Source organism: Acartia tonsa, chromosome 8 (genome assembly GCF_053477335.1).
Source record: "Acartia tonsa isolate MP-2025a chromosome 8, ASM5347733v1, whole genome shotgun sequence".
Classification (NCBI taxonomy): domain Eukaryota; kingdom Metazoa; phylum Arthropoda; class Copepoda; order Calanoida; family Acartiidae; genus Acartia; species Acartia tonsa.
This window is the reverse complement of record NC_137267.1, coordinates 40,501,449-40,641,900: the sequence shown is the minus strand read 5'-3', so window position 1 is coordinate 40,641,900 and position 140,452 is coordinate 40,501,449. Positions and strand designations below refer to the sequence as shown.

Below are 140,452 nucleotides of genomic sequence, written 5' to 3'. Positions count from 1 at the left end.
CAAATAATAATAAAAGGAGAGGAATCGATCCTCTACTTTAGTTTTAAAAAAAATGATTTTTTTTGGGGGGGGGGCGGGGTTTTTTATTCTCTTTGGGTGATGTAGGTAACCTTCCCAAAAATAGTTGTAAAACTGTCAATAATATTTGAGAAGCTTCACTGTAAAGTAGAACCATATCATCGGTTTAGTGCTTAGTGATATAATATAAATTCTGCTACTTCATAAAGATAAATATTAAAGTAAAAATTACAGGTAATTTTCCCCTTCTAATAAAAATTCTCGCATTGTGGGAGGTCCAAATTTCAAAATTTCAGAAAGGGGCATTTTGTTTAAAGATTCATAAATGAGAATGTTAGATATTTTCGTTGTTAAAATATTTTTCAATGAAACAATTGATGTAATAATTATTTTTCGCATCGTATTAACAACAGCTTTCCAAGGATATAAAATACGAATACGAGAAAAAAAACATACCTAAATAATCAAATGGTAGATCAACGAGACTCACTTCTTGAGCTAGAGTTATAAATGGTAACAATACAAATAATAATATTTTCATCTTGATTCTTTAACTTCCAATAAACAACTAAATGATGCCTACCTGAAATATTTAACAAAAAAATGTTTAAAATGGGCGTGAAATTTTTTTTTGACCAGTTTGACCACTAAAATACTCCGCCTCTTTTAGTTCGTTCCGCCCATATAGTTTTCAGAGGAGGGGTGTAAAATTTTTTGAAGATTTATCTTAATCCATTGTTTTATAAACACCTTAAAATGAATCTAATGTAATTTCAACCCGTTTAAGATAAACTGTTTGTAAGATTTTTATTAGGATGTTTTTCATCTTCAGATAACTGTACAGTGTACATAGTAATGTGTAACTTTTATAAAGTAACCAATGTATTTTTTACTGTCTTTGGTATAATGCATTGGTCCACGCTCGTCGCCCAAGCCTCCGAAAATCCCAAACTCCTATTTATTAAGAAAAACACTGTTTATAAAGAAAAAGAATGAATAAGAAGGAGGAGTTATTTTACCAGATTATTTATTGGTATATATATACTCTAGCAGCTAAGCACTGAATTGCCTTTGTTGTTGTTGTTTTTTTCCAGATGCTACTTTTCTCGTAAGGGTGGTGATACCTTTACCCCAAGTATTATAAGAAGCTTTACTGTAAAGAAGAACTAAATCGGTTCAGGGGATAGCGAGATCCTATGCTATACACAGACAGACAGACAGACTTACACAGATCCTGTTATTAGAATTAGTGCTAAAATGAGGCTAATTATAGAGTAAATACTCTTGATTACAATTCAATTATTCCCTATTGTAGAAAATAAAACAAATTATCAGGCATACGCTGGGTAGAAATTTATTAAAAAATAATATGAAGGTGTTAATTACCATTAAAATATTGATATTTAGGGACGTGTGAAATTGACTGGAAATTTTAATATTTTGACCGAATAAAAATATTAAAAAATCAGGTCAGGATTTTATTGCCCTAAACATCCCCTTTTTTTAATTTCTAACCCTTTATTACTAATCTCCAAACTTCTCATGAACTTTATGATTTTACAAGTTTATTAAAAATAATTAAATGCTAATCAGAGCAATAAAAATCCGAGTATCTATTTACCATTTAAAAACACCAAATCTCTCCAAGATATATATTATTCAAGTTTTATACAAGTTTGGGTATCATTATAATTATTCAAATTTGGTTACTTTATTTCTTAATATCTGCGGAAAACTGTCTGTAATAAAATGCAATATATATGAAAATCATATCATCGCGATTGGGTACCACTATAATTATATAAGATGGGTACCATTATGATAATTTAAATTTGAATACTATATTCCTTAATATCCGCGGAAAACTGTCTGTAATAAAATGCAATATTAGAATATTACATAAAAGTGAAACTCCATCCCCCCTTTTAGCACACTATTTAAATTTGAATACTATATTTCTTAATATCCGCGGAAAACTGTCTGTAATAAAATGCAATATTAGAATATTACATAAAAGTGAAACTCCATCCCCCCTTTTAGCACACTATTTAAATTTGAATACTATATTTCTTAATATCCGCGGAAAACTGTCTGTAATAAAATGCAATATTAGAATATTACATAAAAGTGAAGCTCCATCCCCCCTTTCAGCACACTATTAGTTTTTAACATCTAGGCATATCTTAATATAATTCTATTTAGTTTTAATTTAACCTTTTTCCTGTTATAATTTTTTTGTTTCAAATTTAAAATCCACGGAAAAATGTCTATAACATGATGCGATAAATAACTAGTTAATTAAAGTCAACAAAACCCCCTCTTTCTACCTACATATTTTGGGGGTTAGCGAGATCAATTAGTACAAACATCAAATCTTTTATCCAAGATATATCATTGTTTATCCTTGTTTTTTTTTCTTCTTAAATTAATCTTACAATCTCTACATATATTCACAACCAGGGATCTCAAGAGATAAAACAATGGATGATAAATTGATGTTTGTACCCAATGATGATATTTGAATTATTACTTAGTTGAAAAGTTAAGACACTGCTAATTAAAAAAGCCGTCTGTAATACAATGCGATATATATGAAAATCATTTACATAGAATACATTTTACATTAAATTGATTATTCTTATCTAAATTTGGGTACTTTATATCTTAATATCAGCGGAAAATTGTCTATTATACAATGCGATAGATATGAAAATATGGTTAGCATATTTACATTGAAATGATTATTTTATTTTAAAATCCGTAGTAATCTTATCATTGCAATTTACCATTATAATTATCTAAATTACTATCTATTTAAATATCCGCGGAAAACTGTCTGTAATACATAGGGAGGGAGGAGAAATTGAGCTGTTAATTACATTAGTATCCAAAGTTACTTCCATAATATGAAAGGGGGGGGGGGGGGTGGGTTTATATCAGCAAGGATGACAACATCCATAAAAGCGAAATGGTAGTACAATCAAACATTAACATAAATGTATATGTATAAACAAAAAGTATTACATAGTTGCTACTCTTTCTAAATCTAAATAATACTAGCATGCATGAATTAATGGAGCACAGACGGACACATTATAGAAAAGCTTCGTTTAGACAAACGTTTAAACAGTATATAGCCTCTCCCCCCTTCCCCTGATGTATGATGATATATAATGTCTACCTATGAGAATTTTTTAAAAGCTAAGTTTTTCTATAATTAGAGTCGGTCCGTCCGTACCTCCGTCCGTCACAAACAGATAGCTTTTTTAGTTAATTTAGGCATGTTAGAATTGTCCTATCGATTTCAAACTTCAATTCTTTGGACAACAAAGTATAATGTTTCAATCGAAGCAACTCTATAATCAAGTTCTAAAAATGTAAGTATGTCGAAAACATTATCCTGTATCAAGCAGTTTTTCAACAAATTTACACTTTTGCTTCAACTTTTATATTGTGATTATTCAGTTCTGACACAGTACAAGTGTTAATGTTCGTTTGTCCTACAGTTTCAGTGCTTCGCTGTTATGGATGTTGTCATCCTTGTTATTTAAGTATTAGTATTGGGTTATTTATGGCCCTCCCTCAAAACTTTTATTAATAAATGGAATAATGAATAACCCTCCCCTCTTTTCCTATAACTCTTCTATATATGTGCGTGCTCAATTTTTAACCTCATTTGCCCTACTTCGGTTAAAATGTTTTTTTTGAGAGGGTGGGGGGGGGGGGAGGCGGATGATGTGTATCATCATTGGGCCGGTAAACTAAATTTCTGACAAAAAATATGTATATCATGAATGAAAGTAAAAGTCGATCTTCATGGCTAGTAGGAGGAGTAAAAATGATATATACAAAGAAGCTTAAATTTCATTGGGAGGGGTGCCGGCGTTGGTTCTAGGGATTAAAATATTATGAAAAATAATCCGAAACTCTCCCCCCCCCCCCCCAGTAAGCCTATTACGTTTTTAGATAGTTTTAGGCTACCCACCACTGCATATAGGGGCGCAGCAGCTAATGATATTACAATCACAAGCAAAAATATATCAGGAAATTAAATGTTCTATGTTCAATTGTATTAAGTTATACGTTCTATAAGGATGACAACATTCATAAAAGTGAAGCCCTAAAACTTGAAAAAAATAGATGAGGAGAGAGGTTGTTAGTGTTCAAAAGAGTATTTTGTTTGACAATCCTATCCTTTAAATAAAGTAACAGGAAGTTTTTCTGTTTGTCTGTCTATTTGTTTATTTTAAAGTATAATACAGAGCAGCAGTGGAATTAACCCAATCCGCCCCCCCCCCCCTCACTAATTATTATGTTTGATTATAACAACAACTAATATATATATCTAATTATGTGAATGGGGGGGGGGGGGTAATGGGGGTTAAATTATTTGTATGTCTGTCTATTTTAAATATATTAATTTTCAGTTCTAAGTAGAAAGACAAATAGAATGATTTGATGAACAAACAAGGATGACAACATCCATAAAGCTCTGAAATGGAAGGACAAACAAACATTAACACTAGTAGAGTGCAGGGAGTAAGGGAGGGGACAATGGATCGAAAATTCAATTTTTAGGAGTCTCAGACTTTGGGTACTGGCTTAAAGGGAATATACAAGAATTTAGCCGTTTCTGGCCAACCTTGGGTACTAAATATGAATGACGTCATGGGAAATCATGCAAAATCTCGCAGCATACGCGCGATAACAAAAATATAAACAATAAAAACAAACATACAAAAAAATTTCGATTTTAAAAATTTATTTTCATTGTGGCCGTGTACACTGTACAGTGTATATACTAAAATTGGAACGATAATATCTATTATAAAATAAATATAAATATATTTAGAAATGAATGATCAATTTATCATTTATATCAAATTGTATTTTGATTTTCAACAAAACTTCTAGTTTGATTTTTTAAAAATCATAATAAGTAATCAAAAAAAGACATAAAGTATGTAACATCTAAATTATTTGTTTCAAATTATAATTAGGGAAATTATTTATCTTTTGTAAATTGATTCATTTAAATACATTTGTTTTATCTAATTCGTGTTTATATAAGTTATTATTAGTGAAGTTTTTCTATTATTAGGTCTTACCAATCCGTGCGTCCGTAACGGTTAGCTATTATTGAATAAGCTTATATGTACAAAATTGTAAGTAAATTTGTTGCAAAGCTGATTAAATACATTATACTGTTTAAGGATATACTGACATTTTTAGGACTTGATTATAGAGATGCTTCGCTTATCACATTGTACCTTGTTGAAATAGAAATCAGTATTCAAAGAATCAGATGAATAGGATAATTTTAACATTCAAAAATTTGTTGTCAAAAAAAGTAAAAATTTGCTTATTTTAAAGGGACGTACGGACTTTCTGGTAGCAATTATAGAGTTGCTACGATTTCTAAGTCGTACCTAACTGTTATATGAATCAGCATACAAAGTTTGAAATCGATAGGAAAATTCTAACCTGTTTAAATTAACGAAAAGAGCTATAACGGACGGACCTATCCTAATTATAGAAAAGCTTTGCTTAAAAAAAAAATAATTTAACCCCATTTGACCAACCCTACCCCAATCACACCTAACACATGTATTTTGTAGTTTTACAATAGATAATTAAAAATGTTACCCCCCCCCCCTCCCTGCTTTTGAGAAAATTTCAAGGATGACAACATCCATAAAAGCGAAGCTCTAAAATGGTAGGACGAATATTAACATTTGTAGAGTGTCAGAACAAATTAAGCATAATATAAATGTATTATTTTACAAAATTATATGTATTTTTTTTTCTTAAATACAGAATACTGTTTAAACGAAGGACATACCGACCATAGCCACAGAATAGCTCTGCTTTATAAAAAGTAAGGTTTGACCCCTTGCTCAGATGAAAACCTCAACTTCCTGTTTTATTAGTAAAGATATATGGGAGGGATATATTTATATCTATTGGAAATAGCAAAATTTATCTAAAGAATTTATAGGTTTAAATATTTTCTATATATTAGGTTTGTCTGCCATAGTGCCCATAACAAATTGATTTTTAGGGTGATAGACAAGTCCTATTTGTTTCAAACCTTTTTTAATGACTCTTATAACATTTCAGCTTTTTAATTTGAATTTAATTTGCAATTTCCATTACTTCTTATGCTTATTTAATGGATGTACTATAACTTTGATCTTACACCAGATTTTTATGAACTTTAGTAAAATGAATTATGCAGCTGTATAAAATAACAATTTCTCCTTTCCACTTCTCTTGCCCCATCCCCTCCCCTACTGGAGGAAAAAAATCCAGAATCTAAAGTGATAAGACAATGGCCGATAAATTGATTTACATCCCCAATCATGATACACAAAATTACCCCTTCTGTAGATTACAATTGGTAGTACAAATGTTTGGACACTCAATTAAATGAATCAACTAATCAAAATGGAATAAAAGTCCCCAAGGTTGTTAAGCAAACAAATAGGAAAACATTATTTTAAGACTTTGGGAACTAGTTTAATAATAAATAGATAAAACTATTGGTAAAATAGTGACTAGGGGCGAGTTAACTAATACTCTTACTAATTCATATGTATAGCACAGGAAAGGGAATGGTTAGATTCATAGATAGAGGGTACAATGAGCTGTTTATTACTCTAGCCCCTAAAGTTTTATAATAATGTTTTCTCAATCATTGGCCTTAGAACCTTGGGGACATTAGTGAATTTTGAATGGTTGGTTTATAAAGTTGTGTGTCCAAACGTTTCAAGAACTAATTGTGTTCTACAGAAGGGGTAATTTTGTGTGTCATCATTGAGGGTGTACATAAATTTATCGCCCATTGTCTTATCCCTTTAGATACCTGAATTAGTTTTCAGTTAAAGTAAAGGAAATAATAAAATCAAAGTGGTCAGTAAATCGGGGAGGAGGGGTGGAGTTGTATAAAGTGGGCGGAGAACAGCTATAGCAATTTAGACAGGTAGCAATTTTTTTCTTTATTTTGTATCCTAACCATGGGTCCTAAAGGATCAGACAATGGTTAAAAAAATGATGAACACTCTCCAATCAAGATAAACAAAATTAACCTTCATCAATTAAAAAAATTAAAGAACGTGATTTAAAGCACTGGGTACTGTTATAATTTACAGTCCAATGTCCCCTTCCTCCCTGATTTCTCTCTATCCTACAAGGTAAATACATGGTCCGATATGGATAAACTTTAACTACTATCATGCACTTGGTGACCATTCCCTTCCACATTTCATTTACATTTTTACGTGCATATTATGGCAGGAGGAAAATAGTCGTTAATTTAGGTTGCTTTAATGGACATCATTGACATCGTTTACCTAGTAGAAGGGGATTGGACAGATTAAAGGGGCTTGATAGGGGCATCGTTATATTAGACAGCTACAAGTTTCACTTCATTAGAGTACAGGATAATCTTGCGTAAGATCTAAGTAATAATAAATCCAATTAGTATAAACTACAAATTTCTTATAATTGAAAAAACAGCATGTCTTGAATCAATTTGCTATTGTGTCTTTTTGCTAATATAAAACAGCAAGTGAACGTGATTATATACAGAGGTGAATGCACACTCATTTATACTATAACATTTCAAATCAAGTCTAAAATCAAAGAACCCCAACACTAATAAAATAGGCGAAAACCAGTGTTATTATTTTATAAAGGCAGAACTCAATCAGTCTAATGGGTACTCAATCGTATATAAACTTCGCTTCGCTTTTATGGATGTTGTAATTCTTGTTTTAAAACTTTTATTCAAGAGATAAGACAATACACGATAAATTGATGTATAGATAATTATCGCATCGTATTAAAGATTTCTTTGATAACACAATGGATGATAAGTTGATGTATATACCCAATGATCTATTATTACATACATCTAACAGTGAGAGTTTTAGATTAAAAAAGGTAAAAATGATGAAAGTAATTCAACTATGTATTGGCATGTATTGATGTTCAGATTTCGTGATTATTATTCAAAATATTTATTAATTTGGTGTTTTACCTAGAGGTCATAAAAAATCTGTGAGGTTGTAAAATTTCCCCCTTCCCCCCACGTAACGAAAAATGGCCAACCCAAGAAATTCATAAATTTGTTTATTATTTTATTACGTTTACTGACCAAAAAAATGAATATTTTTATTCCAATATTAAGATTGAAAATATAAACCCTTCCTCTCTGAACAAAATTATAAATTTAGGTGTTAATTAATACTTCCTTTGTGAACGAAAAATTTAATATTTAAATAATTTATTAAATTTATTAATTTAATAAGTCGCTAATAAATGATAACAAAATATCTTTCTCTATGTTATATTTTCGATGTTATATTTTTAATAGTCACAATCCAACTCATCAAATACAAAAATTAATAATCCTAAATCACATTTGACAAGTGTGGTTAATATTTTTGATTGACGTCATAAAATTATATTTTGTTCAAATTAAAACAATTTTTCTACAATTTCATTGCTTAAATTTATTTAAATATTACTTTTTTATTATAAAAGTGTTACAACCCATTAAATATATTGATATTTGAGTCCAAATATGGACTGACCACAAAATTTTTCAATTTTTTAAAATCTAATGCTACCTAGACTATGCCTGCAAATTATTCTTTAAAGATTGAATACTGTTTACAGTAGATTTAGATCTCCTAAATTGTTATACAAAAAATTACATAATTAAACATAAAATGCTCCCTGACAGGTTTGAAGCTATTTAGAGCGTGATGTGACACTCCTCTAATACATTTGCCGAAATTTGATTTTATTATACATTTTCCTGTCTTTCTCTATAGTTTTTTTTTTCAACCAACAATACCGATTTAAGAAAACTAAAAAAAATTGCATACTTTACAGAGAGCCATTTATTTTAACAGTGTTTACGCTACTAAAAAGTATTCTAGTGGTTGTTTTCTCTGAACACTATTTTTAGTGTTTATCTGTTTGTTTGGTCATTGCTCAATCAATTTACTCGATGTTTTCATAAAACTACAAGAAATGCTCTGTTTAAATTTACAGCCCTTTCTTCCTGAAATATTTACCACCTTGCATAATCAATATAGCATACCTAAAAATAAGGGAATGATTAATCTATGTTCTTATAGTAGATACGCGCCTAGAAGTTATAAACCATCCCATGACATATTAGAAGTTACCTTGTAAAGGAGAACCAAATCTAATCAGCAGTTAGCGAGATCCTTTGGTACAGACAGACAGAACCACACATAGATCATGTACTATAATGATTGTCCTATGACTGATTTTATTTTCAACTTCTACTTATGTCTAGTCAGTTTTTTTTTAATTTTTCATGGTGTACTCGCCCCTAGCTTCAAGGTTTACATACACATACGAATTTTAACTTGTGGGATAAAAAAATATTTGGTAATTTTGCATTTATCCCTAATTTTGTATGCTATAAATCATCATTATACTCCAATCAATTAGTATTAAAACAAAACAGCCAAAAATTGTAAAACGAATTAAATACACATTAAATAGAAAAATATAGAAATGCATTTAAAAAAAAAATTATTGATTTGAAAGACTTACAGTAAATTTGAACCCACCCTAATGTACATCCCCAATGATGCTACCCAAATTTACTTTTTCTGTAGATACATTAGTAGTTTTAACGTTTGGACACTCAACTTATTGAACCAACCAATCAAACTGAGGTTGTTGAGCCAACTAATAAGACAATATTATTACAAAACTATGGGGACAAGTGTAAAAAACAACCCAATGTCTCCTCTCTGCTTTTTTCTTTCTAGTATTACCATTTTTAACACCTCTTTTCTAAACTAAATTTGAATATATTAGAAAAACACCCAATCAACAAAATAAACAGCATAAAATCCGATATGTTTTACTCTTACATCCAAAAATACAACAAAATAGAAAAGACCTAGCACTGCAATATCATACCTGAAACCTTAAGTTGGCAAGGATAATTAAATTTTATATCATTTTTACTATCCTATCAAATAAAGTAGTAAGCGTTTTTGTAATTGTCTGTAGCAAAGGATTTCGCTAACCGCTGAACTATTATGGTTCTCCTTTACAGAAAAGCTTTTTATAGATCCTAAGATTAATTTAAGGCTATTTTATATTCATAAATATTCTTGGTATGGTTTTAGCCTTTTTCCCATTTCATATTCCTTCGAATATATAGCCCCAAGAGCAGTGGCGTCCAAGCTTTTTCATTTGGGGGTAGTACAATATTTTAAGGGGGGGGGGGGTAATTTGTTTTTTGGGGGTGTAAAATTTACTTGGGGTAAAATTTTTTTGGGGGGGGTAATTTAATATCGTAAAAAGGTACCTACCTAATAATGAAAAACTATTAATATTAAGGTAGGGGTAAATTTTAAATGGGGGGGGGGTAATCATTCCTTTACCCCCCCCCCCCTTGGACGTCCTTGCCCTAGTGGCTAGGTGCACAGCCACTATATTATAGAATATTTCAGTATTTCATCCCCTTTAATGCTTTTCTATAATTGCCTTTTCGCCTACCCCCCATCCCAATATTTAAGGGTTTATAATTAAGTTTTAAGGGAAGTTTTAAACATAAATCAAAATATGTATCACCTGAGTAAAAAATAAAAAGAATGTACTTAAAATTTGTAAAAATTTGATGCTATTATTTCCTCACACTATTCTCATGTACAGAAAAATGCATTTCATAGGAAAGCTCTTCTACAATTATCAACGTCTGTCTGTTCTTTCGGCAAAACAAATGGCTCTTTTCATGAGATTTTGAATATGATAATGTTCTATCAATTTCAAACAATTCAAGAAGCTTTCTGTAGAATTAAAGTAAAGGTAATTACCATATAGAAAGAAGTTTTATGTTATGGCCGCCTGTCCGGTCATAACGGTATTCTTACATACGGCTAGGCATCTATAAAAGTATGTAAAAAGCAAGCGTAAAATCAAATGTTTCGCGCCAAAGCTTTGCTTCTATATAGTTATCAACTTTATTTCTACCATGTTGAGCTTTTATTTTTTTGTATGTTTTCATCCTTGTTTATCAATATTCTGTTAAGCAATATTTAGCAATATGCATTTTATATCCCAAAACAGTTTCAAAAAAAAACATTGAGTGTCAAAACTCTACCACAAATTTATATTGTTTAAATATTTAAGTATACCTATAACCTATCAAATAAAGTAGTAAGATTTTTATTTGCTGTAGCATAGGATCTCGCTTACTGATGAACTAATATTGTTCTCCTTTTCAGTGAAGCTGATTAAACCAGGGAAGGTTTCTAAATATTTGGAAAACATTTTTTTTCCATTTTTATGAATCGAGATCGCAGGGTCGACTTTCTTAACACCCAATACACATAAAAGTGTCCCTTGAGGCCTCTATGCGGCGTAGCTGCTTGTATTTGCATAAATGTAGATGCACTTATCTCATTAAAAGTTTTATCTTTATATGTCTCGTGTTTCAAAAGCATTTTCTAGTCCTATGGATAATTTTCTTTTAATTTAAAATCTTTGCTTTTGATGAAGTTTTATATGAGCACCTGCAATATTTAGGCAGATTATGCATTTAGCAAGCAAACAAAAACAGTGACATTCCTTCAACTACTCATTGTAGCGCCTTCCCCATAGTTATCAAAATAGCGTTATCATAATAAACGAAAAAGAAATTTCAAATTATCAACAAAAATGATTTTTAAATACGTAATTGGTGTCATACAATTTTAATAACCATTTGCCAAAATGTATAATATTTTTGACAGATTACCATCAGATTTAAAAAGAAAGAATTCCTTTTTTATCCCACAGACAACCCTCCCCCCTACTTAAAAAAAGCTCGGGGGTTTTGTTTATCCCCCATAATTTCTGAAGAGATTATACCACTAAAACTTATATTTTCTTTCTAACACCACAATAAACCAGGGAGGGAGCGGACATTGAGCTGTTTATTACACTAGTATCCAAAGTCATTTAACATCGTTTTCTTATTCGTTGGCTTAACAACCTTGGCGACTTATATATTAAATTTTGATTAGTTGGTTCATTTAGTTGATTGTCCAAACGTTTCAACGACCAATAGTAATCTACAAATGGGGTAATTTTGTGTATGATCATTTGGGATGTACATTGTACAGCAGTTATCTGCCATTGTCTTATCACATTATTTCCCTGACTATAAGCACCGATACAGTAACTCCCTATAAATTTTCCCTCAGGTGCAAAGGTTTCAACTTTTCAAGGTTTTAAATGTTAAGGTTTTGATTTATGTAAAAACGAAGATGACAACATCCATGTGAAGCGAAGCACGGAAGGAGATTTAAAGAGCATTCGATAAAATCAAGAATATAGATATAATTAAGGAAAAATCCTGAAACCTTTCATCACCTTTCTCACCAAATTTTTAATTTTTTAATATCGATATTTTGTAGACGGACAAAATAAATTACATACTGAATGAACATAGGTAACAAAGAACCCAAGCTGATTATCTTGAATAGCAGCTCAGAATTTTACACAGCGTTACGGACTGATGGACAGACGGAAAGACAAAAGGAATAGCAATGTTTCATGGTTTATGTAAATTAGAGAGAAAATAGAAATTGGATTTTAAGTAGTTTTCTCGTATTCATTGGAATCCGGTGGATAGGAACCGGTTCTCATCCATACGAAAAACTATGTCTAGCATCGTATTATAAACGGCTTTCTACGAATATAAAAATGTAAAATCATAAGATTAAAACCAGTTTTTTAGCCCCGAGGTACCGAAGGCACGGGCTAAAAAAACTGGTTTTAATCTTATAATTGTACATTTTATATCCGCGGAAAGCCGTTTATAATACGATGTAAGAAATAACTATTATCAAATCTTGGTTGGTTTGCTCGCATCAAACTAGTAATATACAAACTTATTAACCAATAGTTATAATCTGCAGATGATGTAATTTTGTTTATCATCATTTGTTGTCTCTTGTCTTATCCCTTGAGACTCCTGGTAATACAGCTTTTAAATATGTTGTTGGCTGTTAACCTATCTGGTCTAAAGTTTTTTTAGAGTACCATTAAACATTAATAACTACATTTTAAAACTATTACTCATATGGTACTTGTTATTATAAAAACAAACAAAAAATACAAGGAAAATGTTTTTTGCCTTATCATCTTTTTTATTTTATTGTCTTTCATGTATCCTGATTATTTTTCTAAATATTTTGAAGGAAAATCCAGCAAAAAAATGCATTTGACAATATCAATTTGTGCAACAGAAAATTATGATAATCAATAATAAAAACAACGAGGAATAATATGTAAAAAAATAGGGCAGCCACAAAAAATGAATTACTATGATAGACATTATTAGTTGAAAAGTTTGGACACAACTAATTTGAACCAAACAATCAAAAACACAAGTTCCTAAAATATTCAAGTAGTATTATAAGATCATGTATTTAAAAAACTTTAGGTACAAGCATAATTTTCAGTCTAATGTACCCACCCTTCTCCCAGCCTTGGAATGTAACAAAAGATTTAACTTCCATAATGTGTTTCAGAGGAGCTTATAGCCTTGACAAATTGTTCCAATAATATATAAAGGATATATTTCATTACCACAATAGTTCTTTACTGATATGAAATGATAGAAAAATTACTTCAATGAGTTCTCATAATCCCATTGCGGTAAAATAATTCTAAATCCAACAAGGTTGACAACATGCATAAAAACAAAGCTTGCTCAAAAAGTTAACATGGATGCGTAGGGCTTGTCCCCCCACCCCAAAAAAAAACTTTTGACGTCATTGAATAGCACTTGTAGAATAAATAGCAAGGATGTTTTATACAATAGTTCACAAGATCTTATTCCTGTAACCAAATTGTCATGTAAATCATCATTTTAAATATAATGACATAAAAAAAGATTCTATCAAAAAGTAAACTGGCTAAATAGCTATAAAATGTTTAAAACATATAGACCTTTTGATTATAGACCTGCAAATTTTACTGTACATTTTTTATTGCAGAAATAAATACAAGGCTATAAATCAATAGGATTATTCTAACATGCTTTAATATGCAACCAGGGACATTTGGTAACTATAGACAGACACACTATAGATGTATTGTATAATATCTTCGCTTTAAATAAATTCCTCGGTAAAAAATATATTTTCTGGAATATTGCCCTGTAATGGTCATTATAGTTTCAAAACTTTCAGCCATTCTTTTTTTGCAGAAAAAAAAATATTTTATGTTTAGGGTTACAGTGAAAATTTGTTTAATTTATAAATTATCTTGACCTGTCCCTTGATGATAGGTTCGTAATTAAAGTAAAGAATAGAAGGTGCATGAGCATTGGCAGAGCAGTGACCCAGTCCCGATTTAGTATGGGGTCTTTGAAATCAGCTAATATTGTCGGAAACAAAGAAAAACAGCCGAATCCCTACATCCACTTGGGCAAGGTAGTTGTTAGGATTATAAATCTATGCTTGACTATAATCCTCAGATTCACCACTAAATTTCTGACTAAAACTAGTTATCACTCCATCAAAACAGCCAAATAATTTTAAAGCTTTGCCAATGTTACCCATTCCCTATTTTGTGCATGGGTATGAAATTTGACTCCTTTTAGAGTTGTTTTCTTGACAATACTTTTAATTTTAGATCTGCTCAATATTTTATTTTTGTTAATCAGTCTGATCACATTGGTTAAAATATGCTTAAGAAATATTTGCTTCATACTTTACCTTTTACTTCTGTACGTTCTATTCTTGATATGTTACATTCCATTGCTTGCTACTTGTAAATTTAAGTAATTCTATCATATAAAGTAGTAAGCTTTTTTGTTTGTAGCGAAGGGTCTCGCTAAATGCTGATTCAATAGGTTATCCTTTACAACAAAGATTCTTATATATACAGGGTGCGCCACATAAAACCGGACTTTTTCTAAATTGTAAACAAATTAACATAAAATCGTCAATTTAAAAGATTTTATTAAATTTTAAAAACTGGGAAGCAAACTAGGTATATGACTATTAGATCATTGAATAAAATCGCCGCCATCATCAATCACCGCCTCTACCCGCCTCCTCAACCGCCGGCAGTGCAAGGTCAAAATGTACCTGTCCAAGCTGGCGAAGTTCTCCTTGATAGTGGCAATGAGGGAGGTATTTGTGGTATGAGCACGTCTATTGGTGCATGCTTCGAAGTAGCTCCAGGCCCAAAGGTCCATTGAATTAAGATTGGGCTGCTGGGAGGCCACATTTCCTTAGGATTGTGAGTAACCGCAGGATCTAAATTCACCCATCTTTTAAGCTACCCTTTGACACGGAGGCCTTTATTTGGACCACAGTTGAGCACGACGTTCTATACCTTTTTGGAAATGGCATAAAGATTCAGCTAGGGTTGTCAGCGCAATCCATAGTCTAAAATGAGTTTTTAAGTTCCATATGGGTCTTTAACGTCGAGAACCGAGAAATTTTCACGATTTTACACGATTTTTGACGTTTTTGACATCTCTAAATCTGCCACGTTTCACTTTGCCGAAGTATTACAGCTAAGCCATTATAGATAGAGAGCTCTAGTCTTTTCTAGTGTCTTACTTATGTATCTAACAGTATCCCCAGCAAGTTACATAACTCTACCTCATCTACAGATGGGCTGAGGTCCGATTTAGTGGGCCCTAGTCAAGAATCCAGATTATATCACCAGCGCATTTCGAATCTGCCTTGTTGAACATAAGCGCGGCCAGCTCGGAGTATAAGCCCATCTTCGTCCAAAGATTTTTTCTGCTAAAAGTTCATAACCTAAGGTTTTTATAGTGGGGTCAAACGTCCAGATTGGTCAAGTAGATTTGACGCTATGACCGTTTAAAAAAAGTCCGGTTTTATGTGCCGCACCTGTATATATAAAGTCTTGTATGGTTTTTGACTATTTTTTGCCCTCTCATATGCCTTCAAATATAGAGCTCTTAGATGCTACGGGCGCAGCCGCTAGTTTGATAAAAAGCAATTAAAAACAATATTAACCCTTACAGATCGGGGGGGGGGGTCATATTGACCCCCCCCTCTAGTTTTTTCAATGTCATTTTTTTTGTAGGTAAGGTGGAGAGCTGTGACTTCATGACTTTTTAAGTTTAGTAATTATGCGTCGGCAAGAGTTGATTTTATTAGGATATCTGGTCTGTGTCGGTCGTGGTGTCCAGTCAAAGTCGGTTGGGTAGCACCAAAATTTAAAAAAAAATCAAAATAAATCTTAATTTCTACATTATGACTTTTGTGTATAAGGTAGAAACCTAATTTTTTTTGGTGAATACTGAGATAGCAATGACCTTATGAGAAAAGTGGTGTTATGACCGTTTGACCGCACCCTGACCGACTTTATGACCGATTTTTGTCCGGCTTTTACTACAGACATATATCATGAATATCGTGGCTTCTATTTCAGCTAGAGACCTATAAATTTTTTTGGTAAATTCTTGAGCAACAATAAACAGATTAAAATATTAATTGGCGCCGCCAACCGCCGTTTTACCGCCGTAACCGCCGAATATGGCGGTTTCCGTTATTTGCCGTTTTTCGGCGATGATCAGAAAAAGTAATTTTTTTGTTATGAAAAATAAAAGTTCGTCCTAAAATTTGGTCATCCTAGCTGCAAAATTGGCCGCTCTACAGCTGTTTTAAAATTTAGCGGCTGGCCGCTATAAAGCGGCTAAGGAGCGGCCTGACCGCTATGACTAGAAAAAGTAATTTTCTCGAAAAATACACATGAACCACCAGAAAAAAATTTTACGTCTTTATCTGTAACAGAAGCCGAGATAGAGGAGGGGGTCAATATGACCCCCCCCCCTGATCTATTAAGGTGGGAATAGGGGCCCGATCTGTAAGGGTTAAGCAAGATACGATATTAACTTTCTGTTAAAGGTTTTGTGATTTTTTGAATAAAACTAGAAATATTTGGCACATGCCTAGCAGGGCTGCTGCATGCAGGGGTTGTCAAAGCCTAATGATATTGTGCACATGCATGTGTGTGTGTGTGTGTGTGCACACGTGTGCCAAGTTGTGTGTGTGTGAGTGTATTATAGTGTGCAATTTAGTGTGATCTGCATTTATAAGGGTGAGGGAGAGAAAGAAGGAGAGAAAGCGTGAGAGAGAGAGAGAGAGAGAGAGAGAGAGAGAGAGAGGAGAGAGAGAGAGAGAGAGAGAGAGAGAGAGAGAGAGAGAAAGAGAGAGAAAGAGAGAGAGTTGCATGAATATTGTAATCAAAGCATAGGAAATTTATTATAAAGAAAAAATTCAATATCATTTTGATTTTTATGTGGCGTAATTAAAAAAAATTGGAAGCAGCTTATAGTGCCTAATTTATAAAAAAAATTACGTCATACAATACAAATGACTAATGATAGGCCAGTATACATTTTACATTGCATCGGTCAATTAAGTTTTGATTGAACGGGGTTCAAAAAAATATATTTTCTCAATAATAACTCAATAGAATTCAAAAAGTAAGGTGTCAAATTAAAGATCTTACTATTTGTTTCGGTATGTATTTCTTGTATTCCCTGGCAAGTTCGAACCCATTAATCCCTGTTTCCTTACACCAAATTTCCCCAGAGAATGAGTGTGTTACGCGGCATTCCTAACTATCTCCGCGCGGCGCGTGGCTTGTAAACGAACAAAAGAGACGCGCACTTTTCCTTTGATGATTCCCATGTGAGGAGCTACGTTAATGAAAATAATGTATTGGTTGAATATACATGCGCTCTAATCCGTGGAAGATCTCAAATAAGCCTTCCTGCTTAGTTTGACATCATATGTGGTAAGAATTTATCTTTTAATTCTTAATAATAAGCGTAGAATGGTACAATTTTATGAAGAAATTTAAAACATTAATTTTTCAACAAATAGACCATTTAACTGCTAAGTTTTATCATACGAATATTTTCCTTTATTTTATTGATCATTTGAATCTAAAATTATCAATTTCTGATGCGATTTAATATGTTTCGTGCCAATTTAAAGTTTTTAGAAATTTTATATTTTTAATTAAATTGAAATCACGCAACCTCGATCTTACAAAAATAATAACCATTAATATTATGTAATTAATTCTTATATTTTTGTTTTAGACTTACTGTTTTCATGGTAATAAATACACATTCGTAAACTTCACTATGTTGGTCATTCGGAGGGCTTGGAGATAAGATTTCGAGAACGGCTAGGCATTGCGTTCCGAAACAATGAAAACAAGACAGAACAGATGCAGCTAAGAAGAATCTGTGAAGTTTTGATGAATGTGTTGGTTGTGATACCTTAACACACATTATTATAGTCGTAATCAGTACAGTTAACTTTAGTGACAATCATGGGTCCTAAAAAGAATAAAGGTGAACAATTGAGTAAGCGGCTGCGTCCAGCCGTTGATGCCCTAACCAGTGAGCTAAATAGAGTGATGAAGTTGGTCAGTGATACTTCAGAACTTGATGTTAGACATCTCACTAAGGAGTCAATCCTTGTCCACGACAAGTTCGAAACGTTCGACAGCATCATGGGCGGTTTTAGCAAGCTTGGTTTGAGAATCCAAGAGCTTGATGAGTTTAGTGACATTTATTCTGATATAGTTACTGTGCAAAAAGACTATAGTGCCTTGAAAGATGCTCTTGATGCTATAGAAGAGCTTAGTGACATTCAAAGTGTTGTTGAAGATTGTGAAAGTTATTAAAGGGCCATATTTTCCCTTGCCTGATTCAATTATAAACACTTTGTCTGCTTTGATGAAACGTTTGGCTGAGGTTAAGCTTGAACCTGTGAAGCCACCTACAATGACGGCGGGTGCCTCGACAGCATCGCCATTTGTGTCACCGTTTGGCACACCACAGTTCGCCGCCGGTTCTATATTCACGCCAGGATATATGAATCGTGTCGACGAACGTCTTCTTCCCAGCTTTGACGGCCAAGAAGCAGCCTACGTAAGTTTCAAAGACAATTTTAAAAAGCTTACTGTAGGACAGGACCCGTCATATTTACAGTTATTGTTGAGCAGTGAGAAGGTCTGTAAAAATAAAGAGCTGAGACTCCAGTTAATTCAGATTCAATCGCATGAATCTCAGTGGGCTTACCTTGACGCGCGTTTCAAGTCGAAGACACGTCAAATGCTCTGCCTTTTCAACCAATGGGAGAAGAAGTCTAAACCGTCGGACTCCAACCAGATTGTGACTGTGTTAGCAGAGTTTGGTGGTGCAGTTAGCCAGCTGGAGCAGCTGACTAAAGATGATGAAGATGATGAGGTTACCACAAGCCAGTGGTTGACCGTGATACTTCTTGAGATGTTATCCAAGAAGTTGCCCCGAGATTTTCAAGATAAGCTCAATTTGGCATTGGGCTCAATGGATGTCCCAAATCTGCCAAAGTTGATGCAGATTATAGAGGAACAGAGGGGCGCTATTTTAATGAGGTGTTCAACTGATATGGACACCCCCTCTAAGAAGAAAGGTAATCCTGCGACAGCAGCTGCGGCCGTAGGTAAACCTGGTAAATCTAAGATGAAGCAGTCATGTTTTGTTAATGGCTGTGATGACATGCACTTACTTTACAAGTGCCCAAAATTTCATGACCTGTCAGTGCCAGACAGGAAGAGTGTTGTGGAGAGTGCTGGATGCTGTAGGCTTTGTTTGCAGAAAGGGCATAAATCTGTGGATTGCCCGAAGGCAGATGTAATAGGCGGATGCAAGGTGGACAATTGTGGTCAACCCCATAACAACCTTCTGCATGAGAGTGTTGATATGGCTGCCGCCATCTATGAAGTACATACTTCCCCTGAGGCGAACCTAATGTTAATGTTACAACAATTAGACGTCGATGATGTTAATTGCCAGAAGGTCCCAGTGAACGCCATGTGGGACACTGGTTTAACTACCTCAATGGTAACCCAGTCACTTGTTAATAAACTTCAGTTACCTTTTACTGGACGTTCAGCAAGAATTTCTCTAGCTGATGGTGAAGTTAAATGTCTCCCGACGGTCAAGCTATGTTTAGTTGATCGACACAAGAAATATCACATGTTAGAGCCTGTGGTAGTGCCTCTCATTGGTCCAAAAGAGGCGATCTGCTCCATGAATCCTGTGGAGGCAGCTGTTTTGTTTGATATGAAACCTGAAGATTTTACTTTGGTTAATGGGCAGGTTGATTTGCTCATTGGGCACCTCTGCCCGTCGATGTTTCCCTACTCTGAACGTTCAGTAGGAGAAACCATGCTTTACTCCAGCCTGTTTGGATCTGGATATTTTGCTGTTAGTGCTAATGGATTAGCAAAGAGTAGGTATGTTGTCTGCTCAAATTTCGAGTTGGAAAGTGAAGCTATAGGGTTTTTAAAACCAGAAAGCTCAGATGTTCAGCCGCAGCCGACTGTTGGTGCTGCTTGTGATGCTATTATTGAACCTGTTGGTTCTGCTTGTAACGCTGCTGATGAACCTTTTGGTTCTGCTAGTGCCACAGCCGTTGACAACATGGCTACGGCGGGTGTTGCCGTGGCTAATATTGATAATGATGTTAGTTGTGCTGCAGTTAATCCTGATGATATTGGTAACGATACTTTAGCAGTTGATAACACTGTTACGGCGGATGTTGAGCCGTTGAATGATTCGGTTCCAGCCGGACAAGAGCCGACGGGAGTTTCGGTTCCGGCTGGACAAGAGCCGATCAGAGTTTTGGTTCCAGCTGGACAAGAGCCGACGGGAGTTTCGGTTCCAGCTGGGCAAGAGCCGATAAGAAATTCGGTTCTGGCCGGACAAGAGCCGACGGGAGTTTCGGTTCCGGCCGGACAAAAGCCGGTAGATGATTCTAAGTTTTATGACAGTCACACTTTTATTACTTGCCCTGGTGCTGTCATGAATCAAGAATCGACTTGGCTGCTGCCAACCTTGCCGCCCGACACAGGGTAGGAGGCCTGCAATATAGCGGGTGGAAATATGGCGGTTGTTGCCGCCAGAAAGTCATTGAAAAATTTCAAACCACACATATCTAATCTACAACATAAACTATTTATGTGAAAATGATCTTTAAAGAAAAAATATTACAAGTTATATGTTGAGCTTGTGAAAGGAACCTAAATCGGTTCTGTAAAGAATAAGTATTCATTATTCAACTAATTTTATTGTTCTTACCTAAGCACAAAAATTCTACAAAACTGTTTAGACTTTTAAAGCAGATTTTAAAAGATTTTGTTTCTTTAAGTATGATTTTGAAAAGCAAAAGTTCGTGTGTTAACTACCAAATGATTTTTGCAGAATAAAAATACCTCGAAAAAGTATTTTTATGGTTCACGTTTACTTAAAAAATGTTATTTCTCAGATTCTCATATGAAATAATGCATTAAAGTAAAGAACACAACATGTAATGTTATTATGATAATGTTTAAAATATTCCTCGTTATTATTTTAAAAGATTATCGCAAAAAATCAAGATATTTGTTTAAATTTGTAAGCAAATCAAAGATTTTCTTTCATTCCGGAGGCAGAGATTTTTAACAATTCATGTACAAAAGTTTTTCTTTCACTCCGGGAGCTGGGATTCCTATTAATCCACACGTAAAGATTTTTTTTCATTCCGAGAGCAGGGATTCGTAGTAATATACGTACCTAGCGATTTCGGACAATTTTAAACCTTGAGAAAATACTTTTAGCAATTATTTTCCTAGGTATATATATTTTCGTTCATGTTCAAGCATTTATAATAATGAACACGATGTATGATATTATTAAAATATTGATTATTATTTTATATGAATATCACAGAATTAATTTAAGATAAACTATGCATATTTTAAATTAACTCTACCTTCATTTTTATCGCAGATATTAAAATTGAAGCAGTATTTTTAAAAAAAGAAATGGGTAATTTCAGCATTTCTTAAGATTTATAAGTAACGCAATTTTTGATACAATTTCGTTTAAACTTTCAAATCGATGCAAGATTTTTTTCATTTGAAATGCAAACTTAAGTTTTTTATACGTTTACGCAAGTTTTTTCAATGATTTAAGTCTTTCCGGGACCAGGGATTTTTTTCGCGGAAAATTTCCTAGGTGCCTACGCAGATATAAACATTTTTATCCTTGTTGGATTGAAATTCGATATGATAAGAAATTAACAAAATGAGATTTTTACATCATTTAAATATTTCTTTATAATTTATTATAATCACATAAATAATTTAATATTATATGTATATTAAAATTATTACTATTTACCTTTGAACTGATGTATCTAAAGAAAAAATGCAGATTTTTTTCGCCGATGAATTAAGTAGATTCTTTGATATTCGTAGAATTAAGCTTAATAAGACCGCTTTACGGTGTACCTTAGCTCTGTTTCCTCGGCCAGGCATACCGCAAAACGGCAAAACTAAAGCATAAGATAATCTATTTTAATTTTGATTTGCTTTGATTGATGATTTTAAAAGTTTCTTTGAATTATTTCATGATTCTTTTTATTTTGTTTTGAATTAAACATCACTAATTATGTTTGTTCAGTTGATGTAGCCCTGCGCCAGAAATCCTGTTAGAAATTATGCAGTATCAAAAGTTGTGATGGAAAGTCATAACGTCCAACAGGATAGCTGGAACATGGCAATTATTAATATTTGATGGATTTGTTAGTTTGTATCTTGAGGGATTCATTCTGACTGAGGCCCCAATTTGCCTTTAATTATGACTGTTTGAATATGTATATGTTGCTTTCTTCTTAAAACAGAGAGAAATTGCAAATTCAGCATTTAGAGAAGTTCTTTTCTTATATTGAGCTTTTGTTTTATTTTGGTAAATTTAATTTGCATGTTTCAATTGCAATTTTAATTTTACGCAATTTTGATTCACGAAGATTTAAAATTATGAAATTTTAATTTTCCGAAGTTTGATGATTTTTACAGTCATATTTTATTTAGATTTAAGTATCTATTTTATTAAAACATGTTTAGATTTAAGGATCTTACTTATCTTATCTGAAAAATGTTTAGATGTAAGCAAGTATTTTTCCGTCGGAGAAAAATTCTAATTATTGAGAAGTTTTTTATGCAATTTTACTTTTCTTTTCTAGCAAAAAGATTTAGTAGAAAAAATGTCATTATTTAATCTTTCTTTCTTTTGATGAAAAAAGTTTGAGTTGATTATTTAATTATTGATGCGATTTTTAGTATAAAAATCATTTGCCTATTTTATTATGTAGGTACCTAATTTAAGTTTAGGTACTAACGATTATTAATTCATGTATTCGCAATTACATGGTCTGTAATTCTAATTTTATTTGAGATTATGAGGCCATGATATAATGAGATGTGTGAGTGGTAAATGTGCATTTCATGAATGTTGAATGCTTTTCCCATTCCTTATTCCTATCCTTATGTGGTAGTGGAGTCGGTTTGAGTTATTGTGGTGTTCGAAAGTTACCATAAATAATTTTAGGCCTTATGGCCATGACATTTTAAACTCTTGTGGTTTATGTGTTGTGAGATTGTGATTTCGTGGACACTGTCTGCACGCATATTGCAAAAATGAGGTATTGTGTTCGATTCCCAGTGAATAGACGGGTGTGTTTCGGTATGTATTTCTTGTATTCCCTGGCAAGTTCGAACCCATTAATCCCTGTTTCCTTACACCAAATTTCCCCAGAGAATGAGTGTGTTACGCGGCATTCCTAACTATCTCCGCGCGGCGCGTGGCTTGTAAACGAACAAAAGAGACGCGCACTTTTCCTTTGATGATTCCCATGTGAGGAGCTACGTGAATGAAAATAATGTATTGGTTGAATATACATGCGCTCTAATCCGTGGAAGATCTCAAATAAGCCTTCCTGCTTAGTTTGACATCATATGTGGTAAGAATTTATCTTTTAATTCTTAATAATAAGCGTAGAATGGTGCAATTTTATGAAGAAATTTAAAACATTAATTTTTCAACAAATAGACCATTTAACTGCTAAGTTTTATCATACGAATATTTTCCTTTATTTTATTGATCATTTGAATCTAAAATTATCAATTTCTGATGCGATTTAATATGTTTCGTGCCAATTTAAAGTTTTTAGAAATTTTATATTTTTAATTAAATTGAAATCACGCAACCTCGATCTTACAAAAATAATAACCATTAATATTATGTAATTAATTCTTATATTTTTGTTTTAGACTTACTGTTTTCATGGTAATAAATACACATTCGTAAACTTCACTATGTTGGTCATTCGGAGGGCTTGGAGATAAGATTTCGAGAACGGCTAGGCATTGCGTTCCGAAACACTATTTTTGTTCATAATGGCAATTTTCATCATTTTTGTTGCATTTTAGTACCTTAAAACCAACTTATTTTTTTCAAACTTAAATCACTTCAAATATAAGAGGTCTACAAAAAAAACCGATTGCATATCTAAATTCTAAGGATCATTTACTAAAAACATCGACTAGCTATTTAAAATAAATCACAAAAGTTAGGACAACTTCTTAAACAAAAAAAAAAGTTTCCTAAATGGAATAATCGAATGTAATAAGTGGTAAATAAATCTTCTGGAACACCATTCCACACATACAAACATACATCCGACCTCTTTTAAATTCTAAATATCAGGTATTTTAAGAAATATTGTTGGGAAGTTTACTTGTGTATATTTATTAGTTTGATTTGGGTAATAAAGGCAGTGCAGATATTTTACAATTAGACAAATAACAATAGACTAATCATAAGAAAGGATAATTTTTTCCCTACAATTTTCCTATTGCAACTCAATATTGTTCCCCACCCTATTTTCAGACACTATTTCTGTCCCTCAGTCATTCAATTTGTAATCTCATGAGGAAATTGTGATTTTCTCGTTGCTATTTAAGACAAATAGCTGATTTTGCGCCAGTAAATAATTGACTTGGTCTCTCGGTCATGCAATAAATGAAAATATGATTGTTTTCATAAAGGTTTAATAATTACAAATTCTCTTGCTTCGCTATTTATCGATGATGTCATCCTTTTTTTAGTGATATGATAAAAACGGTATCTAAAAAAAGAAAAATACATTCTAATGTATCTCTAATATGAAGGAAAAACAAAATATAAGTTAAAATAAATAGCCCTATTTAAATCAAAGCTGTAGGAAAACTTACTTTTTTTACTATGAATCATAAACATCTGCTAATGTGTATTCTAAAGTAATAAGATGTCTCTCTGTCCGCTGAGATCTTGTAAAAGGTTGGAATAATTGTTCTTAAATTTTTAGGGATGTTTTTCATTGGTCCTACTTAGAAGGGTTTTCCTGGCTTCTGTCAAGATAGATTGCTGATTCAATGTTTAAGTCAATCAATGAGCATCCTTTCAGTCACAGCTAACCTTAGCAACGCGGTGTTTAATAGGTCTTTCCGGCTTATCAAAAACGTTGGTGTGTGTCCGCCAATTGCGTAAATTAAGCGAGATAAAAATCAGTATTTTTCTATAAAAATCTATAGTCAATCACCGTGTCTTTCTTATTCCTAACAGTTGCTTTAGTAGGCAAATTATACCTGGAGGCCTGCAGCACCTGAACCTGGAGACCGATTGTAACTTTTTCTTTAAATATGTAAATAATATATTAAAAGAAGCTTATTTTGTTTTATAAACTCATCTCTAACTCTTCAAATAAGAAATTTTTATTTTTTTTACCTGTCCAGAAACCACCTGGAGGCCTGGAGCTCCGGAACCTGGAGGCCTATCCAAAAAATCTTAAAACTTGGGAAAATTCATTATATAAGGATGATTTTATCTCTAATAACCTATCCTCTCAGTCCAAAGATAAAGCCTATGCTTCCTGTTTACGCAAATGTGTCAAAACTCCCCCCCCCCCTTATTCTAAACTAATTTTTTATTTTGAGGAACAGCTATATAATTCTAATAAGTTTAAAGCATATCATACTCAATAAATATTTTGTATATTATTTGTGTATGTTAATAATTATATAACATTAATCTAAAATTTCTTTTAAGCATAATAAAAACTAGAACTAAATTTTGTGTTTTCCAAACTATTTTTCCCTTCCTCCCTACACCCTAACCAAATTTCATGACCCTATTTTTAAATCTACCCATCCAAAATTCAAAAACATCTTTATGAATATCTCTTAACAAATTTACTAGGTTTAGTCATATTTACAACATTTCCACCTAATATTCTGTTAATTCAAGATATTAGGTCAAATAATAAAGAAAATAGATAAGAAGTATGTTTTGATAGAGCTCATAGTTGTTCATCTTATTGTAATAACTGAAAGGTAAACTGGGTTGTTTGCAGTAGATATATGAAATAAAAAAACTTAAAACATGAATTTAATAGGTAAAAGTTTTTGTTATTTAGTTGTGATCAAGTGCCTTAGGAATGCAAAAGTGTGACATTATCCTTCAGGGATAGATATTTCAATATAAAGATTTATAATGTACATATTGTACAATATTCACAATACCTTCTTAGACTGAGATGTTTCACTGCAAGATAATTTTTAGAAATGTAGTAGGCATTTTAAGAAAAAGGCGTTTTTTGAGATGGGCGTTTTTTGAGATAGGCGTTTTTTGAGATGGGCGTTTTTTGAGATGGGCGTTTTTTGAGATAGGCGTTTTCTGAGATAGGCGTTTTTTGAGTATAGCCGTTACTTTGTGTTTGGAGCAAAAAAAGGCAATAAGATTTTGATTTAGTATATTTTATCACCCCTTTAAAATATACCTGGATTTTATTTGGATTCTGTGGCCGCCAGGATTGATCTGAAAATTTTGTAACTGTGCATATGTTGTAGCTATAAATTCTGAACACAAATTTAAATTTAATTTTCAGAACAAATAGTTATTTTTTTCACATTTACTGAAAACTATTATTTTAATGAAACTTATCGATTATGATCAGTTTCAGGACTTATGTAAATAGTCAACCATTTAATTTTTAAATATTAAATATTTCTACATACTGCTTTCCTAAACAAACCTAAATGTTTACTTACTTGGTTTCCCCCGCCTTCCCTGGCTCGACGTGGAAACCTACAGGGATCTTAAAAGATAAGCCAATGGATGATTAAATTATGTATATTCTCCATGAAATGAACAAAACTACCATTTCTGTAGAATAAAATTGTGATTGAAAATTCTGTACAACGCTAGTTTAAACCAACCAATCAAAATATAAAGACTTAAAGTACCTAATTTTTCTTTTATTAAAGGAACCATGCAAGAAATACACTGATCTAATTGCCACAAGTAGATCCTATACCCCAAATTTGAAGCCTTCAGCTTTAATAACAAAAAAGTTGTAGGCATTTTAAAATGATATTTTATGTACTATGAGAATTTTGAAAGATTTTCATTGCTCATGTTAAAAACTTTGAAATTAAACTACGTAGCCTAGAAACAAAATTATAAGCTTATAAATTTAGGTTGCCAGTAACTAATTATATTTTTAAAATAAAAATGTAATTTTGAAATGCCTTGAACTTTTTTGTTATTGAAGCTGAAGGCTTTAAATTTGGGGTACTGGGTCTACTTGTGGCAGTCTTTCAGCAGTTAAAGCATTGTCTTATTGCTTTCCAATTAAACAAACCTCAAATGGGTCACCCCCCTCCCTTTCCCTTCCCTGGCCCAGTTAAGGGTGGAAAGAAACCACCAGGGATCTAAAGAGATAAGACAAAGAAGGCTAAATTGATGAATATTCTGTACTGAACAAAATAAAAATTGTTGATAAAAAGTTTAAACACTGATAGTTTAACAGTTTAAACCAACTAATCAATAATCAATTACAGTACCTAAAGTTTTTTTTAGAGTCAACTATTCATAATAACTCATAATAACACATTGGAAGATCACAACACACCCCCGCCCCCCCTCCCCCCATAACTCCAACCAAAATCATAGCACAGCAATTTTTAGGGTAAATAAAAAAATATTACAAAATTTTTAAAAAGTCATATTTTAGTAACTACTTTTAACCCATGGGCCTTTCCAAAAAAAACTAATTTTATAAATTGGACAAAAATTATATTATTTACATTGTACTTACAGCAGGGCCTACAAAATTAAAAGTTAACACATTCTTTCTTTTATTCCATAAAAAAATTCCCTTTCTTGGCAACGCCCCTTAATGCTTTCACCCCCCCCCCCCCTCACTTATGAATCACGCAAATGGTCTATTTCAAATTTAAACTTTTCTTACTACTCTTCCCAAGTTACATTTCATGTAAACACTCTATATATTGAAGTTTTATGATAATTATTGTATTGAAATTATAAAATCCCAATATTGAAAAATATTTGTAAAACTTGAAAATTTGTTGAGGATCATACTGTAAATGTATTGTATAACTATAAACTAATATATTAAAATTTTTCCAGTAATATTATTACTTTTGTCTAGAGTGGAAATGATTAAAATCAAAGAACATAAAACATTTCTTGATAGGAAAGTAAATCTATCTTTATTTTTATTTTAAAAAATAATTATTTTGGAATTAAAAGATTTTTGATTTGTTTTTAACAACTCAACCCCTCCATTTTGGGGGATTTCCTGTTACCAAAGGCAACAAATAAACAATTTTTAATGGTTGCAATTTTTATGTACATTAATTTAAAAGATATTAATTTAATTTTTAAGGGTTCTGAAATTTATGAAAGCAATTGGAATATTTTCAAAGCTGACAAGTATTCTTTTTCCTGTTATTATAGTGACATTGGAAATTGGTAGTCATGTATACAGTTCTTTTTTAAAAGCTCCAGACTATACAGATCCCAAATACTACAAAGGTAATTATAAATTATATATATTTATTTAAAACAATCTTGCTTAGAAAATCTTGCTTTGTAACCTAATAGTCATACTCTCCAGATTTATGTATGGCACTTTTGACTGTGGTTCAGTTTGGCAGCAGCCCATGGCAAGCTAGACAGATTTACAATACTGCCCTCAAAGATATTACAACAGTTGGAAAGTGTTCTAATGGGATTATTTTGATTATACTTCTCATTTCAAATGATATGATTCTCCTGGGATTTGTTTTTAAATTGGTATCTTTAACTTGGTCGTTCGCAATGGAATTAGGACGTAATATAATGTTTGCTATAACAAGTAAGAATTTAATTTTTTGCCCCCAGTCAAAATGTTGTTGATTTATTTAAAAAAATGACCTATGCAAATATTATTTCTGTAATGCAAAAACTGCGACCACACAAGCACTTTAAAATTTTCCTACCCTAAGAAATGACTAAAAAACCACCATGTTTTAGGGTTTATTGAATATTCAGCCCAACCCTATTATATATGTATGCAATTTTAACAATTTTGACTTAGGAACATTACTTTCTACACCTTTATATGTTATAATTGAGACTGTCCTAAATTTTTTGGTTTATAGGTTTATATCGACACACTAGAATTGAAATTATGTAAAAATCTTTAAAATTGAGATCACACAAAAGCTTTAAAAAAGCACTAAAAACAGGTCTTTTTGCAGATTTTACAAACTTTGCAGTGCTTGTGTGTTCGCAATTTTTGCATTACAGAAAAAATATTTTGCATGGGTATTTTTTTGCATAAATCAACCATATCTTGGCTAGTGGCAAAAATGTTATCCAAATTTTTCCAGGGCGGGACACTTTAATGTAAAATCTTGGATACAATATTTATTGCAGTATGGGGTACATAAATAGTTTAACTTATTACATCTCAGATGGACCATATCAGGGCCAGTAGAGGAATTAAAACTAACTCGGATTATGTTTGTTGGGCTAGGGGGTGTAGCAGTCTTGGTAGCACATTGTGCAGAGTATTGACAGGGTGGGGCCCTAGGTTGAATAATTAAGATTAGGAAAGTTAGGTGTTAATTGAAGTCAGCTATATCTAAGCTAAACTTAAAATCAATTAGTTTTTAATGTACTATATTACATATATTTAGATTTAAAGTGTTTCTTAATGTAGGTTCTCTCCCCTTTTTGACACTTGAAATTGCAAGTTCTTCTTTCAACCTAAAGCTGCATGAACTTACAGCCATGGAGAATGTATACGGATTTAAAACTTTGAACAAGATATTCTCTTCTTTTGAAAATGCATGTCAAGTACCCATTTTTGTGAGCATCACTTGTTCAACCATCAGTATTATTACTAGGGTTTATGAAATTAGCACCAGCTCTTGTAATAACTTTTATGGTTGGTTAGTTGGAGAATATATCTTCTTCACAATTATCACTGTTCTTATTGATGTTTTCAAGGTTACTTATATCTGCTTCACTCTGGACAAGTGCTATAATAAATACAAAAGGACCATTTCAAATATAAGGTAAAATATATTTCTATGTTAGCTAAAAAATTAGGCTGAAACCACTAAAGTATTGATTTTTAAAGTAAATACAGATATTGGAAATTATTATTCCATTTGCTAATGAAAAAAAATTCTTTTTTTTTGTAATAGTATGGATAATTAAAAAACAACATCCATAGTAAGTTCCAAAATCACATTTACCCTGTAAAAATGACTTGTAGTATTACAGCCAAATAATCAGGTTTATCTTAATAAAAAGAAAGATAGCTCAAAGTGTTATACAGATATCTTGTTAATTTATTGGCTGAATATGTTGAGTCTAATTTTTGGCTGCGACTGTCTATTAAGATCTATTTTTTAATAGGGAACTGTATGTCAGAACTGAGGAAAATAGAAGGCCTGAAGTACTAATGCTCTTACATGATGTTGAACAAACAGGACACATCTCTGCTCTTGGATTCTTTGAGGTTAATAGAGGACTCTTAGTGGCCATTCTTGGAACTGTACTTACTTATTTCATCATTCTATATCAAACTATTACATGCTAAATCTTAATACATGTTAATAGACATGCTGGCTTGTAAGCAGAACCTCGGAGCTTTTTCTAGTGCGTATAAAAATGACGTCATACTGGCCTACCATTGGTCAATTTAAATGTATACTAGCATGACATTGGCAATTTAGTTTTAATATTCGCCAATCATTGGTCATAGGCACTATAAAGAGCTTCAAAACCACTATTATCTGATCACACTAAATTTATGTTTTTAAGAATGAATTAATTGCATTCTATTCACATCTAAATATAAAATGTACTTTTATTCTTAATTATTCTTTAATTAGATATTGTAGGTTCATTATTTGTGTAAATTCTAAAATATATTCTATGCCAAATTCATAACATATCTATAATAAGCATTATTTTCACACAAGAGGTTTTAAATCCATTCCGGAAAGAATTGCCTGTCTTATATTACTAACAAAACGGTTCTAATCCACCGGATATTAATTAGTATTGAAGCCATACTAGAAAGATTGATTCAATGACCTGTCCTTGTTTCCCTAGCTTGCATTACTTCTTTCACCAAGTTGTCCAACTCTGAAGAGAAATATTGGCATCGCCACTTTTCTTTTAAACTTTTATCATGGGTAGCTACAAAATATGCACAAAATAATGATTATTTTAATACTTGGATATTACACCAGATCTTCATGTTTAATAATAAAGTGAAATATGCAGTGAACTACTTTTTACAACTCCTATCGGATGAACGATCTGACCAATTAATGCATTCCATGGTACGAAATTTAAATGAGATTAAATTATCTATCACCCAATTTTAGAAGTCAAAGAAGAAACTAGAAAGTCAGAAATTGAGCATACCTAATTTTAAATTTTGAATACAATACATAGAAAAAAATATCCAAAAAAGCTAGTTATAGTTTATCTAGAGAATAAGAGGTCAATATAAGTTAAATTAATAATAAACTTTTCGTTAAATAAAAGCTAAAAAGGCATAAAAGATATAGTAAATATTAATTTTTCACCCATTGTCATTTCCCTTTTTAAAGTAATTTTTGAATGGTTATTAAATGGATATTAAATACTTATCAAATCTAAAACTTTGTGGGCCCACTATTCCTCTCGACTCTTTTTGTTGAGCTTCTGCAGAATTGCATATTGCTCACATAGTGTCAATATAATCATACAAATTGATTAAATATTGGTATCGGCGGAATGAGGCAGGTAATTGTATAAGTATACAGTGTAATAAAGTTACAAGATATCTCTAACCATTGAACCGATTTGGTTCTTCTTTACAGAGCTTGATCTTTAAATCGTTTATAGTTGATTTAAACCGGGGCGATTCATTCAGTGCACCATCAAATTATTAAATACTAATCTTTAAATCGAATTTGCATGGGCGATTTGGCGCGCCCAGTTGCGCGGTACCAGTGCAGCAATGCCACTCACCGAGTGGCATTGCTGAACCAAATCAGGGTGATTTATTAAATAAATAAATATTTTTTTTTAATTACTTTAATATTTTATTGCAAAACTATCGTGAAAACATTTTTACAGTTATTTTTAAAATAAATTATATATTAATGTTTTATATAAAATACCATACTGACACGGCATTTTATATAAAATACCTTACTGACACTGCTTTAGTAATAAAGTTGTACTGGCGCGGATCGATATTTTAATGAGTGCGCAAGCGATTTAACAACACCGCGCCGAAAATCTTTTAAAAATCAGGTGCGCTGTGGCTTACCACCAGCGCACCTACGGTTCACCTCTGAATCGCCCCGATTCAGCGCACCATAAAAACGATTTAAAGATCAAGCTCAGGATAGCTTCTAATATGTCCTGTTTAGAAGAGTACGTACATCCTTTCAAGAGAAGTTGCCCGTAGAAAGAAATGACTCCCCCCCCCCCCACTAAAACAACATCCCCATAAATACCACTATAAAGACCTCTAAGAGCGTAGCCGCTAGTATACATATATAGATAAAAATTGATTAGCAAAGCTATTCTAATACAATTTTTAGGCGAGTTCGTATGAACACGACACTTGGTGAAAATCTGAGTCCAGTAAATCTTTCCGCAACTTTCTATACAGAATTTTGGATTAAGTTTTTTTAGTAGAATAACAAGACAACAAACTGCCATTACTATGAATAATGAATATATAACCTATAAGAAATATAACCTAAAAATTTAAAATTAGTAACTGAGGGAGATAAAAATTAAGGCGCCAAAGACTCAGCTGGTTTTAAACCAACCCCAAAAAAATTAATGTCAGTACCCAAAGTTTTAAGTCAATAAATAAGATAACTAAACTATAGCTATACAATTTTGGGTACCAGCAAAATTTACAGTTTAATTTCCCTTTCCTTCCTGGTGAAAGATGTTTGCTTATAAAGATGCTACTCTTCTTAAAATCAGGATTATAACATCCTTACACATGCAAATCTGGGAGAAAATGGTAAATGCATTTTCCAATATGCTTCAAATCCAAATAATATCCATTGTATTAGAACCAGTTCTCAGCCATCATGTACTTTGTTGTATTACAGCCAGTTTTCTACGAATATTAAAATCATAATAAATTGACACCAGTTTGTTAGCATGGGCATTCAGCCCCTTAGAAAATTAAATTTAATCGTATGATTCAGCATTTTGATATCCGCAGGAAGTTGTCTATAATAAAATGCTATTAATAACTAATATAACAAGGATGCAATATCTTAGATAATAACCTTAGATTTTTGGAATAGTATGTAAAATTTGTTATTATCATATATTCGTTTCATGGTAATTCAAATTATTTTTCAAATAAAAGCTTTTTTCTATGGTTAGAAATAGAATTCAAGAATATTCTATGAAAGAAGAAATATAAAGTCGTCTTATTCTGAACTTGTCTCAAAAAGTTTCAATTTTTTTTTTCTTTATTAGCAAAAGAAACAGATTTAGAATGTCTTGTTAAAGTATCTGAGGATCCTAAAAGTCAAGTATATGTAGTTGCTACGCTTTTCTTTCTATCATTGAAATTATTCTAACAATCTATAAAAAGATTATTTTTTTTCATTTAAATCAATTTTAAGATTTTATTAATAACTTATGAATTTCTTCATGTAGTACATATAGCTATAGTCATTAATTTAGGCATGTTAGAGTAGTTCTATCGACTTTAAACCTTCCATATTAAAAAATTAGGTATATAATCTGTATATAAGATAGATTCATAACCTTAGATGGTCAAACAAACACAATAATCTCAATCAAACTTTTTTAAAAAATTGTTGATATGGAGTGAAATATAATTTATTCCAATAGTACGAGCCTTGCAACCTAAAATCTGTACACTAAACCCAAAACACTGTTACTTTACTAAATTCCAATAGGCCCAATTTACTGAGTAATAATCTAGATCTACTATATATATTCTAAAAAATATAGCAGATCTTTACTTGTTATATAAAAAGATCTTAACTTAATTTTTAAATAATTAGAAAATTACTCTTATTTAAAGTACTAACGGCTACGCCCCTAGAAGCCTCTAGGGGCACTTAAGTTAAGAGGGGGAAAGGTCGACCTCATCCCATATTAAATTTGATTTTCAAAAGAATAAAAAAATATTTTTGGGAAGGAGGGGGGTGAAGTCACCCTCCCCAAAAATAGTTTAAAACCTTACCAGGACCTATACGAAGCTTCACTGTAAATTAGAACAATATCGGTTCAGCGGTTAGCGAGATCATTCGGGACAGACATAAAACTCTCACTACTTTATATAATAGGAAAGTAAATAAAATTCTTATTGATATTTTTCAAGATTTTTTACTTATTTGTTATTTAAATTTTTTATCTGGTTCTCTTGAATGAATATTTGTTTAACAAGGATGTCAAGTTACAACATCCATAAAAGCGAAGCTCTGAAACGGAAAGACAAACGAACATTAATACTTGAAGAGTATCAGAACTGAATAATCAGAATATAAATGTATGTATAAAAGTAAAAACAAAATTGTAAGTAAATTTGTTGAAAAACTGCGTACATACAGGATATTGTTTTAAGGACATACTTACATTTGAGGACTTGATTATAGAGATACTTTGCTTATAACATCGTACTATGTTGTCCTAGGAATCAGTATTCCAAAAATCAGATCAATCAGATAACTTTATCACATAATTATTTGTTGTAAAAAAGTTAAAAATCAACATGTTAAAAATGGACATACGGACATTCTGGTAATAGTTATAGAGTTGCTACACTTTCTAAATCGTACCTAACTACTACAGGAATTATTGTGCAAAGTTTGGAATCGATAGAACAATTCCAACCTATCTATATTAATTAAAAGAGCTATCTGTCTGTGGCGTGCGGACGGACGGTCGGTCAGACGGATGGACGGACCAACCATAATTATAGCAAAGATTCGCTTTTAAAAATGGTTTTTTACCGTCCTTACAAAAAAACATTCCAAATCAATAATTCATTCCTAATTGTTCTAGATTTTTTTTGTCTAACATACCTGACCTTAATCTCTTTGTATTTTTTGGAGCAATGTTTCTCTATAAGTAACAGAGTTTTTAGTTATTTTGTTTGTACAATATGAATATCATATTGGGTGTAAATTAAGCAAAGGACTATGCAATAATTAAAATTTATTTACAATAAAATATAATTTTGTGTCATTATAATTTCAGTATTAATTATTCTATTATAGAAAGGTCTTAATGTTTATTAATTGAGTTCTTGCTGAACACTCAACCAAATGTGTTCTTCATATTGGAGAAGTTTTACATAGATCCCAGGATGGTTTTAATAAAATGTGCATGTTTTTGGTGAACGGAAAGGTTTTAAAGAAAATTAGCCACTGTGAGGCCACTATAAATTTTACCATTGGTCAATTACAGTGTATACTGGCCTCTCATTGGCTAATTTTTTGTTACGTCATAATCAGAGTCAGACACTTTTACTAGGTTCGGTTTTAAATTCCTATCATTATTCAAATAAATAAAGTTAATTATTGAGAATAGAACCCATCACCTTACCTACACTAAGTAGACTTGTATAGACTTAGATCTGTTGTCACAGTTAATCCAAAATTAAATGAAGTCGGACAATCGATCTATTATTACTTTGATATTGCACCAGATTTTTATTTACTGTGTAATACTTAAGTAATACTCGCAGCTGGCTAAAATAACATTTCTCTCCATCCAACACAAATAACCTATCCCTTTCCTTCCTACTGGATGATCGAACTGACCAATAAATGAGGTCCATATTAGCAAGATATATTGCAGACAAATGGTCCCCCTGGTAATATATCCACGAATATTCTATATCTATTAGACGGAAATACCTTTTAGAGCAAACAAAGCTGCTATAGGTTTTTGAAAAGCTGCGCTTTTAAAATCTATTGCAATTTTTTACTTCCGGTCTGTATCAGGTCAATATGATCCTAAAAAAATACTGTTCCTTAAATTTACAGTAACATATCTTAACTTTGCTGCCTAAAACTGTATTGTGATTATAGGTAAAACGTTAAGGTATATAGTAGGATGCATATATTTTAGATGAAGTAATGATAGAGATTTAAATAATACTAATAAATAGCAAGAGCTTAAAACTATGTCAATGAAAAGTAAATTGTTTTTTACAGAGCACGATCTTTAAATGTGTAGCCATTGCCGTAGTCATAGCCAGAGGTACAGCCACCAACCTAATAGCGATCTTTAAATCATATTAACCACGCATTGCCGTTGCCACAAAAAAAACAATGCGATCTTTAGATCATATTGGCAATGTGTAGCCGTAGCCGTTGTCATGGTTGGCCACGCTAAAAGTGGCTACAGTCCGTCAGTGTTGCTAAAGCGTTGCCAAAGCGTTGCTAAAGCCACAAAGACAGCTATTTTTGATAACATAAAACGATTGAAATTGAAGTTTTTATAAATTATAATTAAATGAGTGTTATTAGTATTGTATAAATAATTGTACGGGCACGGAATGAATAGAAAAAAAGGTATTGAGTATGTTGCCTTTCTAACCTTTCAAGGGACAACTTAATATAAATAAATACTATACTTAAAATACACATTTTGGGGATTTATTACTACAATATTATTGATAGGATTGAAAATGATTTCTTTTTAAAACGAAAAAAAAATAATAGGATAATTAACTTGAATTGTCTGGTAACTCTCCCTCTATCTTGTGTGTATTGGCTGCCTGTCCAGCCATGCTGGGCAATTAAGATTCCACTACTGTCATGCTGAATGGTCAGACGTGCCATGTCGTGCTGTGCCTTGCCCCTTCACGATATAGGCCATACCAGCCATACCAACTACATTGGATCTTGCCCGTAATAATACATAAATATTACTAACATTTAAAATGTATTATTAAAATAGTAATTTTGTATAAAAAACTTCACAAATTAGACGTTATAATTTCATTTCTTTGATGAAAATAATTTATTTTTAGGTGGGCCATAAAAGATTTTAGATATCCATAATTCTAGGATAGCCGGCAGTGCACTTCTGTAAAATCATTTAAAAATCCATGTTTTATTAGCAGCACTGTGGCGACGACTACGGCTACAGCTACAGCTACGGCTACAACTACTACTACAACTACAACTACAACTACGGCAATGGCTATGGCCACGGCTACAGCTACGGCAGCGGCAACGCCAACGGCTACACATTTAAAGATCCAGCTCAGATTTTAGTAGCGATGCTAGTCCGTCCGTAATGCTATGAGGGAAATGAGATTTTCTCAGCTGCTATTGAAGATAGACAACTGATATAAACAACAAGTTTATAATTTAGTTTGTCTATCAGTCTGTCGGTCATGCATAAAAAGACATTAAAAATATTTTTCAAAAAGGTTTTGTGATTTCTTTGAATTAGTGCATATTTATCAACTGGACACCATATCTATAATTCATTTTGTCTCTTTGCCCTTCCATAGATTTTTAGTGCTTTGCTACTAATGGATGTTGTCATCCATGTTTTATATTGTACAACTAAAAAATATATTTTTTTGAGGCTCTATATAATATTATCTCTATTGGCCAACACCCAGGAAAGTATGTTTTAAAATAAATGTTTCCTAATTATCACCAAGTGTATCACAATATCAAACCTTATAAATCGCATAAATTATTACATTAGTACAGATTTGATTTACTCGCAATTTCAAACATCTTTTGTATTTAATTTTCCATTGATTTTTTTCTTCAATTATTAAAAAAGTGACGACTATATCTGGTAAGCCGAGCGTTCTCGGCCCACGGGGTAACGAGTTCGGATTCAACGAGCCCTAGCCTTTAAGTATTCTACCAAACAAACAAGCAGGATTCAATCATACAGAAATTATATATTTAAACTGAATAATATTTACAAGTTATGTTTACTATATATATACAACAAAATATGACAATGGTTAGGTTTGAAGGGGGTGTGGGGCGCTAGGGCTTAGCGCCCGACGGTAGACAGGCTGTGGGGGCAGCGGTGGTAAAAGGGGAGGCAACGCCTCCCGATTATATAAGCGCGTGAGGGACTCGTGATAGTTGCATGTTTGAGTCCCCTCCCCACATTTAGGCAGGCTAGTTTGACCGCTGGGTGCGGGGTCAACAGCGGTCATGAGATGGATGGTGATATAATAGGATTAGTGCGGGGGGTTTGTTATCATAAGTCACAGCGAAGCAACTCTGTAAACGGCCTGTCCGTCTGGGTGTCGTATTACCACAACCTCCCCTTCAAGGGTTGCGTGGCTCCTGAGCCACCAGGCCTTGAACCTGGGGATACGACAGCCTATGCCTGCGCCGGACAGGCAGTTCTTGGGGCACAGCTCGATGGAGGACAGCTCGGGCTACACAGGCTCCCTGGGACACTCGTTGCTCGGTCTGACTGTGGTTGGTGATCAGCATTGTCAGCTCCTGGTTGGCTTCTAGGCGTGGGTTGGCGACGGCCAAGCCTCGCCGCTGGAAATTTTGCCTCGTCTGCAGGATCAGTTCTGTCGCGGCTGGTAGCTGGACACGGAGGCCTAGGCAGACTCTGGTGGTTCCTAGGGGTGGAATGGTGATGGCAAAGGGTGCATAGAACTCCATGGGGGCGCCTGCTTGATTCAGGTTGCTTGGTCTCCTAGCTCCTACACGGATGGGGATGGCTGTCATCAGCAGGGGGCACATGGCTTCTTCTTCTTCTTCTGGGGCGGCCTCTTCCATCGCAGTGGCTGGCTCTTCTCCTACAGGCTCGCTGCTGGCTGGCAGGTTCTCCATGTCCGCGTCAGGGTTCCAGATGGCATCTCTGAGTGGCTCTGGAGCGGGCGGCGGCGGCGGTGGTTCGTTGGGCTGCTCCTGCAGGTTCTCCTCCACTGGGTCACGATCTTGGCCGCTAGGCTGTGGGGCGGCTGCGGCTGGCTGGTGCACTGGGAGCTCTCCTGGGTTGCTAGCTGCGGGCGCCGCCGCTCCAACTGGCAGCTCGGTGGCATCCTCGTCGCCGTCCATGTCCACTTGGATGTCGTCTGGGATCTGGTGGGCAGTCACATCTCCAGTGTATTTGCGCAGTCGGCCTACATGCGCGGTAACTTCTGAGACCCTGGCTACGGGAGAGGCAGGTTTAATGACATAATGGACTTCTGTAGCTTTCCTCACTACTTTCCAGGGGCCAGTCCATCTCTTGGTAATCTTGGCTGCCTTCCCTGGCACCAGGCGGGGGGCCAGGTACCAGACCAAGTCGCCAACCTCATACTTGGCCGTGCCTTCGTAAGCTGCCGCGCTCCTCCTGATGGCTCCCTCCTCCTTCTGCTGGATGGCATCATACACTGCATAGTAGCGCTGCAAGAGAGCTTGGACGTTGGCTGGAACTGAAGCATATTCGGTCTCTGGCAGCCGTAGCACCATGTCCACCGGAAGTTTGGCCTCTCTCCCAAAGAAGGCCAGGAACGGGGTCACGCCAGTGGATCTGCAGGCCTTGGTGTTGTAGGCAAAGGCGATGGCAGGCAGGTGTGGCTCCCAGTTGTTATCGTCTCTGTCTAGGAACAGGCGCATGCCTGTGTTGAGCGTCCTATGAAACCTCTCCACTCGGTTGGACTGCGGGTTGTAGGGTGGTGGATGTGTCAGGCCAATCTCAAGCCTGGAGGCCAGTTCCTGGAATACCTGGCCGGTAAATTCCATTCCATTGTCGGAATGGATCTTCAGGGGGCATCCGAACGTGGCCAGGTGGCGGTGCAACAGGGCTTCAGCCACCGTGAGGGTGCGCTTGTTGGGGATGGCGTAGAGGCTGACAAACCGGCTGAATCCATCTTGGCAGGTGAGGATGTAGCGGTTCCCAGCTGGGGTCTCTGGCAGTGGCCCCACCAGGTCGATGAATAGGACTTGCTGTGGATACCCCTGGCGGGAGGGCACGTGGATCCCCTGCTTCAGCCTCTCCTTGGTAACTTTCTGGACACACTCAGGGCAGGTTTGTACCATCAGGCGGACGTCACGGGCCAGGTTGGGCCACCAGAAGTGCATGGCAACGCGGGCGATAGTTGCGTCCATCCCAAAGTGCCCAGCCATGGGGGTCCCATGGGCTAGAAAGAACGCATCCTGCTGGAGGGCCGAAGGCAGCAGGTATCTTGTCCTCTCTCCTGTCAGAGTCTGGTCAGTGGTGGTGAGGCAGCCGTGCTCGTCAAGCCCCAGGGCTGGGAAGCGGCTGGCGTACTGCTGCTGATCCCATACATGATGGCGGCCATCTCTCCCTTCCAGGATGGGTAGCGCGTCTCAGGGTCGGTTGTCTTGCGCCCCACGGCGGCAATCAGCCTCTCCTTGCCCTCCTGGCATTGACTCAGTATGGCAGAGATGGCGCGGCTGCTGAAATCTGTGGTGAGCTGGAACACCGCTGGCAAATCAAACCTGGGCGGCGCTCGGATGGGGGCCTTGCGGAACTTGTCCTTGAGTTGCAGCAGCTGGGCTTCCATCTCAGGCGTCCAGGTTAGGGCCTTGGCCGTCTTCTGCCGATTCATCTCGTAGGTGAGGTCTGCATACTCTGGGATGAACAGGCGGTAGTATCCAAAGAACCCCAGCAACGCCAGCAAATCCTTGGGGGTGCTAGGGGCTGGCCAGTCCAAGATACGGTCAATATAGTCCTCTTGCATGGCTATCCCCTCACGGCTGAGGGTGTGGCCCAGGTAATCCACCTTGGATCGGAACAACTTGGTCTTGGCTGGCTTGAGGCGGATCCCTCCCCTACGGTGGGCTTCCAAGAACTCTCGGAGCCTGGCCAGGTGGGCCCAGGTATCCTGGTGGAAGGTCAGGACGTCGTCAAGGTATGACTGGAGGTGGGCTGTGCCTAGTGGGTTTAGGACCCCTGCAATAAACCTGGAATAGACAGACGGTGCCGTAGCCAGGCCAAAGGGCATCCTTTTCCATTGATACAAGCCCCTGGGGGTGGTGAAGGCGGTGCAGGGCCGGCTGTCCTCGGACACACGGATGGTGTAGTATGCGGCCACCGCGTCTAGAGCACTGTAGACACGGTGCCCGCCAGCTCGTTCCACCAACTGCTGGATCCTAGGCAGGGGGTAGCTGTCCAGCTCCAGACACTTGTTGAGGGCTCTGTAGTCAACGGCCCAGCGGGTGCTCCCGTCCTTCTTCTTGATGGGCACCAGGGGGCTGCTCCAGGCGGAGTCTGACGGCTCTATAACTCCCTCCTGTAGCCAGGTGTCCAGTTGTTTCTCCAGTTCAGCCTCTTGCCGCGGGTTCAGATCCCTAAATCTCTGGCGGATCGGCTGGGTCCCTGGCTTGAGGCGCAGCTGCAGCTCAACCACATCTGTGCAGCCGGGGGTAGAATTGGAGAAGACGTCCCTGTACTCTGACAACATAGTCCAGACCTCCTTCTTGAGCAAGGGGTCCTTGCGTAGGAACTCATTGTCTTCCATCTCCAGGGCCTCCCACAACTCCTGCATGTTTATAGGCTCAGCAGGTTCTTGGAACGAGTGGAGACGCGGGGGAGGCGTATCAGAGACCTCTAAAATGTCAGGTTTGACCAGCTCCCCTGCCACTGGGAGGCCAGCATCCAGCAAGAGGGGCACCTCCCCCTCATTGACCACCAGTACTCTAAACACAGTGGCGGAGCCAGGCCTGTGGGCATACAGGCCCTCTGGAATAACAAGATCCTCCCCAAACCTCTGTTCTGGGGCAGCTAGTTGGATGGCATCCTTGGTGCGATGGCCTACTAGCTCAACAGGGACCGCCATGACCCCGCGGCCAGGCAGGACCACCCGCTTGGCTGTGCGGAGCTGGGGTGGCTGGCCATCAGTTGGAGTGACAGCGCTTAGCCTATACGTGGCTGGTGCGGGGTCAGCTTTGGCTCCGGGACCCACCGGCCGCGACTTGACGGGCTCGGCTTCTGGAGGGGCTGACGTGTCGGAGCCAGGTGTGGCTCCGAGGGCGTCCGGCCACGATTTGACGGGCTCGGCGCTGGGAGAGGCCAAAGTGCTGGGTCCAGCTTTGGCTCCGTGGGCGTCCGGCCGCGACTTGACGGGCACGGCGCCGGGAGAGGCTGGGGCCTGAGAGTTGAGTGTGGCTCCGGGTACATCAGACCGCGACTTGACGGGTCTGGACTCGGGCTTGGCTGGTGGACTGGCTGGAGGTCCCAGGTAGAGGGGGCCAGGTGGACACGGCTGGCCGTTGATAAAGGTGTCGGCGGAGAAGATTGGTTCTGGAGGGCTGGCAATCTCAGGAAACGTTGTTGGCAGGCTCTCCCTTGGCACCTTGGGCACTGGGGGCAACCCCATGGCTAGCAGGTTAGCTCCCTTGTGTGCGTTGAGCTCAGCGTCCACCCAGTGTGTGCCTTTCTCAACCACACGCGGCTGCTCAGGCAGGGGGCCTGGCAGAGGCCCCTCATAGCTTAGCTCTCTCTCGGCTGTCTCCCGGTCAATGGGGACGCCACGGAGTGGGATAAACTCCCCACGCACCCACAAGCAAGGTGGTTGCATGTCGAAACAGAGCCTAGTTCCGAACTCCTTGAGAAAATACCCTCCTAGGTTCAGAGGGTGTGAGAGATTCCGGACCACAGTCACGTGGTATAGATGGAGTATAAGAGTGTGTGAGACTGCCATATATAACTCTTTTAATTTTCCGATTACCTGGAGGGGCTGGCCTTCCTCATTAGCAGTCAGGATCTGGGTGTTGTCCGGAATCAACATGCGTTGCACTCCCATTGCGTGCATGAGGTGCTCAGAAATTACAGCAGACCCTGGTACACGGTTGCCAGAATCAATCATGGCATCAACCTGTACATGCTGGGCAGGGTCAGGAGTAGGAAACCTCACCCTGACATGGCAGGGGAAGTGGAGGTCCTGCCCTTGAGACAAGGGGGCCTCTCGTTCGGCTGGGGTTGGCAGAAACTTTGGTGGTGGCCGCACCGCAGCTATGGTGGTATCGCTTACCATGGTGGCTTAGACTGTAGCTTCGAATCACTAGAGCTTATTAATTATCACTTGGTCAACAATTTTATATTTATTTTTATCACTTGGTTGACATTTATACACACTTATGTGTTGTTATCACTAGGAGCTCTAGGTGTGATTCTGGAAGCACTGGCAGCAGGGAATGTCCGTCCTGCAAGGTTCAGAGGGGTGACGGCGGTAGGGAATGACCCGTCCTACAGCGCCGCTGGTTCGAATCCCGAAAATGGCGGCAGGGAATGGCCCGTCCTGCAGCGCCTCGGGTTCAAATCCTGGGAGGCAGCGGCAGGGAATGTCCCGTCCTGCCGTGCCTGTGGCTCAAAATCTGCTATCCGTCGCAGTGGTAGGGCTTACTTGTGTGCTGAAGCTTCGCAGCCACACATTGCCTTCTTAGGGAGACCAGCACCCAGCTGTCTGTCTCGTAGGTTTGGCCTGGGTGTCCTGGGGCTTGTCCCAGCTACACTTGCCAATTTAGACTCAGTTCTGTAGCCGTCTGAGCTAAATTATCCGATTGCCGTGGCTGCGCACCTAGCGCTACTCCTACACGACACGGAAAAAGCGTCTTAACTGGCGCTTTTAGCAGGCTAAATCTGCTTGCCGTAGGCCAGAGGCCCACATATTGCGTTCAAAATGATGGAAATTCGACCTAAAAAGGCCGTCTCACGGGTCAGTTGGCGGCTGATTGTCCCCTTACTTGCCAAAGGGTCCAATCAGAGGTAGAATAGGCTAGTTTCTGTAAGGCTCGATTGAAACACGCTGACACCAAGTTCTGGTAAGCCGAGCGTTCTCGGCCCACGGGGTAACGAGTTCGGATTCAACGAGCCCTAGCCTTTAAGTATTCTACCAAACAAACAAGCAGGATTCAATCATACAGAAATTATATATTTAAACTGAATAATATTTACAAGTTATGTTTACTATATATATACAACAAAATATGACAATGGTTAGGTTTGAAGGGGGTGTGGGGCGCTAGGGCTTAGCGCCCGACGGTAGACAGGCTGTGGGGGCAGCGGTGGTAAAAGGGGAGGCAACGCCTCCCGATTATATAAGCGCGTGAGGGACTCGTGATAGTTGCATGTTTGAGTCCCCTCCCCACATTTAGGCAGGCTAGTTTGACCGCTGGGTGCGGGGTCAACAGCGGTCATGAGATGGATGGTGATATAATAGGATTAGTGCGGGGGGTTTGTTATCATAAGTCACAGCGAAGCAACTCTGTAAACGGCCTGTCCGTCTGGGTGTCGTATTACCACATATAAAAGCATGCGGAAGTAATTTCATACCACTAAGAAACATGTCCATTTCTTATTTGGACATAAAAATACATTTCCCATGAATACTTTCAGAATATTGTCCGAAAGTTTTTGGAAAGAAAGGCCTTTCTATAATTTGAGTTTGTATGTCGCTGCTGGCATATAATTCGTTGCAGCCTTCTTGTTTTTAAATACCGTGCGATGATTCTTATGGCGACTTTTTAGAATCCAATTATTTTATTAGTTTACATTTTATTAATTCCTTTCTTATGATTTCAAGAAAAAAGGCGAATTATTCCATAATAGCGAAGTAAAAACAAACTTTTAAATGCTAAATGTAAATAAAACAGTAAATTATTGATCATTAATTAATAAAATTTAGGTAAATGTTTTCAAAAAATCAAATAATATAACTTTATCCACTTATTATTTATTTTTTTAAATGGCAAAGTTTGAAAAAATTATTTATATTTTATTATTGATTCTATAAGCTAAGTTTTTTTCCTTGTTTTTTTTTAGAAATAGAGGGGGAAAAACAAGCATGTTGCTAAAAGGGAAAGAAAAAAAATACGGGAAATGTTAGAAAATGTTCGAAATTTTGTGACAAAACTGTAACGGAGGTCTAAACCTTGAAACATGGATAAGATGTTTAAACGCAAATTGAACACAAACAAACGGAAATATAAAATATACAAATACAGAAGTGTTTTTGCCTTACAGAAAATTTAAATGATTGGGTGGTCGATGCCAATTCTTTATATAAATGATTTAAGTCTAAATAAATCATCCCATAGTTTAATTTAACCGTATTTAATACTGTTAAGTTTAGGAATATAAAAAACATTGGTCTGTTTATTGTACTAGTCCTTAAAGTCAGAAAAAAAACACTTTATTTTATTTGTTAGTCAAAAATCATACTAATAAATCTTAATATATTTATCATAGTTGGTGAGGTGTATATCAATTTAACAGACACAGAGACAGAGATCCTTTTACTTTATTATAAGGATAATCCCTGTTTATATTCAATTCATTAGCACAGATTAAAGAAGTGCACCTATCATACCAAGGCTGTGGCTAATAATGAGTAAATTCTGATTATTTTAAAGCATTGATTTTTTTAAATAAAATGTGACATAATTTTGCTGTTTTAGGGAAACAAAATAACAAACACACACAAACAAAATTTTTTCGCACACACCTTAACGCCTGGGAGGGAGGGGACTTTAGAATGTTTATTACACTAGTCCTCAAAGTTTTATAAAAACGTCAACAACTTTTATTGAATTTTGATTGATTTGTTCATTAAAATGAGTGTAAAAAGTTTTAAACCATTTATTGTAAAGGGGTAAATTTGTGTATTATCATTTGGGATAAACATCTATTTATCGGCTATTGTCTTATCCCTTTAGGTCCCTGCATAAACACACACACACACCTGCACATACACACACACACACACACACACACACACCTGTACACACGCATGTCCGCATGTAAATAACTTGCATTCCTAAAGCAGAGCATCCGAGATGCTACAACAGAAAAGTTTAAATTTTTAGTTGCAAAGCATCTTCAAAAGTGTCCGTTTGGCGATTCCTCATATGGCATATTGACCACAAGGAAACTTTTAGAATGAAATTATTTGGTTAGGTTTAAGTATTCCGCAAGGAAGGTGACTCAAACCCTTTTCAATGTTTGTTATTTCTACCATTGACTTTCTTCTTATTATGTTTTCTTCACAAAAATAATTTTGCAGTAAAGGTGTGCCATCGTAAGAAGAGCATAATATTTGAAGACATTAAGAAATATAAAATGAGTTTAATCTAAAACTCTTTAAAAAATTTTCCACCAAAAGGCATCTTAGACCAAAATAGATGAATTTTGAGTAAAATGTATATAATTTTATTTACGCTTCTGCAGGAATGCTATTCTATGTTATCAGGCTTTGAAATTAGGACTGAAATCGTCCTTGTTTACATAGACTGAATAATACACATAGAAGGTGTGTACACGAGAAAATGCGCGCGGAGTGCTTTAGTTAGTCAGTGACTAGACTCTCACCCATACCTAGGTCAACCCTGAGCTGACCGCTTTTCATTGAACTTTGTGATTTTGTGATGAATGGAAAAATAAACGCAGGGATAAAAAAAATACACAATAATAAAAATAAGTTTTACAATGGGATTTTTAAATTCATTTAATTTAAGACTTTTTAAGACCCACCAATAAACAAGGACGAACAAAATTGGTTACTTACTCATTAATAAGTACGGACAATCCAAAGTTATAAAGTAACATTCAAATTTAAAATATTTAAACACATTACTAAAAACATTACGTAATTTGGTCATAAAAAGATGTCAATTGCTATTTGATTCGCATTAAAATAATAATAATATAATCAAAATATTTGAATATTATTTGTTTGTATTAAGTTTACATAAAATAGAAAAAAGTATTGTGTGGTGTGTGTCAGGGATCTAAAGGGATAAGACAATTACCATCCTCAATAATGGCACTCGAAATTTCCACCTTCTGTAGAAAAAAATAAGTGGCTGAAACGTTTGGACACTCAACTTAATGAACCAACCAATTAAAATTAAATAAAAGTCACAAAAGGTTTTAAGCCAATGAATAAGATATGTTATGAAAAAACTTTGGGGACAAGGGTAATAAAAAGCCCAAAGTCCCCTCCCTCCCTGGGTATGTTAATAGATGGATAAAAAGATACTTTGCTTTTTGCCGGGCGGTCAAATAGCCTAGGTCACTTTTTGGGTAGGCCTAAAAATTGTCAATTTTATCTTTTTCGCTTGAAAGCAAATTTTGCTTAATTAAAGAAGTATAGATACAAGTCAGGCACATCAGCATAAAGTAAAAATAAAATCCTAAACTATCACCATTTACCCTTAACGGTCGGGGGGGGGGGGCGTTGAACGCCCCCCCCCCCCCCCATCCGGTTTTTCTATCTCATTTTCTGTGTGTGAAAGATAAAGAGCCCAAACTGCTTGACTTTTTAAGTATGGGAATGACACATAACTAAGAGTTGGAATTTTTTGAATATCTCCATCCTGGCGGGCACAGGATGCCAGCAAACCTGGCAGGGTCATCCAGGTAAAGAGCAAAAATATTTTTTTGACTAAAACAAAGCATTTTATCATACCAAAATACTAAAAAATCCTCTAGTTGTACATCCTTATATAAAATACAGGTGTTCAAGTCACTTTTAGGTTCCAGGTATGATCCTGCAGGTCCTGAACCTCCAGGTCTCCAGAAATCTTTAAAAGGCTCCTGTGGCCGCAATTTTTGACTTAGAGACTTTAAATTTTAAACTTAAGCTTTTCTTACATGTCTACATAACGTATACAACTTTCCTGAAGATCCGCCGCCGTTTTCCCGCCGACCGCCGACTGCAGCGACTGGCAGCTGCCAAGTACAGCTGCGGCCGCTGAAATTTATATTTTGATATTTCTAATGTAAAATTTACATAAAGATAAACATTTTCTGAGAAAATTTTTCTTCTAGCTTAAAAAATAAGAAAATTACAGCCGTTTAAAATTTTTAAGTAAAAAAAGACCTAAAAACAAAGGTTGTTAAATAAAAGGGTGAAGGAAGCGAAAATTGACTTAGACTTATAAAAGGTCGGAAATTCATTATCAAACAGGGGACTTGCACAAAAAAAATTAGCCCTCTGGCTCTAATAGGAACTGAGATAATTAGGGGGGGGCGTTCAACGCCCCCCCCCCCCCCGACCGATTAAGGTGCGGCAAGGGGCCCGACTGTAAAGGGTTAAAAATGTATTCTTTATTTTATTGTTAACAATTACAGTATGCCATTGTAGAGTAAGAGCCGAAACCCGGGCTAAAAAACTGGTATTAATTTTAAAATCATTATTTTGGTATTCGTAGAAAATTGTCCGTAATATGAGTCTTTACATGATTTTTCTGTATGAATGAGAACTGGCTCTTATCCAGCGGATATTTATCAGTTACGAAGACATACTAGAAAATATATTATCAGATGGCACTGTTGAAGAGATAACCTTTAATTTATTTCCAAAATTATTTTATTTTATTTTTTCAATATTAGGTTTGTTCATAATTTATCAATTAATTTCATTTTGTTTTTTGCAGTGATTCACAGAAAATTAATATATTTATACCGTTTATTGAATCAAAAGAAAATAAGTATGTAGACTTGATTAAAAAAGAGTTAGGGTACAAGTTTTACAATCAAAATCTAACCAATAATAAAAGAAATACTAGCAACATTAATTGAAATACTTTTGTCAAAAATGTTTTTTTTTATATTTTGAATCTCCTCCTAAATGCACAATAGGAGTTTGGTATTTGTCAATAACACACCAAAAACATAAATTCCTTTGTTTTAAGTATACTAAAAGTTATTAGTGATTTCTGTAGAAAAAAGATCATAAATAAAGCATTAATTGTTACTGTTTTTAAAGTTTTACATAAATCTTTATGAGTTACTACTTTTTTCTGTCTTTTTTTTCATTTTCATTATTCTCTTTCTTTTCTTTTTTAGTTTTTTTTTAAAGCGAAGCTTTTCTATAATTAGGGTCAGTCCGTCCGTACGTCTGTCCGTCCGTCCGTCCGTAACGGATAGCTTGTTCCGCTAATTTAGGCATGTTAGAATTGTCCTATTGGTTTCAAACTTTGCATGGTGATTCCTGTAGTAGTTAGGTACGATTTAGAAAGCGTAGCAACTCTATAATCATTACCAGAATGTCCGTACGTCCATTTTAAACATGTTGATTTTTTTTACTTTTTTAACAACAAATTTTTATGTGATCTAATAATCCGAATGATCTGTTTATTGGTATACTGATTCCTGGGACAACAAAGTACAATATCATAAGCGAAGCAACTCTATAATCAAGTCCTAAAAATGTAAGTATGTCCATAAACATTATTCTGTATCAAGCAGTTTTTCAACAATTTTATTTAAATTTAGCTTCGACATTTATACATTTATATTCTGATTATTCAGTTCTGACACTATACAAGTGTTAGTGTCCGTTTCAGTGCTTCGCTTTTATGGATGTTGTCATCCTTGTTTTCTCTAACTTTATCTTTCTTTCTCTCTCTTTATATATTTTTACTTTTTTACTCAGTGTATTTCCTCATGCTTTTATATTATCTATTCATCAAGTTTTTACTCTATTAGACATAATCGTCCTTGTTTAGATTTACATTTCAATTATCTTGCAACCAAAATTTATAGAAAGAAACATGATTTTAAAGCTGTAATAGTTATATATTGCATCGTATTATAGAAAGTTTTCCTTGGATATTGAAAAAGAAAATTATAACATTAAAACCAGTTTTTTTTATCTTAACTGTTATATATGTCAGTATTTCGATGCTATACATGATTTTTCAGTATGGCCAAGAAGCGGTCCTAATTCACTGGATGTTAATCGGTTTCGAAGCAATAATGGAAAATGTTTCGCAGACCAACCAACAATTATTACAATTATGTAGTAGCTATGCTCCCAAAAAAAATCGGAAAGATGTTAATATGTGACTATTTGCTTTAACATAAAATGACATTATTTGAAATTTCTTGCATTTCTGAAATGTTACTTTTTCTTGGGAAAAAGCAAGATAATAAATTATATCTTCATTTTCTCAAAGAAAGGAATTATAATTCTAGATTTTAATACATAGTTTCCTTGGGAATTATAGATATATCCAATGATAAGACATGGCTGTTAAATTGGTGAACTGAACATCCCCAATGTTGCTATACAAAATTATCCCTTCTGTAGATTAGAATTAGTGGTTGAAATGTTTGTACACTCAACTTAATAAACCAACCAATCAAACTTCAATAAAAGTCCCTAAAGTTGTTAGGCCATCAAATAAAAATATGTTATTAAAAACTTTGGGGACTAGTTTAATAAACAGCCTAATGTCCCCTCCCTCCATCTCTTTTGTTGTTTCCGAGGTCATAATGGACACACACACACATTTACCTAATCTTAATTGAATATTACATAAATGTAAAGAAAAATTACACATTATATTTTAACCGTAACGTTAATAAAAATTCCATAATTCTAATTTCTCAAAAGCATAGCGTTTAATAAATTACAAATATTTTAAATCAAGGATGACATTATTATGAAGCGAAGCTGGAAAGAGAGAAGGTACAATGACTTATAGAATAGACTAGCGGCTGCGCTCCTAGCATCTAGGATATATGTATCGAAGTAGTAATGAAAAACCAAGCTTAGTTATAATAATTTTATAGCACCAAACCATTCAGGGACCTATAAGGAGCTTCCATAAAATGGAGTACTCAATCAGTTCAGTACTTATCGAAATCTTAAGCTACAGTTAAAAAACCTGACCACTTTTTATTAAAAAATGAATAAAACTAAATAATCACTTTTGCCTGAGAAAGTGTACAAATGTGATAAATGCAGCCGCTGAAAATAAAAAGTACCTAAAATGATTTGAAAACCCTAATTTTTATAAAGATATTTAATTTGTGTATCTTCGAATTTAACAAAGCATTCGATACATATAAGAAATTATAACTATAATAGTTATTTCTCGCCTCGTATTATAAACGACTTTCCGCGGATATAGAATCATGATTTTTTTCGTATGGATGAGAACCGGTTCCTATCCACCGGATTCGAATGAATACAAGAAATACTATTAACCCATTAGTGACGAACCGGCTTTTAACGACCGGTTCCAGAAAATGCCAAAAAAAAACCGATTTTCAGTTTCAGGATTGCATCATGCTCGCATGAGCCTACCCTTTACTGCGCTGTTTTTCAATTCCCCCCAGAGAGAAGCGTTTCTATCTATTAGGTCGGCCACAATCTTTCATCGAAAATGGGTGAACCAAAAAAAACAAGGTGATTTAAAATACCCCTTCTAACTTTTTTGTTTATGAAGTAAAGTTAGTGATTTTTTTCGTGAAATTTAAAGCTTATTGGCAACTACATTCATTTGTGAAATCGTTTTATTCAAATTATTATTTTTTATATGATTTTTTTATCGTTTAATTATGTTCTATATAACTCCGGTTCGGCGTGAGTAAAAATACCCGAAAGTTTTATTGCCCTGCTCGGCATGAGTAAAAATACCCGGTTTTAACTTTTCAACCATTAGATATATTAGATATTTTTTATCATTTATTATTCTCTTCAAATGTAAAAATTTCTTTATTTCCCAATGATAAATATAATTGATAGATAGATAAATAAAAGGATAGATAGATAGACTGATATATAGGGATAAGACAATGGCCGATAAATTTATGTAGATTCCCAATGATAATCAACAATTGTTAGACAGATAAATAAAAGGATGGATGGACAGATAGATAGATATATCTTGGTTTAGACTTTATTACATAAATATTTTTAAGGGGTGGGGGGGATATGTTTTTTTCTCTTCAGGCCATTTTGCTTATCTTGACATTTCCCCACAGGATGGGGGCGTAACTAACCAGTATTCTATGCAAATTTGATGGTTTTAGGCCATTTTTGTTATCTTGATATTACTATATTATTCTATTCTTTTGTTTGTGATATTTTTTAAATACTTTAGGCCAAAGATATGTGATAAGTCTTTTCTAGTCTTTCCTTTATCAATAAAAATTATATTTTTTTATATATTTGTCAATTACTGATACTACTAGAATAGTTGCTACTCTATAATTCACTTTGGACGTTCAAAAATTACATTATCAATATCCCTCCCATTATTATCAATACAAATATTAGCAAAAGTTTTAAAACTTCTTCGAAATGGGCTTTTTTAACCGAAAACGGCGGCACCTATAGCCAAAATCTTAAATGTGATATAAATTGTTTTGTATGTTAGTTGTAGCTCTATCAATTACATGAGGTTATGTAGTTTTCAATTACGGATCGTATCAAAGTTCTAAAAAGTGTTCATCTCACTTTGGTCGTTCAAAAATTACATTTTTAACTTTTTGGGCCAAAAAACCGGGTATTTAGGTCGCAAACGGGCTTTATTGCCGGGGGAAAGCACCAAAAAACGCCAAAAACGGTTATTAATGGCGAAAGGTTTTTTTACTCGCGCCGAACCGGGTTTTATTGCAACTTTCCTGTGCACGCCACTAGAGCAAAACAAAAAAATTGGAATTCCGTTTTTACCATTATAAAGCTTCCCTGAGATTTTCAGCTCGATCGGTCCATAAAAGTGGCGCTCGGCACTAATGGGTTAAAAGTTTAAAGCTTATATTTTGCTTTTACGTGAAAAATAAGACATTTTTTCCTAAATTATTTTTTTGCTGGAATTTTAATTGCTTTTGTTTGTGTTATTTTGTCGTTATAGGATATTTTATGTCTTATTTTTTTACACATTTTTGTTGATGTTACATAAAAGCATTCATAAGATTTAATAGATTTTTTTCTACACAAAAAAATAATGCATTCTAATCTTAAGGGGATTTAGATTAAGCTAATAAATTTTATTTTATATGCTACGTACTATAAACAACAACAATTAGGTAGAACAGCTGTAATGTTAGCACTATATTATATGATAAATTAAATGTAAAGACGTCTGGAAAAATTGTAGCTACACAGATGGCATAAATAGGATCGTTTTTTTATAAACTTACAAGCCCCCAAAATACGCATGGAAGGAACAGACATAAGACTATGAATTATAATTGTACATAAAGTTTTATAAATTATATGATTTGTTGACTTGAATTTTTGGATACTTTTATTAGATCTTGATTGAATAGTTGAAATTAGCATTATCTAAACTTTTCATAAGTTTAATATACATAAGAGGATAATTTGTTTATAATTTTGGTTGTATATAAATGTCTTATTCCCTCAGATCCCCAAAAATACGGGACTAACACTACGGTTATTTTCAGAAACGTGAATAACAATGTTGTGGTGGGACGATGGATTCTCAAGTAGAAGGGGGAGTAAAGATTATGGATCTAAATACTCCTTAGCAGATGGAGCAGAGGGTAAGTTTAATATTCTCAAGTAGAAGGGGGAGTAAAGATTATGGATCCAAATACTCCTTAGCAGATGGAGCAGAGGGTAAGTTTAATATTCTCAATTAGGAGGAGGAGTAAAGATTATGGATCCAAATACTTCTTAACAGATGGAGCAGAGGGTAAGTTTAATATTATCTAGTAAGAGGGGGAGTAAAGATTATGGATCTAAATACTCCTTAGCAGATGGAGCAGAGGGTAAGTTTAATATTCTCTAGTAGGAGGGGGAGCAAAGATTATGGATCTAAATACTCCTTAGCAGGTGGAGCAGAGGGTAAGTTTAATATTCTCAAGTAAGAGGGGGAGTAAAGATTATGGATCTAAATACTCCTTAGCAGATGGAGCAGAGGGTAAGTTTAATATTCTCAAGTAGGAGGGGGAGTAAAGATTATGGATCTAAATACTCCTTAGCAGATGGAGCAGAGGGTAAGATTAATATTATCTAGTAGGAGGGGGAGTAAAGATTATGGATCTAAATGGAGCAGACGGTAAGTTTAATATTCTCAAGTAGGAGGGGGAGTAAAGATTATAGATCTAAATACTCCTTAGCAGATGGAGCAGAGGGTAAGTTTAATATTTTCAAGTAGGAGGGGGAGTAAAGTTTATGGATCTAAATACTCCTTAGCAGATGGAGCAGAGGGTAAGTTTAATATTCTCTAGTAGGTGGGGGAGTAAAGTTTATGGATCTAAATACTCCTTAGCAGATGGAGCAGAGGGTAAGTTTAATATTCTCAAGTAGGAGGGGGAGTAAAGATTATTGATCTAAATACTCCTTAGCAGATGGAGCAGAGGGTAAGTTTAATATTTTCAAGTAGGAGGGGGAGTAAAGTTTATGGATCTAAATACTCCTTAGCAGATGGAGCAGAGGGTAAATTAATATTTTCAAGTAGGAGGGGGAGTAAAGTTTATGGATCTAAATACTCCTTAGCAGATGGAGCAGAGGGTAAGTTTAATATTCTCAAGTAGGAGGGGGAGTAAAGTTTATGGATGTAAATACTCCTTAGCAGATGGAGCAGAGGGTAAGTTTAATATTCTCTAGTAGGTGGGGGAGTAAAGTTTATGGATCTAAATAATCCTTAGCAGATGGAGCAGAGGGTAAGTTCAATATTCTCAAGTAGGAGGAGGAGTAAAGTTTATGGATCTAAATAATCCTTAGCAGATGGAGCAGAGGGTAAGTTTAATATTCTCTAGTAGGAGGGGGAGTAAAATTTATGGATCTAAATAATCCTTAGCAGATGGAGCAGAGGGTAAGTTCAATATTCTCAAGTAGGAGGAGGAGTAAAGTTTATGGATCTAAATAATCCTTAGCAGATGGAGCAGAGGGTAAGTTTAATATTCTCAAGTATGAGGGGGAGTAAAATTTATGGATCTAAATAATCCTTAGCAGATGGAGCAGAGGGTAAGTTCAATATTCTCAAGTAGGAGGAGGAGTAAAGTTTATGGATCTAAATAATCCTTAGCAGATGGAGCAGAGGGTAAGTTCAATATTCTCAAGTAGGAGGAGGAGTAAAGTTTATGGATCTAAATACTCCTTAGCAGATGGAGCAGAGGGTCAGTTTAATATTCTCTAGTAGGTGGGGGAGTAAAGGTTATGGATCTAAATACTCCTTAGCAGATGGAGCAGAGGGTCAGTTTAATATTCTCTAGTAGGTGGGGGAGTAAAGTTTATGGATCTAAATACTCCTTAGCAGATGGAGCAGAGGGTCAGTTTAATATTCTCAAGTAGGAGGGGGGGGGGGGGGATGGTAAAGATTATGGATCTAAATACTCCTTAGTAGATGGAGCAGAAGGTAAGTTTAATATTCTCAATTAGACGGGATTGAAGATTATGGATCTAATTTGTGAATAAAGATAGAGGATAATTCAATCAAGTAGCAGTATCAAAAGTGACCCAATATATTAGACAGCTTATTGTATAAGCCAATAAGAGAAATTGTATTAGTTTGTGACCAATTATAGATAAGTTTAATAATTCAGACCATTAAGAGGAGTGATCCTTTAGGCAATAAGAATCTGAGTTTAAATGTTTAAAATGTAACTAAAGGATGGCTTCATCAATGAGCAATAGGATAATTAAAAAATATATAAAAAAATAATTTTATAAAATCTAATATATCATCCTTTAAATAATGGCCACATGACTTTCTTAAAGTTTCTGCGCTTTTTAAATTGTATTTGTATTGTCTTTTTTGGAAATATAAGAACGGTTCCTGTGCTACAAATAATCTAGGAGCCAGTTGGGACATTTTAACACATAACTCCTAAACTATGCGTAGCACAGGAATCATTATTTCCTAAAAATAGACTTCTTAGCGGTTCTAACGGTATGCGTAGTATTTTTATACTATTAACACAAGCCGCGCAATTTTAATTTTAAAAAGGTACGCATTTTTTTTGCTCACCCTTTATATATCTTATTTAGGGAAATTATTCTCCCAAAAGAAATCGCCCTTACTAAAGAAATAGAATTCCATTTTTTTACATTTTATCTTAAAATGGGAGATTTTAACTCCCCCCCTCACATTTGCCACACAAAGTGCCTTGAGAGGCTAGTAACATATTATAAAAAGAAAATAGACAAATAGAGATCTTCTGCGCTTTAAAAATTTCCCTCATTCCTACGGTAAGGTTTAAGATTGTTAGAGCGATTCTAACATAAAAAAGGAATTAACTAGTAAAGCTATCCGTTAGGTACGTAAGATTTGTATAACTTTAGAAAAGTTTTAAAATTTATGTTATGACATCACAAAGGCGTTTGATTGGATTCGCCTTGTTTTCATTCTTACTAAGTGAGTGACACACATTCTTTTCATAATGTTGTAAAAATAAATATACAAGTCTAGATGAACAATCCCTTGTTTAAACCAATAGATACACTGTAGAGGAACATTTCAACCGTGTTATTGGATGAAAATTATAATAATTTTGCTACTAAAGGGATTGGTGTCTTTTTTCAAATCTTAAGTCAGTTCAAAACAGATAAACGTCTTAGAAAGCTTTATAAATTAACTTAAAATGACAAAAATCTTAGTCTTCTGAAATTTCTTGCATGTTGTGTCTGATTGGCCATATATGTAGGGTAGTCCAATCATAAAAAGTAGTAAGATATTTTTTGTCTAAAGCTTAAGATCTCAATAACTACTAAACCGATCGGTATCTCTTTTTGATGCAAGCTTTAACAAGGTCCAGTAATGGCTAAGGCTAATTTATTTTTAGTTATAAATCTTTGGATGGTATTAGGCTATTGTCTTGTCCCTCTCTGCGCCTTATAAAGCCACTAGATGCTTAGGGGTTTGGCTGCTAGTATATCTATAATGTACAATCTTTTCATAAAGCTCTTTTATTTTAATATCTGCTTAAATAGTGGATTAAATTCCACCCTTATACAACTTTAGATTTCCCGTATTTTTATAAAACAGCAACTAAAATGAAAAAGGATTTAGAGAAATGTTTAGAAAAAGATCATTATTCATTGACGAATCAATCACCAGTAAGATCTCAAAAATGTCCAGAAAGATCAGTCAAACAATTTTAGTTATAAGCACTTAGTCGGTTTTAAAAATTATATTTTTCTTATCAAGCAAAAATTTTTGCTTAAGATTTGTCTTGATTGTGTAAATACTGTTGTAGCAGATTTTCCACCCATTTTCTTCGCAATTGCAAGAATTCCAAGATTGTAAAACAATGTAACTGATAAATAATTTAGCAAACAAGGATGTCAACATCCATAAAAGTAAAGCTCTGAAACAGTAGATCAAACGAACATGAACACTTAATATTTATATAAATGTCAAAACTTAATGTAAAAAAATTCAACGAAATTGTTTATAAACTTGTTGCAAAATCTCATAAATAAGGGATTCTTTTTCAAGACATACTTACATTTTAGGACTTTATTACAGAGTAGCTTTGCTTAGATATTTAATCTTGTTGTTCTAGGAATCATTCTTACCAAACTCAGATAAATAGGGTAATTATATCATAAAAAAGTTGTTATGAAATATTAGAGAATTGCTTCGCTCTTAAAATATCTGGTATATCTTATAAAAATGTAATGATTTAAATCAAAATTTTACAGAAAGACAAAAATAGTTTGGTAAAATTATGCATTTGCTAGCAAAAACCCTCATTATCCTCATCCTACTTTATTTGATTTAGATCGTATTATTCATAATTCAATAATCATAACGAAAAAGTTTTATAATTTCGCTAAAATTTTAGATATTCTGATATAAAGCATTAACACCAAATTGCAACCCTTACTTTTTTGTGTTAATGATAAATATTTGTTTGAAAGCTGAACATTAAATCAACCCTATGGACAACATTCTAAAGGGAAAATCTTTTTTGAAAAAAAGTGTTTTCTGTCAGTAAATTCTGACATGTTAGTATCGTTCTATCAATTTTAACCTTGTGTGCAGATTCATGTAATGATAAGGTATGGATAAATATCGGAGCAACATTGTAACATTTAAACTATTAGATGCTAAGGCCAATTGTTAAACATAATATCGATATAATATGAGTCAAATTATATTACCACAAGCGGTTATGCCCATAGATATTCTAGGGTGGGGTTGGGATGGGAACACCCTACCCATTTTCAATTTCTGTTTTAAAAAGGAAAATTAAAGAAAAATTAGGGCGGGTCATTTTCTCTCTTGGGGCACTTCCTCTTTGGAGGATGGTGAAACCTTCAATAGGTATAAATCTTACCAGGCCCTATGAGAAGCTACATTGTAAAGGAGAATCATATCAGCAGTAATTAGACAACATATTACCTTTACATAAAAACAAATCATACTTTCCCTTTAAGGTGTTAAATGCAAGGGTGTTTTATATTCCCCTGTATTATAATAGGTGTAGGTGCTAGGTACCAGGAAGAAGGGGACATTGGACTGTTTATTACACTAGTCCCCTAAGTTTGCTTATTCGTTTGATTAACAACCTTGGGGTCATGTTATTGAATTTTGATTTGGTTCATTAAGTTGAGTGTACAAAAATTCAATCTATTGTAATTTACAGAAAAAGAAATTTTGTGTATCATCATTAGGGATGTCGGATCAATTTATCGGCCATTGTCTTATCCCTTTAGATCCCTGGCTAGGTACATTGTCATACTAATTCACACCCATTTATTCTTGTAGATAAACAAAGATCACAACATTCATAAGTAGCAAAGCTTAACAAATCAAACAGAGAAAACGAACATTGATATGCAAAAAAGTAACAATACTAAACTAAATTTTAAAAATAGTTATTTGCCATGAAACTATATTTTACAGTAATCGCCATGCCAAGTTTGACATTGTTAAGACAATTATAAAATGCCTAAATAAACGATAAGAGCTATCCGATCCTATTTATAGAAAAGCTTGGCTCTTAAAAGGCTTAATGTTATATTTTAAGTTGTTATAAATTACTGTCTATAAATCAAGATTAGTTTACATTTTAGGCTAGATTCAGGGATCTTAGGTGATAAGACATTGATAAATCCTTCTGTAGTTTAAAATTACTTCTTAAAAAGTTTCGCTTTTACTAGTTCAGAAACAACAAACTAAAGTTTTTGAGCCAACAAATGAGATAACAAGGTCCCCATAATCTTTGGGTCCCAGTCGAGTCCAATTTCCTTTCCCTCCTTGGACAAAATCCATTTCCTATTTACCAAGTGTATTTCCAGGAATACCAATTTTAAAAAAATGTATTTAATTTAAAAACAACAGTAAATGGTAAAATTAAGGTAATTAGGGGGATGACGTGCCCGCCCCGTAAAATAACTTAAAATTAAGATGTACAAGATTTTCCTTAATAATAACTCATGTAACAGAAAAATTGTTCCTTCAAAAAAAAATTTTTGTTTAAGAAAGGAAAACTTTAGAATATGTGTTTTCAATTATGAAAGATCTCTATAGCTTGCATATAATTGAACTGATATAATAGACTTTTATTAATCTACAAGAGGTTGCGCCCATAAAATTTATCATTTAAAGTGTGAGGAAGGGTAAGAAAAATAACTTAAAACAATCTCAAGACTTAAGTATTTAAATCCTGCTTTAATCTTTTTTTTAAACATAAACATTGGTCAGAATGTTTGAACACAACAAAAACAATGTGCCTTTTCAAACATTAGGACAACAAAATATGATTCAAATTTGCACTTTAGAGCTAATTTTTTAAAAGGTTAAGATGGCATGCAAAACATAAGGAATAAGTAGATCTTGACCAAACGTAATTGGATGTATGTATGTCGATATGTTACCTATGATCTTAAAAACGGCATTAGCGTTATATATGATTTTTTTTTAGCAAGCTTTGTTTGGTTCATTGTAAGGTTTAGACTCAGCCGAATTTCGGTTTTCACTATATTTATTTTCTTTCATATTTTGGGGGAGGGGGGTATTCTTCCAGAAAAATGATTCCAAGACCATTGTCTGAAAATATTAACTGGGTAATGAGTATATAAGTAAAAACGGAAAATGAGTTTTGTCTTTTAAACTTTCCCTTCCAACTATTAATGATGGGCATCTGACATAGCAGCAGTAATGTTTAATTAGAGACGCTTTAAGCCAAGATTTGAACACTTTTCCGACTATAAGTTTATTAAGCTAACTTTTGCAATTTTTTTTTTTATATAAACACTTCATAATGTTTGTTTACTCTTTTGTAAAGGCTTGTCTTGTTTTACAAAAGATAAATTTGTAACAGAAAAAAAAAAGATAAAGGGCATCTAGATTAAAACTCAAATACTTAAAAAAAAAATTTAAATTGATTAGATGGATTACTTATAATAAATAGGGTCTGTATGAAGGAAGGTTTTTAAATTTTTTAAAAATATTACTTAGGAAAGGGATTGTTCCCTAACACCAAGGTGGATTTTCTGTGGAGGTTTTCAATCAGATCTGACTTGAATCAAGTCTACCATAAGATTATAATCAAATTAATACATAATTATCTTATGACTTGGATGAAATTCATATTTTTGGGGTATTTTTCCGATCAAACTTTCAGATAAATTCAAATATTCACAGCCATTTTAATGATCCTATTTAATAATTAATAATCTTGTATTTCTTATTTAGAAGAGAAAGAAGTGACAGTGTCTTGTTTTAGATCCACTGGCTCTGTTCCTATACCTAGGTAAATATGGATAGATAGATAGATAGATAGATAGATAGATAGATAGATATATAGATAGATAGATAGATAGATAGATAGATAGATAGATAGATAGATAGATAGATAGATAGATAGATAGATAGATAGATAGATAGATAGATAGATAGATAGATAGATAGATAGATAGATAGATAGATAGATAGATAGATAGATAGATAGATAGATAGATAGATAGATAGATAGATAGATAGATAGATAGATAGATAGATAGATAGATAGATAGATAGATAGATAGATAGATAGATAGATAGATAGATAGATAGATAGATAGATAGATAGATAGATAGATAGATAGATAGATAGATAGATAGATAGATAGATAGATAGATAGATAGATAGATAGATAGATAGATAGATAGATAGATAGATAGATAGATAGATAGATAGATAGATAGATAGATAGATAGATAGATAGATAGATAGATAGATAGATAGATAGATAGATAGATAGATAGATAGATAGATAGATAGATAGATAGATAGATAGATAGATAGATAGATAGATAGATAGATAGATAGATAGATAGATAGATAGATAGATAGATAGATAGATAGATAGATAGATAGATAGATAGATAGATAGATAGATAGATAGATAGATAGATAGATAGATAGATAGATAGATAGATAGATAGATAGATAGATAGATAGATAGATAGATAGATAGATAGATAGATAGATAGATAGATAGATAGATAGATAGATAGATAGATAGATAGATAGATAGATAGATAGATAGATAGATAGATAGATAGAAAAAGAGATAGATAGATAGATATATAGATAGATAGATAGTTAGATAGATAGATAGATAGATAGATAGATAGATAGATAGATAGATAGATAGATAGATAGATAGATAGATAGATAGATAGATAGAAAAAGAGATAGATAGATAGATAGATAGATAGATAGATAGATAGATAGATAGATAGATAGATAGATAGATAGATAGATAGATATATAGATAGATAGATAGATAGATAGATAGATAGATAGATAGATAGATAGATAGATAGATAGATAGATAGATAGATAGATAGATAGATAGATAGATAGATAGATAGATAGATAGATAGATAGATAGATAGATAGATAGATAGATAGATAGATAGATAGATAGATAGAAAAAGAGATAGATAGATAGATATATAGATAGATAGATAGTTAGATAGATAGATAGATAGATAGATAGATAGATAGATAGATAGATAGATAGATAGATAGATAGATAGATAGATAGATAGATAGATAGATAGATAGATAGAAAAAGAGATAGATAGATAGATAGATAGATAGATAGATAGATAGATAGATAGATAGATAGATAGATAGATAGATAGATAGATAGATAGATAGATAGATAGATAGATAGATAGATAGATAGATAGATAGATAGATAGATAGATAGATAGATAGATAGATAGATAGATAGATAGATAGATAGATAGATAGATAGATAGATAGATAGATAGATAGATAGATAGATAGATAGATAGATAGATAGATAGATAGATAGATAGATAGATAGATAGATAGTTAAATAGATAGATAGATAGATATGATACACCTAGGCCCGATATTGCCATGAACTATTAAATAAACATAAAAAAAATCTTTCAAAGAATGAATGAATTTATAGAACTATAAAATTAGTTGTGTGTTGTTTTTAGGAGCCTAGCTTCTATGCAAATCTACTAAGATAATTAGTTTATAATTTGTCGAGTAAAAATTATTGTCCTTTCATCAAATTATATAAAGTAATAAGGTTTTCTTGTCTGTAGATTAAAATTTTAAGAACTACTGAACTGAGTCCTACTTTTTACAGGATCGAACCATAGGTCCTTGGATGGTATTAAGCAAATATTGTTGCTATTTTTGACGAATCTGAAATATTTTAAACAAAACTTTTAACTTTGTTTAATGTTATTATTATTTGATGACGTTTTCTTGTTTTTCAAGATTAAAATCTATGGAAATAATATTTTTTGATGATGCAATAATTTTTGAGTCATATGCTAAAAAATAAATTAAAAACTTTGACAATATAAAAATGCCATAAATTTAGGATTTGATTCATGAAATAAAGCGGGAATTGGCAGCCGCAGGCATTTTTTAACACAATATACAGCCACATATTGATAGTGGCTTTATGCCAAATTATTTCACCCAAATCATTTAATATTTCAGCAATATAGCTTTTTTTAAGGCGGCTGCACCCTAGCATTTTGAAGTGATGGGGCTATAAATTGCCTAAACCCATTCTGGGACCTACGTGAATCATCCTAAAAAATAGAACCCAACCGATTTAGTGGTTATCAGTGGTTAAAAAGCACCTTTTTCACAGCATTTTACACCAGTAAAAAGCATATTTTGCAATATATTTTATTTTTAATATATTATGTGGAGAAATAAATATGAGCTGTAAAGGTTTTATCACGTAATAAAGGATAAAAAATGTGGGAAAAAAATTGTTGAAAAATCTGAACTTTATTTCTTAAATTATGTCATGCTTTTCACACTTTATTTGTTATGTTAAAATATACTTTGGCCAATAATGATATCTGGTAGCAAATCTATTCTGCTAACTTCCGATCTGAATTGCTTATACAAGCTAGCAGTACTTTCTTCAGATTTTAAGATTTGATGTGTACTTTATATAAAGTAGTAAGGTTTTTTGGTTGCCCATTATGATCTCGCAATCCAACTGATTGAGCACTACATTTAAGGGAAGCTTTGCATTGGTTTCAGGTTATTTTATTTTTAATTTAAGTAAAAAGTAGTAAGTCTTTTAGCCTGTTAAGATATCGCCAAACTGAGGTCACAGGTTTGTTTTAAGCTATTAAATTAAACTATTAAACTATTTTTCCCTTTTGTCTTTCCTTTTTCAGTCCCTAGGGCAAAATTAAACTTCTTCGCGTTTATTGAATGAAATGTTCTTGTTTTTTTCATAATGCATGATTGAAAATTTACAGTAAACAGGAAAACAGTTTCTTTTTGGACCATGTTTTTCAAAATATATTTATATCCGTAGAACGTAAACATTCATAGCCTTACTTGTTACTGAATACATATGTTAGTCAGAGCGGGAGGGAACATTTGGCTGTTTTAAGACAACATTCTCTTATTCGTTGTCCTAACAACTTTAGGGGCTTGATTTAGTTTTGATTAGTTGATTTATTAAATTAAGAATAATGAAAAATATGGGATTATTTACAAAATAAATTTCGTTGACAATTTCTGTAAACCAACACAATACATGAACTTTTAATACGGATTTGTTGCAGATTATAATATTTTATGACTTTTATCAGTTATCAATTTTAATATTTTGTAAAAAAAAATCCAACAGAATCTATACCGATTATTGGTACCTTTCCTGGCAACGCCTCTTAAGAGGCGTTTCGTTTTTTTACATTAGCTTTTGATAGGTTAGGTTAGGTTATGTTAGGATAGGTGTTTGCCCGGCAGGAGTTAGAAATGGGAGAAAATTTACTGTGAAAATACGACGAACGCCCCTTAAGATTCGTTGTCACGAAAGGGACTATACCTGAATTATTTACATAAAGTTAATTTAAAAACAATTTAAATTCTAAATTGTTCTAAATGAGCAAAAGTACTTAAATATGTTATGCAGATTTTATAGATGTTTTTGTTTCAAGAGCTTTTACAAATGCATTTTAGCAATACTTTTAAAATGCAAAATTATTTTACATTAATTCTTTTAATGCTCATGTGAATGGAGTTTTAATCCCTAAATTATATCAAAATCAACAGCCGCTATACTTAGCCGCCAATCATGAACTAATCTTGACATGCTGTGTCTTTTTTTTCTTTTCACATTCTTCAGCAACAAATAAAAAAATAACAATCTCCTTTGATATATTTATATTAAAGGCTCTGCATCTTATATTGGATTTAAAAAATAATGAAGTCAGGACCGCTCACCAAAATTTGTTCAGCTTCAAAAATTAGTCACAGCCCAAGCAGTGCGGCAAACATTTCTCTTGAAGCTGCAAAATTTGCAAGCTATTTAAGCCGTGAGATTGCAGCTGTATTTTTTAAACTTTGAAATTAATATGAATATAAACATATTTTCTTAAAATAAATGAATAGATTTTTTGAGAAACTGAAGATAAATAATTTAATTACTTTAAATTACTTCTTTTGCAAACAGTCTACACTAACTCTAACATTTACTAAGCTGACCCAAGCAGCGCATAAGTTGACCTAAATGTGCAGCTGAAACTAAATCTAGAAACTCAATCAGTCTGCTAAAAGGAGGTGCTAAAAAATATAAAAAATACATGCGCACAAAAAATACTATTACTTATTTAAAATGTGCTCAAAATTTCCGCCAAACTATTGTGGTTCTTCTATAATTGTCGTGAGTTAATGGGTTCGAGCTTCGACTTAAAAATCGCCATAACCAGTAATCATTGTGAAAACCTCTAAGCAAATGTTAAACAATAAAATGGCTGGTTGTCTCTAATATTAAATATGCAGCTTTAAAAGACAAATAGAAGTTTGTCAAAGACGAATAAAAAAAAACATTTTAAAAATTAAAAGATTGTTATAAATTATAACTTTGTAGGACTACAAACTAAATCCAAATTTTTCCACAGACAATTGTTGCTAAAGACAGGATGCAAAAGATACTTAACAATTCGCAGTGTTTCAACAAAATGATTAAAATTAGCTAAGTAATGTATATATTATATCAATAATCATATTTAATAGAATTTTTAAGTACACAAGTATATCATTTCTTATATTTTATACAAAAATAATTTATCAATTATGATTTGATTTTATTCCCTTTAGGAATACTAGCAGTTACGTTCCTAGATGGCAGTAGGAGCTCTTAATTTAAGCGAGGGCACTCGACCAACCACTATAAATTTTTGAAAAATAAATCTTTTTTTGTAAGGGCTATTTTTTTAAAAACTAGTTTAAATCTTGTACTTTGTATGGAGACCTGAATCTAGACTTCAATTTTGTATCTTTAAACTTAGCTTAGAAACACTAATGGCTATTATTCTAACAAGAAAAATATGGCACGTGCTAGCGCAGCCTAAAAAAGGAGAAAATACAGTTATACCCCTTATCATTTACCTGATTGGAAACTTTTTTTTCTTCAAAATTAGCTGAATAATCATCTATTGGAAATTAAACTTTTTTCTTTACACAAAACGTATATAAGATGCAAAATTTTCTTTTTTCGTAATTTTTTTTATCGGAGCTGAATGAAACCACCCAAAAAATACTATAATAAGGAGATTCATTGCATACATGATTTTATGGTACTACAAGAGTTGGGCTCGATATAATTATCTCGCTATTGGCTAGGTTTATTCAATGTTTTATTTACTTTCTTTTGGTTATCTGAATTCTGACTATTAACCCTATTCTTCCATTATTTTCTCCCTGACGATTTCTTTCTTTAAACTATTTTAGGATCTTAATATTTTTTATTTCAAATTTTCGTCCTGAAAGGGTTAAAATGTTTAGTTAACTGATAAATCTTAGTTCAATATCTGACCACATTATGCATGTATCGCTAGTATCAAATTATTTTAAAACTAAGTTTTCTTTTATTTACTATATTATAAATTTAAATTTTCTGTTTTATGGATAGAAATTTAATACTTCAATATAATTCAAATAGCAATATGAAATTAAAAAAAATGAATTTATTCTTCATACAGTAAAATAATGGGTCTTATCATTCTGGTCAATGAGAGTTTATTACGGATTATTGGAGCACTGTGAGTTTTAAACGTTTATCGCTTGGAAAACTTGAGCTCATATATAGACATTTATTTCCTAAATAGATCTGTCATGGATCTTGATGCAATAAAGTTTTAAATGTTAAAAATTGGAAGATTTCATTAAATAAAAGTTCCCGCAAATATAAGTATTAAAAGAAACAAACAAACAGACACCCTACCCCTTTTAAATAAGAATAAGAATATTCATCCCTGTCCATTAAAATAAATGTGTTTGTATTGTTTTAGTCAAGGTATATAAATTAGCATAGGCAATGTGTTTGTTTCCACTCATATACAAACAAAAATCAGGAATATAGACAATTTTTATGATACAAAGGGTAAAATACAAAAGATGATAAACTAATATATTCCTTCTAAAGATTTTAATTATTGGTCGAACAGTTTGGATACTTCTTGTTTTACCCAATCAACTAGAATTGAAAGAAGTAGTCAAAAGTTTTAAAGCCAACAAATAAGAATTGTGTTTATAAAACTTTGGGCACCAGTATAATCAACAGTACAACAAACATTCTCTTGGGATAAATTTTGGCTCTCTTTTCAGAAGCCTCCTGCGGGGGGAGGGTAGGTTTTTATTTAGAAAATGGGAGGTTAGAAAAAATATAGAATAAAACCCATTAATTGTTAGTTATACCCATTTGATAAAGTAGGTTTGTCAGTAAAAAAGGTACACTTTCGTATTAGGTGCTTAGGAAAACCTATCTAAATTTATGAATCTTTTTCAATATGTATACAAAGAATCTATTGCAAAATAAGTAATTTTATTAATAGTTGTTTTGCCTTTTCTAATTTTCTAAAACAAAATATATTTGTCTTTTTATCTAATTATGTTTAGTATTCTTTCAAACTATAGAATAATGAAACAGCAAAATATGTACCATAAAAATTTAAGAAAGTAACCAAATAAATAAAGCTATGTGAAGCTCCACTATAAAGAAGAAATCAATCAGTTCAGTAGATAATGAAATTTTCAGTTACAGACAAAAAAAAAACTTACCACTTTATAATATGAATAGCGGCTTCGCCTCTAGCCTCTAGGGGCTTTTTTCCCAAGAGGTAATTGAAAAAAAAGAACTACTGGTGCTGCCGCCAGTAGTTTTATGTGAACTAACTTCCCCATAAGAAAAAAAAATTGAGGAAAAAATAGGTACCTACGAACGAAAAAGAAAAAAAATTGGGGGGGGTTTTGGGGGGTTAAGGGTGTCCCACCTCCCAAGAAAATAGCCTAAAACCACCACAGGACCAGTAGGTATATTCCTGAAGAGTAGAATTTGATCGGTTCAGTGGTTATCGAGATCTTAAGGGACAGACGGACGGACGGACGGACAGACAGACAGACAGACATCGTTCTACTTTAAATTATTAAATTTAGTAAAAGTAAGGGAAATGTCTTGTCCAAAAAGAGGTGTAACTTATCGCTATGCAAAAAAAAGAACTTCCAGGAATGGATCTTACAAACCAAAGGCTTAAATGGCCGGTAACCAAAATAAAGTCTCATGTTATAACCCGTCCTGTAGAGTTAATGTAGGCTTGTTAATAGTTAGCTTATACCAAAAAAAAACCTTACGTGATTTTATGCTGTCATTGGGGGGCAACATTAATTAGAATTGACGACATTTTTACCTGTCCCCCAAATATTACTTTATATCTATTTAACTTGTTGGCTATACGTTATTCCTGGTTAGTAATTAATTACATTATAAAAACACTTTTCTGAAAAGTATTTATTTGTCCAATTTCTAAATGTCAGAAAAGGTTGCTGCAGTTTCAGATAATTGGATAAAATTAAACAAACTCATTTATTTACTGTTGTCATTTTTTAGTAGCGAAGCTACTCCATATTATACCTGTCTGTTCGTAAATACGAGGTTTTTATACTGATTTTCTGAAAAAATAGCTTTCTATCATTATAGAGCTACATCTTTAAGTATAAAATATCCATTGGGGTTTTTTTGTTTTATTAGGCTGTATACATGTTTTTAACTTTTACAACTGATTTGTGTGATTTATAATATCAAAATTAAATTGCAGCCATTCTATGTATATTATACTACTCTAAGAGTTGTAGTAGCTTAAACCCTACTAAAAATGAAGCTTCCTTAAAAAGATCAATCTTCCATGCGTTTCTACCATCTTTTGCGTTAGGAACTTACTTTTAAATTTCAATTATTTTTTAGGAAAATCAGTCGACCAAATGCAAGACGAAAACTCTCCATGCCAGGTAATAGTTATCATATTATTTGAAGCTTTGACAAAAAACCAGGTATCTTATGGAATAAGACAATGGACGATAAATTGATTTACTTCCCTAATGATGATAAACAAAACAAGACTTTCTGTAAACTAATTCGTTGCTTGGAATTTTGGACACTGCTAGTTTGAACCAACCAATCATCATTTAATAAAATATTCATAGTTTTACTTTCCCTTTCTTGCTGTGATGAAGTAGAAATTAGGTACAAGTACTGAACTTGTCTATAGAGTAGTAATACCACAATTTTTTAAAATATACATCTATTGATTTGAATCTCTTTGAATTAAATTTCAAAACCTTAAAAAGTGTAGATTGCTTAAAGAGATTAATCCAAATATCAGCAAAAAAAAATATGATATTAATCGCTTTTGAAAGATTAGTTCAAGGTCCTAAAGCATCTTTGACACTTATAACTTTATAACAGCGTTGGCCTGTATAACTGAGAGCTTTTATCTTTAATTTAAGCAAGTTAGAATTGCCCTATCGTTTTCGAAATAGATGGTTTCTGTAATAGTTTGTTACAATTTTTTAGGCGCAGCAACTCTTTTTTCAGAAAGTCTGTAAGTCTATTTTAAACAGGATAATTTCTTCCCTTTGTAAAACAATATTTTATCATTATAATCATATACAAACTTGATTTTTGAAATGTAGATTCCTAGGACCAATAGAAATAACGTTATCTAAGAAGCATCTCTATAATCAAATCAAGTCTAAAAAATAAATGTATACATTATCCATATTGAGTAACTTTTGGATGGATTCTGCATACTGAATTTATTTAACTTCTTTGAATATAAAATGCACTGCTTCTTAATATTTGTAAATGTTCGTTTGTCTAACTTTACAATTTGATAAGCTTTGCTTTTATGGATGTTGTCATTAGGATTAAGCAATAGCCAAAATATTACAAGCATACAAATTCAAACTTCTTTTTTTGAATTTTCATATATTTCATTTTGATCATTTTTTCCTGTTTTTCAGTAGACTATGAAATAAGATGTACATATTTAGGAGTAATATTCTAGATTCTTAGGAATAAATATTAGTCATATTGGAGGTATAGTAAAGTTTTAAATCTTTTACAATTTAAGGTGAAATTAAATAAAAATATATAAATTTTAAGGTATTATGAACAAAAAAAGACAATTTTCTCATTATGAAATTGTCTATAAACATTTCTTTATGTTTTATAATCATTCTGAAATATTTTTTTCTTCATATTTTGCAAGAATAAATCAAGAATGAAAATGTCCAACAAACAAATGTATGTAACTAAAATTATTATTTATTCAAAGGTTTAAAGGGATAGAACATGGACGATAATAATAAATGTATCAATGTATACCCCCAATGATAGATAAAATTACTCTTTCTGTAGATTAAAATCATGGAAGTAAAAAGTGACATACCCAAATACATGAATTTTTGAATTGTGTTCGCTGCTAAAAATTTGCAATAAGAATGTATTGCAGAGGATTTCACAATTTTAAACATATAAACAACAAAAATATTTACAAAACAAGGATGACAACATCCATAAAAGCGAAGCTCTGAAACGGTAGGACAAACGAACATTAACACTTTTATAGTGTCAGAACTGAATATTCAGAATATAAATGAATAAGTGTCAAAGCAAAATTGTGAGTAAATTTGTTGAAAAACTTCTTGATACAGGATAATGTTTAAGGACATGCTTACATTTTTAGGACTTGATTATAGAGTTGCTTTGCTTACAATAATGTACTATGTTGTCCTAGAAATCAGTATACCAAAAGTCAGAACATTCAGATAATTAGATCACATAAAAATTTGTTGTTAAAAAAGTAAAAATCAACATGTTTAAAATGGACGTACGGACATTCTGGTAATGATTATAGAGTTGAGAGAGAGAAAGAAAGAGAGAGAGAGAGAGAGAGAGAGAGAGAGAGAGAGAGAGAGGGAGAGAGAAAAAGAAAGAGAGAGGGGGAGAGAGAAAAAGAAGGAGAAGGAGAATGAAAAAACGCTGAGTCAGTACAAAAAAAATTAAGCTCAACATTTTTTAGTTGAAAAAAATGAGGGAAAAATTTAAGTAATGTTTACTGGCCTGAGAGATATGCCTTAATTTATTGAAATATTGTGATTCAACTTTGCATAGATTGTTGTAGATAATTAGCCAGGTAGATTTTTTTTGATATAATAAGTCTGTGCAAAAATAACGCAAATAGAAAATGACAACATTATTAGTATTAATTCAGAAAAGTTCCTTTATTTTACTTTTACTTTTTACTTTGAAACCCCTCTTTTTACCCCCATACAAAATAAAATTAATATTTAATTTTCAAATAAGCTACTTTAAAATTTAATTATTTATTATTTCTTTATTAATCTATGTTAAAGCTAAAAGAACATTAGAACTGTTTTGTTTTGTGTACTTTTTGTGTTCATTGTTAAAATACATAATTCATTAGAACAAAATATAATTAGTCTTTTTACAATTAAAGGCTGCGTCTCTAGTATATCAGTGGATGAGTTGCGAGACAACTAAAATAAAATTTTATTTTAAAAATAAAAGAAAATAAAAATCCAAGGAGAAGTGTTTTCTCAGAGCCATATATGTAATAGGAAGGGGTTGACCTATCTCTAAAGTTTAAAATCTAACTGTGACCATTAGACAGCTAATTTAACAAGGATGACAACATCCATAAAAGCGAAGCTCTAAAACGGTAGAACAAACAAACATTATCACTTGTAGAGTGTCAGAACTGAATATAAAATTATAAAATCGAAACAAAATTGTTAGTAAATTTGTTGAAAACTGCGTAAATACAGGACATTGTTTAAGGACATACTTACATTTTTAGGACTTAGGAGTAGCTGGCTTATAAAATTGTACTTTGTTGTACTAGGAATCAGTATTCCAAAAATCAAAAAAAAAGGTGAAAAATCAACGGACATACGGACATTCTGGTAACGATTTCTATAACGCTTCCTAAACAATACCTAGCTACTACAGGAATCACATGTGTAAATTACCGAAAAAAGCTATCTGTTCCAGACTGACGGACGTACGGAACGATCCTAATTATATAAAAGCTTCGCTTTTAAAAATTAAACCAATATATGACAATGTGATGACAAATTAAAAGTTTAAATTAACATAATAAAAATTGAAATACTGACTTTTTAAAGATATCTTACTTGTTTCGTTTGTATAATTATGCTTTATTCATTTAGGAATTCTCAAACAAAGATGTTGCTAACAGACACTACAAGTACACACCCTTAATAAAGAAAAGCTTTACTTTAAAAATACATTTTTTTAGTAAAATCTGCACAGCCACCGCCTCCCGCTGTAGAAAGAAAAGTTTCTTTGCCAGTTATTCAGGAATCATTTTTGCACCAAATACATTGTATTTGATAATTAGAAAATTGTCGTTTCGTCCTTCATAGTCCTAAATCCTCCGGACTCTAATCTGTAATAGGGGTGGGTTAAGGGAGGGAACGGTAAACTTGAAACGGCCACAAGAGCAGTTAAGAATTTCTTGTAGGATCTTACCTGGAACTTTATAGACTTCTCTCTTTTACTCAAAAAAAAACATTTGTTTTTTATATGCTAAACTTCATGTATCACAAGTTGTTCGGTAACATTTCTATAATCATAAACCATTTGTAGGTTTTAAGCTATTTTTTTATTGTAAAGGTATACTTTCCATCTTTTCTAAGAGATAAAGTCCTAGAAAAATCATAATTCTTTAATTTCTTTATTCACTTTTAAACAACTGTTGATATCTGAAAAAAATAACTTTGCAGTCAATATTGGATTTAAATGGAAAAAAAGACAAAATGATGAAATTTGCAGAGACCACCATCCCCCCAGCTGCCACCTCTAGCCAAAGCACAACAAGAATTATTACATGAATTAAAACAGGAGGTAAGGCAGTATTGTGTGGTAGCTGTACAGGCTACTCAACATGTTTCAGTTTTTGTTTGTATGTACGATGGACAGAAATTTTTAATTACAATTGGGGAACTATTTTTTTTTAAGTATTTAAATCTGTAGATTGAACTTGAATTTGAGAGGAGGTTGCGCGAAGAGCATCTAGAAAAGAAACTTTCATAATACATAAACTTTGTAATATTTTTTGAAAGATATATGAAGTGAATGGGATTATGGGCAATAGTATGATGTAAAATGTTGCAAGAATCGAACATTTCTTCAAAATAATAACTTAATGGGCTGATAGTGGCTAAGTGGTTAAACGTAAATGTTATATTTTGTGTTTTAATTGGTATATGTGTTTTAAAAAGCAAAGGTTTTCTATAATAATGGTCTATCTGTCCGTCCGTACTTCCAACGCAGTTAGTTCCTTTCGTCCATTTTAGACATGTCCTATCTATTTAAAACATTGCATGATGATTTAGAAAGCGTAGCAACCCTATTTTCGTTACTAGAAAGTTCTTATGTTTATTTATAACATTTGGCTTTTTAAACTTTTTAACAATAATTTTTAATTTGCTTACTGCTATTTCAGTAAAGACACTCTTCCAGTATATATTAATGTTAGTTTGCCCTACCGTTTCAGATATTCGATTTTATGGATGTTGTCATCCTTGTTTTTTATAGAAATAATCTCTTATTTTGCTTTTAGAATGTAACAATTATATCTACCAAACTGCCAGATAAACAAAACCCTAGGTAAGATTAATTGTATTAATTTAAGGTTTTTCAACTAAAGTTTTTGGGCAAAATGTAAAAAATGTGGAATTTTTAGCTACTTTAGGAAGAAAAACAGCACCTTCACCTTCCTCCCTTTTAAAAAAAAAACTTTTGTTTCCTATTTAGTTTATTCTAATATTTTCTCTTTTGTTATTTCTTTTATGTTTTTTTTTATTAATATTAAAACTTAAATGAAAAGCTTGGAAAGATTTCCTAATGTAACATTTCCTAAGATTTTAAACAAACTTAATGACAATATAAGAAATTGTTCCTCATTTAAATCTACCAAAGCCAAAATGAAAAAAAAGTATTCTAAATTGCTATTCTAGTTTTAAATGCACAAAAAGAAAATGTTATCCTTGTAAAAAATGAGTAATATTGATTTGATTAGCGCCTGTATATAAGTTAGACCCTCTACTATACTTTTTTCTTATTCTTTTTACATTATTTTTTTATTTCAGTAATAACTTTTTAAAAATATTTTTTCCGATATCTAATAATTCTTATATTTTTATGTTTTTGAATGTTTGTATAAAAATATTATCTAAAATCCATAACCAACAAATATCTACATATCCAAGTATTAACAAAATCTTATAAACAAATTAGGGATTACGCATTTGTACGGTCCTAGTTGACTTTGTGATTCCTTACTTTTGTATTACAATTAATAATTTCTATTTTTATTAAATGTATTTAACCATGCTAAAGTTAAAATAAATGTTATGTTATGTTATGTCATTACCAAGAGAATTCACAAGTACATAGAGTAGCCATTCAAGTTTAAAAATTTGCTAATGATGCTAGTTTCAACTTATTTTTTTCAGTGAAAATGCAACTTATAGCCGCTCTGTGGCACATAATATCGAAAATGAGTTTAAATCTCAAAATCAAATGGACGAAAATGTAAAGAACATTGAAAAGTTGCCTATAATTGAAAGTAGCAGCACACAAAAAAGTACCCAAAATAGCCACACATATGGGGGACGAAGCTATGGCCATGAAAATTCCAACTGTCGCCTCCTCTTTGTTTCTAAATATGTTAGACTTGAACTAAGGTTATGTAAAGAACAAAAAAATATATGATTGTTTGTACAGCTCAACTAAAAAATTGTGCGATTTTTAAAGCTAAACATTTACGCCATTTGTCTGGAAATTATTTCGCATTGAATTTTGTTTGTATAGATGAATATTAGTTTCTGAATTATCTAAAAGAAACCTAAAGTAGATTATAATTCAAAGTCTTTACAATTTTACTTTCAGTCATAAAAAGAATACAAAGGGTTGCAATTTGTTCACGATATTTAATAACGTTGGGTGCAAGCTTCCAATTAAATGCGCTTATTAGGTCAAGTTGTTCTTAATCATGACAGAGAACGCATAGTATGATTAAACGTAAAATTAAGAACAGTTTGACCTAATAAGCGCATTTGACTGAAAGCTTGCACCCAAATTTACGGAATATTGCAAAAAAGCTGCCCTTTTGATTAAATCAAAATCTAAATTAATATAAAATGTTTGTTGCTTTTTATATTTAGTTCTATTGCTTGCATTTCTTCTATGAACATTTTATTAGATTGTATTAAATTTAATAATATAATAGCTTAGAATAATATGAATAGAATTCAGTGGTTATAGAGATCTGAGCATAATAATAGACTGAATGACAACAAACAGCATATCTCTCTCATATAAAGACTAGTTGCTTAGCCAAAAGAAGATTCTAGGGACATTTCAAGAGTCGGCAGGGGGGTGGGAGGGGGAGTCAACCCTCCAGTTTTAATTCAATTTTTAAACGGAAAAGTAAAAAAGAATATAAGGAGATGGGTTTCTATGGACGATTTATATTTTTAGGGTGTAACCAGCCTCTGTAATATTACAAATTTTGCTCGACCTAAAAAAAGCTTCACTGTAAAAGAGAACCATGTTGAGATGTTTAGCTACACATTAACACACATACTTTTATATAAGGATTAATAGATTTTTGGCAACTAATGTCTACTTTTTTATACCAAAATTATTGTATTTGCGCTAATCAATTTTAGAGGGAATGATAAAAATCTACATTAGATCATAAAAAAATTGAAATTAGTCCAAAATACGGCAGTTCTTTTTAGGAATCAATTTTTCTCACCTAGACGTACAAACATACACAAAGTTTAAAATAGATACTTTGTACAACTAAAAAATTGGGATATTGGGTCAGTTTACTGTGTGTGCGAATGGGGCGTTTGTCCATATTTAGGTATGGAGACCGCTCTTCTATGAGTACTACTAAAACCTAATTTTAATGCAATACACATAGACATTCTCATTGTCGGTTCGCTTGTTTAGAATGCTTAACCCTCTATTCCCACAAGTATAATACGAATTTGGTTGAGCTGGTGGAAGCTCAACAAAAGACCCACGCGAAGTATTATATTGCTTTAACCTAAGAATAAATGGTTGGTTTTGATATTCGATCAGAATCATATAAGTATATTAAGTATTAAGGAAGGAAAATGTTTTTATAAAGTGTATTTATATCACAAGTGCATAAGTTAAGTATGGAAATATTTACAGGATAAGTGTTAAAATTATAAGTAGAGTAGGACAGAAATGTGCCCTAAGTCCCAAGCAGTGAATTGTGCTAAGTGTTAGAGTTCTAACATAAGGCCTGAGCTCAATTCATGCTAAGTACTAAGGGGCCTAAATTTAAACTACAATGCATGCCAAACAACTAAGTCATTACCTTTTAAAGCCAGAAAGAGAAGTTGATGGTAGGAGAGTTAGTAAATAACTGAATAAATTCAAGAGGTACATGCTATAACATTAGCTCTGGACCAGGATTTTAGTGTTTGTCTGTGCAATTAAATATCTGTGTGTTAATATGTGACGTAAATCAGGCATGGTTGTAGGCATACATATATGTACTGGTTGTTTATATGATTACATTAACTATAAACATAATATCTTTAATAAACATATACTATTAGCAAATCACATACAGATTACCATGAATAGGCTTTCGTTACCCATATATGGTGTCATATAGGTAGAGACAGGCCTATGAATGCATAAATTGATACAAATAATGCCTTGGGCCTAGCTAAAGTAATTGTGTCTTGCCCCTGAGTGCTACTAGTTAATTGCAGGGCACGTGTCAATCAAAGGTTCATAATATGATCTATATAGTGTTGATTTTATATCAAGCATAGATAGATAGTTGTGGATGCGAAGCATTTCTGTAAAAGTCTCATATGTACGTTCAAAGAATTTGAAAATTGAGGATCGCATCTCCAATGGGGGTAAGAAAAAAGAAAAAAGAGAAAAAGAAAAAGTTTAGTAGTCCCAGTATATAGGCATATATAATAAACTATAAATGTATTCCAAGCTAAGTTAAATACGCTTTCCATTAAGAAAGTATGATTTGCGTATTTTCATAGCTGGGTATACAAGATGATAAACCTCCCAAATAGAATACATTCTTTTCTTGAGGGGTTTAGTTTTATCTAACATTGTCACATCAATAAATGTTTTTGCGTTGGTTGTTCTGGATAGTTCAGCTTCTTCTGATGATGAACTAGGTGGTGAAGTGCTCTCGTTCGAAGTGTAGGTTGAGGTTGGGGGTGAGGTAGATATGTAGCCAAGGGCGTCCACTTGTGCTACCTCGTTTCCATTCTCGTCCAAGGTGATTGAGTGATTTTCCAGGTCATAGTAGAGTTGGTTGAGGTCATTGGTAGAGAGGGACAGTGTGCTGCTGGAGCTAGTGTCACTATCGGTCTCCACTCTACTATCTTCTCTGGTAGTCAGGGCTGTATTTAACAGGAAATTCCTGATGGTGATGGACAGGTTCTCTGAGAATCCATCGTACTCAGGTGTGGTGATGATGTTGTTGTTCTCGTCTATTGTGTCAAGGTGTTGACAGGAACACAACCGCAATCCGTCCAAGGTAGGATGGTGGTAGGGCTCCAATACTCCATGATCATCTAGGTTATCTCCAGGCTGGTCCATGGTAGATCCTAAAAAGAGTTAGTGCGCGTGCTCCAACCGGTTCCTTGGGGTATCCTGGCTATGGTAATCTAAACAAAAGAAATTTTAATAATCTTTTATTAATCCTTTTATCCCTGGGATATTCTAGAAATTCTTTCGTTACAGATAGACCTATAATGGATTGGTTAGTCATCTCTATTTCTGTTAAATATAACTTTTTCCTGAATATAAACAATATTTTATATAAAAATGTATAAGTACAATTAGTATTTACATATCGTATTATTTTCTTTGGTTACATTACTCGTATATATGTAAAAATATAAGATTTTACTAACAAAAGTTGGTAACCCTTTGTTTGTATATTTTGTATATGTACATATGGTTTATACCATTGTTGGTATTAGCTGTATTTATGTTATTTTTAACATGAATAAATTTTAATCATTTTAAAGACTAATATCTTACATTACGTCGCTATCAAGTGCACCTTTTAAACTTAATATCTATAAAATATATCGTTTGACGTCCGTAATTAAATTTTACGTAACAATAAGTTGTCAACCCTTTGTTTATGTTTGGGCGGTCAAAAGTGATAGGGGTTGGATTTGAGCGAGGTTATAAAAAGCTGGCGGCCCAGTAATTATGCTCATTTATATAATAATTGTCTTTGCGAGCGGAGCTTGCGTTCGAGTGTTTAATTTTACCGCTAAATTCCAAGAGAATTTATATAAAAGTGATAAAATATAGTAACCCGTTTGTTTTATATGAATGTTTTTATGTTATAGATTGTTGATATGCCCATTATTGCATTCGTTAGCCGCTATTTAAGACTCAAGAATCTTATTTTCTTCGTCGATAAGGCCTTTATCACTGTGTTTTTAAACGAAAGTGGGTTAGAAGCAATATGGGTACATCTTCAATATATGACAATTTTATTCTATATTATATTTGTAGTTTTGATAGGACATATCTTAGTCAGCAGGTAAATTGACGTACCTTGTTTTGTTTACGTTTTCCGTCTGCAAAAGTTAAATTCGTTCATCGTAAACAAAACTTATAGTGACACAGATATATTCCATCATTCTACTCGTTTTAACTTTTGATTACAGCGTTCCCTTTTTATAATCAAAACTTATTTGAGTCCTGATTCAAATCTTCTAAAACAATTTTACTATAGGTTTTAAAATAAGATTTTCTTTTTACTTAATTCAATTATAATGACGCTAATTGATAGATTATTTACGTTACGAGTAACTCAACCATATTATAAAAAAATGGTCGCTTACAAAAATTATATTTAGCTAGCTTTATCGAAAGTGTTTTTAAAACATCATTGAAGATATTCAGATTTAGCTAGTACATAAGTTTTTATTTCTTGATACATCATAATGAATATGTTTTTGATAGCTCAGCGATAGCTATTTTTAAGCGTTGAATCATGTAAAATTAATTACGTATTCTTTAACTTAATTGAAACTAATAAAACAAAGTTTTAATGTTTGAATAGCTTAACGATAGCTATTTTCAAGCGTTGAATCATGTAAAGTTAATTACATATTCTTTAACTTAGTTGAATCTAATAAAACAAAGTTTTAATGTTTGAATAGCTTAACGATAGCTATTTTCAAGCGTTGAATCATGTAAAATTAATTACATATTCTTTAATTTAAAGAATTTTACTTTTAGATGATAAATCAAAGTTTAATGGTTAGGAGGTTCAACCATAGTTGCTTAAATACAAAAAGAAACATTCGTGTGTACAGTCTTTTTCATAAAATTAACTTTACTATATTGCCTTTCAGAATCACTAGTCCTCTATTTTAAATTTACATTCGCTCATAATGTATGTGCCTGACAGCCTGGACGCGCATCAGAATATTAAGGAAAGATTCGAGGAATCAATGAGGGCGGCTGCGGCCACTCTTGCCAATTCCTCGTTTCTTGAAAACTCCTTAGACGACTCGAGTTCAGTGTACAGCGACCAGTCTGGGATGCCAAGCCTTGCTGATGTCGATGACTATGGGGGTACAAGTACTGTAGAGTCCGAAAGGGATCAAGGGGAGATGTTCGGCAACGAGCATCTCTCACTGATGCTTAGTAGAACGATACAAATCATCTGGTCTCTCCTCAATTCGGTGATGCAGAACTCCTGCGGTGACATTGGTGACGATGTTGCCGGAGGTGATTCTGGGTCTGCCGAGTTGGGGAGAGACCAGAAGACGAGTCTGGACACCTTCAACATGGATGGCTTAATTAACATGTTGTTGGGTTTTGGCTTGTTTTCATGTGCTCTTATAGTGGTCTTCTTCGGCGCTGTAGGGCTTGAGACTCTTACACGTATTGACAACACCTCAGACAGGTCGCTGGCTCGCTGGATAAGAGATGTATGTACGCGCCTCCGAAACATAGGCGTCAGGACCATTGAGCTTCTCCACTGCAGTAACAGGACCAGCAGGACTAGAGCTGGGGCTATGTCGCCAACTGCGGAGCCGTCGGACACCATGTATGAAGCCGCGTCCTCTGAGATTGATGATATTCTGTCGGATACACAGGTGAGTTTTCTTCTGTTGTATATTTCCTTTTTTTTGTTTTGTATAATTTTTTTTTCTAGCCACCCGATTTGTCTAATAAAGCATCATGTTGGGGCAGGGTTGTTCTGTCCTATTCTCACTTCCTCAACGTTGACTTTCGGCTCTTCCATATATATCGCTCACCGTTTGTCGTCGTTTTATGTCGCCAGAGAAATCCGCTCGGTTACCGCAATTAAGTTGAGATACCAGTTAACATTTACTAAAATCTTAAGTAGCAACCTAATATTATTTCCCTCTGGGAAAGTTAAGAGTTTGCTCGTGCCGTACGTTTTTCATTGGGGTTTAAATGTTAGATCAAGACTTTAATGTTTTCCTTTTGTTTTAGGCTCCCTCTGCTAGTCCATCGACTCCAGCAGAAGTAAGGTCCAGAATTGGCCTGTTTGCCGTACACTGTTTGTCTGCCACTGAGGATCGGATTACTGGAAGAAATGTGCCTGTGGGCTTGGAAACCTCGACGGGAAGTCCTGGCTTCCGTCCGTTGATTGTTGATCAAACAGAGCGTTTACATGTAAGTATCCATGCTTTCGTTTTCTATTAATTTTCAGAAAGAGGCTGTATATGTGTACACGTATCTAGAGGTATTTGCAACTAAAATTCTTTTATTGGTAGAATATTAATCTTAAAATGTATGGTTGCATAAGCATTTTTGAACCGATCTAAGATTTTAATTCTAGTATAAAGTGGGTTGAATTGCTACCTAATCATATAGCTTTACAGGATTTTAGGCATTCTCATTTCCTGATTTTCCTAGACTCGTTGTTGGCGTTGCGATTAAACTAATAAGATCTATTATATTTTAGGCGACCAACTCCATCCCCCTGGCACAATTTTACACCAATATGGGGAGGTGTAATCGAGTCAGCTCTGAGAGGACAGCTGAGGGATCCAGCGACAGCTCTTCCTTGAGCTCTATTATGTGCTTAAGTCGCATTGAATCTCCTTCTGCAGCTGATTTGTCTGTGGTAAGTTTGATAAGCTCTTATAATATTTCTTCGTTGCAAAAATTACGTAACTTAGACTAGGCTGTTTAGCTCAGATAGCTATGCTTTTAGACAATAACTTTACTTTAACTATGGTGTAATTTCTTCCTAATAGTTAATAGCAAGATTCTAGATAAAGTATTAGTAAAAATTGACTCATAAACATATATGGATTAACGTTGACAAATTTTCTTGTGAACATTTATTAACATGGTTGTCTAATAATGTCCCTTTTCTTAATTTTAGGATGCGGCCAGTTTAGTCCCACTGGTTGACGATATCGAGGACCTCGATCTCCCGCCGATTAGATTTAATGCGGTGACTGATGAGATCGAGTACCCCACTCCACTGCGGGTCCTCAGTTTAGAACGTTTGCGCCGCTCCATGCGTACTCCAACGCCTGCTATCTTGGAAGAGATAACATCAGCGGAGAGTAGCTTCAACTCAGCTACGCATTCCTCAGATAACAACAGGACAGAGGATTCCGGCGTCGAGGGAGTCCCTCGACGTCGGGGTCCCATGTTCCCTAAACGCACGCCGTGAAGTGGCGCTGTTAGCTTGGTTGAAACTATGACATACAAATTTTAAGACAATGACCAGTTTTAGACAACATGTGACTAAATTTACAGATTTTCTATTCTTATGTAACTAGTCAAAATAGTAATCACTATGAAGTAAAGACTTTTGTTATTAGACATTATGACTTTTTATACTGTACAAAACCAAACATTAATTTACACTTCTGCCATTATATTATGTACATATATGTTTAGTCTGTAAGGATATTTAGTATGTAAGGAAATGATTATAAGGTTGTATTTTCTTTATGCCCATAATTTTAAAACTTCATTCAATTCTTAATTACTTTCTTCGTAAATGAACTAATCCTTTTTCTTTCTCAATAGTATATTAACAACTGTAATTGCAGCCTTATATCGCAGTTTATTCATTCTTGTTAGCTTGTAAGGGTCATGTATATATAGATATTTAATCGAACTCGCAACTCAGTACCTTTTCTCTAAATTTCATTTATATCCATCCCTGTGCATTAATCGTGAATTTTAATTGTGCTGTGATATAGAGAGGACTTGTAAATAGCATATATTTTTTTTTGTAACTAATATCTAAGTAGACCGAAAGACTGACGTTAGACAAAATTATTTACATACGCTTATTCAAGTATTTTTAAGAAAACTTAGTAAAGACTGTTTGTAACTCAAGTAATTAAAGTAATATCATTGGTTGGATGATCTCATTAAGGAAGTTTTATTTAATTAGTAAGGCTTAGAATAAATAGCGTTTCCCTTTTAAATTTCAATACAATAGTCACAAAGTTTAAAGTCTCAAGGTAAAATGTTCTTATGTCCCTTTAGATTTAAAACTAAGTCTTATTTCCAACAAGTAGAGTTAAATGTTAGGCTTCCGTTAGCTTGTTATTAGGCTATGTGCTTTCTATATGTATAAATTCAACATTTATGTATACACTCAACGTTTAGCAATCTCGAAGTTTTATTATGTGCCATTATACAGCTTATGTCCAAATTATATTAACTAAGATGTTAAATTGTCAGAAAACTTCTTACTATCATAATGTTTTTTTGAATACTGTAAAAATAAAAGTTTATGTTCTGTTTTCAAAATTGATTTAAATTTAAGTTTTCACCAAAGAAAAATATTTGTCAAAAAAAATTTTTATACCTTTCTAAAGATTATTTACTTTTGTTTAAATAAATATAGCAATTTTAAGTAGCGTATACACTGTTATTTACTGATTTAGTATTTGTTGTGTACAACTCCCGTTTACGTAGCTACTCTATAAGTATTATTGTCTGTTCCTTAATTTAGTTAGATACATAATTAAAGTTTATTTTTGCAAGGTGCTTAGTTTAGCTTACATTCACTTGGTTTATGATAACTTGTATAAATAACAAAATTTCTTGTTATGTCCTTTTTTGATACCTCTACTATGATTTATGCGATTAATTTCCTATCGTTTTCAATAATTACATAGAGATATATGAGAATATAAGTATTTTACATCAATACACATATGTACAAGAGGTTTTATCATATGCAAAACTTTTATATCGTTAGGATACGTCCGTACGTCATTGTTAGAAATCAGATTATAAGAATCAGTTTTAATCTAGTTTACTCTTCATGGATAGTGGGGAGAGTACAATGCCCAGAAATGAGGAGGACTGTGTCTCTCAGATTCTCTATTTGGCGTGCTACTGCCCGTAATTCGTCTGTTATAGTCTGTCGGTTTCTATACTCTTGCTGTCTATACCGTATAACCAAACGGTTGTATGCGTCTCTATAAGTGTTTCTAAGTATACGACAGTGCAAGTATCGTACAATACGACTAGGTTGGCTGATTCCACAACTAATTTTAAACGCTAACATTTCTTTAATCATCGTAAGCAAGTTATAACAATATTCTACTAGGTTTGCGAAGGTCTCATGTAGAACCCGTTGTGATCTAGGCATAGGCTTTCGGAATCTAGTTTGCATTTTATAGCTTTTGTAAAATATTCTGTTAAGACTTACGTGTTATGTGATAACTGTAGTACTTCACAAGGTTGGTGATTTCCTCACTTGTGGATATGTTATAGTAAACTGACTCAATTTCAGGGTAAAATTTAAATTATCGTTATTGTTTACTACTACTAAAATTCTGAGTGGGCGTTTCCTGTCCGAAGTTATAATTAAAGTTTTTGACATATATTTTTTTTGTATGTAGAGTGGTTATAGTTTCTAATAACTAATCAACTCATCATAATTCAAGGCGTATATATATAGGTTGCCTATTAGTACTGCTATGTTTGTACACTTTGTACAATTTGTATTAAATGTTTTAAATAGTTTTTGTGTATATTTTAGGGTGCGTATTTAACATTTGTAACATTCGCATTTTTGTACAATCTGTATCAATCGTTTGACTCTGTTTGCCTATACAGATTCAAAACTCTCTATATGCAAAAAAATTTCTTTTTATGTAAGTGTTTTTGAAGGGATCGACTCTTTAGTCGACGTATATTGCATATAGTTGGTCTCCCCGTTGATGAGAAAAGATGTATATTTTACCACTGAATATATAACCTTGAGTGGGAAAATTTACATGAATATGATAACTTAGTTATCAGATTAGAATAACATATTATCATATTGTTCACAAGTTTACAGGGTAAATGGAAATGTAAATTATGGTTGTGAACTTGTGCCATTCCGAAATCTGACATGTCTATCATTTATTTTCCTAAGTCGTCGACCTCCGGTAATAAATACGGAATCGAGTGTCATGTCCTCGTCGGCACTTGAGTCTTCTATGTCCGAATCAGAATCTAATGGTTTCTTATTTTGTGACGCTTCTTTTCGTGTTTCTAAGGGTGAGTGTGCGCGTATTCCTGGTTGTGGATCTTTTGAATTAACCGGAAATATAAGCGGAAGTGTGTCATTTTTAACTAATGTGGCTATCTCTTGATTTGTGAGTTTATTATAAGGCTTTGTGATAATATCCCTTATTTCTTCTGGGAGGGTGTCAAAATGTTCGTCAATTGGCTTGAACTTTTTGATTTCGTTGAAAGAGTATTTAAATATTTCAGTCTTCTTGTCAGAAATTCTTTCAAGCGTGCAACTGTTAGGGCTTACATCTAAAACTCTATAGGGTGAAATATGATAGATAGGTCTAAGATTGGGGTTAACACCAGGTGTAATAGTGTTATTTCTAACCAAGACAAGATCTCCTATATCAAATTGTTTGTGTATGCGGGTTTTGTTAATATACTTTAGTCTTGCCTCCCTTCCCTTTTCAATAGCTTTTGCTGAAATGTCCAAGTTTTCTTGTATACCGTCCGAGAGATCTTGCACATAGGCTTCTGTGCGAGCTATTTCAGGGTGATATTCATCCGGTTTTATTGCTCCAAAGAACAATTTAGACAGGGAGCTACGTGTCCCGAATAATAATTCCATGGGTGAAAATCCAGTTTTTGGTATTTTAGTGCAATTATATTGTCGGACTATTAACGGTAGTAGATATACCCATGAGGTTTTTGAGTCTTGCGCCAAAATTTTAATGATTGGCCATTTTATTACTTTGTTGCTAGCTTCCACCAATCCTTTAGAGGGTGAAAAGTACGCAGTAGAATACAAAACTCGGATGCCAATAGAAGCAAAGAATATCAAATTTTGCTTTTCTAAAAATGATTTTGCATTGTCGCACAATATTTGTCTGGGGGAGAAATTAGGATAGAAATAAAACATGAATTTGTTTATAAATTCACGGGATGTGAGTGATTTCATGGGATATGCAAGAATCATTCCTGTTAGTTGGCAGACTATAGTGAGGATATGATTATAACTACGATAGGGGGGTAAGGATTGTATGTAGTCAATACTTACACATTCAAAAGGTCTTGAAATTGTACTATAAGTTCCTACTTGTTCTAGTTTTGTAGATGAATTTTGAAGTTGACAATTTAAACAAGATCTAGTGTAATTTCTAACATATTTCTTAAGATTAGGGTGGAAGAAATTTTGCATATTTAAAAGCATTTTAATTTCTCCACTATGTACTAACAAAAGATGAGTATAGCATACTAATACTGGTAGTAGTTTGGTTGGGAGATAAACTTTTAAATCTCCTTTTATTTTTGTAAACAGAATCGTGTCTTTAAGTTCGTAGTTCTGTCTTTTATAAGTGTAGGTATTTGATTTAGAGGTTAGACAACGTGTGTAAATATCAGAGTATTCCTCCTTTTGGTTTGCAATTATATTTTCTATGCTAATCCTTTCTTTTAGGATTTCCAAGGGTCTTAGTACTTTGCCTATAACTCTATGTTCTGCGGCAAGTGAATTTATGGTGATTTTGGGTTTTTGTTGCTTTGGCTGTGGGGGTTGTTCATCATAACCCAAATAGTCGGGGTTATCCATAATGAACTGTGTCCATTCTTCAATAGTCCAAACTTTATATTGGGGTAAGTTATCTTCAAACCCAGATTTAACAAATTTAGGTAGGGCTACCTTTTTAATGCTTGGTAAAGTAGCCTTATATGCCCTTGTTAAGAAATCTGCCAAATTGTCTTCTCCTCTTAGGAAGGACATTGTTAGCTTCGGTATTAGAGTTAACAGAGTGGTATTCCACCTTTTCAACTTATTAACGGCTGTTAATGCTTTAGGATTGAAGAGATAGTAAGCACACTTTGCGTCTGTTAACAAAGTACATTCACAGCTTGGACCTATTAGAGTTCTAAACGAGTTTGCTGCATAAATAATTCCTAGGATTTCAATGTCTATGATATGTAATCTTGACTCAGCAACGGTAATTTTCTTTGAGGTATATGCGATAATTTCAAACATAGAGGCTAAAGATTTTAAATTAAAGCTATTGGTTGATGAGACCATTGCGGGTCTTACTATGTGTTGCTCTTTGTGTCCATATAGTAAAAATACAAAAGGGGGTTTTGTTTTGTCTGAACAGTGTTGAGTGACAGGTTTGGCACCCTCTATATTTGTGATAACTATCACAGGACGGTACATAGCTACACTAAGAGCTTCAAATATGAGTTGTTGCGGATCTAGATATACATATCCATGCTCTAGTTTGCGAATAAATTCTAAGAATTTATCCCTATCATTATTAAATACAAATTGAATATACTTTTGTCTCAACATCGTAGAACGTATAATTTTTGATGCTCTTTGCAGGATAGTGGTCAAAGGTGTTTGAACTTTATTTAGTTCTAGAAGCAATTGTAAAGATATCCCGAGACTATTGTGTACAGTGTCTTCAGGATAGCCCAAAGTTTTACTAGCCAAATATTCAAACTCAGGTGGTCCATCTTCAGACATACGCTTCGCATAATCCTTAATGTTTTCACCTTCATTCTGCAAAGGTAGGGGTAGAATTGGTAACCTATTATCATAAATAACATGGTGTACAGGGTCATCGAAGTTTAGCCCAGGGGGTAGGGTTTTAGCCTGTAATTCTGGTGTCACTATTTGCGCTAAGACTGCCGAATATGAGCCAGTTGAGGTGCCGGCTGCGTCTGACAAGATAATCTTAGGTGCGGATAAGTTAACTAATTTGCTAAAAATTGGTCCTGAAGCTAAAGCTTTCTTAATGTCTTCGAATGCTTGTCTTTGTTCTGGAGTTGGGACAAAAGTTTTACCTATTCTAGTAGAAGTAAGTGAAGTTAGAATATGTGTAGGAGCCATAATATCAAATCTTAAATGTTTATGCATACTTTGTAGTACTCCCATAAAAGATCTCATTATAGTAATATCAGTAGGCATGGGAATATTTAGAAGTTTTTGTACTCGCCTTTGATCTACACAGCAATAATTATGTGAAATGAAGAACCCAAAGAAATTTACCCTACTTTTAAAAAGTTGTGATTTCTTTAAACTAATCTTTCCTTTATGCGTGTGTATTCTCCCCATAACTTTCTTCAAAATCTTAAAATGTATATTCAATGATTCTGATCTAGTTTTAGCTAGTTCAGTTGAGACAATGAAATCATCGTAAATGTGTTGGACTTCTGGGATAGGTGAGTATACCATCTTGGCTAAATCACCATCCATTACAACATTACCATTATCATCATAAACCAATTCCCAGTGTAATATCTTTTCCATAAAGCGTGATAGACTTTCAGGTGAAGTCTTAATGCCGGTTGGTAAGGATGCATGTCTAAAAGCTCCTAAGGGGGTTGCAAACAATGTTAGGTCTCTGCAAGAAGGTTCTAGCGTTATACTATGAAAGGCGTTAGCCATGTCACTACTACTATGCACAAATTTGTCCCTTAGTGACTGAATCAAATTTTCTGCTGTGGATAGCAGTGCAGGTTCAGATTGCAGACAAGGATTCAATTGTTGAAAATTTACAATTAAACGAGGACAGCTCCCCTGATCCGACTTTGGAATCAGATAAGCTGGGCTTGCATAGTTGTTATAGGAATCCCCATCCAAATTAGCTCTTTCAATGGTGCCGTTCTTTAACAAAAACTCTAAGATAGATTGCATTTGCATTTTCTCTACGGGTGATAAATAATATAATTTCTTATGCTGGGGTAAAGTTTGACCAGGTTTTAGTCTAATTGTATAATTGCCTAGATATTTACTCATGTTACCTCTATCAGTAGAATGTGTAGATATGATATCAGGGTAAGATTTTAGGAATATGTCTTCTATATAATGTCTTACCTCTGGTGGATAGTCTGACAGCACCACAAGATCCTCTGGTTTAACAAACTGATCCTTAGGCACACTGTAGCCAGTAGGTTCTGTTACGTAGTCCATGAGGTTATCAGATTCAGCTATATGTTTTAAGCCAAGTTCAATAACGTCATCACTATTTTCAAAAAGCTTATTCCTTTCAGGATCTGGTGTAGTTAGAATTTCATCAATATTAGATCGGTAATCAGATAAGGCTACTCCTGGTATTGGAGTGTCATTGTTTATAGCTGTAGGATTCGGTATATATCCATCAGCTAAAGGGAAAGATCGTTCTACCAGATTGATGGCGCTGTATTTTGGTAGCTATAAGAGTTGGACTGAATTGTTTCTGGTGTCTAGTGAGATCTGATTGATGGCTGGAGCCGTAGCTTTCTCTGCGTGTTGTTCCAGGGCCTGTACAATCTCATCTAGCTCAGTTGTCACAGACACATTGTGTAGGAATGATTGTGTGAAATCAAAGTCTGTGGTGATTTCCTTGACTACAAATTGGTTGCTGGGTTCCAAGTATCCGGTGATAACAGTGTTAATGATTGCATGTTCAGTGACATTTGTTATCATTGCTCTTCCACTAAGTTGTCCTCGGTTGTTGACAGTCAGTTGCGTTTGGCCAGGTTGAATTTTGATTCCTCCATTTCTATCATTAGCAATGTGGTCATCGCTGAGAATGACTTTTGTTCCAGGCGCTAAGTTGAAGAAATGGTTGATGTTCATTTCTATAGTCTGAGTTTCATTAGGCTCAATTTTGTCTATTGTCCCTGTGCAGAGTTGTAACTCATAATCAGAACAGAACAGGCTATCTAGTACTCTCCCAGGATGGAACATAGAGTATAGATATGGTGCTGGCGGGTGATTATCCGCAACGAAAGTCAACCCTAATTGGAGATCTCTGATGCCGTTCATTCCAATGATCATAGGTGTGACATTCTTGTGTTCCTCAGGTACAATCATAAATGGTACTGGTCTATAGATGCCTGAGAATTGTGTGAGACGAATCATGAGGGTTATCTCTCCAGCTACTGGAATTTTGTGTCCAGAATAGCTGACAAGAACCATGTCACTCTTTTCCAGATGGTTCTTAACCTCATTTTGTTGTACTCCAAATAACATACCAAAATAGCTGGTTGACATGATATTTCTGTCTGCTGCTGAGTCAAACAAAGCTGTCATGTATACATCGTAGTTTCCATTTGACATACAGCCGGAACAGTTCAGGTACATTTTCCTATTTTCATCCATGATAGCTGCAGAACTATCTACCGCTAAAATCTTGGGGTCGTTTGGATCCATTCGAACGGTGATAGCGTTAACTCTACCTGTTCTGCCACGCTCCTTGGATTGTCCATTGGCTTTGGCCTCAACCCATTCTTCATATGCCTGTCTAAACACACCACCAGGTCTTACTTTACCACTATGGTACAGTTCCATCATTGCTGGTCGTCCAGGGCATAGGTGTTGCGCGTGGTATAGGTCTTTGCCATACTTCTTGTGACAGCTTGGGCAGTATCCGGATGTTAGTGCTGTTTGATATTGTCGTCCTTGGTCATCGCACAGTAGTCTGCATCCATCGGATATTTTGTGGGAATTTTGACCACATGCACCGCAGTAGCGCTTATTGGATGTACCATAGGAGATATGATAATCTTGTTTGGTGTTCTTTTCTTGTGGTTGTCTATCTCTATTATCCCTGTTTTCTCTGTTGTAGGTTTTAGGATAGGCTGGTTTAGCAGTAACTTCTCTAACTGTTGGCCTTTTATAATAGCTTGACGTAGCGGCAACTTTAGCAGGTTGTTTGTCTCTGTTCATTCTTGTATCCCTGTCATGTGAGTAGTTGGTGTTGTTCGTCTTTTTATGAAGCGATAAGTCTCCATTGTAACTGGCTGATACACCATTCTGCTGTAGGTCCAGATCTAGGTCTTCAGTTCTAGGATACATGGAAGCGGTCAACTCATGATATGTAGGGGATCTTCCAAGATCATGTGTGAGATTGTGATGGTTTTCAGATGCTATATTGCGGCTATTTGTTGGTAAGCTACGTTTGAGTGCCTCCACTGCAGTTATGTTGAATACATTCTGTCTTTCCTTCTTGTCTGTATAATGAACAGCGGCTCTGCTGGCAAGATTCTGAATTGTACTGACAAGCTTAGGGAATGACATGGCTTTGGTTCCCTTAAAGGCTATCAGCTTAGCTTGAGCTTCCTGTGGGCTGATGAGTATATCATACTGTAGCAGTAAGCTATTGTAGACACTTTCAATAGATAGTCCAAGATTGAAACTCTGCTGGATAGTAGTATATGCTTCGCCAGTTGTGGTTCTAAGCATAAAGGTTTCAAATTCTGATCTTGAGAGGTTACATAACTCCTGAGCAGTGTTCATCTCTGATAGGTAATCAGTAATGTAGGGTGGTTTACCATCTCCTTTGAAGCAATGCTTGAGAGGGAAGGTTCCATTGGCTAACTTAAGCTTTTGATCGTTGCTTAGGGTGCTCTTACTTGCATAGCTGCTTGGTGGTTTAATTCCAGTTTGGTTGGTGAAGTTACTGAAGTGTCGTTGAGTGCGTTTGTCATTCTCCACTTGTACAATACGCTGGGCTTCAAACTCAACTTCACGTCTTTGTTCCTCTTTGTATTCCCTCATCTGGCGTCTTGGTTCTCTCACCATTCTGTTCTGGTTCCTCCTGGTTGGGCATTGGTTCCTCTCTTCGTGTATCATCTCCTGCAGAAGCTGCATCAGCTGACGGAGTTCTTCTTCCAGGCGTCGTCGAGCGTCCTCGACGTGGAGTGTTCGCCTTTTCAGCGTTGTCATCTTTCTTACTTTTATTAAATAATGGCATTACAGCTAGCTTAAAGCTTTTAAACTTTCTATGAGTTCTTTAAAGAAGCTTATGAGATGTTGTACTATTTTAGGATTTAAATAGCAGAGGTACAAGAAGAAACCGACTAATGTGCTTAACGTTAAAACAATCAGGAATTGTTTACAATAACAAATTTTTCTTTTAAAATTGTTAAATATAGATGAGTATGTATTGTCTACTTCACCTACAGTTGTTTCTACGTCGTGAATGCTTGCGTGTGAGCTTGGAATCTTATTCTGGAGTGTGCGCTAATGCACTCTTAACCTTAATTAAGCTCAACTGTAGAAACACTTTTACTTAGATTTATTCTATATTTGCTTACAAAGCTAATGTGGGTTAGTTAGCTATACAAATTAGCTATAAGGTTAGATAGAATGTTAAAGTTTGCAGCGAAGTTAATTTGGGTATGCTAATATACTATCACAAATTAACTGTTATCTGCTTAGGCGTCGACTTTTCCTAGCAAATGTTATTGTTGAGAAAAACAGCAATTTATAATCCTTGTTGAATTCTTACTTCACTCTAAGGATATGTAGCTTACAATCTGCTTATTCCTGTAAGGCTTTATGAATATAACTTACTAAGGTTCACTCCCAAAGGATCGTCTATATTCTAATAGTATTGCAACTGTTTTGCCTGAATATCAAAGATCTCGCACCCAATACTTATAGTTGTATTAGGGTATGCCTACCAATCCTACTAAGTATTATTCGCGAATTATTACGGGGCTTCACTTGTGATTTCAATCCCTATAACTATATTATTGAGACTCAATTTAGATTATCCTATATATATGAATATAATCAGTTCGTTTTCAAGGTTATTATAGACCGGATGTGCTCTACTTAATTAGTGAGAACACAATATTCTATGTGTCTTACTGAAGTGTGATATCCTACGCAAGGTGATCAATCTATACGCTGGAAGTTGTCAATCAAACTCTTTAAAGTAGACTACAAAGTTGGTGTTATTGCTTGGTCAAATATTATTGAAAATCAAATTAGCTGAATTAGTGCACTTTTTTTCTAAAAAAAGGTAACAATTTTAGATTATAAGGACTATGAACTATATGTACACACTTTATCTTACTTGGTTATAGATTTTATACTAATAGTCCTAAGTAAAATTAAATTTTCTCAATGGTATAAAAAGAAAATATTCTTTCTTTGTTTTAATCCGGATGTGTATAAAGACAGTAGAGTACTTCCAATATTACTTGCTACTTCTTTTAGAGACGTCCCAAGACTCCCAAGATAGGCTGCTGCAACCTTTTGCTGCATTTGGTTACTAGAACTTTGTCTCTTATAAGTGTGCTTTTAAATTACATATAGGGCTTAGGTTGTTGACTATACTTTTAAATCACTAATATTCACTATCACTAATGATTGATGGTTTATAACTCTTCTCAAGTTGTCTGTTGAATTCTGGCGGCACATGAAATAGAAATTTTAGCATTAGCAAAGCAAGTAAAAATTTAGTTTTCATGTCCTACTTATTGTTGAGTGAATTGTTTATTGTATTTATGTTTATGTTTGTAAGGAACATACAAACAAAAGAAAATTTTCTAAGTTAAGATTGAATTAAAAACTTTCTAAGTCAAAATAAAATAGAATCACTCTAAGTCCAAAGTTGGAAAATTTTGACTAAGTCCAAAAAGTTTCTAATGAAATTATTCTAAGTACAAAATCAATAAATTTTGGCTTAGGAAAAAAAAATCAAAAATTATCTTAAGTACAAAAAGTTAGCAAATTTTGACTAAGTCAAAAAAAATTTTCTTATTGAAAATATACTAAGTACAAAATTAGTGAATTTTGACTAAGTCCAAAATCTTTCAATGAAATCATGCTAAGTACAAAAATAGTGGAATTTTCTTGAGACAAAAGAAATAGAATTACTCTAAGTCCAGACGTGGAATATTTTGTCCGAGATGAAATTTCCTAACAGTTCATTCACAACGCTACTTTAGAGATTGCCTATAAGTCAAAAGAAATAGAATCACTCTAAGTCCACTATTGGAATATTTTGACTAAATGCAAATCTCGCTAAGTTAAGGATTTTAAAATTATAAAGTATTAGAGTGTTAGAATTATCCTTCACCAAAAGAAATAGAATCTCTCTAAGTCCATGATTGGAATATTTTGGCTAAGACAAAAATACTCTAAGACAAAATTTTCTTTTAAGTGTGGAAAATGAAATTTGTTAATCTAGTTGGAAAAATCGTAATTATTACAAGTTCGAATTTTGGTAAATTTCCAACCAAGTTCCCAATTTCATAAAAATTACTATAAGTCCAGAAATTCGAGATTCTCTCTGTAACAAAAGAAATAGAAACGGTGCTAAGTCCAAAAGTGGAATATTTTGCTCAGAGTCTCAGGAAGTCTCTGGAGTTATTTTCTCTGATTGCATACAGCAATTTGTCTACACTTATATCATTCCAACCGATCGATGTTGAGAATATCTTTGAGACTTTGAAATATTTTGTTTAACTCAAAATTTTTGGAGGCTATGGTTATTTTGATACATCCGCGTATAAATCAGAATTGCATTAAGAATATAAGTCCTAGGCATGTATAAGTAAGTGCAAATCTCAGAAAATCGGTTCTAACGGCACCAAAGTATTAGTACAGTTTAACTTGAGTATAAATGCTACAAGTTTGTAATAATCTTTTGGCCCTTTACTACGACTCAAGAGTACTAACTGCTTTCGGCATATTGTTTCAGAAACATGGCTCCAAAGACAATATGTATCCCAACTAACAGCGTTTCCCGTGTTCTATAGGATTTGCTCCTAAGTTTTCATTTAATAAGGCAGTTCAAAATGGTCCTTTACAAATAGTATTTTGATAGCTTATAAATGAAAAGTTACTCCATGCTTGATTCTTAATAAGTTCTGGTTTAAATATCAAAGATTCAAGTATTTCAACACTTAGAGAATTTCCGAATAAGTAAAAATCATACTAAGTCCGAAGATTTATATATATACTCCGCCACCTAGCACAACTCCTAAGTTTCAAAATTCTGACTAAGTCCAGAAATCAAAATTTTGCGCATAGCTCAATCATAGATTATTCCAAATCAAGTGTTTTACTAAAGAGAGGCGGACATGGAGGTGCCGGTGTGCTGGTATTCTCTAGGGCCTCTAGAGTGTCAACCAGTGCGAGTGTCCTTATAGGGCGGCGACCAATGGCCACAAATATGCTAGCATTCTCTAGGGCCTCTAGAGTGTCAGCTAGTGCAACTGCTCGTACACGAGGCTCTCAATTGCATTTGTGTCGTGCCTTTCAGTCCCTATCTCTTCAAACGCCTCATAGTCCTAACCTTGCTTCTCAAATAGTATCACAGGTTTTGGTAAATCCGATTTTGCCATAGCTACAATTATTCGATTTTGGTAAAAATACCTGCCTTAGGCGGTTCGGGTACGGTAAGGAAAAAAAGAAAAAAAATTTATAAAGTAAAATTTTTTCTAAGATACAACCGGTAAGTTGCACCATTGTGTGTGCGAATGGGGCGTTTGTCCATATTTAGGTATGGAGACCGCTCTTCTATGAGTACTACTAAAACCTAATTTTAATGCAATACACATAGACATTCTCATTGTCGGTTCGCTTGTTTAGAATGCTTAACCCTCTATTCCCACAAGTATAATACGAATTTGGTTGAGCTGGTGGAAGCTCAACAAAAGACCCACGCGAAGTATTATATTGCTTTAACCTAAGAATAAATGGTTGGTTTTGATATTCGATCAGAATCATATAAGTATATTAAGTATTAAGGAAGGAAAATGTTTTTATAAAGTGTATTTATATCACAAGTGCATAAGTTAAGTATGGAAATATTTACAGGATAAGTGTTAAAATTATAAGTAGAGTAGGACAGAAATGTGCCCTAAGTCCCAAGCAGTGAATTGTGCTAAGTGTTAGAGTTCTAACATAAGGCCTGAGCTCAATTCATGCTAAGTACTAAGGGGCCTAAATTTAAACTACAATGCATGCCAAACAACTAAGTCATTACCTTTTAAAGCCAGAAAGAGAAGTTGATGGTAGGAGAGTTAGTAAATAACTGAATAAATTCAAGAGGTACATGCTATAACATTAGCTCTGGACCAGGATTTTAGTGTTTGTCTGTGCAATTAAATATCTGTGTGTTAATATGTGACGTAAATCAGGCATGGTTGTAGGCATACATATATGTACTGGTTGTTTATATGATTACATTAACTATAAACATAATATCTTTAATAAACATATACTATTAGCAAATCACATACAGATTACCATGAATAGGCTTTCGTTACCCATATATGGTGTCATATAGGTAGAGACAGGCCTATGAATGCATAAATTGATACAAATAATGCCTTGGGCCTAGCTAAAGTAATTGTGTCTTGCCCCTGAGTGCTACTAGTTAATTGCAGGGCACGTGTCAATCAAAGGTTCATAATATGATCTATATAGTGTTGATTTTATATCAAGCATAGATAGATAGTTGTGGATGCGAAGCATTTCTGTAAAAGTCTCATATGTACGTTCAAAGAATTTGAAAATTGAGGATCGCATCTCCATTACTGAGTGTCATGTATAGCCTGACCTTCACAGCAAGCTACAGATTATGACTATGTGTGTGTTTTATATGTTTCTCAAAATAAGCAGATTTTTGAAAATGCAGAAATAGCACAAATGTATGTAAAAAAACAAGGAATATAAAGACCTATTTATCGCAGTACAACCTTAGCTAAAACAGAACAGTAAAAGGTTAAACAGTATTTATTTGTTTGTTGAGTTAATCTTCATTTCCTATTTTCTCAATTTAGCCCTTGTATAAATTTCATGATTATAATAACCATAGGCTTGATACCGTTTAGTTAGCTGGGGCATTTGGTCCCTTAGTGCTAACAAAACTAGTTTTAATTTTCATTTTTTTTCATTTTAACATTCGCGGATAGCTGTCTTTAATACGATGTGATAGATAACTATTCTGGATTTGTAAAATGAAAAATTTTACTGAAATTAAATGATAATGATAATGCTATACATTAAATAACTATGCTCAAATTTATTTTTGTTGTTTTACAAATTCTCCTGGTGTTTTTACGCACTTTGAGTAAACAGTAATCAAGCGAAAGACACTTTTTAAATGGAAGCAAAACTTTTTAAAAATATAGCATGTTGGACGAACAGACGGTAGCTAAAAAGATACAAATCTAAAAGAAAAATATTTCAACAATATCTGCAAACGAATATTCATAATTTCAAATGTAAAAGACTTTTTTTAAAAACTTACTTTGATGATCTATAATAATGGATTTATTAATACGTGGATCTTGCACCAGATTATCATATGAAACTTGTAGCTGGTTAAGATAACGATCCCCCAATCCACCCTTCCACTCCTACTAAATTAACGAACTAAAGCTATAAGTTATGTCCATGTCAGCAATCATTACGGTACGACAATTTTACATTTTTATCCACAAATATTCTACATCCATTTCTATATATATTCAATGTAAATAATTATTCTTGTTACGCGTTCATTTAGCTGATTTCCATGAGTATGTGTTTGTGTAATGACTTGTCGGGGAATATAGACAAATCTTTTTGCGAATACTAATGTAGCTATTTAAAATTGATTTTTATTATTTTCTAAAAATAAAGTCAAAATAATAGAGGCGTTGCTATACCAGGCGTTGCCACGTTACCAAATACGCAAATGCCGCGGCTTTTTTTTAAAGTAGTGATCCTTGTTTTGTTAGCGCATACCTAATTAGTGTTGTCTAATTATTGCTGCAAATAAATATGTCTTCACAGTAACAATATCATTAAAATTCTCATTACCTTTAGTCAGGGAGAGAGGGAACAATGGCAATTAGATCCAGGGATCTAAAGGGATAAGACAATGGCCGATAAATTGACGTACATCTCCAATGATGATACACAAAAAAACTCTCTGTAGATTAGTGATTGTAATGTTTGGACACTGAACTTAATGGAGCAATTAATCAAAATTCAATAAAAGTCCCCTAAGTTGTTAAGCGAATAAGAAACATTTATTGTAAAACTTTGGGAACTAGTGCAATAAACACCCCAATCACTGTATACCTGTATTCAATTAGGATAAAGATACACAAACTAATGAACATTCAATTAAAATAAATGAAACTTACAAATACACAAAAGCCATTAAAATTTGCACGGTCTAAAATGATTTAATAGTTATTTCTCGCATTGTATTATAAACGGCTTTCCGCGGATATAGAATGTACAATTATAAGATTAAAACTAGTTTTTTTTAGCCCCGAGGTGCCGAAGGCACCGGCTAAAAAAACTGGTTTTAATCTTTTGATTGTACATTTTTATACTCGTAGAAAGCTGTATATAATTCGGTGCTAAACATAGTTTTTTCGTATGGATGAGAACCGGTTCCTATCCACCGGATTCGAATAAATACGAGAAATCTTATTCCAGTATCGCTACGAAACCGACTAATTTCAGGTGGATTAGAACGGTTCTCAGCTATACTGAAAACTCATGTATAACATCGTATTAAAGACAATTTTCCACGAATATTAAATAAAATCATAAAATTAATACAAGTTTTGTTAGCCCGGGAGCCGTAGCGGTTTGTTAGGGGATTGGAACCAATTTAAAGGCAGTAGAAATATAATCTACGATTACTACTTTTTTCCATAATAAGATTGATAAGCATTAAACTCATCGTAATTATGTCATCTTTACAGATATAACTTTAAAGCAGTTTCCCTTGAAATGCCTAGTCGAGCACAGAAAACCTGCTCCACTCCTTATTTTGAAAAAATACATTGTAAATATTGGGATTTATTTATTTGTTTGATTGTATTTCATATTTGCTTGGTTAGGTTAGGTTATATTTTGTAAAGGGTAGCACCGCTTGGTTGGGCACCACAGGTTTAGGCTTTGAAGGGTATGGCTCCCCTGTAGGGGTTAAGAAAAAACATTTTCCCCTCAATTATATTTGTTCTTTCAATGGTAGCCCAAGATGCTTTGTTGCAATTTTTTATTTCTTATTCCTGCGCTACTTATAGGAATATATAAATATTTTAATTTAATATTCTTGAAATGAAGCATTTTTAAAATTCCTTAAATTTGGCCATTTGTGGACAAATAAAGAGATTAAATTGAATGAAATAAAAATCTGATTTTTATCTGAAATTTTAAAACAAGGATGGCAATATTCATTAAAAAATCACGCACAATATCATTAACTTGTGTTTATATATATCCTTATACTAAAGTAACAGGATGTTTGTTTGTCTGTGTGTCTGTACCGAAGGATCTCGCTAACCGCTGAATCGATCGGGTTCTCCTTAACAGAGTAGATTCTCATAGGTCCTAAGAAGGTTTATAACTATTTTGGGGGAGGGTACCACCACCCTCCCAAGAGAAATGACAAAATTTTTTTTTAAAAATTTGTAATATCTGGGTGACTTTAACGTAACATAAAGAGGTATCCGTAACAAAAAGAATTATCGTAGAGACTTTAACAAACAAAAACATTTAAAGTGCCACTAGAGGCCTCTAGGGGCGTAGCCGCTAGTTACATTATATGAAGTAGAAAAAAAATTTTGTCTGTTGCTTAAGGTTTCAATTGAATTGTCCATTTTAGGGAAGCTTCACATAAGTCCAGGGGTAGTTTTTCTTTTAGGCTTTCTAATTTATAGATTTAAGTTTTAGGCTATGTTTTTGACTATGTTCTGCTCTTACCTACCCTAGAAATGCAGAGCCCCTGGGGCCCTGTAACTAACTTTTTGGTACAATAGAGAAGAAATGATTCTAAAGTCTTGTTTATATTAAAAATTTAAATATATTTTTATAAAACTCATCCAAATAACCTTTGTTATTATGTTGTATTGTACTATTTTAAGTTTAACAGCGATCAGAAAATTATTTCAAACCCAAAACCAAAATTCCTTTCAATGCAATGTACTAACGTACTGACCATATTTATAGTGAAGCTTCGCTTTTAAAAATTATGTATTTTATCACCAAAATTTCTCGGAAAAAAAGTTGAATAAACAAATATATTTTAATTGCAGTGATATAAATTTTATACGGACAATTCTTTTTTTTTGCATTTTTGTAAACATACCTAACTTTTAGAATAACAATTTTACAAACTAACATCATCCTTATATAAAAGTAATGGGATATCTGTACTGTCTGTACTGTAGGATCTCGCTATAACCTTTACAGGCATCTTTTGGCGTAGCCGCTTGTAATTATGAATGACGTCATTTATTATTAGGTACTATAAGCTGCTTTCCATAACTTAAAGAAATATAATATACCTCATCAAGATGTTTTATCCTATGAAAATGATGTTTAAGTTTCATAAATATTTTTTATTGGCATAAGCTTGTGAATATTCTTTTAATTCAATTATTGAATTGCTACGCTTACAATATCGTATCATTTCAGCTTATAAATAATAAACCAGTTTAACCAGAAATAGAGTTCAAATTGGACAGAAAATAATAATGGTCCCCAAAGTATTATAAAGTATTCTTAAGTTGGCTGTAAATTTTGGGTAGTTTATCAAATCTTAAATTAGTTGTTTAAACTTTTCCCCTAATGATTTTCCTAATCATAATTAAGGTGTATATCAATTTTTCATCCAGTGTCATAACCCTTAAGAGTCCTGATACAAAAATAGTTATTTCTCGCATCATATTATAAACGGCTTTCCGTGGATATAGAATGTACAATTATGAGATTAAAACTAGTTTTTTTTTAGCCCCGAGGTGCCGAAGGCACCAGCTAAAAAACTGGTTTTAATCTTATGATTGTACATTTTTATATTCGTAGAAAGCTGGATATAATACGATGCAAGACATAGTTTTTTCGTTTGGATGAGAACTGGTTCCTATCCACCGGATTCGAATAAATACGAGAAAATAATTATTTATTATTTTAGTATGTTAGAGGAGCCATGTGCCAATCTTTCATATGCAAGATACATTCCACTTAAAATATTTACAGGTACCAGTTATTATATTACAGTTTACTGTTATTTTTTTCTTTGCATTATATTAGTACTAGCTGCTTCACTCCTAGCACTTAGAGGCTCTATATGTAAGGATTAGAGAAGACATAATAGTTATTTCTCGCATCGTATTATAAACAACTTTCCGCGGATATAGTATGTACAATTATAAGATTAAAACCAGTTTTTTTAGCCCCGAGGTGCCGAAGGCACGGCTAAAAAAACTTGTTTTAATCCCATGATTGTACATTTTTATATTCGTAGAAAGCTGGATATAATTCGATGTTAGACATAGTTTTTTCTTATGGATGAAAACCGGTTCCTATAATTTCACAAAAAGGTTACATGGTGAAAATCTGTATATTTTGATAGGGTTTTCCTGCTGCTAATAAAACTGCAGTTTTTGCCTGCTTTTGGTGGTTGCGACTGCTAAATATCTGATAATATTGCATTTGTTGCGATCGATTATTTAAGATGCCGCTCCTATAAACGGCTGCATATGCGGCTGTTGAATCATGATTCCTGAGAAAGTTATGCATTTTTTTTTATCCAGGTCAAAAAATACTTTATAGCTAATAAAACAGGAAAGTCACAACTTGCATAGCTTAACAAGATAGATTATGTCCATATGCAATGCAGCAACATTCAGCTGTGTACTAGTCATTACAGGAAGGGAGGGAGGGTATAATTAGGTGTGTATTACACTTGTCTCCAAAGTTTTATAACAACCTTTTCTTATTCGTTAGCTTATCAATTTTAGGGAGTTTTATTGAATTTTGATTGGTTAGTTCATCGATCAAGTTGAGTGTCCAAACGTTTAACCACTTATTGTAATCTACAGAAGGGGTAATTTTGAGTATCATCAAAGGGAAAGTACTTCGATTTATTGGCCATTGTATTATCTCTTAAAATTCCTGAACATTCAGCTGTGTCATTACGGGCATGTTGAAAGTTTGTAGCAAAAAAGCTCAAATTGTTTTGCTTGAGCAATCTGAAATGACTCGATAGACAGACAGATTTAGTTACAGAGTAGTTTTGCTTAACAAAATGTATAAAACTATTATGAAGTTTAAAAAGATATTCTTACAATTCTATATTTATTATAATATACAATGAGCATCACTTTAAGATATGATTATAATAAAAGACTTATTTCATTGTAATAGAGATATGTAGAGTAAATATTTCTATATTTTTTATGAAATTGTTATCCAAAATGAAAACTGGATTAATCGATATATTATTACTTGGATGTTGCACCAGTGGGTTGCTCGCAGCTGGCTTAAACAACGATACACCCCATCCACCCTCTTAATCCATATCCTACTCTCCTACTGAATGAACAAATTGACCAATAAATGAGTTCCATGTTAAGAAGCTAAATAAACGCCAATTTTTTCTAGATCATAATGTCAACGCTTTGTAGTAAAGACGACCCCCAAATATTGTTTCAGTTTTTATTTCGCCTGTTGGCTATACCCTATTCCTGGCATCACATGATCAAACACAAAAAGATAAAAGTTAAGAAAAGAAACACATTTATAGGAAATCTGCTTGTTATCAGTCAAATTATGCACAAGTGATACGAAAAAGGGTCCAGATCAAACAACTAAATTATTTTTGACACCTTTCTCAAACTATTGATCATTAAGTGGAATTCTATGCGCTAGTCTCCAAAGTCGTTAAAGTGAGGCAAAATAAGAAAAAATGCACATGTTCTAGTACCTAAAGTCCAGGACAGCCAGACATTTAAGATCTATTGTCCTATCCCTATATCCCTATGAAACTTTATACGAACCTTGAAACCAATAAATATAACTCTCTATAGCTATCCAATTATTTGATTGGTTTAGACCAGGAATAGGTATAACCAACAAGCAAAAAAATATAAATTAATATTTGGGGGGCAAATGGAGAGGTCGTCAATTTTACGATGTGTTGCCCCCCAACGACAGTTGAAAAACACGTATAGGTTTCGTGATTTTTTCCCGAATTTTTTTTTATTGTTGGCATAAGCTGGGTTTAGACTCACTTGATTGTTTTACCTTTGTTTTAGATCTTATACATACACAAGGAGGGAGGGGGGTTGAGAGATTAAATTAATCTTACCCCTATCTATTCCTTCAAATAAGTATAAGCTATTACAGGCAAACTCCTTTTTAGGAACTACATATTAAAATCAAAATATTAGAAAATAACTAAACAGGAAAATAATAAGAAAACATTTTTTAAAAATGTTAAACAATGCCAAGGCCAGTACAATGTAATTTTTATAAAGTTCAGTAGATAATCGATATATTATTACTTGGATGTTACACTAGATTTTCATGTGCTCTGATAAAGTAATGCTCTTAATTGGTTAAATAATGATAACCCCCATCCATCCCCTCTACTCCATCCTCTCCCCCACCTTCTTGATAAACATACTGGCCATTCAATGCAGTCTTTATTAGCAAGCTTAATTGGTGACAAACTTTCCTCTGTCAATACAACCACGTATATCATATATCCATTATTTCCCCCACCCTTATTTGAAAATAGCATAAAACCTTCTCGTGGTCAATATTAAATTTCCCTAAAAGTTGTGGATCGATCAGTATAGCCTTTTATGAGATCTTATTTAACAATATTATAAATATTAAGGAAACGACAATGGAAGATTATTTGATAAGAATTAATGATGATAAACAAAACTATCCTTTTTCATATAATGAATATTGGTTGAAAAGTTTAGACACTAAGAGAGTATGTTTATAAAACTTTGGGTACTAGTGTGATTAAAAGTCCAATGTCCGCTCCCTTCCTGCTTACAAAAATGCATACAGACACACATCTATGTATTGATGGCACGCATCTAAAAATTTGCACATGTAAAGTAATGAGCCTCATGATGATACAGGGAGGAAAGGGGACATTGGCGATTAGATTTATCTGCTCCCCCATCATGTTTACCAGCTACCAAAAGCAGATTTGTACTCATTAGAACTAAAGGGAATATTATATAATTGCTAATTGTTCTATCCCTCTATCTCCGAAAGGAAAGTGAATTCTTGGCTGTAAGAAACATTGTAGTTACTAAGGTCTTTTATTGGATAACTAGCGGCTACGCCCCTAGAGGCCTCTAGGGGCATTTGAGGAGGGGGGAGTCGAATTTGATAACCCAATTTCTTATTTTAGATTTTAAAAGAAAAAGTAAAAAATATTTTTGGGGGGAGAATTTTTTTTTTTTTGGGGGGGGGGGTTGCCGCACCATCATTTTTATTTTAGTCAAAAAATGTAAAAAAAAAATTTTTTGGGGGGGGGTATTTTTCATTTTTGGCCCCAAGAAAATAGTTATAAACCTTCCCGGGACTTATGAGAAGCTACCCTGTTAAGAATAACCCGATCGGTTCAGCGGTTAGCGAGATCCTTCGAGACACACAGATACACAGACAAACAAACAGACAAACATCCTGTTACTTTAGTATAAGGATAACTGGAGATGTATGTATGCCTATCAGTCCTTATAAAAGTAACAAGATGTTTGTAAATCTGTCTGTCTGTTTTTACCGAAAAATTTCGCCAACCATTAACATACAATATACATGCTCTAATGTTGGTAATGCCTCGCTTAAAAAAAATATATACAGTTTGTTTAGCTCAAAAGATAGTACATGCCTAATTCATTGTTTTTCCCAATTTGTTCAATTTTTTATGGTATTTATACATTTAAGCAAAAAAAGTCTACAGAGGGTTGTACTAATTTTCATCATATATAGACGGATTTTAAAACTTAAACTGTTTCATATCTTCAAGTAATTTCATTATAATTTAAGTACCTACCAACAAATAATCTAACAATGGCAATCTTTATTTTTTTTGCCGATTTTAACCTTTTGACATGTAACTTACTTGAAATTGAAATGACATAGGTTTAATCCTACAATATAAAGTAGTAAGATTTTTTGTCTGTATCTTAAGATTTCTACTGCTTAACCGATTGGGTTCTCCATTTTAGGGAAACTTCACATAATTCCTTGGATGGTTTTAGGCTAATTTGTGTTTCAGATTCCGGTCTTGAATTTGTTTTTAGCTCTTTTCTATTTTTCCTTTTAGATGCTAGAGGCGCATCCGCTATTATCATCATATTTTGTACGACTAATTTAGCTGGGTTGTGGAAAGTATTGTACTTGTTATAGAAACAATTTTGTAATCTGCGTCAATAGACAAATATATTTGTTGCTAATTAGGACAAACAATATATTTGCCAATATCCCATTAATTATGAGTTGGCTCTTTACACCTCCCCCCCCCCCATCCCCCTGTGCTCCATATTCTTGATGAAATACCATGGGACTTTGGGATTGATTGATGCACACCCCTAATTACGATAAACATACCTACCCCTTTCTGTAGATTACAATTATTAGCGAAAAAGTTTAAGCACTCCTAGTTTGTGCAAGCATCAAGATTAAACAAAAGTCATCAAAGTTTTGAATGAGAGAGCATGATTGTAAAGCTTTAGGGGCCATTATAATTTATACTACCAACAAGTCCTAACCTCCCTGAAAAAAATAAAGAAAAGAGTTCTTTGGTTGCCTAATGTCACGTTTACTGAATATCTAATCCCTGCAGGGTTGCAAAACTATGTTTAGCCTAATCCCTGATAATAAAGCGTCATTTTCTTTTGCTTAACCTAATGTACAACGCATAGACGTCCAAGCTTTTTTTGGGGTGGGGGGGGGGGTAATCGCCATATTACCCCCTCCCCCCTTGGACGTCTATGGTACAACGTAAACATAAACCTTAGCAATCTAATTTGATTAAAAGCAATTTGACAACAATTCTCCCTTTCCACCTAAATTGTTTTTTTTTTATCGGAAAACTTAAGGGGGGGGGGGTAATATGCTCTACTATTTCCATATAGGAAATTACAAGCCAAAAATATTGTAACAAATCAAATAATGTACATACAAACAAACAACATTTCACATTAAATCAAGATCTTGTCAGAAAAAAAAGAAAAAAACTAGGTCGAATGACGAATATTGGAAAACGGAAGTGGACAAGGACAATATTAATTACTACGTTGCGTAGACACTCAGGGATCTAAAGGGATTAGACAATGGCCGATAAATTGATGTACATCCCCAATGATTATAAACAAAATTATCCCTTCTGAAATTGCATTTAGTGTTTGAAATTTTGGACACTCTACGTAATGAACCAACCAATCCCAATTCAATAAAATTCCCAAGGTTGTTAAGCCAACTTATACAACGAATAAGAAAACATTATTATAAAACTTTAAGGGCTAGTATAATAAAGAGCCCAATGTTCCCTCCCTCACCAGTAGACACTGATTTGTTTTGCTAAAATTAACTTATTGGGATTTTGAGCCTTTAAAGGGGTTGAGGTCGATGGAATGCTGCCACTTCTACAACTAGCACAAGTAAAATCACTGTGTTTTGAAAAAAAAGTGTGGTTCTGTCAATTTTAATTGTAGGTGTATAAATTGATTGTTAAGTGTTTGAATTAAAAGTAATCTAATAATGTTGAAAAGATGTAATAAGTTTGTGCTTATGATTGGTTTTATACATAAAGATTTTTATTAGCAAAGCTACTTATTAAATTTTGTCTATACGTCGGTCATACTTCAAAAGACATAAACCTTAATATTAAAAGGTTTGGTGATTATCTTTGACCTTCTTCTATCTTTTTTTCTTTGTTATTACAACATCTGGTCTATAACTCATTTTGTTCATTTGTCCTTTTCACGTTTTTTTAGAGCTTTGATACTTATGGATGTTGTCTCCCTTGTTTAAAGTTATGTTACGTGGGCTTTTTTTAAAGAAGGCATAAATAAATTTGTTTTCCCCAATTAATGAATTACTCATGCGCGTAATGTGTACATTGTCAATTTTAAAACAGGGATAGGACAATGGCTAAAGAATATATTGTTACAGGGAAAAATTTGTCGTCAATTATGTTGCTAATATTGACTTCATTTAATGGTCAGTTCGTTCATTCAGTAGAAAGGGCTGTTGTAAAGGGGGTATATGGGTGGTTTCGTTATTTATCCAGCTAGGATTATCACTTTATTAGGATAAAAAAAAATATTGAATATTGATTGGTTGGTTGGTTTATTTAGTAGAGTGTCAAAACGTTTCAACCACTTATTGTTATCTCCAGAAGGAGTTATTTTATGTATCATCATTGAGGATGTACATAAATTTTTCGGTCATTGTCTTATCCCTTTAGATCCCTGGTTTAAAAGTGCATCTATTTTTCATTTGACGCATTTTCTAAAGCTAATGTTACTAGGTACATAATTTGAATACTTGAAGTGGCGGTTTTATGATATTTTAATTAAACTTGGTGTATCACCGCGATTTGACTCGAGATCTTTGACGAAACATCATTAATAAGTGTAATATATTGAAAATATCAGGTTATGTAGGCACATTTGGTCTTTTCATTAATTGAACAAAGGAATCAGTTTACTTTTTAGTTAGCGAAAGGATTTAAATGCAGTTTAGGCCTTATATTCAGCATGCATGTAATAATCATTACCTGGGTTACGTCTCATGCAAGCCGGACAGGCTTACAGCAGGGTCTTAACAATCAAACACACTTTCCGTGGCACAAAACATCCGTTTCTTGCATTCTCCGATGAACAAAGGAAAAGAGACAACAACAAACTCGCGCACACGAATGCCGCACTGTCGGAGGTAAAATTAGAGGAAATGTCGTCTTTTCTGATTCAACAGAGTAAGGTTTTTAAGGCATAGGGAATTTTCACAAAGAGCACAATGAATGACTCAAGGAAAACTCCCTTTCCGATACACTTAGTATGATTGGTTTGATGGAAACAGAACACTGAATAGAGTAATAGTTCAGAAATAGTTATTTATCGCATCGAATTACAGACAGCTTTCCGAGGATATTAAAAACAAAAGATTTAAACCAGTTTTGTTAGACACAAGGGGCCGAGGATACCAAAACTAGTATTATTTTTATTATCTTTATTGTAATATTCGTGGAATTTTCTGTAATACGATGTTAAACATGATTTTTTAGTATTGCTTTTTTATTGGTCCTAATTCATCGGATATTAATCGTTTTCGAGGACTTACTAGAGAGCTTGTTCCAAATTAAGTAAATGTAATGTTTAAATGACAATAAATCAAACTATACCAAAACTTATTGGTTAAACTTCAACAAACTTTTTAGTTCTGTAAGCCTGTTTAATGTTGGATCGTATTTAGAATAGTTTCATTACCTTAGATAGGCTGTCAGAGACAATAATCCGTCAATCAAGGAATGTTTAGCAGATGAAAATTCTTGTATATGTTTCGTCACAAGTATTTATTTCAGATAAAGACAAAATTATAGCTTTCTTCTAAGCAATTCGACTATTTATTTATAGCTAACTTATTGTATATATGGATGAAATACAAAACAAGGATGACTACATCCATAAGTAGCTAAGCTCAAAAATTATGGTTGGATTTCCGGAAAAACTGAACTATAAAGCAGTTTCATAAAAAAACATTAATCTAAAATACACGCAACCTTGTAAGATTTATAACGGAAAATCTAGAAATCAATCTAGCACCTCAACCAAAAAGTAAATCTTATTGAAGCTTAACTTAAATTGTTAACGTATTTAATCCCTCAAAATATCAGTAGTCTATCTTGAAAAGGAGTAAAGAAAATCATGAAAACTTAAAAATGTAGGAATCAACATAGCACCCCAATTAATTGACAAATCTTAATGAAACTTAGTGAAAATATGAAGAATGTTAACATATTTAATCCCTGAAAATTTCAGTCTTCTATCTTCTATAGAAGCCGAGAAAATCACGTTTCCCCACTTCGTGACTGACGGACAGACGGACGGATAAACATTTTGAATGATAGAGTTTGGGTCAAGTTTACTTATTTGATTTAATAAACAGTATATAATTTTTACTCATTAAAGCATCATGTCTTTTTATTTATAAACCAACTGAAGATTGTTTGACATGAAACACCGTGTATTGGACTTATCAAAAAAAAAATAACATGTTTAATTAAACTGTGTTGATCTCTATATTATATGGTTGCTGCGTTACTTAAGTTAAAATGTTTTGTTTAAAAGTGCAAATTTTATTTACATTAACAGTTAACTTAAAAACAATAAATAAAACTTATCTTTTAAGAAAAAGAAAAAGCAATTATTTATCTTTGCCATTCCTAAGATATTATGTTTCAGACAGACACAAAGAATGCATTCTTTACTGTTACAGGCCCATACAGGCGTGCACAGGATTTTGACAAGAGGGTGCTTAAAGCAAGGATGTCCAACCTTTTTTTTTATTTGGGGGGTTATAATCTTTATATCATAGAGGTAGGGACATCCAAGTTTTTTTTTTTTTGGGGGGGGGAGGGGGAAGCGGAGGGAGGTAAAATAAAAAAAAATTTAATCATTCCATGGCTCAAAGCAAACATTAGATTAATACCCGACTTTGGGAATTTCATATTTTTTTTTTTTGGTATCCTAAAATTTATTATTGGAGGACCGAGATGGCCGGGGGCTAATCAACCCTCTAATTTTTTTGTGTTTGGAGGAAGTAGGTTTGTTGGAGGGTTCACTAAACCCCCATCGAATACGCTATTGTGCCCACATATGACCCTGTAATGTAAGCTAAATAGGTTGTGTCAGAAAATCCATTTTTTAAATTGCTTGTTATCTTTTTTCACTCTGTATTTTCATTCCAGTTTTAATAGCAAACCTACTCTATATAAAAGTGTTCGTGTCTGTATATATGTATGCTGTCTGTCTTTCTGTCTGTCAGCCTGTAATGCACAAAATAGACATATAGATATTCTGAACTTCTTGAATTATATATAAGGTAAGGGTTGGAATTTTCGGTAATTTTTCTGTTTTTTTTTTTAAATGGGGTAAATAATAATATTTTCAAATGAAACCAAGACCATTAGCAAGCTTATGGAAATATCTATCAGGTCCTAATAGGACGTTTTCCTAAGACTTTTAGAAGTTGGTTAAAATTGGACTCAAAGCAGTTGCCGAAAATTACCCGGTAGGGGGGGCAATTTCCGGTAATTTTTTTCAACCTAATTAAAATCAATGAAAAACGGCCAAACAAAAACTTCCTTTAGATGTTTTAATTGATTAAAATCATTGTTTATCTGTCTTTTAAGTATTTGTCGCAGAATTTATCCGATTTGGTATGTTATACTTTCCTTTAAAGTTTCTACCGAGCCCAGAAACCCCCAGATTTAAAAAAAAAATTGTGTATTTTTTTAGTTATGCATAACCCTTGCAGGGCTAACCTGTGTTCAATAAAACCTAACTTAACCTACCCTGAAGTAGAAGTAAAGAAACCGCTAATAGTTTAACTAAACTACCAAAGGCTGAGAATGATTTGTAAATCTACGCCTGACCCATATGATAAGGAGTCGATGGGGGTTAAAAACAACATCTACTAAAAGGAGATGAAAAGACCTCCTCCAGACATAATATATTTATCGAAAATGTGCAAAAATAACTTTGCAAAAATCTGTGAAATACGTAGATTTTATTTGTTTACTTTGTCGGCCTGTAGTTCAGCTTCATTTAGAGACATATCCCGATAAGGACACCAGGGATTTAAAGGGATAAGACAATTAAGGAAAGATTAATCTATAACCCCGAAGATTATAAACAAAACGACCCTTTGATAAAGAGTTTGGACACTGCAAGTTTTGACCAACGAAATAGGTATTCAAGTAATAAAAGTTTATGAGCCATCAAATCATATAACGTGTTTCTAAAACTTAACAGTATAATTTACAGTCCAATATATCCCTCCCTTTCTGCCAGACAACATTGAAAAGATTTTTGCGGACAAGTAGTTTGGGGAAAACAAAGTTGGGGGAGAAAGAGAATTTTTGGTGGTTTGGACTGTTTGTTTTTCTGTCTGAATAGGAATGAGATTTAATTAGTAAATGTTATTTAATCAGCCAATAAATTCGATAAAACTATACCATTTAATTTGAATACTTTCTTGTCTGAGGAGCATTAATTCTGTAGCTTAAGCAGTTTTTTATTTGTGAGTTTCAAAACTTAAGATTGTTGACATCCTTGTTGATATAAAGATTATATTTCTCAGACAGAATGTTATTTTTTTCCATTGTTCATATTTGAGATGGCCGGGCACTGAGACATATCTTAGCTATATAGAGAAAGAAAGTGGGGGCTGAAATTAAACTGTGATTTTTATGTATAAAATGGGATAAGAAACAGCCAAGCCTGAGAAAGCTTAGTTTTACTTCTACTGTTATGCGTTCGTGATATGTTATATATATACCATAGTTGTTAAATTTAGTCTGTCCTTTCGAATGTGTGTTACTTTAGATCTCTTAGACAGCTAATTTCTTAAAAACAGGTTTTGATAAAAAATAAGCCCATCTCTTTGGGTTTTATTTGTGTAAATTTAGTTGCATTAAAGGTATTTCATAAAATGCCTAACAATCACAGATCAACTCCCTCTCCCTTATCTATGTAACAAGTTGAAATAATAGGTTCTTTTAGGACCCCTAACCCTTTATGGCTACCGTGGTTTCAAAAAAAACCTAACCTAACACGAAACCATAGAAGACGTTTTTAATTCTGATAAATCCAGGTTTATTAAGACTACCCAAAGAATACTAAACCAAATGTTTTATTACTTTTGCAATTAGATTTTTAAAAGCTGTAAAGCCCCAAAACACCATATTCTGACCTCTGTATGGCCTTTGACAGGTTTATCTAGCACCAGAAGTATCATGTATCAGGTCTGTCCTGCTAACTCTTGTCTGTAACATTGTTCTGTTATGCTTTTGTTTACATAGCATTACGAATTCACGAAAGAATTCATACCAGGGAGGAAGGGGATATTAGACTGTAAATTATACTGGCCCCAAAGTTGTATTGATAAATTGTCTTATTTGTTGGCTAAAAAGTATGGCGACATAAAGCTTGCTCCCATCCTAAATAAAACAGTGTACAAACCTATACACCAATAGAATAATATACAGAAGGGGTCATTTTGTTCATCGTAATTAAGGGTATACAACAACAATGTTCCATTGTCTTATCCCTGAGGATTCCTGATTTATACTCGATCCGTACGCAGTTAAACACCTATAAAGATTACAGTCAAGTACTAACACACACACACACACACACGAACACATACAAACACACATAAACACTCACACAGACGTAAATACTGATGGTGGCTTTCTTTTACTTGAATATTTATTGTTTGAACTTGAATTTACTTAACATAATATATTTTTGTATTTCAAAGCGAATCTTTTCTGTAATTAAGATCAGTTCATCCATCCGTACATTAGTAACGGTTAGCTTGATTTCTTAAAAAGGGATTGAGTTAGAATTGTTTTTCGTCTTTCAAAAAAATATTTTAAGGCTAGAGGCTAAGTCACTGTACAATATGTAAAAGAAAACTGTATTTTGTAAGTTGTGATTTTATTACTCAACTAATAGAAGAAATATTACCAATTTGTTGTCAGATCATACAAAATCAATTATAAAATGTCCACCTGGCATGCTAGATGGCGCGCTAAGAAACTGGAGGAAGAGGAACAAAATGCTCAGAATGAAGAACCAGAAGTTGTACATCAAAATGAAGGGCTAGAGGAAGAGAAACAAAATGGAGACTTACCAGAGAAAGAGGATCCTAATGAAAAGTTATCAGAGGAAGAGGAACAAAGCGAAGAGTCCTTAGAGGAAAGTGATCATGATGTTGGACCACAGGAAGTTGTTCATGTTGAAATTCCTCTGGAATGTGATCAAAATGAAGAGTCAGATGAAGGTTAGGAACCAAAAAGGAGGGAACAATGGGCTGTTAATTACACTAGTCCCCAAAGTTCTATAATACCGTTTTACCATTTTCTTATTCGTTGGCTTAACAACTTTGGAAACTATAGTGAATTTGGATTGGTTGGTTCTTTAACTTAAGTGTTCAAACATTTTAACTAGTAAATTTAATCTACAGAAGGGGTTAATTTGTGTATCAAATTTGAGGATATATATCTATTTATTGGCTATTGTCTTATCCCTTTAGATCACTGTTAGAAACTAGGTGCTCGTGGTCATGGTTTAAATACCCACCCTTAATTCCTTACTGTGGCCTTACACTCACACCTTTTTCTTATCACCCAACCTTCCCTATTTAGTCCTTGAGAAAAGAAATTATTTATAGCTCTGTGTAGGTACTCTTCTGCAGGGCTTTTTAAAACCATACTTAACCTAAAGGTGGTTCAAATGAGATATAAATTGGCTTAACGTAATTAGTTTTTTTAAATTTAATTACTTTAGAATGCAATAAAATAAATTGATATTATTTTTTGAGATGTAAAAAGTTAGTATCTTATTGAATCTTAATGATTTAATGGAATTAAAGTTTTTAGTGCCACATACAGGAAGTTTAAAAAAAAATAGGAATTTTCTCACGTTCAATAGATTAAAGTCTAACTGGATAAATATCATTTCATTTGTTTGTTTGTAAATGAACTCTTGAAAAATAATTAATAAGAGTAACAAAAATATGGCACAAACAGAGATTAAATTAGTCTCTAGCTTTTCCTCTAGTGAAAATTAAAAGTTTCTTAAATATATAACATTTTAGGTCACTTGATGTATCTTGTGTAATATATATTGTATATTTGTACATGTGCATCAATGTGAACAATAGAGATATATATATGAATATTTAGAATCAACTAAACCCCATATATCATTGCTTCAACCATACACTTCAAAAGCAGACTTTTTAAATATTTCTATGTATATGATACTCTACTATAATGTCACATAGAGTAGGTGTCAGCTTACATAGATTTATAGTTACTTTTAATATTTCTATTCTAGTATGTAAATGATACTCTCCTTTCCATGTCACATAGTGTAGGGGTTAGCTTACATAGATTTATACTTTTTTAAAAATATTTCTATGTATATGATACTCTCCTATCTATGTCACATAGTGTAGGGGTCAGCTTGCATGGATTTATACTTAATTTTGATATTTCTATGTATATGATACTCTACTATCTATGTCACATAGAGTAGGGGTCAGCTTACATAGATTTATAGTTATTTTAAATATTTCTATGTATATGATACTCTACTTTCTATGTCACAAAGTGTAGGGATTAGCTTACATAGATTTATACTTTTTTAAAAATATTTCTATGTATATGATACTCTACTATCTATGTCACATAGTGTAGGGGTCAGCTTGCATGGATTTATACTTAATTTTAATATTTCTATGTATGTGATACTCTACTATCTATGTCACATAGAGTAGGGGTCAGCTTACATAGATTTATAGTTATTTTAAATATTTATATGTATATGATACTCTACTTTCTATGTCACAAAGTGTAGGGATTAGCTTACATAGATTTATACTTTTTAAAAAATATTTCTATGTATATTATACTCTACTATCTATGTCACATAGTGTAGGGGTCAGCTTGCATGGATTTATACTTAATTTTAATATTTCTATGTATGTGATACTCTACTATCTATGTCACATAGAGTAGGGGTCAGCATACATAGATTTATAGTTATTTTTAATGTTTCTATGTATATGATACTCTACTTTCTATGTCACATAGTGTAGGGGTCAGCTTGCATAGATTTATACTTAATTTTAATATTTTTATGTATATGATACTCTACTATATGTGTCACATAGTGTATGGGTCAGCTTACAAAGATTGATAGTTATTTGTCCTTGAAAGAATCCTTATTTTTGTTTCTTTCCTGTCTACTCATAGCCTTACTTCCGTAATAAGATAAATAGATAGATAATAGTAAGATAGTTAATTAGTTAGTAAGAACAAAGATAGATAGATAGTTAGTTAGTACGATAGATGTTTAGACAGATAAATAGTTGATTAGTTAGTAAAATAGAAAATAGATAGATAGTTAGTTAGTACGATAGAAATATATACAGGTAGATAGATAATTAGTCAGTAAGATAGATAGAAATATAGTTTATTAATTAGTAAGATAGATAGATGGATAGATAGTTAATTAGTTAATAAGATAGATACATAGAAAGATAAAATTTCCAATTATGAAAAGTAGCAAGTTTTATTCGTCTGTAGCTTAAGATTTCGATTACGGCTACAACAATTGAGATCGCTATTTTAGGGAAGCTTCACATAGGTCCTAGGATTATCTTGTGCTATTTTACTGTCGTTCCCTTAGAATACTGAGCCCCTAGATCATATAGTTGAAGCTGCTAGTTTAGTTATCTAACTTATCGGCATTCATAAAAATAATTCTTTGAGCTTTGCTACTATTAAATTTAATAATTCTTGTTTTTAGTAGCGTAGCTACTCTGCATCTAAGGTATGTTCATCTGACCATCAAACTGTAAACAATTGTAATAAAAAACTATGCTTAAAATTACTTTTACATACCATTTTATTTATTTTCTGTCACTGTTCCCGTCACGAATAAGAAAACTAACTTGTAATTGCTAAGCTCCTTAAAAGCATAATTTTCTTATTTTAGAAAAAGTGAAGACAGAAGTGACAGAACCAGAAGTTAGAAAAGAATTGAAACGAGGATCAATGAAAGAGAAATGGGGACTCACACTCTCCTACAACTTTGAGGACAGCAGGTTGTCTGTGGGTGTTATCAAGGTAAGGGTCTTATCAAAATCTTATAATGAAATAAACTGGTTAATATTGACTTTTTATATATCTTGATTTGTACAGATAAAACTATATTTTATAGCTCTAACTGCCTTTTTAGAGATTTTAAGACACTTAAAAAAATAACATAAAACCTTTTTCTTGCACTATTTGCATAGGGAAGAATATATAGAGTCAGAAAAGAGCTTAAACCACTCTAAGACATTTATAATGAAAAGCTCAACCAAACTGGAACAGCTTTTTAGGAGATCTTTAGCTTACAAGCTAAATACTTTTCTTGAACAAATGGCTTTGATTGAAAAAAAGGAATTTTTTAGTTTTAAAGAAAAATATTAGAGGGGGGTGGGGCAACTGTTTTAGTAGAGGGATTTTAAACCAACGGCAAAGTAGCTTAAACCAGCAGAAAACCAGTAGGTATATTGTGAATTTCTAACACTAACCTAATCAGGTTTATCGGTTACCCAATGCTTAAGCTTCAAACGGACAGACAGATTAAAAGATAGACATCGTACTACTATGAATATAATATAGTGTGTTTAAGAGGTTTCGTGATTTTAAAAATAAAATATTTTCTCAGGTATCAATGTTTAGTCCAGCAGCCAAAGCTGGAGTATCTGCAGGAAGCATCATTAATGTTATCAATGATTGGGCCATTGAGGCCATGGATAAACCAGAGGTATGGATATATTTGTTTGTTATTTATCGAATCATAGACAGTAACAGGAAAAATTAGAATATTTATTCCGGTTGTGTTGGCCCTGAGGGGCAGCGGGCCCGAACCAAAAAAATAAATTCATGATTTATACTTTATTTTTCGTGGATTTTTTATAATGCGGTACGGTACATGATTTTTTAGTGAAGCTCTGAATCGTGTTTAATCCAACGGAAATAAATCGGATTTAGAATCATATTGGAAAATCTATTTATGGTTGTTTTAATTGCACAGCTACTCTATAACTATGGTATAAAATGTGTCACTAAAAGGCATTCAGTAAATAGACAGTATTTTCTATGTTTATTTGTGGTTTTAAGATTAAATTTTCATTTTAGTTTTCTATCTAATGAGTTTTTCGATTTCATTTCTTCTTTTTACTCCTCATGTTGTTCACCCAACAGATTCATTAAAGAGATAACGTAATAATTAACATATTAAACACTTCGTTAAGTTCAAACTAACATTAATTGCACAAATTTTAATCTTATTCGAAATTTTATATCATTTCAAGTAATTTACATTATAAGCTTTCTCATTAAAGTCAAATTGATGTAAACAATTGCATTAAGATTCTAACTTTATTTGCCATTGCATTGTTACTTATTTTTCTTTTCTTTAGAAGTGAAGTTACTCTTCAGATAATTTATTTAAAACTAGCGGCTTTACATCAATAGGCCTCTAATTTATTTATTGAGATTATTTTTTCTAAGGGTTATCTTTGAAGGTACCCCCCAAAAATAGTCATAAAGACCTATGAGAAGCTAAATTGTAAAGGAGAACCAAATCGGTTCAACAGTTAGCGATATCCTTTGGTATCACAGGCTGATATGAATCCTGCTACTTTCATAAAAGAAATAATTACGACAATACAATAGTTTCTTAAGATAACCGAGTTCAAATGGTTCACCCAATCTGAAAGATCAAAAGAAATTTTACTACAAGAAACAAGGTTGACGAGATCCATAAAGAGAAATGTAATAAATTGAAGGTCTAAGAAACGAACATAGACAAATATAGATTAACAGCGCATTTAATATTTGAAATAATATATGTAAAATATGAACAAATCTTCCGTGTTAAGCTCAAAACTACTTCAATACAGGATGATTTATATGGACTTTTTTTTGGATTTTAGATTATAAAAGAGAATTATTGTAACAACAAATGGTTTTCGGAAAAAAAAATGTATAATGTAAATCACTTTTAAGAAGTACGTTTTTTTATAATGCTTAGTTATGGAGTTGTTACTCCTTCAAAATCGTACCTTTCCAAGTCTGATACAAAAATAATCATTCGAAGTTGGAAATCGATAGGACAATTCTAACATGCCCAAATTAAAAATATCTTTGAAAGACTTTAGCTTCCCTTTTAAATATCAATAAATTATTATTCTTGCGCTACGTATGGATACAATTGTTCTAATTTAAACATAATTTTTTTCTATACTTGAGCATTAATTACACATTACATGTTTAATTACATCTTAATTATTTTAAATTGTATACTTACTTTAATGTTTTGATTCTTAAACAGGATGACAACATTCATAGTGGAGAAAACAAAAACACAAAATTAAAATATAATTGAAGTATAGTTCAAGATATGAAATAGTATTCTTTTTTATAAAGGGCATTCGTCTTTTTAAGTTTCTCTATTGTACAAAAACAAATGATTAATGACATTTTTCTGAAAAGAAACCTGGGGAGATTGGTTTAATCAATCAAATAGGTTTTTCTGGAGACAATTAGATTTACTTGAAATAAATGTCTGTCTTTCAGAGTTTATCTTGGTCGTTTTTAAAGAAAATTTTTTTCTTGTAAAGATGAATTTTATAATAAACTCCATTTTTATTATTTAGTATTTATTCTATTGATGATTTCTCTTGTGAGGATTGAGGTATTCTCACCTAAAATAAGTTATGAACTCTTAACTGGAGAAGTCTCACTATAAAGGAGAATTATATCTATTGGTTGGTTTGAGATAGACAGACATAAAGACTTTACTTTTAAATGGATAAATAAATCATCCATCTATGTGAAAAATCATAATATTTTGGTGAAAGATTCTTGTGCTTTGCAAGTTAGGCATGTGATTGTTCTTATTGTTTTAGGTTGCTATGAGCATATTGCTGGCGGCTGGATTTTCTGTTAACCTGGCCTGGAGAAGTACAAAGGTAAGGGATAGGAATTTGAGATAAAACAATTAATTGGAATTAACTGCATTTCCCCACCCCGTGGACAAAGTACTGACTTTCAACTATATCAGCTAATAGAATCGGAAATATTAACACAGCCAAGTCGCTACAAATGAGCAGAAAGCTATATCTGTACTTATACATTTATTGGTAAGACATTAAATGTAGACAAAATTACTCCTTAGGGGGGTGTAATCAATAAACAATCCGTTGAGAAAAAAAAATTTGGGTAGGAGACAATTTTCTCTTTTTTGTTAACCCCATGAGGCAATGTCAAATTTCTGTGCAAGTGAATGTTTTACACCTCTCTTTTTTTCAGGATGACATCTCAAGCTGGAAGAAATTGGACATGTTCTAACCTATCTCCCTTTCATTGCTGTGATCATTCTATGTGGTTAGGTATACAAATGGATCAGCTAACTATCTATACTAATGCACTGTGATTCATTTGTGTATCTGACTTATTTGGGTATTACTACATTCAGCTTTAGTTGTTAACCATCCAATAAAAATTAGCAAAATTTTTATGTTTAAAATTTGTTGTAATGTAATAATACCTTTTAAAATATATACTTGTATATTTCAGTTCATTAAAAATAAATTATATTTTATAAACTTATTTTTGGTACAAACGAGTATAAAAATTTATTTAATATTATGTATTATGGTTGGTAAATTTTCCAGACAGAAAGTGTTTTTAAAAAAGGCAAAGCTTTTCTATAATTAGGGTAGGTTCGTACGCCCGTCCAAAAGGGATAGCTCTTATCGTTGATTTCAAACTATGTGTTGTGGTTCGGGTTCCTGCAGTAGTTATGTACGATTTTCTAAGCTACTGTGTATATAATCGTTACAAGAATGTCCGTTGATAATCTATATAGTTATCTTTTTCCTCTGATTTTTGGAATACTGATTGATTTCTAGGAAAACTAAGTACAATATTAGTCTATTATCAATTCCTAAAAATATAAGTATATTTCCTTAAACGGTATCCTGTATTTAGGCAGTTTCGCAACAAATTTACTTACACTTTAGTTTAAACTAAACATTTATGTTCTGCTTATTCAATTCTTACATTCATAAGTGTTGCTGTTCATTTGTGCTACCCTTTCTGAGCTTCGCAATTTTATGGATGTTGTCATCCTTATTGTATTAATAAATTATGTTATTTATGGATGTTATCATCCTTGATTTCTAAATGCATATTCGCTATAGATAACAAAAATTGAATAATTTGCCAATCTGCAACTTAATGTGTTTTTGGTAGCGTAGATACTTTATAATTAGAGATGATTGTTCGTCCTTTTGACAATCCAACATTTAAAGTTTATATCTAACGTTATAATTTGCTTAAATTTAAAATACAAGTTGTCAAAATCAAAAGGGATCTACAGGGATAAGACAATGGCCGATGTTCATCCCAAATGATGATACACAAAATTACCCCTGCTGTAGATTAAAGTTAGTGGTTGAAATGTTTGAATACTCAACTTAATGAACGGATCAATCAAAATGCACTAAAGTCCCCAAAGGTGTTAAGCCATCGGAAAACAGAACGTTATTATGAAACTTTGGGGACTAGTGTAAAAACAGCTCATAGTACCCTATCTTTCTGGATCATTGTTCTTGTTAAAATATGCAACATAATCTAATTATCTTTGCAACACATACAATTGCAACTGTCTTACTTTTGCAACATTTTATCTGCTTAATAGATTTTTAGTTTGAACGAAGTACACGTTTTAAATCTCGTTTACAGTGTGATCTTTTTTTGGTGTATTTTCTGAAACAAATTTTGATTGTTGATTTCCATAATCATAAGTCCAAACACCCTACAGACAACCAACCGTTTGATTGCAAGAATTTGGTCTGCTGTACTGTGAATTGTAATTAGTTGATCCTTTTTGGAACAAGATATCCCCCCTACTTTAACTGTTATGTCGGGCTTTGGATATAGTATTATAAACAATCTCAAATTAAGACGAGATTCGAACCTATCAACTTTGCAAAAACGAGTGCTATACCACAGTCATGGGTTTGCTGACATTTAAAGTAGTTTAACCTTATGTTGGATCAAGTTCCTTTTAAAATTAAATATTCATTTTGTGCTTGTGCCTCTTCTTAAACTAAGGAGGGATGTAATTGTTATTGACTAAGGGTTCCTGCAAGTATTATGTTTAGCTAAATCAAACTTTTGTTCTCACTTATAATGATATCAAAAGTGGTACTTTTCTACTATTGTTCATGTTCGTTTGTTATCCTCTTGTGTCCAGAAATTCATTTTATTTATGTTATTGATTAAAGACCACTAGCGGCTGCGCCATTAGCTTCTAGGAGCTTCTAATTCATAGGGACTGGAAAAGTAGACTCAAACCATCCCAAGACTTAAAGCTAAAAGTGAAATATCCTACAACCATCAATGGACCTTTGTGAAGCTTACCTAAAACAGAGAACCCAATCAGTTCAGTAGTTATTAAGATGTAAAGCTACAAACAAAACACATCTTATTATTTTATATCATAGTGTAGAGAAATGCAAGTAAATTAATTTATACCTAAGAAACCTGTTATGAAATCTTCTAATACGCGACAAAGCATGAAAGAGTATTTCTACAATTTCCAGCAAATCATTAAAACAATCAATATTGTTTGACAGTTCTGCCTTTAAATCTTCAGAAAAAATATCTTTAAAGAATTTTGAGCTTTTCATCTCTACAATTTTGTTTCTTACTATATATCTGTCAATCTATTTTCTAACTTTATATCACATTCGCTTTTGTTTTTCCGTTAGTTTATTTTAAATTTCCCTGTCCATTTTTATTTGTGTCTACATGTGGTAAGCTGAAGCGTTTCAGCTTACCGTTGCGAGTTCGAATCCAACGAGCCCCTAGCCTTGATGAATTCTACCAATAACAAACTAGCAGGATTTACTCATACAAAATTATATTTAAAACTGAATACATTTACAATGGGTGATTACTATATATACAAAAATAGATGATAACAATAAGTTAGGTTTGAAGGGGGTGTGGGGAGACAAGGGTGTAGCCCGCGGCGGTAGGCATCTGTGGGGTAAGCTGCAGTAAAGGGGAAGGTAACCACCTCCCGGTAGGATAGTTGCCTGAGGGGCGCGGGGTTACTAAGTGGCCGCGTCCCTCCCCCATTTAGCCAGTCCAATCTGACCGGTGGGGTCATCAGCGGTCATGAGGTGAATGGGGATAATAGGATTAGTGCAGAAGGCTTGACTTGATAAGCCACTGCGTAGCAACTCTGTAAAATGCCCGTCCGTATGCTGCCGTCTTACCACAACCTCCCCTTCAAGGGCTGCGGGGCCTCCGAGCCACCAGGCCTTGAACCATGGGGGACGGCAGCTTCTCCCTGGGGCACAGCTCGGTGTAGGACAGCCCTGGCTATACAGGCTCCTCGGGACACTCGTTGCTCGGTCTGGCTGTGGTTGGATATCAGCATTGTCAGCTCCCGGTTGGTTCCCAGCTGAGGGTTGAGGGTTGAGGCCTCGGCGTTGGAAATTAGGCCTTGTCTGCAGGACTATCTCTGTCTCGGCTGGTAGCTGAACACGGAGGCCTAGGCTCACTCTAGAAGCTCCCAAGGGGGGGACAACGATGGTAGAAGGCGCGTAGAACTCCATAGGGTTGCCCTCTTGTCCAGGTTGCTCGGCCTCTTAGCTCCCACCCGGATGGGGACGGCTGTCATCTGGAGGGGGCACATCGCTTCTGCTTCACCCTCTGGGGCCGCAACTTCCATCTCAGTGGCCACTTCATCTCCTGAAGGCTCGCTGCTGGCAGGTAGGGGCTCCATGTCCGCGTCAGGGTTCCAGACTGCATCCATAGGTGGTTCTGGGGCCGGCGGCGCCAGCTGTGGTTCGTTTGGTTGGTGCTGCAGGTTCTCTTCCACCGGGTCACGATCCTGGCTGCTAGGCTGTGGGGCTGCGGCCGCCGGCTGGTACACTGGAAACTGTCCTGGTTCACTAGATGGCAACGCCGCAGCTCCGGCCGGCAGCTCAGTGGCGTCTTTGTCGCCGTCCAGGTCGTCTTGGATGTCCGTTGGAATCTGCTGGGCGGTGACATCTCCTGTGTATTTGCTCAGTCGGCCAACATGCGCGGTGATTTCCGAGATCTTGGCTGTTGGAGAGGCGGGTCTGATGACGTAGTGGACGTCCGTGGCCCGTCTCACTATCGGTGTCCCCCAGCTCGTTCTACCAGCTGCTGGATCTTTGGCAAGGGGTAGCTGTCCAGCTCAAGGCACTTGTTGAGGGCCCGGTAGTCGACTGCCCAACGGGTGCTCCCGTCCTTCTTCTTGATGGGCACCAGGGGGCTGCTCCAGGCTGATTATGAAGGCTCTATGACTCCTTCCTTCAACCATGTGTCCAGCTGCTTTTCCAGCTCGGCCTCCTGCCGTGGGTTCAAATCACGAAATTTCTGGCGGATCGGCTGGGTCCCTGGCTTGAGGCGCAGCTGTAGCTCTACTACGTCGGTGCAGCCTGGTGTGGAGTTGGAGAAGACGTCCCTGTACTCCGACAGCAGGGTCCAGACCTCCTTCTTGAGCAGGGGGTCCTTGCGCAGAAATTCGTTCTCCTCCATCTCAAGATCTGCCCACAGCTGCTGCATATCTGGGGGCTCAACAGGCTCTTGGAAGGAATGGATGCGAGGGGGAGGCTCGTCGGAGACCTCCAGAATGTTGGGCTTCACCAGCTCCCCAGCCACGGGGAGGCCGGCGTTCAGCAGGAGAGGCATCTCCCCCTCATTGACCACCAGTACTCGGAACACGTTGGCGGAGCCAGGCCTGTGCGCATACAGGCCTTCTGGTATGACAAGATACTCCCCAAACCTTTGTTCTGGAGCAGACAGCTGGATGGCATCCTTGGTGCGGTGTCCCACTAACTCAACAGGGACAGCCATGACGCCGCGTCCAGGCAAGTCCACCCGCTTGGCCGTACGGAGTTGGGGTGGTTGGCCATTTGTTGGAGTGACAGCACTTAGCCTGTAAGTGGCTGGCACAAGGTCAGCTTTGGCTCCGGAGGCAACCGGCCACGATTTGACGGGCTCGGCGCCGGGAGAGGCTGAGGCATCGGAGCCATTCGTGGCTCCGAGGGCGTCCGGCCACGACTTGACGGGCTCGGCGCTAGGAGAGGCCGGGTTGTCAGGGCCAGCCTTGGCTCCGGGGGCGTTCGGCCACGACTTGACGGGCTCGGCGCCGGGAGAGGCTGAGGCATCGGAGCCATTCGTGGCTCCAAGGGCGTCCGGCCACGACTTGACGGGCTCGGCGCTAGGAGAGGCCGGGTTGTCAGGGCCAGCCTTGGCTCCGGGGGCGTTCGGCCACGACTTGACGGGCACGGCGCCGGGAGAGGCTGAATCCTGGGTGTTGGGCGCGGCTCCGAGTGCATCAGACCGCGACTTGACGGGCCTGGTCTCGGACTTGGCGGGTTGGATTGCTGGGGGGCCCAGGTAGAGGGGGCCAGGTGGACACGGCTGGCCGTTGATAAAGGTATCGGCGGAGAAGATAGGCTCTGGAGGGCTGGAAATCTCGGGGAACGTCGTTGGCAGGCTCTCCAGAGGCACCCGGGGCACTGGGGGTACTCCCATGGCTAGCAGGTTGGTCCCCCTGTGGGCGTTCAGCGCAGCATCCACCCAATGCGTGCCTTGCTCGACTACGCGCGGCTGCTCTGGCAGTGGGCCTGGCAGAGGCCCCTCGTAACTCAACTCTCTCTCGGCTGTCTCCCGGTCTATAGGGACGCCACGGAGTGGGATAAACTCCCCACGCACCCACAAGCAGGGGGGTTGCATGTCGAAACAGAGCCTAGTTCCGAACTCCTTGAGAAAGTACCCCCCTAAGTTCAGGGGGTGTGAGAGGTTCCGTACCACGGTCACGTGGTACAGATGGAGTATAAGAGTGTGTGAGACTGCCATATATAATTCATATAACTTTCCAATTACCTGAAGGGGCTGCCCTTCCTCATTAGCAGTCAGGATCTGGGTGTTGTCTGGAACCAACATCCTCTGCACGCCCATTGCGTGCATGAGGTGTTCAGAAATAACAGCGGACCCTGGTACACGGTTGCCAGAATCTACCATGGCATCAACCTGTACGTGCTGGGCAGGGTCAGGAGTAGGGAACCTCACCCTGATATGGCAGGGGAAGTGGAGGTCCTGCCCTTGAGACAAGGGGGCCTCCCTCTCGGCTGGGGTCGGGCGAAATTTCGGCGGCGGCCGAACCGCAGCTATGGTGCTATCGCCTACCATAGTGGGTGTAAACCTTTGGTGGTGGCTTACACTGGAGCTTCGAATCACTAGAGCTTATCAAATCACTGGGTCAACAATTTTATATTTTATCACTTGGTTGACTTTTATAAACACTTATGTGTAGTTATCACTAGGAGCTCTAAGTGTGATTCTGGAAGCAATGGCAGCAGGGAATGTCCCTCCTGCAAGCGTCGATGGGTGGCGGCGGCAGGGAATGTCCCGTTCTGCAGCGCCGCGGGTTCGAATCCCGAGGGGTGGCGGCAGGGAATGGCCCGTCCTGCAGCGCCGTGGGTTCGAATCCTGGGAGGTAACGGCAGGGAATGTCCCGTCCTGCCGCACCTTGGGCTCAAATTCTGCTATCCGTCGCAGTGGTAGGCCTTACTTGTGTGCTGAAGCTTCGCAGCCACACATTGCCTTCTCAGGGAGACCAGCTACGCAGCTGTCCGTCTCGTAGATTTGGCCTGGGTGTCCTGGGACTTGTCCCAGCTACACGTGCCAAATTAGACTCAGTTCTGTAGCCGTCTGAGCTAAATTATCCGATTACCGTGGCTGCGCACCCAGCGCTACTCCCGCACGGTACGGAAAACGCCGTAAACTGGCGCTTTTAGCAGGCTAAATCCGCTTGCCGTAGGCCAGAGGCCTACATAATGCGTTCAAAATGATGGAAAATCGACCTAAAAAGGCAGTCTCGCGGGTCAGTTGGCTTCTTAATTGGCGGCTGACTGTCCCCTTACTTGCAAAAGGGTCCAATCAGAGGTAGAATTGGCTAGTTTTTGCAGGGCTCGATTGAAACACGCTGACACTAAGTTGTGGTAAGCTGAAGCGTTTCAGCTTACCGTTGCGAGTTCGAATCCAACGAGCCCCTAGCCTTGAAGAATTCTACCAATAACAAACTAGCAGGATTTACTCATACAAAATTATATTTAAAACTGAATACATTTACAATGGGTGATTACTATATATACAAAAATAGATGATAACAATAAGTTAGGTTTGAAGGGGGTGTGGGGAGACAAGGGCGTAGCCCGCGGCGGTAGGCATCTGTGGGGTAAGCTGCAGTAAAGGGGAAGGTAACCACCTCCTGGTAGGATAGTTGCCTGAGGGGCGCGGGGTTACTAAGTGGCCGCGTCCCTCCCCAATTTAGCCAGTCCAATCTGACCGCTGCCGGTGGGGTCATCAGCGGTCATGAGGTGAATGGTGATAATAGGATTAGTGCAGAAGGCTTGACTTGATAAGCCACTGCGTAGCAACTCTGTAAAATGCCCGTCCGTATGCTGCCGTCTTACCACATACACACCTAGAATCTTTAGAGGCTTTTAAGGTGTGAGGGGGAAAAGTTGAACCTCCCTCCCCTTTTTCTATTTGAGGTTGAAAAAGAAAAGAAATTTTTTTGGGGTGGGGGGGCGGTCATCTTTCATTGGAAGGTTGCCTCCCAAAAATAGTAAAAAAATTCTCCTGATCAAGCTACAATGTAAAGGAGAACCACATCGGTTCAGCAGTTAGAGATATCCTTCGCTACAGACAAAAAAGCTTACTGCTTTTTATTAAAAATAATTACAGGTGAAAAAAATGATAATGGGAAATACCAATTAATAATTACATTCATCATAATTCTACGTTATTTTCAGGCCTTGGACATATATACTTGTTAGTTATGCAAAATATTTTGCGCTGTTTTTCCACTTTGTAGTTTGCAGATTTTACTTGAAATTCCAAAAAAATACTATTGCGTTTAAGGTTACTTTCTACTTACATTATAGAATAGTTATTTGTCGCAGCTTTCCATGAATATTACAATGAAAAATTATAAGATTGTCATTTAAATTAACCACCAAGGCCCGGACTAACAAAACTGTTAGTATTTTTATGATTTTATTTTATCATTCGAGCATTCCTCCCTGACACAATTCTCCTTTATACTGAAGAAACAGGATATTTGTCTGTCTGCACTGCATGTCAGCCAAGATCTCGGAATGGCTGGACCAACCAGGGAAGCTATAAGACTTTTTAACAGAAGTAGGAAAATTTTACAATCTCCATATTTGGAGATATGACTAAAACAAAGCTCCCCACCCAAAAAAATAAACAAATTCTCTGTGTTTAAAAAGCAAAAATAAATGGAGATACAAAAAATCTAAGTATATGAATTTATATGTCGTCTTTTAATGCTTTAATTTTTTAATTATATAAATTAGTGTTTTAAAATATCTAAAGTGTTACTACACTATAATTTTTTTGTTTTATGTAAGTTGCCATCGACTTTTTAAAACTATTATCAAAGATTAACAAATACTTTTATCGGTTAATTTATATGTTTATTCATTTAAAATGTACATATTTTTATATAGATAAATATACAATTTTCTAATTAATTAATAAATAAATTTTATCTGTATATAACAAATGTTCTCTCTGCTTAAAAGTAGAACAATAAATAGATTCTATGATATGTATAAGGATTTAAATTAGTTTTCTTGGTTTGCAATAATTTTCTTGACAGCCGCATCAAAATCAATATTGTCCACCTCATTGAAAAGACACCACTGCTTGTGGATTTCTTCCTGTGTGGGCACAAGTATCTTAATATCCTTGCACACCTTCTCTGGTACCTCAGTGATGCGAGTATAGGTGGCCATGCCACATTTGTTGACTGTCACAGGCTTGCAGATCTGCTGGGGCTTGGCTACACACTCAGTCTGCACTAGATCAACCTCGCCGAACATGACATCAACGTCGTTGTAGGGCACGGGGAGAGGGGAGCACTCCATGGTGGGCTCAGGGAAGGGAACAGTCTTGTTTACAGGTTTGCATTCCTCCCAGGTGACTTCCTTGCAGTCATCTTCATTACCTGGATTAGAAAAAAAAATTTATATGAATGTATGTAGAATATATGTCGATATTATGACAGGGGAAAAATTGTCATCGATTTATCTTTCTAGCATGGCACTCGTTTTTTGTTCAGTTCATTCATTCAGAAGAAGGAGAGGGGAAAAGATAAAGGGAGGAAGAGGGAATCATTATCTTAGCCCGCTGCAAGATTCACTTCATTGGAGAACATGAAAACCTTGTGTAAGATCCAAGTAATGATTTATCCATGTAATCACTATGATTTTATTTGTAGAGGAAATTAAGTGACAAATGGAGTAGATGCTCATAAATTAGAGGAATAGTCTTAAGCTACCTGGCTCTTTAACTACAAATAAATAACAAAGAGTAGTTAAGTTGTGTGTAAAAATTGCTACTTGACTCTTTGTCTATGCCATATAGTACATGAAGGTTAAATTTCTTTATTTATGAAAAACATACGTGAAAAATCATAAAGAAGCTACTTGTAAATTCATCTATAGACACGAAATAAAATGATGTAGACCTGCCCAAACTTTCATTCCCTTGTCATCCAGCTTCCACAGGGTTGTGCAATGGGTCTTGGTCACGTTCTGGCATTCGAAGACCTCCTTCACATGCTCCTTCATCTCTGTCTTCTTTTCACATTGAGTAAGATTAATTACTTTAATAGCAGGAATATCCATCATGGACATCTCTTTGGCGACACTCGTGGTACATTCTGGCACAACAATGACATCACACTCCATGTTGATGACCTCCAGACAGGCGGCCTCGGTCTTCTGCTCCACAATCTTTCTAATCTGAGTTGAGCAGATTGTGCGGGTGAGCTCTACATCAGATCTTGGTGTATAGTCAACAAGAGGCTTGCAGAAGTTTTTGCCCGAGTAGGCGGAGCCAAAGAGGAGAGCTAGTACAATGATAAACCTATTCATTTTGATAGTTGTTGAAGAACTGATTATTTGAATTATTGTTGGCCTTTTTATATGGAAAAATTTAGATTACCTAACCTTCCCCTTTTAATATGTGAACACTTCTTACTTACATATCAGCCACTTATTTAAACCCTTATTATTCTAAACTCCACCACTATTAATTTTCTTGACTTTCCACTTTTTTATTGGTCACCTCCACCTACTCACTCCCATCCTCCTCTCCGCCATATCTCGACACTAATCCTTTTGACCTGATATGACCGCTGGCATATCAACCTAAAGTGACTCCTCCCCTTAAATTTTAAACAATCTTGTAGTGCAGCTACTCTAAAAACAAGGGTCTGTCTGCACAGGTCAGTTTTAAATAAAAAGGAAAATTTAATTCTGATTTTTTGTGAAGATTTTGCAATTTTTTTTTAGTTTTTGCCAATAATAGCTAAATGATTTTTTGAAACCTCATGAATTCAACAAAAATGCTCTAGTTTATTTGTATATTTTAAAATCTTCTTAATTAAAATATTTTTGATCTAAGTATGTAAAAGATATGTGAAAGAAGAGAAATAAAATCTGAAAGATTTTAATTTTAATTTTAAAACCTAAAACCATCACGAAACCATTGTGGAGCTTCCCTAAAAATGTAAACTCAATCGGTTCTTTAGTTAACAAAATCATGAAGTACATACAAAAAAAACCTTGCTACTTTATATAATGGGATACCTTAATGTTTATTATTGTCCTTGTTATCACATATCCAACCCCATTTTTCCAACCCCCATATATGGAAAAATTTTATGATATATAATAGTTTCTTCTTAATCCTTTTGACCTGAAATGACATATACTATGTTTGCTCGCGGTCAACACATCAAGATTACAGGTGAAACGCCCACTTTTTAACTTTGGATTTTAAATAAAATGTTTATTTTTAAAACCAAAATAAATACAAAGATGTTATATTTATTTTATTTAATTTATTAATAAATGTGTACTATCCTATTTTATAAAGGAGTAAGGTTTTTAAAGATGTTAAGAGAATGCTAGAATGGAAACCAAACCAAAGGGGAGACACCATTACCCCCCCCCCCCCTTTCTGTCTCTTCAAGTGCCTCTTGAGCCTAAGTGTTACAAAGCTTTCCAGTAAAGCACAATTTCTTGATTCACCGAATTCTCAGAAGTTTCATACTTACATATTTTGAAAGCAAAAATGTAACATGCGAAAAAATTTGAATGGGTCAGCAACATTTATACATAGATGTGTTTACAATACAGCTAATCATGGAAAGTTCTCGTAACAGTTATAGATTTATTGTTCAACTTTAAAAAATCTAGATATGTTTTAATTGACTTATTCCCTCGACGCGTGGGAAGGTTATAGACAATGCTATAAATGAATAATCTTTTATAATAAAGTATGTCCATATTTTGGGAAAGATTGAGAAGGTTTTTCTCAATTATCAAACTCCAGAGATATAAAGATATTTTATCTAATAGCCAGTTTGAAATCAATTAAAAGATTCTAGCACTTAAAGTAAAGGAGAAAGCTATTGGCGATGATACAAAATACTAATTTTAATTAGCCCTGAACGATTTTGATAAAACATCCTAAGATTTAAAATAAAGATTTGTGATTAATCAGCAATTTTTGTTTTTGATTAGATTTAGTAATATTCAATTTAACTTACTCTCATTCAATTCACAAAAATACGTGAAACTTGTAAAATTTTATTTTATAATTTGGAGTGAAAAAAATTAAATAAAAATCAAAAATGGATGAAATGATTGAACAAGTATAAATATTTATTAAGTTTTTTTAGTAGCGAAGCTACTCTATACTTCATTTTGTCTGCCAGTTCGTCTAAAATGTTTCTAACTCATCTAGCTGCTATTAGTGAATGTTTTTTGTGTGTAAAAATTCAACCAATCTATGAGCATCTATAATCTATGGATGAAGCTCTTTATAGTGTCAATGAAAAAATAACGTCATACAATACAAATGACAAGTGATAGGGCAATACACAGACTAAATTACCAATGACCGGCTAGTATACATTTTGATTGACCAATGATAGGCCAGAATGACATCATTTTCATATGCACCATAAAAAGTCTCTCTGTTAATAAATCTGTCCGTTGGTCAATCCGTGAGGATATACAAACTTTCCCGATTTTGTACAATTTTTGAGGAACACGACTCCAGTTACTTCATATTTTTCTTTCCCGAAAAAGGGAAGGGGAAAAGAAAAAAAAGGGAAGGGGGGGAGAAAAAAGAGATGGGAGAAAAGGGGGTTTTTCCCATCTCTTTTGAAGAGATTTTCTTCCCCCCTTCCCTTTTTCGGGAAAGAAAAATATGACGTCACTGGAGTCGTGTTCCTCAAAAATTATACAAAATCGGGAAAGTTTGTATATCCTCTCAATCCGTAATCCTCAATGGCAAGTATATTTTTTATATCAGGAAAGAAAACGAAGTAGCGGATTTTATCATATTTCCCAGTAGATTTTCTCCTATTTCAACTTTAAAAGGGAGCCAATTTCCTAACCCTGCAGGACAATCATTAACATTTACCTTATCTGAAATAACCTATCAAAAGTTGCTATAAAGATACGACGAAACCCGTTTAATTTCCATGATCCTATGTTTTACATGAAAGATGTGCTTTTCTCAGCTGTTATCAAAGGTAGACTGCTGAAATGTTGTATGCAGACTTATATGAATATTGATCATCTACTCAGCATGTCTGTCTGTCTGTTTATCCTGCATTTTGGTTTCGTTTTGTGTAAATATAAATTTTTGGAATTTTGTTTTGTACTTACTTGGATTTTATAAAACTTATAAACTTTTTTTTAGGTAAATCCAACTCATGTGACTTTGGATGATTTAGAAGAACTTATTAATAGTTTAAGGTAAAAACTATGTTTATAAAATGCTTTCAATTCATGAAAAATGTATAGCCCATTTAGAGTTCGATTCTTTACCTTTAAAAGTTTCAAAAATATAATTTTTTCATATGCAATATGATATTTATATTTTTCTTTAAAAACAAGGATGGCAACATCCATAAGTTTAGAAGACCTTTGAGAACAGATGTAGAAACGAAGTTTGTCATTTGTCAGGGGAATTATATCAAGAAATTTTTAAAAAGTCCATTTTATAAAACTTTACTTGTATTTTGTAAGTAGAAAAGTAGGTTATACCAGAGTCTATCTCATACAACTGCCGAGTAAATCTGATTTCATTAGTGAGAGTTATTTAATAATATATTACTAATAATTATTATATGTTTTAGCCCAGAAGAAGTTGAGGAATTAGCAGAATGTGATCCTGATGTAAGTTTCTTATTAAAAAGTGATTTTTGCTAAAATTTTAAAATCTCAAGACAAACCCCAAACTGTCCCAGTTTTGAGCAAGACGATTCCAGTTACGTCATATACGTTTCGGGAAAGAAAAAGGGAAGGGAGGAAGAAAATCTCCTCAAAAGAGATGGGACAAAAGAGAAGAGATTTTCTTCCCCCCTTCCCTTTTTATATAACGTCACAGGAATCGTCTTGCTCAAAACTGGGACAGTTTGGGGTTCGTCAAATCTCAATAATCTTGTTTTCAAATTAATAATTATTTCTTAAGTGAATCATTTCTATATTTGAGACCCTTCCGCCAGTCCAATCGTCTGTAACGTATAGCTCTTAATCGCTAATGAAGGAATTTTCGTTAATTTAGCCATTTTAAAATTGTCCAATCCTGGAATGAATAACAGTAAGATAAAGGCATAGCAATTTTATATTCAATAACAGTAATTCCGTACGTCTATAACATTATGATTTTTTTATGTATGATATAATTATCCTATACATCTTATTTGCGGTGTAATTGCTTTTATTATAAGGTACTATGTTATAAGAGAAGCATCTATATATCATGTCATAAATATGAATGTATGTCCATAAACAGTATTTAAACAGTTTTTAAACAATTTATATAACATTTAGTTTTTACTTGTAGGTTATTCTACTGCTCATTTTGTCCTAGCACTTTAAAATGTTTAATGTTTGTTTGTTCTACCGCCTTATTTTAGAGCTTCACTTTTATGGATGTTGTCTTCCCTGTTGAAACTCAAATTGCGTATTTGCTTTTTAAATTGCTTAATTATTTTGTATTCTTATTTTTTACTAAAACTATTTTCTATGATACTTTTCAATTCTGAGTTTAGAACGAAATAAAAAAAGATAATATCGGGTCAGGCAGATTATGAATTGATTACAGAGTAGTTAAAGTAGGTGGAGTAACAATATAAGGGGTGGAGACAAATGGGTCATTTCAGGTCAAAAGGATTATAAATTCTTGGAAACTATAATTGTATTTATTGGAAAGGGTGGGGTTAAATACGGTCAGTTTAGGTCAAATCAAAAGAATTTAGATTTAATCATATGATTTTTTTTATGATTAATATGCCGGGTAAGAGTAGAAAAGAAAAAGGGATAGTAAAATTAACCAAAATTTTGGCTTATAGAAAGGTTATTGTTAGTAGCTTTTTACCAAATCGTATTACAGACAGCTTTCTGCGGATAATAGATGAGAAAATTTAAGATAAATTAGAAGGGTAACAATTTTATGATTATTATTTTATTATTCGTTGAAAATCGTGTAAGATGATTTTTCAGTATGGCTCGGAACCGGTGGATATTAATCGGTTTTGAATTTATTAATTCAAAAATTATTTGAAGGATTCGTCTATGCCTCCATCAATGAGATGTGTTTATAGATGCAACAAACAGGCTACAGGAGAAATGGATAGGTAAATATTGTTTATTTAAATATAGATTATTGGTCTCTTTTTTAGGGGGGGGGGAGGGGGATAGGGTAAGAAAATAGCTTAAAACCACCACAGGACCCATAACTAAATTATAGCTGAAGAGTGGTGCCCAATAGGTTCAGCAGTTACTAAGATCTTAAGCTAATAACGGATAGACTGACAGATTCAAAGAGACATCTTTCTACTTATATTACAGATTATTTTATGTTAAAATTAGATTCAAAAATCAAAATGTAATTTCATACAAAAAATTATTTAACATCACGAAACCTTGTTAACCTCAGGATAAAGGATTCTTACAACCAAACCCTAGTTTATTTCTTCCCCTTATGCCTTTTTTCCTTTGATTAAATCCTAAAACAAGTCATACCCCTAACAAACTGACAAATTATGATACTTTGTGCTTTTCCAAGTTTTATTCAGTTCTTAATTCACGCCTGCCCCCCCCCCCTCCCTAAAAATTTTTAAAAGAACAAAACAATAACAGTGTAGAAAAAAATAATTTCTGAGTTTCATGGTAAATTAGATAGCAAGATTGTTTTGTACGTTAAAAGTTATATGCCCTTTCTTCATTACTTAATGATAATTTTAGGACTGTTTTATACAAAACATGATCAGTCTAATAGTATAATAGATATATTAAATGAAAACGTTTTGGTGTGTGTGTGTGTGTGTATATAGCTGTACATACACTTATAGGAGAAGTATTAAAACAGCAGTAGTTAGAGTGATGTATTTTGTAAAATATAATTATTTTAGGGACCATTTGATAAATGGACTGAAGGATATTGCTCTTTCTATTCCAGATAAGGTATGTTGGTAATTTAGATAAGAAGAAAGTAACAGGATGGACTAATGTAGTGTGTATCTCCATTGAACAGTGATTTTTAATATTGTTACTTCCCAAATAGATATTGACCCCTAAAAAAAGTAAACAAAAAGTATAAATCTAAGCCCCTTGAGACAAAGACCAAATACATTTGTTTTAGTTCAAATGACTTATATTGTCTTAGAAATTAAAAAATTAAAAAGTGAAAAAAAATAATTTAGTTTATTAGAATAAGCCAAGTACTTTTAAATTCATTTTAATTTTACTATGATTGTCAAACCATAATTAAAAGAGAAACTGCCCATCAAACATTTTGTTTTAGTCAAACTGTATGCAATTATAAAAAATCTTTTTTTTAGGAAGAAAAAGTTAAATTTGAGCTTGGAATCAAACGTGGAAAGGTAATTTGTTTCTACTGAAATCATATCTAATTTCAAATTCTACAATAATTAGGTTATCTGGTAGTTTATAATTATTTCTAGATTATCTAATCATTAGAATGAAACCATTAGAGGCATAGCTTTAAAAAAAATCTGCTTTCTATCTATCTTAAACAGTTGCCAATAAAATAAAGTTTCTTAAATTTTAACTCTTTCAATTCGTAAAGCATTGACAGGTGCATAAAGTTATTTGAAGAATAGTTTCACATTAAGCTTAGGAAATATATGAAAACAATCACATTTTCGGAATTTTCTGATAACAAACTCTTTCTTTAAAAATTGTTCTTATTTGTTTTGTAATGTACTTCTGACATTTATAGTGATATCTTTCTTATGATAATAGCAATTTTATCTTGTTTTAAAGGTATTTGTGCCAAATCCTGAAGATGCTGTAAAGAAGGTATTTATTATTTATAAATAACTGTTATATTATACCAACTATTTTTTTTCGGTCCATTTTTTTGGCTCTTTACCTGGATGACCCTGCCAGGTTTGCTGGCATCCTGTACCCGCCACGAAGGAGAAATTAAAAAAAATTCCAACTTTCAGTTATGTGTCATACCCATAGTTAAAAAGCCACTCAGTTATGGCTCTCTATCTTTTACACACAGAAAATGAGATAGAAAAAACTGGATCTACTGCAGTTCACGGTAAAATTTTGCTGGTAACGAATATTGCCTAAAATTTATGAATTTTAAAGGCTGCTAGCTGCTAAACGGCTGAAAGTACAGATCATACCCGCACACTTTTTAAAGCGGTATAAGAAGGCCTACAAATAATCTGGAATAGCCAAGATTCAATGATGCACAGGGAAAGCTTCACTGAAGAAAAAACACGTAAAATAGGTCTTTTTCGCGCATTTCTCTGCACTGCTAGATAATTATGCATTATTGATTTATGGCTATAATTCCAGATTATTTGTAGGCCTTCTTATGCCGCTTAAAACAGTGTGCGGGCATGATCTGTACGTTCATCCGTTTGGCAGCTAGCAGCCTTTAAAATTCATAAATTTTTGGCAATATTTGTTACCAGCAATATCTTACCGTGAACTACAGTAGATCCAAAAAACGGATGAGATGGGGGGGGGGGGGGGCGTTCAACGCCACCCCCTTCACCCCCCCCCCCCCCGACCGTTAAGGTTTAATCAGCTTTCCATCTAATAAAGTAACAATCTATCTCAGGAAGGCTCCGAAGTGTCTAGTGACAAAGATGAAGATATAGTATATTATCTATTTATCTAGCCATCTGATATGTTACTTTCTATGTCAGAAAGACTCCGGTGAGTCTAGTGACGAAGATGAAGATATAGTATCTGTCTAGCTAGTCATCTAATATGTATCTATCTATCTAGCAATCTAATATGTATCTATCTATCTAGCAATCTTATATGTATCTATCTAGCTAGCAATCTAATATATGTATGTATCTATCTATGTCAGGAAGACTCTGGTGAGTCCAGTGACGACGATGAAGATATAGTATCTGTCTAGCTAGTCATCTAATATGTATCTATCTATCTAGCAATCTAATATGTATCTATCTATCTAGCAATCTTATATGTATCTATCTAGCTAGCAATCTAATATATGTATTATGTATCTATCTATCTCAGGATAACTCTGGTGAGTCCAGTGACGAAGATGAAGATATAGTATCTGTCTAGCTAGTCATCTAATATGTATCTATCTATCTAGCAATCTAATATATGTATCTATCTAGCTAGCAATATAATAAGTATCTATCTAGCTAGCAATCTAATATGTACATATATATTTATCTAGCCATCTAATATGTTTCTTTCTATGTCAGGAAGACTCTGGTGAGTCTAGTGATGAAGATGAAGACGAAATTAGAACTAGAATGCAGGTATTGTACTAAAAATAACACCCAAAAGACAACAATCCCAAATTTTGCTAATAACGAAATCAATTTAAAAATCTAAAAACCTATATGTTATTTTTAGCTGTCGTTGGAGGCAAACCTTTTTTTCAGCCCCTTAATTATTATTTAAGATTTATTTTTAACTCAAAGCCGATAGTGGACGAGATACATTAAAAGATAATTTTTATCATGAATCAAATCTTGCTTAACGATGTGAATGATTAAGTGGATAAACACCTTTTAAAAAACACCTTTCACATTTTATGTCTGGAAGTCCTCTTGTGCATTGTAATGAACCTGTTTTATGCCAAGGCATTCTCCATGCTTTAACTATTTATGTCGCGCACATGATTTAAAATGATTTAAATTTACCTATGCATTTTTTAGAAATTATTTCAATAGACAATAAAACTAAATGTTTAGGACCAAGAGAAAGCTGCAGCTGCTAGAGAATTTATGTAAGTTTATATTTGAATCTGCATTTTTAGAAGTGCAGCTACTCTTTAATTCAAATTGTCCAAACACGTCCACTTGTCTCTCTGTCTGCAAATAGTGTTTAGAATTTCTCGGCTGCTATTCATGATAGACGACTAAAATTTTGTGCAAACACCAAGCATTTGTTTCCGTTTGTCCATTTATAATTTTTTTTGTACTTTGCCACATATGGATTTTGTCATCGTTTTTTGTTGTTAAATTTTATCTAAAAAAATATTTTTAACATTCTCTGTGTTACAAACTTTTAATGTTTGGTTATTATTTTCAGTGAAGCTTTGGACAGAGCAGATGAAAATGACATCCATGATTTTGCTGAAATCCTGGGTCTTACTTTCCAGGTGAGATAATAGTTATATATCGAAGCGTGTTAGCCAGCTTTTTGCGGATATCAAAATGAAAAATATAACAGTAAAACAAGTTTTGATAGCCACGAGGGCCCAAAGGCCTGAGCTAAAAACACTGGTATGAATTTTTTGTTCTGTATGAAATGGAGAAAATTCTGAATCCATGATTTACATCATAGAGGAGGTTTCATTGGAATGCAAATTATGATAACCCCTTAATTTTTTTAACTCGTTAGGCAATGAGTTGGTTCAAAAACTTTTGAGGTTCATTATCAAATCTTAAGTAAGTCGTACTATCGATGTTCAAACGTTTTCACCAATAACCTTAATCTTCATAAGGGGTAATTTTGTTTATTATTATAATTAGTAGGTTCAATTTCCAAGATCTTATTGGACAAACATGTAAAGAACTAGCTGCTCTGTTATATACAAAGAAAATTTACCTATTTATTTTCTTGATGTTGATAGGCAGGGCTCGGCTCGTCATCCGCGACTAAGTCTCGAATTAAAATCCGTTTGAATGCTTTGAAATAATGATTGCCATATTTTGGTCAGGTTAAGAATTCTAACTGATTTTTAAAATTGCAAAAGATTTATTCCCCTGAAGCATAAGGGTGAAAGACGCGCGGCTGTTGAGCCCTGTTCAGAGCACAGCTAGCTACCCTATAAATATATAATTAATTCAGGATCATTGTGTAATGACGCCACTAAAAGTATTTCCCACAGAACCTCCTAACAATACAAATGTTGATGAAGTCATCAAAAAAGCTTCTGAAAATGATGCAGGAATTTAAACTTCTTTCATTTATTTGCAACGCAGCAAAAGGATTCGTGCAAAAAATAGGGTTAATCTTAAAAGCATAGTAACTGTATAATCGCTTACAAAAAGTTCTTCAATTCGAATAAAAAAGTTACAGAAACACTAACTGACAAATTATTAATATTAAAGGATGAGCATATATAATCCTTTAATATGAGCATATATCTCTTCTATAAAATTTACACGGATGACAACCTCCATAAGCAGCAAAGCACGAAAAAAATCACGGGTACGTAAAGAGAAAAGTTATTGTGCAAGGTCCTTAAAAGATGTAAAACAAGGATGATCACATCCATAAAAGCAAAGCTCTAAATCAGAGGGAAGGACAAACGAAAAACTAACTCTTGTACGGTGTCAGAACTTTATAGGCTGAACATTATTTTGTAGGTCTAAACGAAATTGTACATAATTTGTTGCAATATTGCTTAAATACAGGATACACAAAATGATGACAGAATGGCGAATTAAGAAAATATAACATTTCCACTATAGCGTTGCGGTGTGATGATTATGACTATTAGATGATGTGATGGACGACGGACAGACAAAGTGAATCATAGCTTTGATACTAAAAAGAAAGTTAAAATTTGTCAGAATTAATGGATATAAATTTGAATAATATCAAGTATATAACACCAGCTAAATGGGAAGCTTTGTTCAAGTAAGTACCATTTTTAACAATGAAGCTATACCATAACAGTTTTTGTATGTCTAAGTTTAATGTCAATTAAAAAATGAGATGTCTAAAAAACCTTATGTAGTATTATAGGTGAAAATAGTTTCCAATTCGTTCATTTTGACTGTCACACAAAGTTTTAAAAATTACTTTTTCTGTTTTCTTTTGGAATAAAATTGCTAAAGGGTGTGCAAAGAAATGCGGATATTTTTAAATTTGAAATTGCGCGGCTTGTGTTAATAGTAGAAAATTCTTATGCATATCGTTAGAACCGTTATGAACTCTAGTTTTTGCAACTGTTTTGCAATTTTTTTATTCAATCTTTTTATACTTTGATATTTGATAATTTACTCGCAAGTTAAGTTTTAAGGCAATAGGAACATTTCACCACGTAGCTCCCTAACTATAACTAGCACAGGATCCGTTCTTTCTATTTCCAAAAACTAGAGTTCCTAACGGTTCTAATGATATGCATAAGAATTTTCTACTATTAACACAAGCCGCGCAATTTCAATTTTAAAAATGTCCGCATTTTTTTGCACACCCTTTATTTATTATCCTTATATTATTGTTAATTAAGTGCTCTGAAAGAAAACAGCACCGTAGAAAGTGTTTCGGCTGCCAATTGTGATATTACTGACAGCATTATACAGCTTCTTTGCAGCTGTCTTGAGGTTAGTTTTTTTAGTGCAGCTACTGTATAGTTAGGTTAAGTAGAGACTATATCAGCTGACAGCATTATACAGCTTCTTTGCAGCTGTCTTGAGGTTAGTTTTATTAGCGCAGCTACTCCATAGTAAGGTCAAGTAGAGCTTGTAATAGATGACAGCATTATACAGCTTCTTTACAATTTTCTTGAGGTTAGTTTTTTTAGCGCACCTACTATATAGTTAGGAGTAGAGACTGTATCAGCTGACAGCATTATACAGCTTCTTTACAGCTGTCTTGAGGTTAGTTTCTTTACTGCAGCTTGTAATAGCTGACAGCATTATGCAGCTTCTTTACAGTTTTCTTGAGGTTAGTTTTTTTTAGCGCACCTACTATATAGTTAGGAGTAGAGACTGTATCAGCTGACAGCATTATACAGCTTCTTTACAGCTGTCTTGAGGTTAGTTTCTTTACTGCAGCTACTGTATAGTTAGGTTAAGTAGAGACTGTATCAGCTGACAGCATTATACAGCTTCTTTGCAGCTGTCTAGAGGTTAAAGTTTCTTTAGTGCAGCTACTGCATAGTTAGGTTAAGTAGAGACTATATCAGCTGACAGCGTTATACAGCTTTTTTGCAGCTGTCTGTAGTTTAGATTTATAAGCGCAACTACTATATAGTTAGGTCAAGTAGAGACTATATCAGCTGACAGCATTATACAGCTTTTTTGCAGCTGTCTGTAGTTTAGATTTATAAGCGCAACTACTATATAGTTAGGCTGAGTGGAGACTCATAACGTCATAACGTATGAGCAAATTCTACTGTAAATCTATCCATTTTGAATTTTGGATTACAACCTTAATTCAAATATGTTACAAGAAGTGTAGCAACTATATAATTATGTCCAGTATGACAGCTACTATATTTTAGTAGATTAAAACTTAACTGGACATGATAAAATCATCCAATTAAATTGGAATTGAACTGATTCAACAGTTTTACAAGAAAAAATATTCAAATCAATCTATTTCCCAAATTAAAACAGTACTTTTCTAATTTCAAATTTTAATTGCTGTCATTAACAAATTGATTTTGGGCTAGAAATCAATCTTATTCGACATTCACTCAAAGCCCCAAAAATAATGGACTTAAAAGTGTATTAAACTGTATATAAGACATTTGCGAATATATTGGTACCATTAATTTGCCTCTGAGATAAAAAAAGGATGTTTTTTTGATATTTTTCTCTTGCAACAAATCAAATTTCAAATTTGAGTCACCAAAAATGCTAAACTAATTTTTGCTCTAGAAGAATCAATTTTTGGAGTTAGAAAGTGCTTAATACCTCATTTTAATCGCCTGGCATTGCTTTATAATATACAGGTAATGACTTGGTTGTTTATAGAACAGCTGACTAAAAAATCGAGGTTTTGTGATAAACCCACTTTTGTTGTTGCTCCATAAATGATATTTTTTTTCCCAATTTTTTTGGCTGTAAAGAAGCTTTATATATTCATATAACATCCACCTAAATTTGACTTTTGGTATTTTATTTATAACATCACCAGAGGGAATTGAATTTTGGAAAAAAATATCAATTTATATTTTACACTGCTATGCATTGTTCTTGTTCTTGTTTCTAAAAAAAATTTATATTATAAAAAAGAGAATTATTTAACGCTTCTATAGGTATGTTTATCATTTTTCTATGCTAAA

The 140,452-nt window shown here is 34.0% G+C and overlaps 4 protein-coding genes across 4 annotated transcripts in view; 2 read left to right on the top strand and 2 right to left on the bottom strand.

Annotated features, from left to right (window-relative positions):
- LOC145325573 (uncharacterized) overlaps positions 1 to 592 on the bottom strand; it is a 1,689-nt gene extending 1,097 nt beyond the window's left edge. Inside the window, exon 1 of the mRNA XM_080168544.1 lies at positions 475 to 592. Within this exon, the coding sequence (XP_080024670.1) occupies positions 475 to 559 (85 nt within the window). The 5' untranslated portion in view covers positions 560 to 592. The remainder of the gene's footprint in view (positions 1 to 474) is intronic.
- Positions 593 to 53,452: 52,860 nt separating this feature from the next.
- LOC145326943 (uncharacterized) lies at positions 53,453 to 118,382 on the top strand. The gene is made up of 11 exons (XM_080170392.1): positions 53,453 to 53,554; positions 60,664 to 60,721; positions 68,727 to 68,770; positions 72,106 to 72,167; positions 72,642 to 72,713; positions 73,432 to 73,478; positions 100,082 to 100,146; positions 114,717 to 114,847; positions 115,437 to 115,535; positions 117,685 to 117,747; positions 118,088 to 118,382. The coding sequence occupies exons 1-11, from the start codon at positions 53,470 to 53,472 to the stop codon at positions 118,124 to 118,126; spliced, it is 765 nt and encodes a 254-aa protein (XP_080026518.1). The 5' UTR covers positions 53,453 to 53,469; the 3' UTR covers positions 118,127 to 118,382.
- Positions 118,383 to 126,314: 7,932 nt separating this feature from the next.
- LOC145326942 (uncharacterized) lies at positions 126,315 to 127,826 on the bottom strand. The gene is made up of 2 exons (XM_080170390.1): positions 127,392 to 127,826; positions 126,315 to 126,869 (listed from the first exon to the last, which is right to left on the bottom strand). Exons 1-2 carry the CDS (start codon positions 127,798 to 127,800, stop codon positions 126,487 to 126,489), a joined length of 792 nt encoding a protein of 263 aa, XP_080026516.1. The 5' UTR covers positions 127,801 to 127,826; the 3' UTR covers positions 126,315 to 126,486.
- A 1,636-nt stretch (positions 127,827 to 129,462) lies between these two features.
- On the top strand, positions 129,463 to 138,794 carry LOC145326614 (tropomodulin-like). The gene is made up of 13 exons (XM_080169984.1): positions 129,463 to 129,587; positions 130,646 to 130,701; positions 131,085 to 131,124; positions 132,517 to 132,587; positions 133,365 to 133,416; positions 133,794 to 133,835; positions 134,239 to 134,274; positions 135,684 to 135,740; positions 136,179 to 136,213; positions 136,519 to 136,588; positions 137,281 to 137,380; positions 138,009 to 138,075; positions 138,671 to 138,794. The coding sequence occupies exons 1-13, from the start codon at positions 129,567 to 129,569 to the stop codon at positions 138,792 to 138,794; spliced, it is 771 nt and encodes a 256-aa protein (XP_080026110.1). The 5' UTR covers positions 129,463 to 129,566.
- The last annotated feature ends 1,658 nt before the right edge of the window (positions 138,795 to 140,452 follow it).

Coding starts and splice junctions, on each gene's coding strand:
- LOC145326943 (XM_080170392.1), top strand. CDS start 53,470: ATGTTGTGGTGGGACGATGGATTCTCAAGTAGAAGGGGGAGTAAAGAT. Junction 73,479..100,081: donor CCAGATAAACAAAACCCTAG/GTAAGATTAATT, acceptor TTATTATTTTAG/TATGTTAGAGGAGCCATGTG. Junction 114,848..115,436: donor TGTCTGTGGGTGTTATCAAG/GTAAGGGTCTTA, acceptor ATATTTTCTCAG/GTATCAATGTTTAGTCCAGC.
- LOC145326942 (XM_080170390.1), bottom strand. CDS start 127,800: ATGAATAGGTTTATCATTGTACTAGCTCTCCTCTTTGGCTCCGCCTAC. Junction 126,870..127,391: donor GGGAATGAAAGTTTGGGCAG/GTCTACATCATT, acceptor TTTCTAATCCAG/GTAATGAAGATGACTGCAAG.
- LOC145326614 (XM_080169984.1), top strand. CDS start 129,567: ATGGATGAAATGATTGAACAA. Junction 133,417..133,793: donor CTCTTTCTATTCCAGATAAG/GTATGTTGGTAA, acceptor TCTTTTTTTTAG/GAAGAAAAAGTTAAATTTGA. Junction 138,076..138,670: donor AAATGGGAAGCTTTGTTCAA/GTAAGTACCATT, acceptor TTGTTAATTAAG/TGCTCTGAAAGAAAACAGCA.